Source organism: Cydia amplana, chromosome 16 (genome assembly GCF_948474715.1).
Source record: "Cydia amplana chromosome 16, ilCydAmpl1.1, whole genome shotgun sequence".
NCBI lineage: Eukaryota > Metazoa > Arthropoda > Insecta > Lepidoptera > Tortricidae > Cydia > Cydia amplana.
In genome coordinates, this window is record NC_086084.1 from 15,602,641 (window position 1) to 15,746,819 (window position 144,179).

Below are 144,179 nucleotides of genomic sequence, written 5' to 3' on the forward strand. Positions count from 1 at the left end.
TAGGGTAACATGGAGCTAATTGAACCACAAGGCCGTTGAACCATAAATATATTTTGACTACGTGTATGCGAGTGTACACAGCTGCAAAAAGTGCATACACTTCATGAATTAAATTTATTCATAAATTTTATAAGTAACTTGTTTATTTATTTACTTGTAAGTATATATTTCGGTGATATCGGAAACGGCTCTAATGATTTCGATGAAATTTGCTATGTGAAAAAACAATCTAGGTCTTTTATCTCTGTGAAAACGCGCAGTTTTGAGTTTTTATAATATTTTTCCGAGCAAAGCTCGGTCTCCCAGATATTAATAATTTAATTAAAACTATGCGGATCAAGGAGGCATTCAACTCAACTCTATTTACCTCGCATACCTACGTATTTTATTTATAACATATATGAAAACATACGCCTGTTACGTTATGTGTTACAAGCGCCGTATACAAGACTTTGCTTGATAACAATAACTTTTTCAATATCAAGGAGTTAATAAAACTTATCTTAGAAAAAGATAAACCTGTCACTCAGACATTGACATTATCCGAGCGTTTATTTAATCATTTATCTTATATCTATTTGCAATTTATTTTCAACGATGGATTTAAAGTCCGAACCTTATCCTGAGCTGCAGCCTATAGAAGAGGTGGCTCTGGACACCGTGGTGTCAGTCATGAACAGAGCTAAGGAACAGTTAGGGGAGAGGCAGACGCTGAAGGAACTTGCACGTAAAGTGTACCTCCTTTACTCTAGCTTTTACCCGCAACTTCATCTCCGTCAAATGATGACGATTGATAAAAACTATCCTTTTCCCTTCCCCGGGCTTCAAACTATCTCCAGACCTCATGTTAATCGATTTGCGGTAAGCGTGAAGAGGTAGCAGGCAGATACACAGACAGACAGAGTTACTTTCACATTTGAAACATAAACATAGTAGGGATACCAGAGCTGCAACCTATAGAAGAGGTGGCTTTGGACACCGTGGTGTAAGTTATGAACAGAGCTAAGGAACAGTTAGGGGAGGGGGAGAGGCAGACGCTGAAGGAACTTGCACGTAAAGTTTACCTTCTTTACTCTAGCTTCTACCCGCAACTTCATCTCCGTCAAATAATGACGATTGATAAAAACTATCCTTTTCGCTTCCCCGGGCTTCAAAGTTTCAAACTATCTCCAGACCTCATGGAAAGCGATTTGCGGTTTAAGCGTTGTTGCGAACGCAACCTTTATATTTGTATAAAATCTCAATATATTCCTAATCCTAATGCAATACGTAGCTAAACGCAGACGTCGGGCTCGGCTAGTAATCGGAAGGTTTTTCTAAAGCACCAAATATATTCAGATTTTATAATACAAATATAAAGGTTGCGTTCGCAACAAGCGTGAAGCAGACAGACACACAGACAGGCAGAGTTACAAGACAAAAATCAGACCAGTTCACGACAGACAACCGAACAAGGCAGGCGACGACAGACAGACAGACAGATACTGGTAAGGCTGAAGTAGAAAGCATTGATATTTAACCTTTTCGACGCCGTGTCAAACACAAAAGCTGTCACGCTGACGCCACTTCACCGAAGTGTCAAAACTGAAATTTAACTTTATGCATATGCACGTAGGTCTATGTTGCTCTGTGATATGTGACTGATTAATCGGTCTTTGGCGTTGAACCTACGGTGCGGATATGATATAGGTACTTATCGGTAATTGGCGTCCAAAAGGTTAACATTGTTACCGTTCTTCCATCTCCAGGCTGCCGTGAACTCTTCGGCGGTAAACCCAAGCTGGACGTGACCGGCCTCCGAGCTCCCCTGGCCCTCACAGCAGAACAGCTCATCGACGACACCATCAGATACCACTGGAAGCTGACTCACCTCTTCATGTTCAACATCAACTACAAGAACACTTCCATTGATGAAACTTCTCATTACTACTACTATGAGGTACCTCATTTTCTTTTTATACCCCATTCGCCATCAACTAATACAAGAACACGGAAGTGTTCATCAATGGAAATTGATGAAACTTCTCATTACTAACTACTATGAGGTACCTCATTTCCCTTTTATACTTAATTGATGATCTATCAGGTACCACTGAAAGCTTACATTATTTATGTTCGCTCTCAACTACACGAAGATTTCTTTGATGAGATTACTGATTACTACTAGTATGATGATTGATGAGGTATATTAAAATATGCGGAATGTGTTTCTGAAGGCTCCCCTGGCCTGACTAATATCCACGGAACATATACTCATGATTGTTAGATAAGTATGTAAAAAAAGGTTATTGGCAATGACAATGACAGAAACATCGTATGATAATATTGATAATTATTGCTTGACCCTCTAGTATTAGTATTGCAACTTTTTTTAAACACATAAACATCTTAATGTTAAAAAAAATCTTTGTCTTCTCCACACATTATTATTGTAATTCCATTCAAAATTGCAAATGTTATAGGTATATAAAGTGACGGAAATAAAAACATTCCAAGATAAATATTGAAGATAAAACTATGAATTATCGAACGTTGACGTCACTCCATTACGGGGCGTGTAGCTTTTGACACCCAATTTCGGATGCATCAGTATCTCCCGTATGGTCTAGTGGCTAGGATACCTGGCTTTCACCCAGGAGGCTCGGGTTCGATTCCCGGTACGGGAATACTTTTTTATTTTATTTTTCTTAATCGTTACAATAGCATTGTCGTTTGCCGCTACTAATCAAGTCTTGAGTCAAGATAAATGTTTCGTACAGAAAAGAGCTTAATGTCGTAAGCATTAAGTGTCAAATTTGCAAACATAAGTACCAACACTGTTAAAAAATTTAGTCCGATGGCACTACGTAACGTATGTAGGTACGTCAAACGAGAATAATGAACGAATGGAGTCACTTTGGTACACTTTAATATGTATTACTGTACAGGAAAACCAATTGAAGTAATAAATAAAACAAATTTAATTTAATCGGGAGCTCAAATAAAATTAATTCGTGGTTCAAATTCAAACAAATCAAATTTTTAATTCGTAAGTATACGTCTTTAAATAATAATTTCCTTGAAATAAATTCTACTTATTAAATAACTGTGTATTTAAGATCTACATTTACTCATAGCGCGGGTGCACGGGGACATTTAGATACTGATTGGATTTTTTTTATAAAGTCTACCTATACTTTATAAAAAAAATCCTGTGGTTGTCACTGTGTTCCGACAGGTTTAGCATTTACAGTTAGTCGATATAAGCCCTTATTGGTGGTGTATATGTCGGAAACAGGGAAATGGGCCGAACACACAAGTGCCGTTTTGCCTTGTTTAAAACTGCATCACCCCTATCTCTTGCTATAATTAAATAGCAGTCCACTTTGCACGTCGCATAGGTTTTCTTGGAAATCTTGAATTTAAACATAATATTATTTCTTATGAATTCCATATAAAAATATAAAAAAATATTGACCTCACATCGACTCATTAGATTTTTGTTCCTTAACATCCCTTCTTTGGTACTAACAAATTAATTTATTCAAAACCATAAAATTACCACCAGATTACATAAATTATGTAATGCTATCCAAAGAACTAACCGAAAGAAATACATTCCATCCTTTTTCCTTGCTTTATCATTGTTATTTTTACATATTTTAACGGCACATTTCGTAATTGTTGACAACTTCACATTTGAGCGTTTCAAACAAGACTAAACGAAAAAGTAATGCATGATCTGTTTTGACATCACTTTTGTGGGGCCATTTTTGGCGGCTGATTGGGTATCCAGTTCTTTATACTATATCAATGATTTCTATAATATTTTTTTACTAGTATTTTTCAACACGGCGGTTGGTAGAGAATGCCTCAAGGTATTAAGTCCGCATTTTGTACTTGTTTTTGTTGTGTTTTTGTGCAATAATATCTATTGTTATAGGCCATATTCAGCCAGCCTACAATCAAGTACCCCATACCTCAAGCAACAGCTACAGTCTACTTTAGGGTTCAAGAACAGTACACTCATCCGTCCAAAAACGCGCCAGTTCCTGTGGTAAGTAGGTACACATAATATATGTATCTCAACGACTGGCCGGAGATTGCTCAAAACTGAGACGAATGAAAATCGAGGGGGGGAGGCCTTTCAGGCCTTTGCCCAGTAGTGGGATACCGTATAAGCCTTCGAGCAACACCGGCTTCGTATAAGCTTATTAGCTTATAAGCTTATTAATATAGGAATATTAGGAATAGGGAGTATTACTGCAATGTTCTGCCGCCAGAGTGCAGCACTAGCGCAGCGTACTACGTAGGCGAACAACACGCGAACGCGAAGCGAAGCGATGCGACGCGGGGTGAATCAATCCTTTGTGTGAGATTTTATAATAAACTTCCAAACCATATTACTGAATTATCTATTAATAAATTTAAGAATTATGTAAAGCGTAAACTTATATCTAAAGCGTATTATACCACACAAGACTACATGAATGATAAAACAACGTGGGATTAATTGTTATTCGAAATGATTATTTATATATTAGGTATATTTGATTAATGATGAGGAAATTGATATTCCGAATATTCCGATATTTGTACTTCTTTTGTGTTTTTTATTTATTTATTTGACATTTAGATTTTATTCTAGAAACATTCTAGACTAGTATTTTTTATACAATTTTTTTTTCATGTTTGACGATCCTTTTGTGAAATTCTTATATTTGTGTTAATAATAACATCAATAAATTGCTCTGATAATTAGCTTAAGATAATTTATAAGTATGTTACGATTCATAAGTGCTTGTTGCTAGGCCTACATGAATAAAGATATTTTTGACTTTGACTTTGACTTTGATACCTATAGAAGTATCCTACATGGGCGATCTCGTTGCGAACGCGAACGCCGTGGGCCCGACGCGCCGCGCCGCTTCGCTTCGCGTTCTCGAGTTGTTCGCTTACGTAAGACGCAGCGTAGCGCCTTTCGTAAACCATAGAGTAACTTTTACATACTGCGCCTTATAAACTGTTTTTTGACAAGTTTTCTCAGACAATACAATATGGCATTGATGCATCAAGGCAGTTTGTTTGTAACACAGGACCTACCGGGAAACGCGAAATTCGAAATTTAGTTATCTGCCTCTTTATCGCTCGAATATGCAATAGAGAGGTTATAACGAAATTTTGATTGTCTTGTTTCGCGGTAGACCCTCATATTGTGATGGATTGTGGACATTGTGGTAGTGGCGCCCCCTACGCAGCTATTGATGAAAGTAAGATGTATTCATCTTCCTCGCGTTGTCCCGGCATTTTTGCCACGGCTCATGGGAGCCTGGGGTCCGCTTGGCAACTAATCCCAGTAATTGGCGTGGGCACTAGTTTTTACGAAAGCGACTGCCATCTGACCTTCCAACCCAGAGGGTAAACTAGGCCCTTGTTGGGATTAGTCCGGTTTCCTCACGATGTTTTCCTTCACCGAAAAGCGACTGGTAAATATCAAATTATATTTCGTACATAAGTTCCGAAAAACTCATTGGTACGAGCCGGGGTTTGAACCCGCGACCTCCGGATTGCAAGTCGCATGCTCTTACCGCTAGGCCACCAGCGCTTCCTGAAAGTAAGATGGATTAAATGTATTAAAAACGGGTCACTCACGTATACCGTCCGTTTTTAATATATTTAATATGTCTTTGTCTCACGGAAGTTTTGTTATTAAAGTAAGATGTGTTGTTGCAGATTAAATTCCGGGTGGAAAGTCAGCGAACTTCGCACGATATCCGCTACGTGACGCTGCTCCCGGAATGGCTCCTCGCCATCATCAAGATGAAAATCACGCTCTACAAGCGTATTGAGGAATATAACATTTTCTGAGGGATTATAACGTATACCATCCTTCATACTCGTATTCTAGAATTTCTAGATCATAAATAGACAGGTCAATGAGAATAAATGCTAAAGAGTCACACGAACCAACCCCCAAAAAAATCAATGATGTAATTAAAATCAGTCGCCATCAGATATATCGGAGCGGCGAAGGTGTTCACATTATCTGAACACGCACTCTAAAGGGGCCCACTAATTAACAGTCCGCCGGACGGTATCGGCCTGTCAGTTGTTCGGAACTGTCAAGTTTTTGTTGTAACTGACAGGCCGCCGATACCATCCGTGGGCCAGTGGGCCCCTTAACGCCTTGACAATAGAGGCGTGTTCAGATATTTGTGAACGCCTTGACCGCTCCGATATTTCTGATGGCGACTGTACGCCTGTATGTGTTACATGAATGTTCATGTCCAATTTCATGCTATTTCAGAACGTCGTTTTCAAACGAGAGCGCGTCGAATCATGTGACTTAATAATTTTATGCCCACTTTTGCCCAAGTCTAGAAAACAATGGCTGAACCATAAAATAAAGCTCATAGACTGTTGTAAATTGATGTATATTTATTGCCAATTATTTCTGATGAGACTCATAAATTAGATTTTAACGCGTTCGTTTCGTATTGATTATGTACTTACTAGCTTTTGTCCGCGACTTCGTCTGCGTGGAGTTAGTAATTTGCGTGGCTTATTTTTACCCAATCTGCTTATTAACGATTCCCCATACAAACTTCCACCCCCCTTTTCACCCCCTTAAAAGGAGATTTTTGGGATAAAAACTACCCTATGTCCTTTCCCGGGACTCAAACTATCTCCATACCAAATTTCAACTAAATCGGTTCAGCGGTTATTGATTGCCCATACAAATTTCCACCCCCCTTTTCACCCCCTTAAGGGGTGAGTTATGAGATAAAAAATATCCTATGTCCTTTCCCGGAACTCAAACTATCTTCATACCAAATTTCAACTAAATCAGTTCAGCGGTTTAAGCGTGAAGAGGTAACAGACAGACAGACAGGTAGACAGACAGACAGACAGGCACACTTTCGCATTTATAAGATTATATAGAAAATACAAAATTGTTTTTATAGGATTACGGTACCTATTGAAAAACATATAATCGGCAATGTCAGTTTACTTTTTTTTAATTCTGGATTACCACTGTATTTTGGTAATAAGGTCAAAAAGTCGATACATTTTAACCACACATATTTTACTGACCTTTGGCACAGAATAAGTAATAGTATTTATAGTAACAGTATGTAAAGTGTCATTCAATAGACCTTGCTAACTACGTAAACAAACCGCCATACTAAAATTGACACTGAATGTCAATTTACTAGTAACTTTTGTTTACATCATAGAATTAGAATAGACAAGAACAACTGTCAATCTTCAAAAGTGCGACCAAAAATGAAATGCAAGTGTGTGCGTCAATTGTCTATGTGAGATCAAAAATAGTGATGTCATGTTACATTGCTTTATAGACTACTTTTCATTCAAATGTGTTTTTAGGGTTCCGTACCCAAAGGGTAAAAACGGGACCCTATTACTAAGACTCCGCTTTCCGTCCGTCCGTCCGTCCGTCCGTCCGTCCGTCTGTCACCAGGCTGTATCTCACAAACCGTGATAGCTAGACAGTTGAAATTTTCACAGATGATGTATTTCTGTTGCCGCTATAACAACAAATACTAAAAACAAAATAAAATAAAGATTTAAGTGGGGCTCCCATACAACAAACGTGATTTTTGACCGAAGTTAAGCAACGTCGGGCGGGGTCAGTACTTGGATGGGTGACCGTTTTTTTGCTTGTTTTGCTCTATTTTTTGTTGATGGTGCGGAACCCTCCGTGCGCGAGTCCGACTCGCACTTGGCCGGTTTTTTTATTATAAACTGAAGAGTTAGATCAAGAAAAGTCTGCAACGATTTTGATAGCACACGCAGTGCAAGTGTTATTAACGTCAAAATTCAACGACGACGTTATGAGGTATAAATAACACTTGCACTGCGTGTGCTATCAAAATATTCAGTCACTATTAATATACCGACGAGTTATCGGTACTGTCATATGAAAATTTGGTCAAGCCCTAGCGTAAAGTAACAGTTTATGTTTTTACACAACGGTAAGACTACACGGTAAGACTGCAGGGAATACGTCATCTAAATTATTGACTAATATGATAAAATATTAGCACACAACGGAAGAAAAACTTGTAATGAACTGTATAAACCGGCTTCTTACACTCTTTATGCTGTTAATTTGACAAAATATCGTTAAGAAAATTTCGCTCGGAATATCAAAATTACATGTGAAATGAGTATTTGCTTGGATTATTTAACCCCGTGACACTGCAATCCGGCACACTACGAAACACCATCCTCACTGTATTACTTTATTTAATAGTTTTCTTCCTGATTTGTTTATATTTTTCAAATTAAAAATTACGGTGATACGCTCTTGGCCGTCAGCGGCCGTCGTCAAACTCAAAAATGGTCACGTTTTCTCATTCGTAGTCTGACTCTTTCGCACTCGTGAGATGTTCATATACGTGATGGCTTCCCTTTCGCACACTTCAGCTGTCTGTCAAGCGCGAGCGCGAAAATGACAAGTCTGTGGTTTACATAGTTTGTAAGTTCAATTGAATGACATTTTATAGTATAGCCTTTGGCAGACCCGTTATGTTTAATAGGTACCTAACCAAAATGCCTAAATTATGAGTCACGGCACATAATCGTTTAAAAATGGAGTTATGTGCAGGATGCGAAATTCCAACCGAGTTTTGATTGTATGATAATATGTGTAGGATGAATCTGACATTGTTCCTAGAAAAACAACAAGAACTGTTTAGTCATTCAAAATCGTGCTAAGGTAGTTAAGGAAAAATAACTTGCTATATATATTATAAATATTATAATAGCCGAAAAAGCGTTGGTGGCCTAGCGAAAACGCGCTGGTGGCCTAGCGGTAAGAGCGTGCGACTTGCAATCCGGAGGTCGCGGGTTCGAACCCCGGCTAGTACCAATGAGTTTTTCGGAACTTATGTACGAAATATAATTTGATATTTACCAGTCGCTTTTCGGTGAAGGAAAACATCGTGAGGAAACCGGACTAATCCCAATACGGGCCTAGTTTACCCTCTGATGGGTTGGAAGGTCAGATGGCAGTCGCTTTCGTAAAAACTAGTGTCCACGCCAATTACTGGGTCTACTGGGATTAGTTGCCAAGCGGAGCCCAGGCTCCCATGAGCCGTGGCAAAATGCCGGGACAACGCGAGGAAGATGATGATTATAATATTTATAATAGCCGAAATAGATGATGCTGAATTTTTTGGAAATATCTCATACTTAACCCTAAAAATAGAAAATATTTTCCGTAAGGAGAGAGGAGACCGAGGTGAGTTTAATGGGGTAAGTTGAAACAACGTCATCGTCAATAATGCGTTATTTATAAACGTTTTAAGACAAGGAAGCATATTGACGGATCATTTGCGAATTGTTTCACCCTACCTCTGTTTTAACTCACCTCGGTTTCCCCACCTATTTCTTGCAACTGAATGTGTAGCGAACATTAAAAATAAAATTTTCGTAATTTCCCGTCTCTATTAAAACTTTTTTTCATGAAAATTTATTCGTTGTTCGTGGGGAACTCATAATATTTTCTCCATCCCTTATTTTAAGTATCATTTCGATTTTAATTTTGACTTTTCAAAATGAAACGTCACACTTTCGTAGTATTTTGACGTTTTCTCTCTTTAGCACCTACATTTTCATTTCATTCTTAATCCCTCGGTGGACCTTATGCCTTTGTAATAAGGTTTACGAACTGTCAGTTAGCAGTGGTAGGTATTTTAGTTATTTGTTTATTGCTTTACCTTTGTTTGTTATACCTATGTTTTACCTTTATTTATAATTGTCTTCAACCTTCAACGCTAAATTATATGTTAAGTCACACACAGTTAGTGTTACAGTCGCAGATATATCGGAGCGGCCAAGGTGTTCACAATATCTGAACACGAACTCTAACGCCCTGACATAGAGGCGTGTTCAGATATTTGTGACCGCCTTAGCCGCTCCGATATAATATCTGATTGCGACTGTACATTGCAATACAAACAAGGTGATCGCCTTGTCAAACTTTCACTCATACAAATGTCACATTTGAAATGCTAAGTGATGCCGTTTCTTATTAATGACTGCGTCGATACACGGGCCAATGAACTTATGCAAAAATATCAAGAAAATCACACCGGGGATCTTTCTCTTTTACTCTCATTAAGACGTAATTAGAGTGACAGAGAAAATGCCCGCCATTGACGAACTTCGATTTTCGCGGTTACTTATATAATAGCCCTGGGATGACCAGGGGGACTAGCCAAGGGATAGTCGCCTTCAGATATATAGATGCGGCTAAGGTGCTCACAAATATCTGAACATCCTTATGTTCAGGGTCTATTATCTAGAACCATAATACACCTACGGCCATACTCAAACTTTAAGATACGTCAAATATTAGATATCGAAACGGATTGGAAATCTCAAACGTCACTTTTGACACTTGTTTGACACTGACCCAATCCATATCGTTTCGATATAGTGTGTCAAAGGTCTGTTTGATTTCAAACATTGACAGAGAGAATCATACTATCTTTGTCTTACTAGTACCTACTAGCACCCAAAAGAAGAGTACCTATAGTTTTTTTTGTTCCTATTTACTGACGTATCTTAAAGTTCGATTATGGCTGCTAGTCTGGTTCTGGTTCTCGCCATAAATTCGCACATTTTTTAACAGTAAAATCGTTTTTGCATCCCAACATGCAACCATCCCAACGCCCCAAACGAATAACGTCGTAACTGACCATTCGCCTCACACAACCGCCGCCATTTTAAATTAGTTCATTTTAATTTACCTGTACCCGGGTCGTTAAAGCTTCGCAGATAATATCTAAAACGCGTACAATTTTCTACCTTAATCCGTCGGCATAAGATATCGATATTACCTGGAGGTTTCGCGCCAATAATGACCAAAGGCTTGTCATTCGATCGCGCCCGCTATAGCGAGTCGCACGCGCACCGTTCGCGTCTAATTTCCACGCTCGTGTTTTGTTTTTGTGGAAAAACTCGACACTTTTGTTTTCACAACAGTTGTAAAGTTTTCCCTCGGCGACAGTCTTTTGTTTTGAAGTAGTGTTCTTCAAAATGGTGCGCAGTGTAAAAGTGTGGTTTGGTGCGAGGCGCAGCAAAGTGGTGCCAGAGCCGGCGGTGTATAGTGTGCCTATTGATATGTCTTCGACCTCTACGTTGGATGTGGCCAATTTGGATGTGGTTGTAAGTGTGTTTTTAAGTTTTACGCTAACTTAAGTGGGTGTTATATAATCTGTGGCGAAGGAGGAAAACATGTGCGAATCGGTGATGTAAACGTATTGTTCCTATTTTATACACGACCAAGTTCATTAAAATACTACATCGAGATCCAATAAATGTACATTTCGCTTGATTTTTAGCAATTAAAACAAGCGAAAGCTGCAACTGCAGAGTAGTCACATGCGCGTTGTCAAGGCTTTAAATCTTGTACAATCCTTTCAGGAAGAAATCGAAGCTGGATCATACCGTAGACACAGATTATGTAATAATTCTTACGCCGTAGAGCCCATTTTGATACCCGGAACATTTAACAATAAAGTTATATTAGTATTGCGACTTGGTTTTTCGTGTTTAGCAATATTTTGTCTTTTACGCCCAAGAATAAGAAAACAGGAAGTGAACATTGTTACGAAAACCTACCTTCTTTTAAACAGTTTCAAGTAGTTGATGTAATTGCATATTACAGAAATTATTTTATCGAAGTATATATTAGGTATTAACTGCATTTTAATGTGTTTATATTATATCTTAGATACGTAGTTTTGCCCTTGCGTCAGCAGCAGGTGATTAATGCTGTGTGTGTATAGGTTAATTAATTAAATCCTTCTTTCTATTAAATATGGATAAAAGTATGTACCTACCTAATGATTATCGAGATGGGTTAAATTAAAAACGATTAATGTTTTACAAATAATAGATTAGCTAGATTCAAAAAACGGTACATAATACTTGCAATTAGGTTCACTAGATGTGTCATTGATGAGTGATGACATCATAATGTTTAACATAGTGGGTACCTCTGTCATTAAGGGGGGTGGTGTTTACTAATCCATAAGGCAATGTAGGTGCAGATAAATATCTACCTAATTCAAAGATAAGCCTTTGATGTGAAAGAATAGTAGAGACAACGTTTTTTTTATACGACTCTTATTTACGTATGTGAAAGTGAATTTAGAGAAACAACCAATGAAAACTGTTTATCGACGTCATAATCCTACATTATAACGTGACTTGACGTGAATTTAAAACGTGACAGTGCTCAAAAACAAATTTTCTCAACACAACATAAATACTGAACTACATAGTAAACAATACGAGTGGGTACTTTATTCATTTCACGTTCTGCAAATAAAAAGAAACGACTACAATTGTACCATCTTTTTGTGTAAAGTCGGATAGCGATATTCCCACGGTCCATGTTTTTTGTGCGTTACCGGCAACAGAATAGATATTTCTAAGAAAAACAACTCCCACGTTATATGTAGATATTGGATAATACAAACGTGCCATTGGCATTGCTATCGGATTCTAGATTTGTGTCGGCAATAGACATGTACATATTTGTTTTATTACATTCAAAGTGTCATGTTTTTTTTTAATAATAAAACTGGCAAAACTGCCTATGGTACAAAGTTAACGAGGACTTGTATCTACACCACACATGAAAAAAGATAATATTTCGTTATTTTATAAATATGTATACCTACTCGCAGTACAAACAAAAGCTGTAATAAAAATGAAAAATGTCAGTAGCGACATTTTTTTAAAACCACCATACGTTTACATTGCGCATTTTTTACTTACAACTTTTTGCACCTGAACTCACAATGCATGTCACCCAAGACCACGACGTCCACATAACAATTTTATTAAGACGCCTTTCAGTGGAAATTGTACCATAACACTATATTAATAAGGTTTAAATTCAAAAATGATTTTAAGTTTACCTAATTGGCCAGTTTATAAGCTTACCTGTGTGTTATCTCTATTCCTGCTATTATTATCTACTGTTTAATACAAAACATATAGAGTGTAAACTTAGCTTAAGTATTTTTATTATATAGCAACACATTTGTAGTTGCCTTAAAAATGTATATGGCAACTCTCTCTCTTCGTTCTCGATCCGAACTAACCGACACGTCCCGCGATCACTGTAATTTAATTTAATTCTAAACTTCAATAAAAGTTAATTAAAACATAAAAGCGCATTTTGTATTCTCCATGCGCAAGTGGTCCTTCAAAGGAAAAGTATCAGTGTACGATGTTTCGTCGAAATAGTGTTCGCGGCAAGTGTGTGCGCGAGCTGGCTGGCCGTCTATACCGGCTGGTATCTCGTCGTGGCAGTGCCTAGGCTGGCGCTGCTGGCCTGCAACTTCGTTCTATCTATAATAGAACGAAAATCATACACGGATTGGAGAAAAGAGCATCATCAAAAACCGCAAGTAATTCGGTTTATGTCGAATTTTTCGACCACCGGCATTCCTCATTTTTCAATATAAAGTGAAGTTGGCGCGGACCGCAGCCATCTTGCGGAACTTCGCAGCGGTTTTTGACATTTTGTGTCATCTGTCACGTTTGACATTGACGTTCAAATAAAAATCAAAACAAACTGCAATCGTGTCTCTGTGCCTTCGTTTAAAAGTGTTTGTGCCTTCGTTCGTCATAAATACAGGTTAAAATGTCTACCGAAATGGAGAAATTAAAAAAGTTACGTGTTATACGCTCACAGTGCAAAGGAACCATTACAAGAATCGACAGTTTTGTCAAGGATCCCGTAGCTTTGGCAGCCGCCAGCGCCGATATATTAGAGGCGCGTAAAGAGAAGCTTATTTCCACCTTAAAAGATTACGAAAAGGTGCAAATGGACATCCTAAGCATTGATGAAGGTGACGGTGGTCTTTGATGGATCAATGAGATCTAGAAATGGGACATCGCTGAATCAAGTCATGCTGAACGGACCTGTTGTACAGAGTGAGCTCTTTGATATCCTTATTTTATTCAGGACTTATCCCTTTATTTTAACTTGTGACATTAAAAAAATGTTTCGCAATGTTTTTATTAATGAACATCAACGCGGACTTCAAAACATATTATGGCGCGAATCGCCCAAAGACCCTATCAACTGCTTGCAGCTTCAAACTGTTACGTACGGTTTAAAATCGAGTACATTTTTAGCTACAAGAGCTCTAAATGAGCTAGCAAATATGCATAAGGATCAATTTCCTTTGGCCGCTCAGGCTATTTATAAAAATACATTTGTTGATGATGTGTTGACTGGCGCTGATGATGTAGAGACACTTCAAGAGCTGAAAAGGCAAATTGTAGAGCTTCTGGAGTTAGGTAGTTTCTCGTTACATAAATGGTGCTCGAACCACGCTCCAATTTTAAGCGATATACCAGTTGAGCACAGACAAATTGATAGTGTAGAGATAGGTCAAAACGACACCGTGAAGACATTAGGTCTCACACTCGAAATAAACTCAGATAAATTGAGTTTCTCTTGTCCTGCAGTTGATGAGGCAACAATACTGAATACAAAAAGAAAAATTCTCAGCTATATAGGGAAAATGTTTGACCCACTTGGTTTAATTGGCCCAGTAATGGTGCTGGCCAAACTATTCATGCAAGAACTCCATAGCTCTATGCGTAAAGATTGGGACTCTACAATCCCAAATGAAAAGTTCCTATACTGGTCAAACTTTTTAAATAATTTAAAACAAATGGGTCAAATTAAAATAGATAGATGTGTAAATTTTAAATTAGTATCACATGTAGAGCTAGTAGGGTATGCCGATGCATCTCTTAAAGCTTTCGGGAGCTGTCTCTATCTAAGAGTTTTTATGACTGATGGCTCGGTTCAAGTGAACTTGTTGTGTTCCAAATCCCGTGTGTCCCCACTTTCTAAATCTCACACCATACCTCAATTGGAGCTTTCTGCTGCTCTACTTTTAGCGCAATTGGCAAGTAGAGTCAGTAAGATTTTAAAAGATAGAGTTCCTCATAAAATGTATCTTTATAGTGATTCCCAAATCGTATTGTGGTGGATCAAAACAGAGGCAGTAAAAAGTACTATATATGTAAAAAATAGAGTCAAACAAATAGTAGAGCTTACTGAAAACTCACAATGGCTGTATGTTAGGTCAAAAGATAATCCTGCTGACTTATTATCAAGGGGAGTCGAACCACATAAGCTGCAGGAGTGTGATTTATGGTGGCATGGTTCGCCAAGTCTTTGTGATGTAAATTATACACATACAAACTTAGAAGAATTTAATTATGACGATATCATGACACATGTAGACTCGCATGGTGCTTCATTGAATGCGTCTTCTAACGATGTAGAGGGAATTTTGTGCCATACCACAAATGTAGAGCCTCTAGATTTATTAAAAAATTATTCTAACTTGAATAAACTTCAAAGAGTAATAGGCTTTATTTATAGATTTTACAATAACTGCTTGAACAAAGACAACAAAATAACAAGTAGAAATTTAACTTCTAGGGAATTGCGTGACTCTATGTTGAAGATAGTACGTTGTACACAGGCAGAGCATTTTAGTAAAGAATTAGTCCTGCTCTCAAAAAATAAGCCTGTGACAATTAGTGATCAATTAGCATTTCTAGATAAAAACGGTGTAATTAGAGCCGTGGGGAGACTGCAAAATGCAGAGAACCTGTCTTATGACAAGCGGCATCCGACTATACTTCCAAAAAACTCCTTTATTACCGATCTCATTATAGAACGAGAGCACTTAAGACTTATGCATGCAGGCGCTAGGCTAGTATTAGGCTCTCTATCTCAGAGACATCATCTTGTGAATGGTATACGAGAGGTAAAAAAGGTGGTGCATAAATGTATAAAATGTATACGTATGAAAGCTGAAGCAGCAAAGCAGTTGATGGGAGATCTTCCTAAAAAAAGAATCACTCAGAGCAGGCCCTTTCAGCATGTAGGAATTGATTTCTGCGGTCCGTTTAACGTAAAGGTTTCTCGCATTAGAAAACCTATTATTACAAAAGGCTACATCGCGCTTTTTGTTTGCTTTGCTGTAAAAGCGATACACTTAGAACTTGTTTCTGATCTCACGACTGAAACTTTCTTAGCATGTCTTAAACGATTTATTTCTCGGCGTGGCATGCCCACAAACATATTTTGTGACAATGCAAAAACCTTCAAAGGTGCTTCTAATACATTAAAAGACTTGTATGACCTATTTTCCTCCAAAGATTGTAGAGACTCTGTCAACAAATATTGCTCAAATAACTATATAACATTTAATTGGATACCGAGTTATTCTCCAACGTTTGGAGGAATTTGGGAAAGTGGCGTTAAAAGTGTAAAACACCACTTTAAAAGAATAGTAGGCAATCTATGTTTGACCTACGAACAACTAAACACTGTAATCATAGAGATTGAAGGCATTTTGAACAGTAGACCTATACTATCTGCTATTTCTAATGATTGTGATTATATAACTCCTGGACACTTCATTTGTGGCGCAGCCTTGACTGCTTATCCTGAAATAGATCTCACTGAAACCTCAGTAAATCGGGTTCCATTTTGGAAAATGTGCACTAAGCTTAAGCAAGACTTTTGGAAAACTTGGTCTCAAAGTTATTTGACCCAGCTACAAAGCCGCCCCAAATGGAAATACCAGCAAACTAATTTAAAGGAAGGTGATTTGGTAATTGTAAAGAATATGAACACCTCTCCATTAAATTGGCCAATGGCTCGTATAGTAAAAACGTTCCCTGGTAGGGACGGATTAGTAAGGGTAGCTGATGTTAAGATTAATAATAAGATATTTCGTAGAGCCATAACTAAATTATGTCCTTTACCTGTAATGTAGTATTAATAACTTGCCTTATGTTTAGGTTTCTATTGGCGGGTCCACTCTTTACCTGTATGTAATATTGCCTGGCCCCAACTATGTTTAATACAAAACATATAGAGTGTAAACTTAGCTTAAGTATTTTTATTATATAGCAACACATTTGTAGTTGCCTTAAAAATGTATATGGCAACTCTCTCTCTTCGTTCTCGATCCGAACTAACCGACACGTCCCGCGATCACTGTAATTTAATTTAATTCTAAACTTCAATAAAAGTTAATTAAAACATAAAAGCGCATTTTGTATTCTCCATCTACAATTATAAACTTTATACTATAGGTATACAGTTCAAATTCGCTTGTAGTTTGACATAAAGGCTCGTAAAGCCTGTTGGAATGCCTTGAGTGATTGCTTCAACATTCCTTTAGACGCACCGCGGTTTGATTCACCGTTTTAAACCCTCTACACACTGTCAGTTAATACTGATAATACTACCTACACATGTAAGTACTCTTTTTTAGGTGTACCTACCCTAGGCCAATGGTACTTTCTAACTACGGAACAAATCAAATTATGTTATTACTTATATCATTTTATAGGGTTCCGTACCTCAAAAGGAAAAACGGAATCCTTATCCTTATAGGATCATTTTGTTGTCCGTCTGTCTGTCAAGACACTCAAGACATTTTATCTCGGGAACGCGTGAGCGTATCGAGTTGAAATTAATACCTTATATCAGGCCTATAGTCCTTGAAGCTGTGAAAAAATCGAATTTCTAGTAAACGTAAAAAAAAGATACGGCCGTTTATGTCGCAAAAAACGCAAATTTCGACACTCTCAAGGGAATTAAAATTGATAGGGTACTTCCCGTTGACCTATAACTATGAAATTAGGCAAGTAATATCGTCTTACACTACAAATACCTACAGGGAAAAATCTGAAACTGTAAAAAAATTAAGTCAAAAATTTTAATTACACTTTTCTTTTTTTTTTCTAAGCTTAATAGCATCGATCGCAGACGTTTCTGCTTTTTAAAAATACACTTTTCTTTTTTACAAGGTAGTCAAAAATTCGTAATGTCTGCATATAATATATTTAAGTCAAATAACTTAGTCGATTCACCTCTAAAAGTGACTCATCGTGTCTGGCGCCGCTCATACGGTCACGCGAGGTGCATTTTGATTTTAAAATATTGGATTTTCCCCATTGCCATATATTTTCCCTTGTTTTTCGTATGCAAAATCAGTGTTGTCACGGAGCTAAAGGAGCTAAAGAACTCGTGGATTTCTGAGGCTACCATTTCACAATTACGCTAAGGTTGCACCTTGCCTTCTCTACCAAACTTTTTTTACCTTAGAATTTTCAATCACTCCGCCATTACTAGGCTTATAACTTATAAAACAAAAATAAAAACAGGTAAACAAATGTTAAACATCAAGGTTTGTACTCACACAAAAATAGAGCATTTTTCACCTTTTTACAAAACATTTAATATCTCGGAAACTAGAAATCCTCATAAGGTACCCTTTCGCGTGGGACGTCACATATGAACTTGCAATTTGGTCTACCTGGTAATTTGATTTGAACCCATAATTTAACACTTGTAGAGTCTGTGCAAAAAGTGAAATGTATGGGCTTCCCTACATTCCACGACTCTTCCCTTTCCGCACACACACTAAAAGTATGAAGTTATTAAAGTAGGCAGGCTTTATTTAAGAACCGGGCCTTCTTTAGTCCTACCATATATGTACAAACAGCAGCACTCCTAACTGGTGGTGGGCCTTATTACAAAAGGCATAAGGTTCACCCATGTACAGTTAACAGTGTGGGCGATGGCACTGTCTAAATTGTCCAAAGACTAGTCAATAGTAAATATAGTAATAGCTGCTCGTATTGGGAGCAGTGCAACACAAAGGAGTGGGTCAACGCTACCGTTTCCTGCCATTTACACCACAATACCGTCACGCTGCCAACCGTATTAGTCCACACGAATATATAGGTACAAGGATCGAATAACCAGACTAATTGGCCATAAAATGTACAAATATCTAATCACTACATGGTATAAAACAAAGTCGCTTTCCGCTGTCCGTCCCTATGTATGCTTAGATCTTTAAAACTACGCAACGGATTTTGATGCGGTTTTAATAGATAGAGTGATTCCAGAGGAAGGTTTATGTATAATTTGTCAACCCGTGCGAAGCCGGGGCGGGTCGCTAGTTGATCATAAAATGTACAATATCTAATTAGATTTAAAAAAAACTTAGATACCTAAATATTAGAAGTAGCGCGGGTTATTCCCACTAGTTACCACCAAGTTGTTACCAGTGGTAACTACTGGGAATTTTTTTCCCACCTTTTACCACTGGTAACTACTGGGAAAAATTATTCCCAGTAGTTAACACCAACTCGGTTTGGTGGTAACTACTGGGAATTTTTATTCCCAGTAGTTACCACCAAAATTTTGTTAGAGTTAAATATTAATAAAAACAGTATAAAATAGTATAGTATAAATATAGAGTGATTTTGAATTACCGAATAAAATCACTTGAAAGATGATCTAAGGGCCACTTGCACCATTCCACTAACCCGGGGTTAACCGGTTAAACCTGGAGTTACCATAGTTACCAGTACAATTTGACACTGGGCTAACGGTTTAACCGCTTCACCCCGGGTTAGTGAGATGGTGCAAGTGGCCCTAAATGGATTATTAAATTTATCCTTGCATATATTATAGTTTTTGTACTAGTACCGGTTAAACTGATTCAATATTTTTTCGTCACTTTTAGGGCAGTTTACTAAAACACTAATCGACTTAATAATGATTTATTAAATCACTCTATATTTATTTTTTTATATTTTAATACTGTTTTTATTAGTATTTAAGTCTAACAAAATAACAATAAGTCTAAAAAAATAACTACTGGTAATAAAAATTCCCACTAGTTACCACCAAACCGAGTTGGTGGTAACTGCTGGGAATTATTTTTCCCAGTAGTTACCAGTGGTAAAAGGTAGGAAAAAAATTCCCGGTAGTTACCACTGGTAAGAACTTGGTGGTAACTAGTGGGAATAACCCAAGTAGCGCTGATTGTCACAAACACAGGTAATCTTATGGAATGTCTCACATTAGTACTAGCGGCAGCCGCTTGAACTAATTTTACTCCATAAGATTTAACGTAGAAAAGTCGACAAAATGAGGGCAGCACCAGTCGTGCACCTAGCAAAGCTTTGACGACATCGTATTATGTAGGATGTTGTGTCTGCTTATTTAAAACGAGTACCACTTAATTTAAATTCAATATCAAGTTTATTAAATGGATAATGCGATCCATCATACGCCTGGTAACCGTCGTATAACCATCTACGGTCGAAATCAAGGTAACTGAGGGCCTACCGCGAAGCCCGAACGAAGTTTTCCCTCTCTGTCGCACTTGTAAATTCATACGTAAGTGTGACAGCGAGGCAAAACTTCATTCGTGGTTTGCGGTAAACCTCCTGCTTGATCATTCAATCTGATATGCATTGACGTTATATCCGTTTGTATCCTCTTTAATGTTAATCAGGGGACCTAGTCATGCTAGTCAAATTATAATCGTTTATCTCCAAACGAAACCTAAATCCATACAACTTAGGTACTAGAGTCTGTGCGGAAACAGAAGAGTCGTGGAATGTATGGAGCCCAATACATTCTACGACTCTTCTCTTTCCGCACAGACTCTATTATAAACGTGAAAGTATCTCTGCCTGTCTGTTAATATAACTCTTCACTCTTTAACCACTGATCCGATTTAGATGAAATTTGCTATGGAGATAGTTTCAGTACCGGGGAATGACATAGGATATTTTTATCCCAGAAATAATTTTTAGGGGGGTTAAAAGGGAGTGAAAATAACCATGGAATTGGTAATTTTACGTAGACAAAGTCGCACTTAGAATTTTCGTTGCATCTCTTATCCCCATAAATTATACACTTAGTACATATATAAATGCATCAAAAAGAAAATAAATCACAAGAGCACAGATTTTCAACAAAAATGTACCTAGGTACCTAATAGTAAATCTTATTGAAATAGCAACGGCACGCAACGGTTTTTTTATATTGGTAAGTTTATCATTCAACAAAGAGGTAAAGTAGGTATCTCAAAAGTTTTATAAATCTGCAGAGCGCTTGATATCTCAGCTCACAAAGGTCATTTCTCAAAAAGTTGGCACCGCCAGGTTAAAATATATGTTTTTCAAAAATTATGCATTTTCGCATTTTTTTTTATTGAGATCGTTAAAAGGCAACTTAAACTATTAGAAAATGTGGAAGGGAAGCAATTCCTTCAATTAGTTTAGAAGATATAGGCGTTTGAAAATTCAGGTGAATGACATCAAGGACAGGTGAAAGATATTTCGTCCCCAGGTTATCGATAGTAGAAGCAGGTTATCGAGAAATAAGTACAAATTCCACTGAAAATATTGACAGGTTATCGAGAGGCTCCAGTAACCTGTGTCCGTTGCCGTTAACCTGGTTTCTTGTCATCATTCACCTGAACTGAGTGTCATTCACCTGTCCATCATATCATTTTCAATGCCTTCTAAAAATAATCGAAAAATGTGTCATTTTCTATAAAAAGGGACCTTATTGTCCACTACGATGATTACAATAGTATGTTAAAATTTTGGATTCTGACCCACCTCACCTTCGATACGATTCCCAATTTAACAATAAGTTTCTGTGAATAAGTAACATTCAAACTTGCTGTCACCCTGGCAGTACCTAGTGGAACTCATGTTTGGTGCAACATAGGCACATGCTGTTTTGGTCATCCAACACGTCTTGATGAGCACTTGGAAGAGCAGTACCCAAGATAGAGCTGATGCTGAACCCTCGCAGTACCTAGTGGAACTCAGGTTTGGTGCAACATAGACACACGCTGTTTTGGTCATTCGACACGTCTTGATGAGCACTTGGGAGAGCAGTACCCAAGATAGAGCTGATGCTGAACCCTCGCAGTACCTAGTGGAACTCAGGTTTGGTGCAACATAGACACACGCTGTTTTGGTCATTCGACACGTCTTGATGAGCACTTGGGAGAGCAGTACCCAAGATAGAGCTGATGCTGAATCCTCACAGTACCTACTGGAACTTAGGTTCGATGCAACATAGACACACGCTGTTTTGGTCATTCGACATGTCTTGATGAGGACTTGGGAGGGCAGTACCCAAGATAGAGCTGATGCTGAACCCTCGCAGTACCTAGTGGAACTTAGGTTTGGTGCAACATAGACACACGCTGTTTTAGTCATCCAACACGTCTTAATGAGCACTTGGAAAAGCGGTACCCAAGATAGAGCTGATGCTGAACCCTCGCAGTACCTAGTGGAACACAAGTTTGGTGCAACATAGACACACGCTGTTTTGGTCATTCGACACGTCTTGATGAGCACTTAGGAGAGCAGTACCCAAGATAGAGCTAATGCTGAACCCTCACAGTACCTACTGGAACTTAGGTTTGATGCAACATAGACACACGCTGTTTTGGTCATTCGACACGTCTTGATGAGGACTTGGGAGGGCAGTACCCAAGATAAAGCTGATGCTGAACCCTCGCAGTACCTAGTGGAACTCAGGTTTGGTGCAACATAGACACACGTTGTTTTGGTCATCCAACACGTCTTGATGAGCACTTGTAAAAGCGGTACCCAAGATAGAGCTGATGCTGAACCCTCGCAGTACCTAGTGGAACTCAGGTTTGGTGCCACATAGACACACGCTGTTTTGGTCATTCGACACGTCTTGATGAGCATTTGGGAGAGCAGTATCCAAGATAGAGCTGATGCTGAACCCTCGCAGTACCTACTGGAACTCAGGTTTGATGCAACATAGACACACGCTGTTTTGGTCATTCGACACGTCTTGATGAGCACTTGGGAGAGCAGTACCCAAGATAGAGCTGATACTGAACCCTCGCAGTACCTAGTGGGACTCAGGTTTGGTGCAACATAGACACACGCTGTTTTGGTCATCCAACACGTCTTGATGAGCACTTGGAAAAGCGGTACCCAAGATAGAGCTAATGCTGAACCCTCGCAGTACCTAGTGGAACTCAGGTTTGGTGCAACATAGACACACGCTGTTTTGGTCATCCGACACGTCTTGATGAGCACTTGGGAGAGCAGAACCCAAGATAGAGCAGATGCTGAACCCTAGTAGTACAAGTGGAATAGACTTGGTGCATCATAGGCATACGCTGTTTTGGTCATCCAACACGTCCTTGGAGAGCAGTAGGTACCCTAGATAGAGAAATCATATTCTTGGGGATCGTGTAGTTTCTGATTTAATACAAAATTGAAGAAACTTGATCTTAAAATTCTTCCCGCCGTGTACCGATATGTGTATGTGGGTCCGGGTCCCAGCCCCAGTCCCAGTCCAAGTCGAAATCGAAATCGCCAAACGTGTACTATGCGTCGTTGAAGAGTTCTGTTCTGATCATCATCAGCAGTTCTACTTCAAATGCGACAGTTTTTAATGAAAATGCTTGATTTTCTGATGAAAATCCAAAAGTCTCTATACGCATGCCTTTAATATTTGAGGAGTTCCCTCGATTCCTCATGGATCCCATCATCAGAACTCGAGCTTGACAAAAGTGTGGCTTAAAAACTTAACTTGCTTAACAAACATAATGAAGAGGACAAATCGCCAAACGTGAACTATGCGTCATTGAAGAGTTACGTTCTGATCTTCATCAGCAGTTCAACTTCATCAAATGTCACTTTTCTGAATGTATATGCTTGATTCGTAAATAAAAACACAAAAATCACTATATGTATGCCTTTAAGATTTGAGGAGTTCCCTCGATTCTTCATGGATCCCATTATCAGAACTGACCTCTCTCTCTCATCTCATCACACAATAAAATAATTGAGCATGTTTTCACCTTTGTACAAAATATTTTAATATGTCTAAAACTAAAAACCCTCATAAGGTACCTTTTCCCATGGGACGTCACAAATCTACTTAATCACTGTTGGAGTATATATAACGTGGATTTAAAATAGTTATCGTTCACTTGTCATATGGCAAGTGAATGACGCTTCATTCACCTGCTATTGCATCATTCACCTGACTTTTATGGACAGGTTAACGAGACGTAAGACAAAAGTACACAAATTTGAATAATATGCAGCTTTAACAGACAGGATAGTTTTTATTCCTAAATTACCACACAAAAGCGATATAACCGCTATACAATTATATGGTTACGAGTATTAGTTGTGGTATCAGTGACATTAACCTGCCGCAAAATCTCATCCACCTGGCAGTTTTAGCCAGGTGAACGATATGCAGGTGATGGGGAAAATGGCAGTTATATCGGAAATACTCAAAATGTATTAGCTTGATGAACTCCATACTTAGGCATATAAAACTAAACTATTGATTACGTTACATATGTTAATAGTAATGCGATAGGTCACCCAATTAGCAAGATATCCACGCCAGGATATGGAGTACTTACCCATTACAAACTCCAATTTCCGATACTTTCTCGTTTGTGTTTTATTTGCGGAGCACAATAACCACGTCTTCGTCCTACCAGGAGATAGCTGATGACTGACGCCTTCGGCTCGTGCGGAGTAAGACGGGAAAGGTGCGGTGGGGGTTATACAATCATCGTGAACGTGACGCGACAGGTGAATGTCAAAAATTGCCTTGGACAAACTTTGAAGCCGAATAACTTAAAATATAAGCATAATATTGTTATGCGATAGTAATACTTTAAAAGTTAAGGATATATGTTAATAAAATCCGGCAATGACGTTAAATTACGTCAATAATTTATGTGGTTTTCATAGCTCGGAACATCAGTACCTCGCGTTGGGACACGACAGGTTAGCGGATAAACGTAGTTACAATATTTTTTTTTTGTAATCAATATTTATTAAATCTTTTTCAAAGTATTAGGCCTCTGTGTAAAAATTCTCTCTAAATATGTGTTAATATTTTATATATAAAAATTATACATAATGAAAAAAAAGTTCTAACATAAACCTATTGACAGGTGGCGGTGCCAACTTTTTGAGAAACGACCCAAACAATTACTGAGTATTTAGTGAAATCTAGGCTATCGAGATAAAACGGGTTTGGCTTGACAGAGTGTAAAGTGAGAGCCAATCTTTGTAACATATAAACACGCAACAATATACATATAACACTGCATAAAGGACTCATCTTACTGGCAACTCAATACAGCAGTTTACCTGCACCAAATAAGGCCCATCGCTATTTTTAGCGTTCCGTACCCAAAGGGTAAACACGGGACCCTATTACTAAGACTCCGCTGTTCATCCGTATGTCAGTCTGCCACCACCCATGGACCGTGATAGCTAGACAGTAAACATTTTCACAGATATATTTCTATTGCCGCTATAACAACAAATACTAAAAACAAAATAAAATAACATCGTACATGCGAATGCAACATTTTGACCCATTCACACTTTTAAAAGTATGAAATTTTGGAAGTTAGCAAGAAACCCGGGTTTCATAATATAACGTGTATTTGTGTATACTTATGTTGTTTAGCATGAATAAATTAAATGAAATGAACCTTCTTTGGTCCAGGATCCAGGGCCTCCAGGGGTGCAGGTACATTAGTAAAGGGTTGTCGCAGCGTACGAAATTTTATTTGACTGTATTCTTTTTTTCTGCATTATTATTCGTAAGTTTCTGCAGCTAACAGTCACCATGTCCATAGTTTGTCTGTTCGTTACACATGTAAGTCATAGTTTAAGAGTATAGGTATAGCCGCTACACTATTTAGTTTTGATACCATTTAGCACTTTATTATGCGTAGGGGTACTGCTGTATACTCGCCAGTAGAAAATTTTTGAAAGTTGATTCCGTTGTCAACTGGCATGGTTGTTTAAACATCCGTGTTAACCTGGCTTAATCGACCTGCCGCTCATTATGATGGCAATATTTATTAACGATCCATGTTTGACTTCATTCCGTATAATTTATATGCAACAGGAAATACGCATACCTACAAGAATCACCATTACAAATATTTAAAAGAAATATTTAAGGTACCTGTGCCAAGTAAGGCCCATCGTTGTTTATTTTTCTTATGTTAAAATATGAACTTGCAGTTTTGTCTTATGGTACTATTACTAGCGGACATGGAAGCAAAATTTGAACCCATTCACACTTATATTATAAAAGTAGGTATACAATTTTAGAAGTTAGCGCGCTTAAGGACCGGGCCTTATTTCATGCTTAATTTGCTTATATTCCGCATGCCACCAAATCTAATATTAACTATTAATGGCGTTATTCATAAACGTCTGCTAACTTGATCAGTTGATTATCGTCGTTTGTCCCTAATGTCCCTATCTGTCGTTATGCCATAGATAGGGACAAACGACGATCATCAGCTGATTATCTTAGCAGTCGTTTATGAATAACGCCGTAATTAAATATATTAATTCGCAAAATCGCTCCGGCTATAAAGGTCAAGTTACAATTTCGTTCCGCCCGTCTACGGCGAAGATGAAGTTAATAGGGAAGAAGATAACTAAAGGTATTATTTCGTAAGAAACTATAAAAGACTAGGCTCAGGTAATGGTCGTGCAGAGGCGTCTCATCGCGTGAGATCATCATGATTTACCACGAAGTAATTTACTAAAAGATTACATTAGATAATGATGATTGAAATTTAAATCATTTTGTATTTCTGACCAACTAAAAATAACTTTTTAGTAACAGTATAATAAGTATAATTAATTTGCTTGTGAAGCATATATTATTTTATTACGTAACATAACAAGAGAAATAAATGTAAACATACTACCTACTTTCTTAAATCATTCTTATTCTTATTCTTACATTAGCTTCCTAGTAGCGCCATCTCGTGGCGAATAGATGAACTTATCAACTCAACATAGACGACGTATGTTACCGCCATCTAGTGCCGAGTAGCGGAGTTATTAATCTTCAGGCGCTTGTTTACATCGCAATTAGTTATCTTATTTAGCATTTTTATCAATCGCTGAACTTGTATAGGTTATCAATTATTTAGTTTACAGTTTAATAGGTCAGAGTTATAGAATTCGTGATCATTTTGCGAGGAAATAGCGAATTTTTATTTTTTTGTTACGTCACTTGCGTTGCGTTGCGTTTTGATTAAAATAATGTACCTAATCGTAATTGAATGATTATGATTATGCCATAGCCGGTGGAACGTACGGGAATCTCCGTGAGAGTCCGAACGGGTGCAGTTGAAACTAAACAGCCAGTCAGTTCAGTTACCGGCTGCACAGCGCGTCGAACGAGCGCGTGTCGAGTCGGACTCACGAACGCGAACGGTTTACGCGAACTTTAATTTTCGAATTTTGTTTTTGAATTATCAACTTCAACTGTTTTTTGTCGAATTGTTTCCGAATCGAACTTGGACTAGTGTTGTTTTGTTTTTTTTTTTTTTGAAGCCGTGTTGGGATTTTCTACAAAATGCCAGTGTTGGCAAGATAGAAATTCGGAGTAACTTTTTGGTGAGTTTAATTAATTGTTCACATTTATTTTAGTTTTGATAGTAACCTAGTGAATAGTTTGTTAACCTATTTAAAATTCAATATATTTATTATTTATAAACAAAACTTTCTTCAAATACCCTCATTGATTTTTAAAATGTAAACACATATTTTTTTCTGAGCACACAGTTTAAATGAACTTAACGCAGTTAGGTAAATAATGATGATTTAGATCCAATTTTGCAAGAATAAGTTCTCAGCTAAGTAATTTATTTTAGTTCAGTGCCTATCTAAATTATGATTTAATAATTTACAATCAGATATCATACCTGAAATACCTATTGAAAAGTAAACAACTTTTCCTATTTAGATACATATTGGAAATAATACAACACAAATCAAATCAGGCCTACAAACTTACCTGATGTAGGTATTCAAACATAAACTTTAAGGTAAGTACTTAAGTAATTTAATTTAATAAACAAGAAATACAAGAACTATGTAACTTACTTAAACTTCAGGTACTTACCTATATTCATCTAAGGTAGGTATAAAACATGTCAAAAACAATTAATAAATTAAATAAATGAATAAATAAAAAAAATTAAATAAATAATAAATTAATTAATAATAAATAAATAAATAAATAAATAATAATTGTATAAATAGTAATTGAATAAATTTCGCGTTAGACCCGTCTATAAATGTGAGTTAATATGTCAAACACAATTAATATAAAAACAACTTAAAATTACAATCAATCATAATACAATTAACTTCAGGTCAATTATAACTTTGTATCAAATGGTTTAAATCAATTATTACCATTAAGTACATTTTGTTTGACCTTATCAAAAAAGGGAACGCGCGTAGGTAGGTGTAACATTCAGAGTTACTGGTGTCCATAGGCTACGGTGACCGCTTACCATCAGACGTGATAAGATACTTAGTATAAAATCAGATCATTACATCGAATTACAACGACTGATAAAAATAATGTCAACATTTCATTTGACACGTTTATTATCTGAAGCAATTAAAATAAAACAAATATGTGACCGCAGTTCATTAGATAGTAATAACTAATGGTTTCTGTCATTAAGTATCAAAAATAACTCATAAATGAGTTAGGTAATATTATTATCCAAGGCATCCAAGCAATGGAAATTTTGTTCTCATCAAAATAATTTAAGAGCCCACCAACGTTCTCACTAGCGCCACTGGTAAATAATTGTGATTATTTAATTTAATGATTTATTTAGATATTTAAATTAGGGGGCCAGTAGATATATGTTAGCATCTCTTTTTAAAATGAGAACGTTTATTCAGCAAATAGGCCACAAGGGCACTTTTACACGTCAACATGGAATTTACATACAAGCAAAAAAAACACATCAGCAATTTTATAATAGGTACATCTAAGCCGCAAATATCAAATCAAACTAAAGTATTACATAGAGATGTCGAATTACAAAAAAAACTATAATAATAGTATAAAAAAAAACACAAAGATACAAAAACTATAATCTAAAATTGTACGGCAGCGGCTTTTTTGGCAGCGGATTTGTGAGACTTCTATCAATAAAGTTGTGTAGTTCATTTTGAACACCTCGCCCGCTTAGCAACGTTTGCTAAACTAGAATTTTATTAAAGTAATGCCCTTATTTCTTACTATCTACATAGTCCTAATACAATTATTGACTTAATAATATTATACAATTACGGAAAAACTAACACGGAAATCGCCGTGTTTTCGACATTCTGAATATTTTCCGCTTACAATTTATCAATTTTATCATCTATCATCGTAAACAAAGGTTAAAGTTCCTTCCGAATCAAAGCTCACAATTGAAACTATGCGGAAAAATGGCTTCCTGTTTAAACTATAAAGAACCATCGAACCATTCATATTCGCGCCGTTAAATTATTATTAAATACTCCTATAAATGCAGAAAACGAAATCTCCATTTTTGTCGATCGGATTTTGAAAGAAATTAATGCTTATTTAAACATTGTCTAAAAAACCACTTTTTTCGTATCTAGTTTGCTGTGTTAGATGATACGAAATGTACAATATTTGGGTTCGACGTTTGGGTTTGAGGTCTCGAAAAACGTGTCGAGATTTTAATTTTAAACTACTTAATTAACACAAAAGTTATGGCCAGAAAAACTACTTTTTTACTACTACTAACTACGTTTTTTGGACTAAAATTGTTCAATTTTGATGCCAAATATCTGGAAGACTGTGAACTTTGAAGTAAATATGGGATACTATATTGCTTAAAGCCGTTGCTATTAATATGATACGCTACAAAAAGATAAGAAAACTAAGGGATTCAGATCGTAGGTCATTGGCGTGGGGGAGCCCCTTAGAGTTAAAGTTCTATTCGAGTCCATGCCAGCTCACACTTAAAACTATCCGGAAACATTGCTTCCTCTTCAAGTAAACTATAAAGAAACCACCGACACTCACTGATATTTGAGCCTTCAAAGGTTCAAAGCATTTCCTTACGTCTTAAGAATTTTAAGATTCAAAGGCATGCTCACATTTCCTTAAGAATCTTATGATTGAACATAGCACAATGAGTTTCCTTTCCGCAGTTTAAAGTGCGGAAGTTTTGTGGTTTTTACTCTTTGTGAAATTGTACCTACTAACAACACTTTTAACTGGACTTCTCTGTGTGTGTGTGCTTCATCGGTTTAAGCGTTTGTAAAGAGGTGACAGAAAGACAGAGGGATAAAGTTGCTTTCGCATTTACAAAGAAAATAGATAGTATAGAGGGGGGTATGACAGGAGGCATACCTAGTAAATTTTGTAGTCACAGTAATTTTACTGCCATCTATCGACACACGACTAAAACTCAAAATTAAAACGTAAGTATAAAACTAAGTATATTTTTTTAAATGTATTATGGATGTATTTAAATGTAAATGTATTTATTATTTTTATATCATTTTGACCCATGTTCTTTTACTGATACTTATGTGTTAAAATTGTTAAATATCAAACGGTGTCGTCAACGCCATCTAGCCGAGCATAGACCAAAAGTGTGTGCGCCATCTATCCGAGAATGACTCTTTCTTGATTTCCGAGGCACTTTTTTTCCTTAGACTTTTTTCATCTTATACTGAGTTATAATAATTACTACCGATACCGACCCGCCCCGGCTTCGCACAGGTTAATTTATTTATTATATTTTAGAAACATACAGTCGTTTACAAACAGTACTTATATATACAATATTGCTTAAGTTTAGACCTAGAGTTTCATTTGTTACATAAAATCAACAGTCTGTTACAATTTTAAATGTTACCCAAAACTAAACATTTGAGAGCGTAAAGAAAGGAAAAGATATTACCTAAAGAAAAGCACGTTTTAAAGTATTCGTGGAACAAGTAAATATATCTATGTTAGAGAGCTTGTCATTTTCGTTAAATAGTTTGCAGGCACGTCTTATGAATATATTTTGTGCATAACACGTTCTACTGTTGGGAATCGAGAATAACCTTTTCTTCTGACAGTGGCGCTGACGTCTACGAGGAACCCTGAGCTGTATTTGGTGTAGTAGTGAGGGGACATCTAACATATTGCGCATAATTTTATAGAGTAAGACGGAATCTGCGATATCTCGACGGTTACTGAGTGTTTGAAGTTTATGGTGGATCAGTGATTCGCTATAGCTAACATGTGTGTGACCAGTTCTAAAATCGAGAGTTTTAAGGAACTTTCTTTGTATCCGTTCCACTCGTTCAATATGGATATTATGATAAGGTTTCCAAACTGTGCTAGCAAACTCGAGATGGCTGCGAACAAAGCTGTTAAAAAGGATTTTGTAGGTGGTACTATTTTTAAACGGTTTACCAACTCTTAGAATGAAGCCTAGTTGTTTGTACGCCTTTTTTATGACAGAATCTAAATGAGGTATGAACGACAGTTTAGAATCCATTAGAACTCCAAGATCACGGATTAGTGTTACTCTACGCAGGTAATTATTACATAATGTGAAGTTATATTGTGCATTATATTTTTTCCGTGTAAAGTTTATTACAGAACATTTATTTATATTTAAAAATAAGTCATTATCTTTACAGAATGTCTCAAAACTTATTAAATCATCCTGCAGCAAATAATAATCTTCAATCGTATTTATGACTTTATAAATTTTCGTGTCATCTGCGTAGAGCAAAACCTTTGAGTGTTTGATGTATTTATCTAAATCGTTAATAAATAGCGTGAAAAGCAACGGGCCTAAATGAGATCCCTGGGGTACACCGGAACTAATTGTTTTCCATTGAGAAGTGTAACCCGATAATACTACACATTGGCTTCGATTTTCAATGTAAGATTTAATCCAACGGAAAAGGTCTCCGTGTATCCCGAGGTGCCAAAGCTTGAGAAGAAGCTTGTTGTGACAAATTTTGTCAAAGGCCTTGGCAAAATCAGTGTACACAGCCTCTACACATGAGCCTCCATCCATTGCGACTAAAATATCATTAGCAAAAGTTAAGAGATTAGTGTCTACCGACCGACCTTTGAAAAAGCCATGTTGATTGGGGCTGATATGGTTTTTAACTACTTGAGAAAGCTGACTAGTGACTATTTTTTCGAAAATTTTGTTGAATTGACATAATTTTGATATAGGCCTAAATTGTTCAATATTGTTGCTAACTTGACCCTTGGGGATAGGCGTCACGAATGCTCTTTTCCAGATTTCGGGAACACAGCCAGATTTAATAGATTTTTGGAAAATAATAGTTAAAGGTATTGCGAGGTTTGCTGAGCATTTTTTTATGAAAATAGGATGAATGCCGTCAGGGCCTGCACCTTTGTTAGTATTAATTATGTTTAAAAGCCTATGGACAGATGCTCGATCAATGTTTATAGTACACATATCTACTAAGGGTTCGGCGGGTGGCAGTAAAGTATCGACAAACAAGCTGCTATGTTAAACAAAACCTTAACAAATTATACACCTAAACCTTCCTCAAGAATCACGCTATTCATAGGTGATAACCGCATGAAAATCCGTTCAGCAGTTTTAGAGTTTATCGCGAACAAACATACACACAAACAGACGCGGCGGGGGACTTTGTTTTATAAGGTGTAGTGATAATATTAATGTATTCGTAGGGATAAACTGCTAAAATCACAACCCAGCCCGTAGTCGGATAAAAAACGAGTATACACTCTTCCGCAGCCAAGTGTGGTATATTCATTAGCGATTTTAATAGTTTCCGCCGGATTGGACGGGAGTTTATCACGCTATAAACGTCATAAACCCGAGATTAAAATTTTATATTCATGTAAGTACCTACTGAACATGTGATGTAGATAGCTGCAACTTCCTTAAACTGTATTTTATGGAATACTAGCGACCCGCCCCGGCTTCGCACGGGTTAACAAATTATACTCCTAAACCTTCCTCAAGAATCACTCTATCGATAGGTGAAAACCGCATGAAAATCCGTTCGGTAGTTTTCGAGTTTATCACGAACATACATACAAACAGACGGACGCGCCGTGGGACTTTTAGTGTAGTGATGATAAATTGTGAGTCCAAAAACTCCAAAATTGATCAGAATATCGAAAATACACAAGACGTGTTAGTTTTCTACATTTATATGTATTTAATAATGATGCCCATGGTCACTGAATTGTCAAACGTCAACTTTTGACAATCAGAGTTACCGCAAAATGTATGGAGCTTTGTACAGCGCCATCTCGTTTACGTACCTGACAAATTCTCGCTTGTCTCAATCAATGTAACTGTAAGTTTTTTTTTATTTAATCTGGAAGAGCGAGGTCTCCAGAAACAAGTACTTTTTACCTAATAGAAGGACTCGACCACTATGTATTTACCAACTAGAATAATAATAAGAATAAATTCATTTATTCATGGCAAACTAAAACTACAAAGATTGAAATAAAATAAATGATTATCTTATTTTATCTTAACTTTGGTTTTTCTTCCCGAATCGATTAGCGCTATTCAGCTATCGACTTGTAGTTTAGTAGTTGTAGTTTCCGCTCTACTTTATATGGTCGGTTTATACTTTATAGTTATTCTTGCAATATAAACACATAATATAGGTATGGTTACATAGGTTAGGTTGCACATAAATACAAGTTTACGACTTCCGTCACGTGCGAACAGTTTTTAAATAACCTTAAATAAAAACATGTGTTTGCTTTTGTTTTGAATCGGCATGGCATTATTGTGATATGTATTATAACCTTTCTAGAGCAGAATCTCTGATTTGCCTAAAGCTATGCCTATGACTTTTTTCGATTTTTTGATTATTGTAAAAATAAGGCTAGAAAAACAGAAAAACCGATCTCATACAAATGTTTAAATGCTCCTAACTCTTATAATGGGTAGAAATATGAAAATAAAAAAGAATTAAAAAATTAAAAATAAACAAAAATAAACCCAAAATAAAATAACTTAATATAATATCTTTTTAAAAAAAAGGGAACCGCCTTCAAAAAACCAACCCACTGAAAAGCACAAAATAATTTCTATATGGCACTCCTCTACGTGTCCATTCCCTATCCCGTCAAAAGCAAATTTCTGCCAAAAAGTAATTAATTCCTAATAATAAGAAAATTAATAATCATCCGGGTAATTACTTAGTTTTTGAAGTCGGTGCCAAACCAAAATTTTTGAGAACCGATATTTTAGACAACGAAGAACGAACGCTTCACTTACTTGCATTATAAAGACATAGTTGGTTTACTCATTAATTTAGTTCTTGTAGGTACTACAACGTACTCGTATTTTTTTTCTGATTGGTAGTAAAGAATGTTTTTGTTGGTTTGGCACCGCCTTCAAAAACGAAGTAATTACCCGGATGATTATTAATTTTCTTATTATTAGGTATTAATTACTTTTTGGCAGAAATTTGTTTTTGACGGGATAGGGACTGGACACGTAGAGGAGTGCCATATAGAAATTATTTTGTGCTTTTCAGTGGGTTGGTTTTTTGAAGGCGGTTCCCTTTTTTTAAAAAAGATATTATATTAAGTTATTTTATTTTGGGTTTAATTTTGTTTATTTTTAATTTTTTAATTCTTTTTTATTTATTTTATTTTATTTTTTACTTTTTAGTGATAGGTAGGTACTTCATTTATTTTAGGTTTTGGGCTAAAATACTAGTTTTTTAGGCTCTCCATTTAGTTTTGGGCTAGTAACTACCTACTAATGTTGGGGATGGCCTAACTCGATGATAATTGCGTCACAACATAATATGACGTTTCGGTGCTAAACGATTTGTATGTATATTGCTCCCACTCCCACTATTTTATCTAAATCGGTTTCAGCAACTTAAATTTGTTGGTAGGTATACCGATAGCATGGCCACCTACCGGGTCCAATTGGTTTTTCAAACCATCCATGTACTGTACACTAAAACTTTTTCCAGAATGTGTAACAAACACTTTTCTGAAAACCGCATCAAAATCGGTTCAGCCAAACGCGAGATAATCACGAACACACATACATACATACATACATACATACGGGTCAAACTGAGAACGTCCTTTTTTTTAAGGCAGTTAGAAAAAAGTTCATCGACCCACCTAGTGGAACTCTGCAACATAGGCACACGACGACAAGTCGGATAACCAAAACAAAGTGTGTATGTTGCACCAAACCTGAGTTCCACTAGGTACAGCAAGGGTTCAGCATCAGCTCTATCTTGGGTACTGCTCTCCCAAGTGCTCATCAAGATGTGACGGATGACCAAAATAGCGTGGGCCTATGTTGCACCAAACCTGAGTTCCACTAGGTACAGCCAGGGTTCAGCATCAGCTCTATCTTGGGTACTGCTCTCCCAAGTGCTAATCAAGATGTAACAGATGACCAAAATAGCGTGGGCCTATGTTGCACCAAACCTGAGTTCCACTAGGTACATCCTGAGTTCCATTAGGTACAGCAAGGGTTCAGCATCAGCTCTATCTTGGGTACTGCTCTCCCAAGTGCTCATCAAGATGTGACGGATGGCCAAAATAGCGTGGGCCTATGGTGCACCAAACCTGAGTTCCACTAGGTACAGCCAGGGTTCAGCATCAGCTCTATCTTGGGTACTGCTCTCCCAAGTGCTCATCAAGATGTGACGGATGACCAAAATAGCGTGGGCCTATGTTGCACCAAACCTGAGTTCCACTAGGTACAGCCAGGGTTCTCCAGCTTTTAGTGATAGGTAGGTACTTCTATGCAATGAAGTACCTACCTATCACTAAAAAGGTACAGCCAGGGTTCAGCATCAGCTCTATCTTGGGTACTGCTCTCCCAAGTGCTCATCAAGATGTGACGGATGACCAAAATAACGTGGGTCTATGTTACACCAAACCTTAGTTCCACTAGGTACAGCCAGGGTTCAGCATCAGCATTATCTTGGGTACTGCTCTCCCAAGTGCTCATCAAGATGTGACGGATGACCAAAATAGCGTGGGCCTATGTAGCAACAAAACCTGAGTTCCACTACAGTACACAACCTGAATAGTACCGTTCTATGCAATGAAGTACCTACCTAACACTAAAAAGGTACAGCCAGGGTTCAGCATCAGCTCTATCTTGGGTACTGCTCTCCCAAGTGCTCATCAAGATGTGACGGATGACCAAAATAGCGTGGGCCTATGTTGCACCAAACCTGAGTTCCACTAGGTACAGCCAGGGTTCAGCATCAGCTCTATCTTGGGTACTGCTCTCCCAAGTGCTAATCAAGATGTAACGGATGACCAAAATAGCGTGGGCCTATGTTGCACCAAACCTGAGTTCCACTAGGTACATCCTGAGTTCCATTAGGTACAGCAAGGGTTCAGCATCAGCTCTATCTTGGGTACTGCTCTCCCAAGTGCTCATCAAGATGTGACGGATGGCCAAAATAGCGTGGGCCTATGGTGCACCAAACCTGAGTTCCACTAGGTACAGCCAGGGTTCAGCATCAGCTCTATCTTGGGTACTGCTCTCCCAAGTGCTCATCAAGATGTGACGGATGACCAAAATAGCGTGGGCCTATGTTGCACCAAACCTGAGTTCCACTAGGTACAGCCAGGGTTCTCCAGCTTTTAGTGATAGGTAGGTACTTCTATGCAATGAAGTACCTACCTATCACTAAAAAGGTACAGCCAGGGTTCAGCATCAGCTCTATCTTGGGTACTGCTCTCCCAAGTGCTCATCAAGATGTGACGGATGACCAAAATAGCGTGGGCCTATGTTGCACCAAACCTGAGTTCCACTAGGTACAGCCAGGGTTCAGCATCAGCTCTATCTTGGGTACTGCTCTCCCAAGTGCTGATCAAGATGTAACGGATGACCAAAATAGCGTGGGCCTATGTTGCATCAAACCTGAGTTCCGCTAGGTACATCCTGAGTTTCACTAGGTACATCCAGGGTTCAGCATCAGCTCTATCTTGGGTACCGCTCTCCCAAGTGCTCATCAAGGCGTGTTGGATGACCAAAACAGCGTGAGCCTATGTTGCACCAAACCTGAGTTCCACTAGGTACATCCAGGGTTCAGCATCAGCTCTATCTTGGGTACTGCTCTCCCAAGTGCTCATCAAGATGTGACGGATGACCAAAACAGCGTGAGCCTATGTTGCACCAAACCTGAGTTCCACTAGGTACAGCCAGGGTTCAGCATCAGCTCAGATCTATGTATACTAAAACCTTCTCCAGAATGTAAGAAACACTTTTTTGAAAACCGCATCAAAATCGGTTCAGCCAAACGCGAGATAATCGCGAACAAATATACATACATACATACATACATACATACATACATACATACATACATACGGGTCAAACTGAGAACCTCCTTTTTTTTTGAAGTCGGTTAAAAACTCAAACTTAGGGGCATATCTGTGGATAATATACAACGTATTGTGTCAAAATATTTTCAATAATGTTAATATCCAGAGAGGAAAATGGGGACATTTGTATAAAAAGGCGATTACGCGCGGGTCCTCCAATTTCGTCTAAAACCCAAATACAAATCTGTCGTAACTCGTAACTTACCTTACTTCTGTACAACTGAACTTACCGCAGGTCAAGGCTCCTATCACTCTTATCAACGCTGATAAAGCTTCCTCGGGAGGTCAACGACCGGAACGTTATGTCCCTTTAATAGCCACTTAGATTTTACTACCGGACCTTTAGGTATTGGAATACCGTTATTTCTAGGGATGTTGCGGATGCCGATTTTTTGACATGCGGATTTTTAAAGGCTCACATCCGCGGATGCGGATGCGGATGATGCAGATAGGTTAGATAAAAAACGTCAAATATTACATTTTAGTAATTTTTAATTAAAAAAAACCGGCCAAGCGCGAGTTGGACTCGCGTTCCCAGGGTACATTAAGTCCCATTCACGCTTGACTGCTCATTTCTAATAGGTTTTTTTGGCTAATGATTAAATTACCTAGCAGTCTAGCACTTACGCTGATGCTAAGACGTTCCTGTACCGACCTGTTCCACATCCGCATCCGCATTAAACTCCGCATTGATTTTATGCTGATGCGATGCAGATGCGGATGTTGAAAATAATGCGGAAGTTCCGCGGTTGCGGATGCGGATATTCGCAACATCCCTATTTCTTATTCTTAGTTATGGGTTGGATATACCGGGTAAACACTGGCTTCTGCCTGCGACTTTGTCCGTTTCAGAGTTATTCAGAGTCTTAAGAGTTCCCGACTAGCTCGATTCTCCATATAAACGTAGTTACGCTCTCATTTTAAAACGACTGGTTAGATTGCTCTGAAGCTTTGTACTTACAATAGGATAAGGTATATCTAGTTCTGTAATTAGTTTATGTAGCTTCAGATCAGGGATGTTGCGGATGCAGATTTTTTGACATCCGCGGATGCGGATGCGGATGCGGATATTTAAAGGCTCATCCGCGGATGCGGATGCGGATGTCAAGATTAGGTACTTAGAAAACGTCAAATATAACATTTTTAGTATTTTTTTATTAAAAAAAACATAATGTTCAGTATTTGAGCAAGAATATAGGTGCGTGCGTTATATTTAATAAACAGTAACTTCGCCGACTTTTCTGGATCTAGACGATTTCGTTATAGGTAATGACGAAATTACCTAGCACTTACGCCGCCGCTAAGACGTTTCTGTACCGACTTGTTCGACATCCGCATCCGCATAAGCTCCGCATCGATTTTATGCGGATGCGGATGCAGATGCGGGTGTTGAAAATAATGCGGAAGTTCCGCGGTTGATGTTCGCAATATCCCTGCTTCAGATACCATAATTAAAAAAATACAGCGAATTTAACGTTTTCATACAAAACTTGTTTTTGCTCTATTTCATTTGTTTTATAAACTGGAGCTATAGAAACTAAAGTCTATTTTTTTATTTGGTAGACTAAAATGACATTTCATAGTATGAAATGACACATCATGTTCATACTATGAAATGTCATTTTAGTCTACGGAATAAAAAAATAGACTTTAATTACAGAACTTCATGGCATTTATTGTATGTGCAAAGTTTCATTACAATCCAATACGTAGTTATGTATTATCGTACCTTTATCACTGACGTATGGGAACCTATAATTGGCTTACTGATATTTACATAAATAACTATTTTACAATTGATAGCTGTTGGTTCTCCGCATACCTAATAAATAAATAAATAAAATAAATAAACAAAAGTACGCACTTACCTATACGTAATAACATCAACAAAATGCTACTTAACTATAATCGTAACTATTCTATAAATCACACCGCTGATGCAACGAAGTTCACTTCGAAACAAATGCATGCATTAGCCCTTGAAAGATTTATTTAGTTGTTTTTGAGATGAGTTAATGTCTTTATTGAAGCATCTCCCACTGTTTTACGCTGTAGTTGTAACTATAGATATACAACTTGCAGTATACAGGGTGATATGTCAAGACGGAGATAAATTCGAAATTCAAAGATCGGAGAAGAACGAGAAATAACGACCGCTGACATCAACCGACAATTCCAAAACGACATTCAAAATCAGTTGAGAGACTAACACGAGTTGTGTAATTTAATTCAAAAATACTATTATATTATTAATATTAATAAATCATTACACTTAAGTGTGTCAGGTGTGTAATAAAGAGCATTGTATTGAATGCTTATAAATACGAGTAACTTAGGGACAATGACAGGAAAGGAGTAGGTACTTATATCGATAAACTTAACTATCGATGCATCTCTCACATACTAGTGGTACCTAGTTAAATTTTGTCCTGTCATTAAATTTTAACCCTTAAGATGTTTGGATATGAAAAAACAATATTGTTCAGCACATCTTGCCCAAATAATAATGCATAGAAATAACGAGTAGTAAACTGCATAGGTACAAGTAAAAAATAAAAATAACTTAATGTAAAAATGTAAATCATAAGTCAACAACTGACTTAAACAATTTACCATTACAGCATCACCCTGTATGTGCGCAGCTGTCCGTCTGTCAGTCACTGCTAACGGCGCAATGGCCGACGATTATTGATTTACAAACGTGCGCCTACGCAGTTTGGAGCGCAGAGTAAATAGTTATTAGATAGAATTCCTATACTAATTCATTCTCCGGTTTTATTTATCGTACTTAAAATACTCAGCTTTTAGTGTGAAAAGGCATTCGCTGAAATAAAAAAAAACTATCAGAAGCAACAAAGATAGAATTCTAAGTATCCACACTAAAACAACGTATCCATTAACTCTCATTATATTATCATAATTATTACAACAATGTAGCCACTTTGTGGTTTATAATAATTGTTATTGATTTAATTAATAACCGGACGTGCAGCCCTGTGAACTAGGAGTTTGGGTTTAAAATAGAAGGACTAGTGAGTAGTGACCGCGCTGTGTATAACAATTGGTTTGGAAATAAGATGCAGGGGGGCAATTTCGACTGCAGGATAATTTAAACTAATTGAAATATCTTCCATGTTTTACATTATTCTTAATTTATGTCTTAAGTAATTTAATTTATTTTAAGTTGTTTATGGGAGTGACTGTTTGGTAGCGGAATAAAAAATGTGTATGACCCATTTCTTAAGTTATTATGCTTTTAATTAAGCAGATATTTGCGATTTTTGCTATAATAAAGTCTAGTCGTAAAACAGATATAAATGAAGTTTTAACATCCGTAGCAAAACGAAAGTTACGAGAGATACAGACGTTACTAACAGTTACACAACACATTTTAACCGTAAATTAGGAATGTGTGCTTTTACAATCGTTGCCAGCTTGCTGTGTTGTAGCTGTAATAATATGTTTTCATCAAAGTCGGTAATTGTAATCGCGAACTGATTTGTCTACTTTAATCTCGGAGACTTTAATCGAAGTTACTGACTTATTTTGAAATAACATTAAATTTGACATGAACATTCAAATAAGTACCTCTTCTTCTTCCTCGCGTTGTCCCGACATTGTGCCACGACTCATGGGAGCCTGGGATCCGCTTGGCAACTAATCCCAGGAATTGGCGTAGGCACTAGTTTTTACGAAAGCGACTTCCATCTGACCTTCCAACCCAGAGGGTAAACTAGGCCTTATTAGGATTAGTCCGGTTTCTTCACGATGTTTTCCTTCACCAAAAGGCGACTGGTATCAAATGATATTTCGTACATCGTAACATTAAAATGCCTAATCGGATATATCTTTGTCTGGTACTAGTTTTCGTTCTAGAAATTGTTATGCAGGGGGAGGGGGGTAAGTTATCTCTGCAGTTTATTGTATTTAGCATTAAATGCACATTAAATGACACTGAGTGTTAAATACCTCTGGTTACCTACTTATAAAAATGATATGATAACATCTGTCAAATTTATTTGCCCACATTTGCCACTTTAACTGTTTTAAAGTTTAAATCTACCAGAGGCATTTAAAGTTAGTTGTCCTGATAGCAATGAACTTGGAATTAAGTAGGCGTAACAAACAGTCGATGAGAGATTAATTATTAGTTAATAAATAATGCGGGTGTGGCAACTGGCAACGCAATGAACCAGAAAATGCTTTGTTTCTTATCAGGGAGTTTTAACACTTTTAACATCATAAATTTAAAAAGGATTAAGTATATTATATACTATAATTTAACAAGTATCTGCTTACATACCTCTTAACTATTGAATTAAACTATAAAACCAGTGTTAGGACCTAGGGTAGACCGAGGCGAATTGTATCAAAGCGAATCGGATCAGGCTAAAAATCTTAATACAGTTGGTCAAACCAATTTGTCAGTAAATAGGAACAAAAAAAACTATACTCATCATTTTCTTTTGGGTGCTAGACTGCTAGTACTAGTGTAAGACAATGATAGTATGATTTACTCTATGTTTGAAATGAGACAGTCCTTTGACAAACTGTATTTAAGCTATTCCTTATGACTGTCGTTGCCGGCTAAAAGGAGAAACGGACATTGCAATTTTAGTGTGTGCATATATCAATGCGATATTTCAAATATAATTTAGATTCACATTAAATACAATTGTTTTCGTTTAAGTATTGCATAGCAACAGTACCACAAACCACATAATACAAAACCTCGAACTACCATGAGCAATACCATGGTCGGTAATATTTTCAAACTTGGAACACAAAACTGAAATGGCCGTTAGGTTAGAACCTACTGGTTTCATACATTATTTACGCTTTCTTCTACGAATAGAACCCACAACACAATGCACCAATTTTACCGAGGCGTCATTACTATGAATGCAATTAGTCTACTACCATCATAAAAAACATTAAAAACAAGGGAATATACACTTAAATCTGTTCCCATAAAGGTCGTTTTGATTGTAAAGATAACTTTGTAAGACACGTGTTAAGCTACAAAGTTATAAATATCATTGCTTCTATTGATTTCTTACCTTAAGCCCTTTGAAATAAGAATGTTATTATACGCATTTTATAAGAAAATAGTTACAGTCTTACTCATACAGCTCAGATAAAGGAAATTAAACTGTAATGTCTCAATAATAAGGGTAAGGATTAGTGTATTATTAAAGTGCTGGCGTTAAGTTGAGCTAAGTTTGTTGCACTGTAGGCGTGAAATGGGCTGTTATTCATACATCATAGCGAGTGGAGGCGAGAGGCTGCTATTCTAAGCTGTTTTATATCCCAGGTACTTACTTACTTATCTACTAAAATAACAGTTGGATTTGGCCAATCAAAGTGTTATTTAGTATCACGGATACAAATAAACAATTATGGTTATGGAAAACACAGTTTAATCTAGAATCATTTACAGGTTTGCAACATTGTACCTCTGAAATGGTTTGAAATGCTTTTAACTTTAGTAACTCTGACAAACGTCTAAGTTAGTAGACGAGTTTTAAGTGTTGCTACAGTTAAATATGTTTCTAGTTTATTTAAATTTAACATGATTGTACAAAAATAATAAAAATACAAAAGGAGGCCTTAATGTGCCTACTTATTTATAAATATAAAAACATTGTCGAACTTACCCCAACACACCTTTCTTATTCGTCTCGCTTGAGTCGAACGCTCGCTAAGCTTAAAGAACAACGCACTAGCTGAACTGTTATTAGATGAATAGCTGCATTCATAAAGGTGCATTTGTTTTTAGGGTTCCGTAGTACACTCCGTCTGAGCTAACTTTGTACCGACTTGAAAGACTCAAAGTGAGGAGGGGTCGTTATAAATGTCATATTTTCATAGAAATTTGACATTCATAATGATTTCCACACTTTGTTATCACGAATTACATGCGAAGCTAGCTTGGGACGACTCTAGGGTGCAATGCGTTACTTATATAACAAAACGAATATTCTACAAATACATTTTTATTTTATTTTTTACAGGTAAGTTGGCTATTCTTCTCCCTCACGCATAAATGGCAGCACGGATTTGGATGAAATCTAATAAGTATAATACTTACCGTTTCCAGATAACTACGTTAGATTGTAATAAACTTATGGTTACTCTAGGTCAGTTTACGAAACCCAAAATACTAAAGTTCGACTCGCACTTGACCGAAATATTAAAGTTCATAATTAGTGCGCGGGCGCCAGCTATCGGAAGAATTCAGAACTATTCATAGCAAACTGTTGTAGCTATTAATTTAACATTAGTTTTCCATAAACATACCGATGAGTAATGACCCACAGCCAATGAGCTTAGGATTATCGGATAAAATACTATTTTCGTGATAGTTAGCTTTATGGGGAATCAGAATCAGTTTATTTAGAAGCGTTGGTGGCCTAGCGGTAAGAGCGTGTGACTTTCAATCCGGAGGTCGCGGGTTCAAACCCCGTACGAAATATCATTTGATATTTACCAGTTGCTTTTCAGTGAAGGAAAACATCGTGAGGAAACCGGACTAATCCCAATAAGGCCTAGTTTACCCTCTGGGTTGGAAGGTCAGATGGCAGTCGCTTTCGTAAAAACTAGAGCCTACGTCAATTCTTGGGATTAGTTGTCAAGCGGACCCCAGGCTCCCATGAGCCGTGGCAAAATGCCGGGATAACGCGAGGACGAAGAGAAGAGAATCAGAAATTTATTTGTTTAAAACATGGTCAGTTACCAACCAATCCTTACCAAACAGAGGTACCTATAGGTTAGGTTAGGAAGTCGCCTAACGGAAGGTAAGTTTGTTTATTAAGAGTATCTAAAACTGAAAAAAAAAACAGTTGTTCTTTTGACTTGTCTTGGCGGTGACACTTTTGTGCCTTTAAATATCTATAAAAATAATTTAAATTTTAATGTATGTTGTATGTGTTAAATGAATAAGTACATAAAATATATCCAACAAATCCCTAGTTTAAGGAGAGATTAGACTTCGTGGCGTTGTTACCACGGCGTCACCGGCTCTTCTCTCTACCAACTAAGCTACCGAAGCATACACGACTACGGCGAATAATCCGAATTATTTTTATAACTTTACAAACAAACATTGTAATTCTTCGGTTATTTACTTATAGAAAACAATTTAAAGTAGCCGGTAGTAATCTTGTATCACCAATATACAGTTATTGTAGAATGTTAGATAGGTACTCAATGACTTCTTAATCTCAAAGAAACAGTTACACACATACTTAGCGTTCCAAACGATCCCGTAAGTCCATAACAAGTCGATAAGACTTGTCAAGTCCATGTGACATTCATTATGCGGCGGTTACAGCTTATCATGTTTTTATCGCGTTGACACCGTGTCGTTAGTTTAATCGCCGTGTCAAGACAACGGATCATACCACTTGACACTTGATTGCAGGTATCCTTTAGAGCAATTAGTAATCTGTACTGCAAAACTTCTATTTATCACTAAAACGTTGCGTATCAGCATTGCGATACGACGAGCAAACGCCGACAGTATCCTTCCTTGGTACACAATGCCTCAAGGGCCTATTTTAGATTTAAGCTAGTTATTAATTTAATTCATTAGGACCACTGTATAATTGTAGATATATACCTTTTATGTAAATAAATTTAATCTGCCATTATAAAGCAAAAAAAACCAAAAATTTTTGTAGCGCTTCCTTTTAATTAACTACCTATATTATACTAAAGCTTTTTTCCATTCCGATAGGTAAACCAGTAACTTAAAGTTAGCCCTCAGTGAAAGCGCTTAGGACATGCATCGCTCTAGGCACCTATAGTTAGTGCACAAGTATGCACTAATGAGTACAAGATAAGTGCAGGGAAACCTTGTTTGCGGACCTAACGGCCTGGTTGAGTGTTGTAACAATGGACTTTGAATTTACATCCACTATCTCCTTCTACATTTAGGGTTTAATTCTTGCAACGTAAGTTCGTTGAGCAGTTTATTTTTTTAATAATCGAATGTAGAAATGTTTCGTTTTTATTTATTACTTTTCAGTAAAAGTTAACAACTACATACTACTACATTAAATGTAAAGTAAGCTATAAACTCAGGTTATAATATACGTTTTTTTAATTTTTATTTATTTGTTTTTCAATTAATAGACGTAGAAAAATGTAACATGCATTGAAAGTTTAAAAGCATGATTAATTTAGATCATCGCGAATCCCTAGAAACACTGCTAAATTATTTGCTTATTTAGAATTTATCCCACTTTCGAACCAGGGATGTTGCGAATATCCGCATCCGCAACCGCGGAACTTCCGCATTATTTTCAACATCCGCATCTGCTTCCGCATCCGCATAAAATCAATGCGGAGTTTAATGCGGATGCAGATGTGGAACAGGTCGGTACAGGAACGTCTTAGCATCGGCGTAAGTGCTAGACTGCTAGGTAATTTAGTCATTAGCCAAAAAAACCTATTAGAAATGAGTAGTCAAGCGTGAATGGGACTTAATGTACAGAACCCTTGGAACGCGAGTCCGACTCGCACTTGGCCGGTTTTTTGAAATAAAAATTGCTAAAATGTAATATGTAATTGACGTTTTTTATGTACCTATCTTGATATCCGCATCCGCGGATGTGAGCCTTTTAAAAATCCGCATCCGCTTCCACAGATGTCAAAAAATCGACATCCGCAACAACCCCGTTTCGAACTTATCCCAAGTCACCCCAACGCAGCTTTTACAAGACTGAATAAATAACTTTCGGACTTCATATCGTCTTATAATTTTTTTTTATTGTTTTTTTATGGAAATCTTCACAAAAAGTGTTACATTATGCCTATGTCACGTCTACCGGTGTGGATATAAATTATACCACCATGCTGACCGCCAAAGACTACGAATGCATCTGTTTTGACACATCTATAAATAAAATATTTTATCGAAACTTCGATCGAATAGAAAAAGACGGCAAAAAATGTAAATCCATTTCATTGCACCTGCATTAACAACGTAACTAACTGACCGAATATGGATCTTATGTCTTTGATAATAGGGTTTACGAATTATCAGTTAACGGTGTTACGATTGTACAGTCAGCATCAACAGTAGCGAATGAAACAACGCATCAAAGGTATAGTCTGCCACCCTGAAATATTTTCGAAATCACAACTTAATATTATAAGTTAATATCACTATCACTAGGTATCACTACCCCTTAATCCCCTTATAAAACAAAGTCCCCCGCCGCGTCTGTCTGTTTGTGTGTTTGTATGTTCACGATAAACTCAAAAAGTAGTGAACGGTACCCATGCGGTTTTTATCTATCGATAGAGTGATTCTTGAGGAAGATATGTGTATAATTTGTTAACCCGTTCGAAGCCGAAGCGGGTCCCTAGTATATTATAAATGCGAAAGTAAACTCCTGCCTGTCTATTACCGGTTCACACTTAAACGGTGAAAAGATTTGGATGCAATTTGGTATGGAGATATTTTTTGACCCGAGGATGGAAATAGGATAGTTTGAATCAATCATTATTACCATCTACTGGCAACGGGAATGCATTCTTTTTTAGCCACCCTGTATACATGTCGCGTATCTCTTTTTATTAAGTCATAAAAAAATGGTAGACAGTAGATACTTTTGACGCGTAGTCTAATCCGTTTCTTTTGATGCCGACTGTACCATTGACACCATTGTATCGACTCCTTTGGACACATAAATTGTAAATATGGCAGTGAGAGCTAGAAACGGAAGTCGCTGCCCACGTCTTCAAATGCAGCTGCATATCTCTATTGGATATAATAGTGCCGGCCTGGCGGCTATGAGACTGTTTTTGAAGTGAACACTTCTTTAGCGGCGCTGTGCACTTTTTGTGATGGGGAAAACATGTAAAAGTCGCGAGAGGTGTCACGTGACCGTAAGACGTAAGACGGACACGTGACCTGATCGAAAAACTGATGTTACTTCAATGTCATTGAGTTTTTCTTTATTGATTTAAATGTCATCTAGTGAGCTCCGCTCTAACTGGTATTAATATAACTCGAGTACTAACAGTGATGTGCTTAGGGGTTTCAAGTAATGCGACTAAATAACGCTTGATGGCGTTAACCTCAATTATACATAGTGCTGCAGACATTTTGCAATAGTGATTGAGCTTTCACTTCTGCCAGCACTCCCGGAGTGCAACCCGTTGTTTTTTTATAGCCTATCTTGTGCCCCATTACTGGGCAAAGGCCTGTTTCTGCCGCCACTCATCGCGGTTTGGTGCATGGTGCATGCTCCCGCCAGTCGCTGCAAAAAGCGTCGAAGTCATCCCGCCTGTCCCGCCATTTTGTTTTTTGGCCTGCCTCTACCCCAGCTAATCTGCGGTTTCCATTCGGTAGCGGATTTTTTTGATAAGTCATCATTCTCTTGCCCTTGTCCCATTTGGGGTCGGCGCAGCATGTCTTCCTCTTCCATACCTCTCTGTCGCCCGTCATCTCATCATTCACTTGCGTTCGTTTCATATCATCTCTCACACAGTCCATCCACCTTTTCCTCGGTTTTCCTCTCCTTGTACTTTTTTCTACGGATTGTTTGATAAGTATGAGAGGTAAAGTGCTTGTCAGTAAAAAAGGCGCAAAATTAAAATTTTCTGAGACGATATCCCTTCGCGCCTAAATTTTTCAAATTAGCCGCCTTTTCTACTGACTAGATCGGCTTGACCAGCTATAAATAACAACTTTGCTTTCTTAAATAAACAGCACTAAACTAGAGAAATCGGAAATAAAATGCACCTAAATATGAGCAAGTTATCTAAAATGGTGCCGTAACTTAGTTGCTAGTATTAAGGTCTCTATTAGGTACAGTGGAACCTTGGTAATTCGAACCTCAATAAAGCAAAATCCTCGTCAATACGAAATAAAGTGCTACCTTACCTTTAAAACCAAAATCTATATAACTCGAAATATTTATCCTCATTAAGGCGTCATACTTAGATTCCCTTCACGGTTATGCAGTAAGTACAAGTTTTTTACTTCTATAATAGAAACATATTAATTTGACTTCTAAGTTTGTGTTTGTTTCACTAAAACTTAATGCTTTAGGTATTACTTAGGTACCTATGTGTTTATTTTTATATCTATTTACTCTCCTATGGATTCTAAATTATTTTATTATTATGCTTAAAAACAATAAATAACAGTGAAGTGTTCAAGTTTTTTTTAAGTCTTCAAGTTTAAGTTTTCAAGTAGGTATGAATACTTAATTAAAAACAGTCTGAGCGGATTTCACATTAAAAGGCTTCAGGCTTATAAGAGACTTAATACAGAAATCCTTGAAGCGTAGGTAATGCTGAGTAAGACTAGATAATAGGGGTCATAATCCTATTAGAGCCCAAGTTCAGTGAACTGTAACTAAGCGATATACGTTACACTTGCATATTTTGTTTACTTTTTATTGTTTTTAGGGTTCCGTAGCCAAATGGCAAAAAACGGAACCCTTATGGATTCGTCATGTCTGTCTGTCTGTCTGTCTGTCTGTCTGTCTGTCTGTCTGTCCGTCTGTATGTCACAGCCACTTTTCTCCGAAACTATAAGAACTATACTATTGAAACTTGGTAAGTAGATGTATTCTGTGAACCGCATTAAGATTTTCACACAAAAATAGACAAAAAAAACAATAAATTTTGGGGGTTCCCCATACTTAGAACTGAAACTCAAAAAATTTTTTTTCATCAAACCCATACGTGTGGGGTATCTATGGATAGGTCTTCAAAAATGATATTGAGGTTTCTAATGTAATTTTTTTTCTAAACTGAATAGTTTACGCGAGAGACACTTCCAAAGTGGTAAAATGTGTGTCCCCCCCCCCTGTAACTTCTAAAATAAGAGAATGATAAAACTAAAAAAAATATATGATGTACATTACCATGCAAACTTCCACCGAAAATTGGTTTGAACGAGATCTAGTAAGTAGTTTTTTTTTAATACGTCATAAATCGCCTAAATACGGAACCCTTCATGGGCGAGTCCGACTCGCACTTGGCCGCTTTTTTGTTTAAATGACAGATTAACTGTCAATTTGCAGATACCAGTCAATTATAGGATCTAAAAGGGACAGTGTACGTTGGCGTGGTACAAACAGCAACATTACACTCCTAATTGTACACTGGTGGACCTTATTATTATTACAAAACGCATAAGATGTACCGATGTACAGTTAACAGTATGGGCCATGGTAAGTACATGACTGATAGTGCAAAAACAAGTTGTTTTTGAATGAATGAAAAACTTTATTTTCAGGCAACTATTGGCCCATAGATAATTACCTTAAAACTAGCATACATATTATTATAAAATATATCTTAAAACTAAACACACACAATTATGGCTGCGATGCTGTTCGTAACCCCGAAGTATCAGGGAACCGGCCGCGGAACCGCCGGAACTTGACACTCTTCGGCTAAAACTCCTCCTTGGTGAAGGTCGCTAGGTGTTCAGTCGGAACGCTCACCACAAAGGAATTCAAATTCACAGTATGTCGAATGTGTGTGTGTTTTTGACGTGATAACGTCTTATAAATTGATCAACACCGGTACGCACGAAAAAGTTTCACGTTGTGGACAGATCTCCATGGTAACGTTGTGGACAGATCTCCATGGTAACGTATAAAAGTATGCAATTTTTCATCAATGTTTTCTTATGACGTTATCACGCAAAATTATCATCCGTAAACCGACTTTACAGACAACCATTTTTTGGTTAGTTTTATCTAACTTTTTTTTTGAGCAATAAGACCACTTGTTGCCATATGGTTACACGGGATTAAACCATTCTCATGTACTAAAACATTTTAATTTTTGCATCTCAAAAAAAAGAAAAAAAAATGTTTTACTGATTAAAAATATACTTCAAACAATCATAGAGGACTAGATACTTTGATGGAGATGCCTAGAAATAACGTGTTTTCAGTCCTCTCAAGAATAATTTAGGAGAACTGCCTTTTTTAGCACCGCGACATAACATCCCCTTTTCATCCCCCTTGCCCAAATTTGATTTCGTTCTCATTTCTCTGATGTCTTTGTTTTGTGTTTGTTGAAGTCTCCACACGTCGTAAAGAGGGTCGCACCCCTGTTTATAGGGACGTAAAGATATCTTAGGTACTTTATGAGGTCTTGAGGTTGAAAAAAATGTTTTGCTTTTTTGTTCTATTTTCTAATGGCGTTATTCAAAGCCTTATTGGCTATGAATCGTTTGTCTTTATTTGTCATTTTGACTTATGTATTTGTAAGAAAGGGATATAGGTAACATAATTTAACTTAATCAGGCCCGTAAAGTTTTATGAGTAAGGGGGTAAGTCGCTTGCTTACATAGCAATGAACCTCGCTAACGTATGGTGGCGACTATTAGGTCCGTGTGACTCTTATTAATTGTCATACTTACGGCCCGATTCGAACTTTAAGATACGTCAAATATTACGGCTAGATACGATATGGATTAGATGTCAAAAGTGACGTTTTTGATTTGAAGAAACGTCACTTTTACACTGACATAGATATGTCAGATAGGATTAGATAATCCATATCGTATCTTGCCGTAATATTTGACGTATCTTAAAGTTCGACGCAAGCCGTTACTGTGTTTGGATTTTCTTATGACCGTTCATAGCTTGTCAATTTAAAGCTACTCACAAAATGCTGAGTCAACGTATAAAATGAACGCCTACAAAGCATCACGAATGAACACATCTAACAGGAAGATGTAAGCATGTCTATGTTATTTCTCGATGTTTGTTGTACTAAGTAAAGAATTTGTTTACAAAGTAAAGAATCACAGCGCTATTCAACTTTTTTTGTTTACATTTCAAACCTGCGTGTTTACATCGGCGGTCGCGTTCGAAAAAACTATCAAGAGTTGTGGGATTCGTGGGTCGTTCCGTGTTCTACGTTCTTTACAATAAATTTTACGAAACACGTGGTTGCTTATAAATAATATAAATGTTATCAATGGTTTAAGATCTAACAAGTGTTTTAACCTTGGGAATAAATCAAATCCTGTTATTCATATTTTAATTTGCTTTTTTTTTTAAGTCACACTCATATACAGTGAAACCTGGATAATTGCAATCTCAAGGGACCGGCAATTTTTTGTCAATTAACCAGGTTTTTCAATTAAGCAGGTCGTACCAATTAACGAGGTTCAAAAAATCGTTGTGTCAATTATAGAGGTTCTCATTAATAGAGGTTGCGTTCTGACAAATTGCTTTTACGGAGGTGCAAATAACAATTGAAAGAAGATTTACAAGCTTACATTCTGGGTTTCTGGTCTATATATTATGTAACTTGCACTTTTACACTACATTATTACTTTATTTTCTTATAGTCATTTGGGTTTAAAAAAAATCCCTTGAAAATCCTTTGACGACTGGTCACTCTGGTGACCCTGCCTGTTAAGCCGCGGTCCTGGGTTCGAATCCTAGTAAGGGCATTTATTTGTGTGATTAACACAGATATTTGTTCCTGAGTCTTGGGTGTTTTCTATGTATTTATGTATTTGTATATTATATATATCGTTGTCTGAGTACCCACAACACAAGCCTTCTTGAGCTTACTGCGGGACTTAGTCAATCTGTGTAAGAATGTCCTATAATATTTATTTATTTATTTATTGTAGAAGAAAGTTTAATTGGAATGTAAAAAGAATACTATGTTTTTGATTTTAAAACTAAAACTACTTCACCTACTACTCAACAACTACTTGTCAAAACTATTCCACCTACTACACTCTGTGATAGATAGCCAATAAATAAATTGACTTCCGGATGAAGATTTAAAATAAAATTATCATTGCTATTAAAATATTGTTTCTGCTCTCTACAAGTCTACATTCTTTCAATTACAGAGGTAATATGTAAGACTTGTTTCAATAATAGAGGTAATAAGAAGAGCTAAAAAAAAGGATTTTTTTTACCACAGTAGGTATCAATTATAGATGTCTTAGTTGCAATGTGGTCAATTACAGAGGCAAAATTCCGAAAGGCAATTAAATCTAAATTGCAATTATAGAGGTTCCAAAATTTCAATTATAGGGGCCTTTTGGTCTCAAGGGACCGGGACCGGACCTTTGATTGCAATTATTGAGGTTTTGCATTTATCCAGGTGTCAATTAACCAGGGTTCACTGTAAATGAGAAACTGAAATAAATGTCATATACCTACTCAAGAAGAAGTAATAAACAGCAGCAGCGCTTTTAGTTTATTGTGAAGATCTTTTTGTTTTTATGATATTGGTCACTATTAGGTCAGTTACCTATTTAAAATCGGCGACAAGTAAATAATTATCTATTAAAACAAAAGGAACTCTGTTCCCATTGCAAATTATGGAGTGGAACTCACTTCTTGCAAATCTATTACCAGTCCACTTTAACTTGGAACTTTTTGAATTGAGAGTGAATAGACATCTCGTAGGTAAGCATGTTCCATCCTAGACCGCATCGGCACTTGCTTACCATCAGGTAAGATTGTGGTCAAATGCATACCTTTTTCCAATTAAAAAAATCTTGATTTAAACTTTCACAATTTTTACACATTATTAAATTGTACAATGGGACTAGCTTAATCGCGTATTCTGACGTTGTCCCGACGTTTTCGAGGATGGCGTTGTCCCCTTGGTCACCCTTGGGCTCGGAAAAGACTGGCTCACTACGTTAAATACGCGATTGAGTCCCGTTGTACAATTGGGTACTTTCCTCTACTTAAAATAAATTATTTCACTCCGTGCACGAAATAAAGTAACAAATAATTATTAGAAAAATATAGATGGCAGTTATAAATAAGTACTATTTCTATTTAATAAATTGGATTGAAACATAAAAAGTAGGTGAGTTGACCGTGACGTCACTACACACGTTTTAATATAAACTCTATGTTAGAAAATCGTTTTAACAGTTCTAAAAAAGAAGCTGATTTGAATAGTAGGAAAGTAACCTATTTAATAAAAAATCTCTTGTACATAAAAATCATTATAAAAACCACAATTTCGCATTAGCACCCTCTTAAGAGGAAAGGGGTCGGCCGCTTCTCCATACAAACGTTTGTATGAAAAGGCGATTTCGCACGGGTCCTCCACTTTCGTCTTAAGTTCAAAGACGGTCGAAAGCGGCAAGACCCGTTGCAATGAATAAACCATTAGTTGAACATCGAGCATTGTCGACATTTGGCGCACGTCATCTTATAATTGTTGTTGTATAAGAAGACCTTATAAGAGTTATAGCACCATAGTTGTGGTGAATCTCATACCACTTTGTGGCATTTAGTGTCGAGACACTGGGGTCGTGGGGTCCAAGCGGCCATTTTCTTTTCAAAGAACTATGTAAAAAGCTCGTATATACAACTGGTGACCAGAGAGCTGGCAGCTTTCTCTCGCAGCGCATAAGTATTGCCATTCAGCGAGGGAATGCTGCCAACATCTTTGGCACAACATATATTATACTCGTCCTGTTGTTTACGTTCGAGTGTTAGTAGTTGAAGTATTCTTGAATGAACTGTGAAATACAGAGTGGTTTTGTAACTGGGACATAGTGATGAAACGGCTCATATTAAATAAACAGGGAAACCGTTTTAAAAACATTTGCCGTCTCTCTTTAATTTTTTTATTTGAGTCTTCGATAATAGGTAGCTACACAAAATACTCTTACACTTTACTCAGGAAGTAATTACATATTACCTATGTATGATTTTTACCTAATACATACATAGATACGAGTATTACTTTGAAAAGGGGTATACCCTAATTGGCACAAGTAATAGGTTTTTTTGGTTAATGACTAAATTACCTAGCAGTCTAGCACTTACGCCGATGCTAAGACGTTCCTGTACCGACCTGTTCCACATCCGCATCCGCATTAAATCCGCATCGATTTTATGCGGATGCGGATGCGGATGCGGATGCGGATGCGGATGCGGATGTTGAAAATAATGCGGAAGTTCCGCGGTTGCGGATGCGGATGCGGATATTCGCAACATCCCTGGCTACACATTATTGAGACAAGGACGAGTGGTCTATTTCTTTGCGTTGTTCGTGAGACTCTAAAGGCAGGGACACACTTATCCCACGTACGCAACGTATGCAATGCATTATCACATGAACCCTGAAAGTTATATGCTTAGAAACATACTTGTCATGCGTTGCGTTGCGTATGACAAGTATGTTTCTAAGCATACAGATTTTAGGGTGCAGATGTCATTTGCATACGTTGCGTATGTGGGATAAGTGTGTCCCGAGCTCCCGAGCTTAAAAGTGCATGTTCAGACATTCTGTGCTAGCGCAGTCGTTGACTGAAACAGAGAATGCGATCACGGACATGCTTAATTAACAGTTTGAATCGCTTTAATTGACAGGACGCCATTTTTATTTTTTTGAGTCACTTTCCGAGGCGCCATCTGCTATTCGTCAATTTAATTTTGAATGTTGCCAGACATGTTGAATCATAGATACCGACTAGAGCCCGTTTAAGTTTTCGTAGAAATTTGACATTGATGATGATATTTACACACTTTGACTTTAAATATGTATTAATTATATTACAAATGGCCTGTAGAGTTAGTTAACTTAGTTCGACTCTTTATATCATTTCTATGCTAGTACTCAATCAATTATTATTTATTTCGAATCCATACGATCCATAATTGTTAGTACAACAAACAAATCTTAAAATTAATTACGGTTGGTGATATTTAAAAATACAAAATAATAATAATAATCCCTTGCTTTTAGTACTGCTAGTGTTATGCACTTAAGGATATATATGTCGAAGAGGGAGAGGGCTAATTGTGTGGGGCTATTGATAGCGGGTGGTGGGCATGGTACCTCGATGTATTACTTCACCGCCAAAATAGTAGGTATGCTACCAACGCATGAAATAAACATTCGGATTCGTTAACCATACTAGTGCCTACTATATTTCAGTACTAAATAATCAAATTCAAAATAATAAACGATCTTACGATGGAATCGGATTCAATTAAAATAAAAATATCAAATGAAATCGTTCAAAACTTTAAGTCAAACTACACCGGCTCCAACCCTACACCTCTGACCCGAGAAGATTTAACCCGGCAACAAACTCGGCGGGACACATCTTTTCAAAACAACACATACGTAGTTTCTTTATTTTACAAAAGTAAGCCACATAAGAAATAAAATAAAAAATAACACTTGAAATAAAACACTTAGCTAAACGGTTAAAGAGCGTGAGAATCTATAAGCCTTCAGGAACGTAGCGAATTAGGCACGAGCTTGGCTAACGTCCGATCTCTAGCGCGGTCCGATCAAGAAGAAGTAAGCCAGTTCCAGCGGCGGAGCTCACTGCTCCCGCCTCCAATTCAAGTTGGTAAACCTGCCTGACCAGTCTATCAACATAACGAAAAAAATGCCCACTCGTGCCTACGTTCACTCAAGATACACATCTTGACGTTCCAAAGCCTTCTACCTGTCATCTTAGTTCAACAATACGCCAATAGATGGTGGCGTTATTCACTACGCAACTTTATTATTTCGTTACAAGCAAATAATACGTAGCCAAACATTGCTAATCGACTTAATACAGGCGTCTAACTATGAACTGTAACGCTGCAATACGTCCTTCTGGTGTCTCGCTCCGACATACATATAAATTTAAATACACACACATTATGTATAAAACACTTGGTACAAACCGAAACCTTTCAAAAATCGTTTCTAATCTATATATATAAACGTGAAAGACCTGACTGACTGACTTAAATCAACGCACAGCCCAAACCGCTGGGACTAGAAAGTCCAAAATTGGCAAGTAGATTCCTTATAAGGTCTAGGGGTCCACTAAGAAAGGATTTTTCAAAATTCATCCCCTAAAGGGGTGAAATTTAAAAAAACTCTACTGCGCGTGCGAAGCTGCGGGCAAAAGCTAGTGTGCTCATAAATTCTACAACAGTAGAAAGAAACCCTTACTATGTTATCTCATTCGTAAGTATCGACTTAATAATCAAACCAAAATCGTTTACCTACCTTAGACATCATCATCATCATCATAACTTAAGAGCTAAGCTCTTGTCGGTGGAGTAATCACCAATAATTTCTTTCTTGTGCAAGTTTTTTAATTTCCTCATACGACAAATTATTTTTTATTTGCCTGAGATAAGTAGTAATTTTAGGTGTCCCTTCTTCTCTTGTCTTTTCAATCCTGCCTTCCAGGATGTTTAGGAAAAAGTTGTCATGCCGTATCAGGTGGCCTACCATCATATCTCTAGACAAACAGTAAATACACGAAATTACAAACTAACAACACCAGAGTGATAAGTGTTTCGTGAACAAAGTTTTGTACGAAACACTAAAAAATGATGAGGATTTAATATCTAATAAAGTCTTATTCCGTTATTTGACAGGTAATCTTGTGCGTTATAGACCCTTAGATTAAAAAGAATAATATACCTACTGCTCTAGACATCTTTTGCATATCCGATGTCACATGATCCGGATTAAGACGGCGAATAATCCAACGAGTGTTAAGTCTCAAGGCTGGACCAATTAGCGCGGTGCATTTAGTATTTTAATTTTAATGGAATGGCATGCTAATTGCTCGTAATACACGGACTATAAATAATCCAAAGTAATTTTGAAACTTTATTTTGTTAAATAAATATTTCGAGAATATTTGAGGATCGACCTAGCCCATTATCTCATTCTAACGAATAGCTTTGTCCCTACTTACGTTACCTACTTATATTAATTGGCCTTATACACCGGGGAATCGTACAACTAGAAATCTAGAAGTAATTAATGGAAGTTGGGTCCCGTTGTTTCCCATAAAGTTTTAAGTCATAATGTATTGTTTGTCATATTATCATTACCTGGTCATAAAACTGAAACCGTTAACATTTCAGGATTTTCGTTAGGTTATCCTATACATAGATAGGTCTGTTTTATGGCAATCGTGAAAAGTGACGCGTTTCTGAACCAAATGAATTATGACTAACGAAAATGCGGGCAAACAATACATTATGGCTTAAAAACTATTTGGGAAACAATAGAGACCCAATGGAAGTACATAGGTATACATTGGCGTGCAAATTGAACTTGACACTTAAGGTTAAGTGTCAAGTTCTTCAACAGAGACCAACAACAAACTAAACAAGGAGATAAGTGAGGAATTTGAAACAATTACCAACTCTTTAGTTAATTGCTCCACTTATTAGTTGAAGAAATAGTGGTAGGTGGCCGAAGATTGCTCTTACCATACATATAAATCATACATAAGTAATTTGAATATTTTAGATATACTTTTAACACTATTAACTTTTATTACTTTACTAATTTAGTATTTAAGAGGTCGGCACCATGCATCAGTACATCACTGCGTCTATAGGCTCCTGTAACCGCTTTCTGTTAGGCTGGTCGTAGGCTTGTTTGCCGCAGTCGTAATATATACAAAATACTCTTGACAGAAAGTCGAGGTTCTATTCCACTATTATCAGGTTATTATTTATATTTAGAGACCTATTAAAATAAGAAGTAAAAATATTTCTGATATTGACATCGTTAGTGACATCTTGTGGTGAGTAGAAGTACTAAAACTCTATAAATATGTACCGATGTAAGATTATTTTAAAAGCATTAACGAACTATAAATGAATAAAATATGAAGTTTAAATATCAATTTCATCAGATATTTTTCTAGTTTATTAGATGTCTTATGAAAGAAAAGCGGCCAAGTGCGAGTCGGACTCGCCCATGAAGGGTTCCGTATTTAGGCGATTTATGACGTATTAAAAAAAACTACTTACTAGATCTCGTTCAAACCAATATTCGGTGGAAGTTTACATGGTAATGTACATCATATATTTTTTTTAGTTTTATCATTCTGTTATTTTAGAAGTTACAAGGGGGGGGGGGACACACATTTTACCACTTTGGAAGTGTCTCTCGCGCAAACTATTCAGTTTAGAAAAAAATGATATTAGAAACCTCAATATCATTTTTGAAGACCTATCCAATAGATACCCCACACGTATGGGTTTGAAGAAAAAAAAAAATTTGAGTTTCAGTTCTAAGTATGGGGAACCCCAAAAATTTATTGTTTTTTTTTCTATTTTTGTGTGAAAATCTTAATGCGGTTCACAGAATACATCTACTTACTAAGTTTCAACAGTATAGTTCTTATAGTTTCGGAGAAAAGTGACTGTGACATACGGACGGACAGACGGACAGACAGACAGACAGACATACAGACAGACAGACAGACATGACGAATCTATAAGGGTTCCGTTTTTTTCCATTTGGCTACGGAACCCTAAAAAACGTAAAAAAAGAAGAAACTTGAAATAAACCAAATAAAATTTAAACAAGACTCGTAATCCGACTGCATACGTTCCGGCTGTCCAGATTTATCTATACAAAATCTTCAAATGTCATAAGCAGTTTGGGCTACGAGTATAAAGCGTCAAAGGAACACACACATATACTCAAAAAAATCGTTCCCTTTTCATCTATCGGTTAAATTATTAAGTGGGGAATCAAAGAGGACTGTGATAACTAGAGCAAATACCACAGAATAAGTAATAGTATTATCATACAAATACTTAGGTACATTATAACTGTGATTCACTCTATCTACCAATTAAAATAACTTTCTTCATTCATCATACCTAACCTACTGGTATTAATTGTCATTATTTTGATTTATCGCTATTAGCTTCTTTATTAATTTATTCAATTTTAAAGTGTTGATTGGAATTAAGTAGTCAATTTGGATGTGTAATTGTATATAGGTACATTCAAATGTAAAGATAAATGATAACTATATAGGTATCGTATAACTTTATTACAAACATAAAAAGATAGCATCTATTAATGATCAACTGATCAATCGCTTCCAAATATTTATGGTGTAAGTTAGAGATGCCCCGAATAGTGGTTTTGGCCGAATACTGAATACCGAATATTCGGCTCGTCTCTCGGCCGAATACCGAATATTCGGCATAAAATGCGAACATTTTGAGTCACAATTACATGCTTTGTTGCCGAACAGTTTTCATAATATTATTATGAAAACTGTCCGGCAACAAAGCATAACGTTTGCTAAGATAATATACCTATACCTAAGTACCTACTTATTTTTTGTTGGACAGCATTAATGAATATTGTTAAGAGTCAATCAAATCAAACCCACCCATGATCAAAATAAAATATTTTGTAATCAACTAATGCTCAAAAAAAGGTCTTCGTATTTAACAACTTTCCAAAATTACATTTTAAATATTAAATGTAACCTAGTTTTTGGTTATTTTTATTGTGTAATTCTTCTTTTTAGGTAGGTGCAACAGATATTCGGTATTCGGCCGAATAGTAGGCAACATTCGGCCGAATACCGAATATTCGGCCGAATACCGAATACTCGGCAAAGTGGCCGAATAGGCCGAATACCGAATAGTTGCCGAATATTCGTGGCATCTCTAGTGTAAGTTTACCAACGAGTGTCTCAAAGGATGATAAACAATTTTTGGATTTCGTAATTTTTAGGTACGCATTTTTTTTTGGATATATGGCACATTTTCTGTAAGTCCATTTAGGCTACTTCCAATTATAACAAAAAAAAACATGGTTGTCTGTAAAGTCGGTTTACGAACGATAATTTTGCGTAATAACGTTATGAGAAAACATTGGTGAATATTTAATACTGTTATACGTTACCATGGAGATCTGTCCACAACGTTACCATGGAGATCTGTCCACAACGTGGCATTTTTTCGTGCATGCTACCGGTGTTCATCGATTTATAAGACGTTATCACGTCAAAAACTGAGGATAAATAAGGATTAATTGCCTATTTATATTTCTTCTCAAGTTAATAGATAAAGCCCTTAAAGGTGTTTAACCTCTCGAAAGGGCCATAAGTTAGTAGTAATTAGACAATAACGCGCGCCTGATGACCACTACTGGAACATCAAAGTGTTATCGGTATACACATAAATAAACAGGGGTCAGGTGGGTCAGCGCGCAGACTTTGGCCCTATTTCTTTGCTTTCTTTGATATTTTTAATTTATCACTAATATTTTAGACCCATTTTCTGTTAAAAATACTATAATTTACATACTATTATATTGCCCTCGCACAACGCGATAAACGCGATTTTTTGGTTGATGCTGGCCAAAACCGAAACCGAATCTTCGGTCGGACACTAAAAATTAGAATACAAATATAATAGAGGTATTAGAGGTACCTATACAGGGTGCTTCCTGTAACAGGAGCAATAAATTAAACTAAAGGCTGTATTCCTCAAACTGGCCAACATTTGCTCAGCGACTTTTAAAAATTATGAATCCTTTAGACTTCCTCTTTTACATACAAAATAAATCTTGCCTTCAATGTATGCTGACATCAGTGTGTTTGACGTTGCTTGTCACGCTTTAAACATAACAAAATTTGCAATACATTGCGTCTCAGAATAAACTTTAAAGTGAAATAAAAATCAAAACATGAGTTATTTTCAAAAGTTGCTGAACAAATGTTGGTTAGTTTGAGGAGTACAGCCTACAGTTTAATTTATTGCTCCTGTTACAGGAAGCACCCTGTATACCTACTAAGTAAGAGCGCGTAATAACCGCAATTTTTTCCATCGCCATTGTCTTCATTAAAAATCAATTAATACTTACAATAATTATAAACCCTAGATCACAGCCAGCATAATAATATTAATAATTCGCAATATGGCTGCGTAGCTGTCAAGCCTTGTTAGGAACTGTCAAACTGTCAATGACATGCCACTTTGGTCATGGTTGCTTGAATAGAATAATTGTTATGTTATGACTATGACGTTTGCGTAGAGAGAGATCATGGTGTGCGTAATACATGTAGCGTCATGAACTTAGTTTATATTTTAATAATTAATTAAAAATTTAGTTATTTGGTTATCGTTTTTGCACGTTGAAGTGATAGAGAGGCTGATAACGAGATTTCCATTTTCTTGCTGATGTAGCGTTGCAGTAGTACAACTACCTAAAGTCAACCTCCAATGTAAAATGAGTGACATATTAAACGTTCTAATCGCGACAGAAATGCAGTGAAAACGGCAACGCAATTGATCAATATGACTCAAATTCAACAAAATTGATTGTCAACCATAATATGCACATATTGCACATGCAAGTTTGACACTAATGACCTGCTAACCATTCCGTCCATAACCCCATACCCCGCTGTTGTGCCAAGCGGATCTCTCGCTGTTTAATATTAATGGGACTGTGACATGTGATGCGCCGGAGTGAATTATCGAATTAATCGTCTTCGTAACTGCTAGACATGCTAAATACTCCAGGTTTTCCCATTTGCATTCTCAAGACGCTCAGGCTTTGACAAACTTCACAATTCACAAATCACAAGACGTGGCCAGGCGTGGCTCACTCCGCGATTTCGTCGCGTCGCAACAAGTACCTAAAAGTACATCCGTCCCACACCAATTTTGGTGGCTAGCCATAGGTCACGCGTAGCGCTTGCGCCACCTAGCGGTCATATCTGTCCTAACCTAATCGTAACAGACGCGTTTTTGTTAGAGAGTGAATCTTCTGTACCTAGTACATTATTTATTATGTGACGTGGCGTAGATATACAAGTTTTTACGAGAGCGACTGCCAAATCAACTCAGAGGGAAAACTAAAAGCCTCTAGGATTAGTCTGGTTTTCTCTCGATGTGTCAGCCGGGGCTCAAATCCGCCACCTTCGTAAATGTCTATACAAGTTTAATGACTAGTAATTATAAAGGCGCCTAATAAGTTAAGTACTTAACAAATAAGTAATTACAAGTGGATCTATCAGCTATAGACATGGTTTTGGTTGCGAGTGCGAGCGAGATGTATAAGAAAGTAAATTAGGTAAGTACGTAGCGTAGACGTTAAGCGTATAAAACGGGCACTTTACCTACAGGAGAACAGCTGGACAAGTAAAGCATTGTTGTCTAGGCTGAAACGGAGACACTTTGCTTGGTTTGGTCATTAAGGGCTAATTAGATTAGGGCACATAGGTATTTGTAAACGCTCTATCCCTTCCTAGGTTCTACTACTTTCGCGAACCACTTATAAATTGGCGCCACTAACGGTGCCCATACGACCTATCCCCACCTATTAATACACCGTATCTCCTTGTATTAAGACTCATAATCGATTAAGGAAATATTTGCGATTGCACGCAAACGCACGCGCATGTAAAATAGAAATGGCGACGCGAAACTCAACGAAAGTAACGGATTACACGATCTATTATTAGATTTGTACAACCTATTGTAAAAATGACGTATTTTAATAGATAGTATGTAGAACATACGTCCTTTTAGATTTATAGTAGTGTTAAGTATACCGTGTTAGCTTGATGTAGTTTTTAACGCCACTTATGATCAGATTAGCGAGTTAATATTAATAGGTGGATAGTTAGCGGTTGTCTTGTTAAGTTAGTTTATGTTCGTCATTATGCAATTTAATTAGGACATTTAAAGGGACATTTATTAAACGAAGTTAAGTACTTACTACTTACATCGAATCGTCATAATTAGTTTCTAGAAAGGCACGAGTGTCTACAGAAAATTTTAATATCTACATACGATACGCTTTTTAGCGATATTTAGGAGAGCTTGTTGTTTATCTACTTCTTACTTATGTTGCTGTTTTTTTATCATATTTTCTGTATTTTTTGTTGTTTCTGTATTTTTTTTTTCTTCTATTGATGTGTGCAATGAGGATTATTTGTATTATACCTGTTTTAACGAGTAGGTATTATGCATAGGGTCACTTGTCGAACATTGAAACAATCGTACACAGTGAAACTTTGCGATATCTCGGAAACTAGGTGTTATCAGCTAGTGCCGTCTGTCAAGCAAGGGCAGGCTCAGGGACCCCCAGCACCTCCCCAATATGCGAGCGCGCCTCGGAGAAGGAGCACGTTGCTACGAGCGTTATTGTCAATTCGTGCGACAAAAGTAATATTTTTCATTTATGTTTCGCAATTTTTTACCAAGATATAGAGTCTAGTTAGGCGTTATTTAATTTTTTGTTGTGTTCTATGTGTATTAAAGTTACTTTGGAGCTAAATATTTTTAAATTTCTTTCACTCTTTGGTGCAGTTTTTTTTAATTGATTCAAAAAACACCCCCTAGTCTCACAATGAAACATTTTTATGTAGTAAACAATGAAACATGATGTTCACTGAACACCAGTATTAGTACACAATGAAACAAACTCATTATTTTTTTAATTAATTAAAGACTATGTCCGAAATTTGTGAAACTAAAATACCATGAAAATTGATAATAATTTGTCTATCATATGACAAAATATAAGATACTTAACTTTAGAAATGGCTGAGATAGGATAGTTTATATGTTGAATGTTTCATTGATGGCAAGTTTAAGGTTACATGTCTAACATTGAAACAGTCGTTTATAAACACTATGTTGCAAGAAAGTGTATGATATCGAGCATGGAGATGCTTAAAACCCTCCCGCGTCCACCTAGTTGGCAATCATGCTCCGTGGACATAAAAGGCGCCTTTCTCGCAGCATGCCGTAAGTGCCGACCAGATTTTCGATTCACAATGAAACTTAGGTGTGCGTACAATGAAACAAGTCTTTCGCTTTTAGATATTTCAGCAATCTTATAACGATTCCATATTTCGGAAACCTTTTAAATAACAAATTTCAGCCTACCACTATTTTCTCCTTCCCTTTCTCATTAATTGATTGAAAGGATGTATGTATTAATGTAACTTATTTATTACAACGTTTCAATGTTTATTAAGGATGTTTCAGGGTAGACTATATATATTACATCTGTTTCACTGTAAAAATTAGAGTGTTTCATTGAAAATATGCACAAGGACACAATGAAACAAAACTCATTTTTCAAAAAAAGGTTTACAATACAGAAACTGTTAAAGATAAGTAGAAACCTTGAATGCCATACGATAGCCAACTAAATTGTTTATCTTCATGCGAAATGTCACACTCGTAACTTTAAAAACACCAGAGATAGAAAGGCTTGAACTTTTAGTGTTTCATTGATCAACAACTAACCCTAAACATATCAAACGTTTCCTATAGTTTGATTTGTACCTATACTTATCATAATGAAACAGTGTTACGAAATTTTCTATAAAATGATTGTAACATAATACCTACATTCGGACAAGAAAGGGTTTAAAACTAGTTATTCAGCCACGCTGTTTTTACTTACATAACGCATAACAATGGCTTTTAAGTTAACAATGAAGTTTACGTAAGTAACGTTACATTCTTTTGATTGATTCATGGAAAAATCACCTTCAATAATATCTTGCATAACGAAGAGAGCGCAAGCATGTAATTTTTTTTTTGTAAAAAAGTTATGATACAAGCTTAAATTTTATCGCTGACTGTACTTTTCTTTCAACAGGCGACTATGGCATCATATATCAGACTATTCGGCATTAGATCAGTTCGATAGTACCATACCATACCTAATACAAACATATTGCAAACATTGAGAGTAAATAGTTAATAAGTTACAATACATTAAAAAAACTTGTCTATAAAATAAAACTAAATCAAAACTAAAACGAATACTTACTAATTAAAATAAATCTAAGAAATTGGGCCCCTTTGGCATGGTGCCGAGGATGCTGGCAGCATTTCCCCGCTGTATCGCGATGCTAATACGTTGTGCGAGAAAGCTGCCAGCTCTTCGGTCGCCAGTGAAGTCGATCAGTCATTGCAAGTTAAATAAAAGCTTGTAAAAAAGAGACTGCCAGATATTTTGCAGGTTGTATACCTTTAGAGAGAATGTAGAGTTAAGTGAAAATTAAGCGTTAATTGAGCGTTTTATACGTAAAAGCGGCGCGCCCTGCTCACGCCCCGCCCCGAAAACGCGCCTGTGTGACGGAACCTTTAAAGTGAGTTGAGTTGGTGTTGCAATTAGTGTAGAATTGATATTGTGTGCGACGACCTTTAAAAGTTATAGCGTTTCGCATTAAGTCGACTAGTACACGCAATGACCTTGAACAATAAACGAAATGTATTCTATTTGTTGCAGACCGTCCCCCCGGCCCCCGCGGAGATGCAGGCACGGCACAGCTACTGGTGGCATCTGCTCATAGACCTGCCCATACTGCTGCTTGGTAAGTCGATCTCTTCTTCTTATCCTAAGAGCTGGATAAAGATAAGATAAAGATAAAAGATAGTTTATTCAAGTAGGCATAATTACAATGCGCTTTTATGAACGTCAAATAAAGCTACACCGGCTCCAACCCTACACCTCTGCCCCTGCTACGGTAGTACGTTACTATTAGTTATTCTGTGCCCCTGCCCCGAGAAGATTTAAATCCCCCCTCAATTGGACCCGTTTCTCAAAAGCTTGTAACTTGTAATGGCTCCTATACACGATGGGCCAACGCCGGCCACTCCAAGGGATGCAGCCATGCGGTAGAATGAGATAGCAATATCACTTGCTTCCTCTAACGCATAAATGCGTCCCTTGGAATGGCCGGCGTTGGCCCATCGTGTAGAGGAGCCATAATACAAGCGGATGCCACTTTTTGACAGCTTTTGTTAGAAAGGGACTTCCACTTGTATCACAAGTTACAAGCTTTTGAGATACGGACCCCTCTTATCGGCTCTTGTTGGTAAGTCTGTTATAATATATTTTAGTCTACGTCTACGCTAAGTTTGCACGCCAAATGCTAGTTGTACGGCCAGCGCATGCGCGGTTGTCGGAGAGCGTACATTTATTTTCGAGGCATCTTGCCGCACAAGGGTATTTATAAGGAGTTATATCGAAGATTATATACTTAATTAATTAACACAAATTTACGAGTACTTACGTAACTTAAGGTTTTATTATATCAATCCGATTGGAACAACTTGGTGCGCTGTTCAAGATCCCATTCAAAGATAGACATAACGCAAAAGCGAACGTTCGTCACGCTATCGAATGAAATTTAGGTACACTAGGGGTTCAGAACTAAAAAATCGGACAAAATTGTAACCGGCCCAACTTATATTGGCCATTAATTTCAAGTTTACATATTTACAACGCCCTTATCTTTTATTTACATAAGCTCAATTAATGCACAGTCAAAGACGACGACGTAATGTGTGTTGTATAACCAATAAAATTATAATACAATGGTACAACAAAAAACTAGTTGACAAGAGGGGTCGTTGACCTGTTTAGAATATTTTATGTCGAGCACACGTCATCGTAAGATTGTAATTCATTAGTGACCCTGATGATCTAAGTCGAACTACGTGGCGATTCGATATCGAATCCAGTCGAGCTGAATCGACAATCAAAACATTGCACAGTAGTCAACCTTTCACTTTAGGATGCAATAGGGTCAGCCATCAGGGTTTTTGAAAATCCGCAGCGCTTTTTTAGATCATATTACGGTTTTCAAAAGTAAGAGTATGAATAGCAATCTTGAGGCCTTTCTCTAGTAACTTAATCGATTGGAACCCTGATTTCTTGATTTATGCTCTATATAGGAAAAACTCATAAACATCGATCTAAAGTTTAAGCTTAAAAATTTGTAACATTTTGTCATTTTACTGGGATATGAGTTAACCGCGACTAATACGACCAGTCAAACCTGTGTCGAAACGTCGGTAAATAAAGGTAGGTAACAAAATAAATTCGCGATAGACCCTGTTGTAGATGTGACTTAATATGTGTTCAAAACGCGAAAGTTTTAAATGTCATAAATAAGTTTAAATATCTAACAAATTATACAATCAATCGACAACAGTTTCATTATGTTCAATAACGAATCGACACTCATATCAATTACATCTATTACGTTCAAGATAAACCAGATAGATAACATTAGACTATGTCATCCCTTGTGCTTTGAGACAGTCGCGCACAAAAGTACTAGCGATGATTTAAATATACCATGTGTGGCCTGTAACAGGAGCAATAAATTTAACTGTAGACTGTACGTCTCAAACTGACCAATATTAGTTGAGCAACTTGTAAAAATAACTTTTGTTTTAATTTTTAACACATTTTAAAGTTTACTCTAAGGCTAATTTTATTTATTTTATTTATTTTATTTATTTTATTTATTTTATTTATTTTATTTATTTTATTTATTTTATTTATTTTATTTATTTTATTTATTTATTATTTTTTTTAATTTTACTAATTTTGTTTATTTTATTTATTAAACGTAACCTAACCATTGTTCATTAATTTTTGTCATAAGCATTTATTTATTTAATTTTATTGTTAAACATTTTTTTACTCTATTAAACATTTAGAAGACCTGACGTATTTTCCTTTATATAGTTAAATGTTCCCAAGTTTTAATGTAGGCATTCTGGGTTTCTGGCTTATATTTATATAGCTTGCACTTTTATACTACATACATTACTACTTAATTCCTTTTACTCTTTCGGGTTTAAAAAAATCCCGTGAATTGGAGAAGAAAGTTTTGTTGGAATGTAAAAAGCATACTAAGTCTCAAGTCTCAGAGTTGGACTAAAAATAACTTGAATAAGAAGAAGAATAAGAACATACATTTTATTCTTATTCCAATCGATTTGAATAAGAATAATTCTTACACTCGTTATTTTAGAATAAAATAAAAGTTAATAAATCATGTCACTTTTATTTTATTAAATGAAAAATAAAAAACGGAATATTTATTCCAGGTGTAGGATTATTCTAAATAACGTTTTATTCAATTAGAATGTTATTCTGAATTAAGTTAACTTTTGTAGTACAATGTATATAGATAGTAAAATGAATGTTCGGTATTAAAACTTTCTCCGTTTAGTTATATTGATTTTCTATATTTAAAACATTGACATATTAAAAGAGTGTGACTTTTCTATTTAGATTTGCACCAAAAACATGTATTCTTTATTAATAAACAAGAAACAACGATGAGACGTGTTTAAATATACAATACATAATTACATAATACATAATCCACTTCAATGAATTTCACCCCTCTTTTCAATGGTCGGATTGATTTGAATTTTTTTTTGCGTAAAAGATTTTATTGTGATAGATAGGTACATTTTTTGAAGCCTTCGAAACGGTGATGATAATTTTATAATGAAGCTACATATAAAGTAAACTGCGAAATTATAATTATGATGGTTCAATATATATTTCTTTGCATATTAAGTATGTATTTTGTTTATTATTCCTATCAGCCTTGAGGTCATACGTATGCTATCTCTTTCACACCTACGGAATGTGAATGAGATAGTAAATTACTGCAGGTAAGAAAAGAGTCCTACGCTTATCACTAGATTTGCAGAAAGTTGCAGGCGTGTTTCCACTTGAGACCGTCATTTATTACTCATTGGCATTACTCATTAATAGGATTAAGTCGTGGCGTGGTGAATTCTTTGTCAGCATTTGCTAAACACGTGCGGCAAGCGTTGTGTCAAACGATATTAATATCTGATAATTTCCGTCTAAATAATAAATGCAAATTTTAAATATCAGAAGAATATCATCATATCGTGGGAAACGACAGGTTAAAAGAAATACGGGTATCGTCCAATACCAAGACTATGCGGCAGTAAATTAAATTTGTAAGATTTTATTGCATAAAATCAGGTATAAATTAGACAAGAAACATAGTAGTTTCTTGTCTAATTTACTTCTATCTATACGTAACGCCTATACGGCACCCAGACTGCATGTTTAATCCAGGAATATTATTTAGAATATAAAATCATGATCTGGGGGCACGGCAGTGCCCCCGCCAAGTCGAGCGCGAAGCAAACACTGCCGTACCATCCTTTACTGGAACCATTTCGCCGCATTTTCAGGCCCCTATTTGAGAACCTCTGGATAAGACCAGAACGCAGAAATTTTCGTCATCCAGTAAGCTATAATCACTAGTGATGGGTAGGACATCAATTTAAAATGAGTTTGTATGAGTACCTCATTTTCTAAAATGAGGTGTTAAAATGTCTTACTTCAAATGAGGTGAGGTACTAGCATATTTTCAGCGTCGACTATTCCATTAATTCCAACGGCGATAAAAATATTTAATACATATTTATACATATTTATGTATTCATAACTTCCTTTATAAATAAATAAATAGTAACATTTAATTGGAGTGCAATTCTGGAGATTAAGAATAGAACTTTTAGGAGAAAGATAATTTTAGAATCAAGTAAAATGAATAGAGGAGTGAAGTAAGACACTTTTGCGGTACGAAGTACTGCGACAAATTAACAAAATGAGTGGTACAAATGAGGTGCCTCACGAGTGAGCGACTCAACACTAATAATCACATACTTAAAATCCAATTTCAAGTCTGTAGGTCATTTAGTTCCGAAGTTAAGCGAAAGCAAAGTTTCGCATTTATGACACTCATTCACTCATGATCATCAGAATAGAACTAGTACTTCCCATAAACTCAGAGAGCTGAAATTTGGTACAGAGTTAGGGTTTAATGGCCACATAAAGGGTACACCTAAAAATATTGCAATATCACTCACGTTTTAAAGATCTAAGAACTGCATAAGGTAAGTTTGTAATCCCATATAAATATATGATATTACAAAGTTACTGTTGCAGTTCATAAATGAAGATATATTTAGTTATGATATGTGTATACATAGTATGGGTATGAGTACCCGAAAAGAAGGACTGCCTACAAAAAGAGATGAGATCCCTTAAAAAACATTACATGTAAAAAGGTGCAAGTCTCGCAACGCTTTTACTACAAAAAAGTTTTGAGATGTAATGTGAAACCATTAAACCAAGTTGGTTATTTCAATCAGTGCCAGGGGGTATTAAAACCGTATCAATAGGATATCTTTAATTTGTAATACATATAATGACTTGGCAATCGCACATAATGCTTTACTCATACCGTACTCGTAAATATGTGTAATGCTCAAACTGCAATCAGCGCTAGCGTTATGTTCAATTAGAATTATTTTTAATAGGTGACGATGATCCTTTTGCCATTATGCAGCCGTGCGATGGCCAAGTCATTATACGTATTACAAATTAAAGATATCTTATTGATACGGTTTTAACACCCCCTGGCACTGATTAAAATAACCGACTTGGTTTCACATTACATCTCAAAACTTTTTTGTAGTAAAAGCGTTGCGATACTTGCACCTTTTTACAAGTAATGTTTTTGATGGGATTACATTTATTTGATTAAGAATTATTCTTATTCAATTTTTTCACATACGAATTATTTCCGATCAAAATTATTTAAATAATTTTGACGGGAATAAAATCAACATGATTTTATTCTTAGGAATTCTTATTTAAATAATGATTTTATTCTTGAATGACCAACACTGCTTACTAAGTATGTATGTATCTATTTAATTTAATCAAAACTATTTCACCTATCAATGTTATAGATACCCAATAAATATAATGAATTCTGGTATTAATGAAAGATTTGAAGTATTAAAATAAGTTTATTTATCACTGCTATAGATATATATTTTCTAATCGCTGCATTAAGCGGTACAAGGTAAATTACGACTTTTAGCTCATACAACTCACCGCATATGAAAACATTTTAAACTAAAGTCTATTTTTTTATTCGGTAGACTAAAATGACATTTCATAGTATGAATGAACATCATGTGTCATTTCATTTCATACTGTGAAATGTCATTTTAGTCTACCGGATAAAGAATAAACTTTAATTGCTTATTATAAAATAAGCTCATAATAACTAGTACATATGTCATTTGTTAACAATGGTAAAATATCTACCACAATCCACTAGCGCATGTATCTTTATCACAAAGTGATTTTTTTTAATCACTCTATCTCTAATCTCTGGAATCTAAAGATAAATTATACCTAACTATGTACCAGTAAAATTACTAGTTAGATAAAAAAATTTCTTTAAATCAGTCTTTAATCTGTAGGTACATACCAAGTGTGAACCCGAAAATAAAAATAATAATCTAAGTAGCATAAAATATAACTAAATAATAGCAGATATTACTAGGATAGGATGTTGTTTACTTGCAACCCCTTTTCTAAACATTTCTAAACTAGAATTGCTCCGAAATGAACAAAAACAATAGGAACACACAGGTATAAAGATAAACAAAGGAATAACCACGCAGCGGCTGTCGCTCCAAAATAATACTGTAATCGCTCACTTAGGTTTTCAATTTTAGCTTAAGGACTCAAAGTGCAATATTGTTTGAATTGACAATAAGCGAAGTTACCGGCAAAAAAACTTGTTTGTGCTGGAGGCTTCATAGACCGCCCATGCCAACCACGGTTATTCAATAATAAGTTGTATTTAAGTCTGCGTAAAGATTACAATCGTTTGAACTGGTTCAAAACCTTATTATGAGGTAACAGAATCGACTGGGTTTTTATTTCGGTTACCGGTAACAGGGGTTAACTCGATCTGATACGGTTACCGAATCAAAGTGTTACCTTATCAGACGGTTACCGTTATGGTAGGGTTTTTATAACCACTTCTAAAATAACCCTATGAAAAACCCCGGTTAAGGTAACCGGTTCCGGTCCCTGAAATAGGTACACCTATTATTTTTCTACACGGGTACTGTCCAAAGTTGTCCGGGTCCAGAGATACTCGTTAACACTTGTGTGCCCGACGGTCCGTGTCGCATGTCATGCGGTGTCACGACAGGTGTCAAGTGTCGACCACCCATGGTGACATGACATTGGGTAAACAACGCCTTATATGACTGCCATATTAGCTTTGTCCTTAGAAGTATGTAAACACACGTAGATGACACTGCTGCACTTTATTTTTTCTTTGCATCTTAGATTTTTAATAAAAATAACACTCAACTTTTTTCTTAACCCAATTAAAAAAAAAAAAATCTTATCTATCTATCTTTTTTTATCATTTTTCGATACCAATATTGTCAATTAGCCACTACAAACACAAAAAAAATGTGGCGTTATAAAGGACTCTTTAGTCCTTAGTGTTACTATTAACAAGTGGGTTAATACACTTAATACATCATGTACAATCAAATATAAATTTTAAATATTATATGTACAATCAAGCTGCAAAAGTGCATAAGTAGGTACTATTACCCACTTTATCAACGAATTCTATTCATGAACTAGGCTAGCACTTTTGCAGCTAGCTGTACCTACATGATGTTCAGTAGTTCGCATTCACTCCGTTCATTGGAAAGCCTAATTTGAAACCTAACTAAGCAGAAGAATTCAAACAATAAACCCTACATAAGTACTTAGTAAAAGAGGCGTTATGTCTCTCTCTTGTGTAGATAGACGAAGCTGTTATCATCTGTTAAAATCGATATGTAAAGAGTCCTTATGATTATTTAAACTCATGGTTCATAAAGTTTGTTTTTTCTATTCCTTCTCACGAACCTATTCAAACAATGCAGGTAAAGTATTTGTTTAGGTATCGTTCATTTATCTGAATGTTAATAGCTTTTCACGCTTTTAGTTTGCCACTAAACAAAATAATATGTTTTTGAAGTGAAGCGGCGCTGTGCACTTTTTGGGTTGGGGAAAAAATGTTTAACTCGCGACAGGTCACGTGACCGTAAGACGGACACGTGACCTGATCTAAAAACTGTTACGTCTGTTACAATGTCATTGAGTTTTCACTTCCGCCGGCACTCCCGGAGTGCAATCCGTTGTTTTTATTTACGTGACACGTTCTCTTCTCACCATATTTGCGTCCACTGCTGAGCATATGCCTCTTTCATGGATTTCCATGTTGTTCTGCACGCGGCGGTTCTATGCCAGGTCGGCCCTGCCGTCTTTCTAATGTCGTCCGACCATCTGGCTCGTGGTTTTTCGTCTCCTCGGAACGGGTGAAATGTTAGGTGAACGTAACGTGAGTTACAAAATAGAATTCCAGTGTTTTGATAAACGAATTCCGATCCGTAATACCTACACTCAACATCAACTAAAACGGGTGAATTTCCATACAAAAACCCTCATAGCTCTCAAGTATCTAATAGGTACATTATAAATGGAGTGCTACAATTCAAAAGCAAAACAAAGTCATTACCATTAGTAATCATTATCGCTAATTAGGACCGCACACGAACAGCTTTAAATTACATCGGCTATCAGAATGCTGGCTTTGAGATCGGCCATGCCTTCTAAGAGGCATATCGTATTCCCATCGTTGACTAAGCATATCGCCTCAATCGTTTACTTTGGCTCACAATGTATAAGTACCATGTCTACTAACCAATCTGGGGGCACGGCTGTGCCCCCGCCAAGTCGAGTAGAACTTAACAAAAACATTACTGTGGTAATCCGAGAAATAATACTAACATGGTAGTCAATCAGTGCTTACCCGTTATACTTAATTGCTTATTTTTTCATTTTTAATTAATGTTCCTTTTCTCTCACCGCGAAAATTAATACGCAAATAAATATAACGTAACAAACCATCACTAATAATACAAAATTTGTGTTCGAATTGAGCAAGTAAAATTTTTACGAACTTAGTACAAAACGTATAGGTATAGGTACTCGACTCGCTCTATTTTCTTTGTATAGTCGCCATCAGATATATCGGAGCAGCCAAGGTGTTCACAATATCTAAACACGCACTAACGCCCTGACAATAGAGGCGTGTTCAGATATTTGTAAGCGCCTTAGCCGCTCCGTTAAATCTGATGGCGACTGTATGACAATTATTAGCGACGAATATATAGGTACCAGAACCAGACGTAAAAGTAGACAGATGTTTCGTTATTGCTCATGCCAAGTTTCATTTCAGCAAGACGTTTTTAAATGAGAGCGTAGCTTGGATTGTATGGTGGCGGCTAGTTCTTGTGACTCTTCTGAGAAACTTGCGCACTTGATCCACTCAGTCACTCACTTGAACGCATAATCATCGTTAGCAATTAGGCCTGGATATTGCATGTGCTCAGGCACTTCTAATTACATTACTTATCAGAATGCCAGCTTTGAGATCGGGCGCCATGCCTTCTACGAATTATTAGGGTTCCGTACCCAAAGGGTAAAAACGAGACTCTATTACTAAGACTCCACTGTCCGTCTATCTGTCCGTCTGTCACCAGGCTGTCTCTCATGAACCGCGATAGCTAGACAGTTGAAATTTTCACTGATGATTTATTCCTGTTGCCGCTATAACAGCAAATACTAAAAAGTACGGAACCCTCGGTGAGCGAGTCCGACTCGCACTTGGGCGGTTTTTATTACGATATATCTACATCGGGGTTTTCGGTGCGCGAATGTTTGACATTAGTCAAAGAGTAGGTATAACTACCTATATTTACTTATTTAAACTTCCGGACATACGAAAGCATTTTTGGCCAAGCTGAAACCGAAATGTTCTTCTCCTTCGCTTCGCTATAACGCTCGGTCTGTATAAATACATGTGCTAGAGCTAGAACATAGTAAGTTCGAATTTTGACTAATTTGTATTATTTTCTGAGACGACCATAAAAATTGCTTGTAAAACTGTCAGCTAAGTGCACAGCTGCATGGAAATGTTTATAAACTCGCTTCGTTTCCCAAAGGAAACTCACTGACTTCAATAGATGTTATGTATACATGTTATTGACACCGACCGTTTCTCGGTCCTCTGCATGTTTACTCGAGGTAATAATCACTACAAAACAATGGAGTATTAACCAAGTTTCACAATCGTTTTACGAACGCTAGAAATAATGAAAAATTACAATCATGAACAGACATAAATCAGAACTAAACTAAATAACATAAAATAATTAAAATATTGTACTAAACTAACAGTTAACCGGTACTTAAATCTCAAACCATAGTAAGAATTTCACAAGACAACGGTAAGTAATATTTTAGTAGCTCCAGGCGATTTAGTATTATTTTCCTGATTTGTGAAATACTGATTTATACTAACTGATGGTTAAAGTTGAATTGTTTAAATACTTAAATATTATAAGGTCAATTTATTAACTTACACCCCTTTTTTTAAAATTATGTAATACATATCAAATAGATACTACGATCTGCAAAGCTTTTGACGAATTTTACTATTTTCTTTTGTAGGTGTACTCATTTCTACTGGTCTTGTAACCTTTAAACTTTCTGAAACAACTTTAAATTTAAACATCAAATTAAACAAATTTAAATGACCTTTAACATTTGAACGTTTCGCAAATAAATTGCGAATTGTATACACTCCTTTGTGTCCCTACGGATTATTTATGTAGGTAATAAATTGTATTACAGAACACTTGGCATTCTCTATGCATAAAATACCTGCAAACGTGTCCAGTTTTATTAAATTAGCGTTCCAGTGCATCTGACCTCATTTTAAAACTATTTTTCCGTCCAAAAACAAACACTTACACTCTATTCTATTACCATAACGTTGAGAATCGAATGTGTTTTAGTTTTCAAAGTGAATGACAGTTGTCGGTTGCGTTTCGTTTCACGCAGGTAATTAGCAGAGGCCATTGCACATAGATACTACCTCTACTGTTGTCTATGGAGTGATGAACTCAATTTGATATAGGACATGTGTTTTGGTGAATGATTTTAGGTTACACCATTTATAGGCAGACATAATTTCATGTAGTTATCGATGTATGTACAGGGGAGATGGTCCTCTTACCATTGGTTTGCAATCCATCTAGGAGAAGGATACTCCAAAATAAAACCCGGAATGGAGATTCCGTAAGGCGCGAGAAGGGTCCAACCTGAAATAAGCGGCAGATTCCTGCAGCTGACCTGTCTCCACACGTATTGGCTCCCCTTCCTGTGGGATAAGACAGTGAAGCCGAGAGGGTAACGCAGGGGGGGCATCCCTGCGTTTCCTTAATTGCGTCCCAGGCGGTGTAATGTCTTACACCATAAATCGTCTGCAATAGATGCTAAGGCCGATGATGATGATGACAGTTCTGCATGCCCACTTTATGAATAAACTCCACTCATACAGTGCATACGCATGACTAGACAGCCGTAGAGGCATTCTCCAAAAATGTCTATTGTGCGGGGGCGTGATGCGTATAGCCTTATAGTATAGTTGTAGCTTTCGCTCTAATGTGTATTTCATGATGCGCATACATGCTTTGACCGCTCGATTTTGTGTATTTCGTTCAGTACTATCTCCACTACTAGGGATTTAAATTCTACTAATAGAATTGAAAACGAGTAGTCAATACCACAACATTTCCAATTTCTATCACTCGTATTTCAAAAAGCGGCCAAGTGCGAGTCGGACTCGCCCATGAAGGGTTCCGTATTTAGGGGATTTATGATGTATTAAAAAAAAACTACTTACTAGATCTCGTTCAAACCAATTTTCGGTGGAAGTTTGCATGGTAATGTACCTACATCATATATTTTTTTTAGTTTTATCATTCTCTTATTTTAGAAGTTACAGGGGGGGGGACACACATTTTACCACTTTGGAAGTGTCTCTCGCGCAAACTATTCATTTTAGAAAAAAAATATTAGAAACCTCAATATTATTTTTGAAGACCTATCCATAGATACCCCACACGTATGGGTTTGATGAAAAAAAAATTTTTGAGTTTCAGTTCTAAGTATGGGGAATCCCCAAAATTTATTGTTTTTTTTCTATTTTTGTGTGAAAATCTTAATGCGGTTCACAGAATACATCTACTTACCAAGTTTCAAGAGTATAGTTCTTATAGTTTCGGAGAAAAGTGGCTGTGACATACGGAAAAGTGGCTGTGACATACGGACAGACAGACGGACAGACAGACAGACAGACATGACGAATACATAAGGGTTCCGTTTTTTGCCATTTGGCTACGGAACCCTAAAAATTAGCATTTCGCCGTTTTCCACCGTTTTTCAAGTGACGAAATCGAGCGATCGAAATTCAAAAATCGGCCCCCTGTACTGAAAATAATTATTTCATGTAAGTAAGTAATAAATGTTATCTGCTTTGTGTGCCTAATAAATAAAATAAAGGTTGAATTCACCATGTAACTTCTGGCATTACTCTCATTTCTGAATCTACATAATTTCAGCAAATCAAATGTGAATGAACTCAAGAGCACTGAACTGCAATTTAGTCCGAATTCATTGTTGTTCTCGTATATGGAAATAAACGAACATTTGGCCTAGTGTCAAAAATTATGGAATTAATTTTCCATCATATTTTAGACGATCAACAGAATAACCTAAATTTTCGGTATCGACTTGGGTCGTCCCATTCGTTTTTCGTTAAGTTCTTAAATTAGTCCTATTCTGCTTTCGTCACTCATTCTACATTGAAAGCCACTGACGATTGTGACGAATGTAGAATGCGTGACGAAAGCAGAATAGGACTAATTTAAGAACTTGACGAAAAACGAATGGGACGACCCAAGACGATACCAAATTGTCTTAATGTTTTCATAATTTATACGATCAACGGAACAATATGGATTAGATAGATAGAATACTCTTTATTGGCACACCTCAGTAAAGAGATACAAAAGAAAAGAACAATTGATTAAATGTAGAGGCGATCTTATCGCTAAAGAGCGAATAATAATAATATAATAACCTAAGGTTTCTTAAAGTTCTCAAAATAACTTAGTGGTTCTCAATTTCAAAGTTAGCATCGTCACCACTTAAATAGTTGGCAGTCCTCAACTGTGAGTTTCTCCAGAAACTTCCTGCCTCGCACAGCTAAACTGTGGAACGAACTGTCGCCTGCGGTATTTCCGGACCGATACTACCTTCAGACCTTCAAGAAAAGAGCATACTTGCAACCCCTCTAGTGCAAGCATACGGCCCACCTGATAGGTAAGCAGCCACCGTAGCCTATGGACGCATGCAACTCCAGAAATTCGTTTGCCTCCTATATCATAAAATATCGACGAATCTCACCGAAGGTTTTCTGTCACGTTATTTTCTGGACGTTGACAGTCTTTAATACTTATTCTATATTTTCTGTAATAACGCAGTTTTTGCTCGAACCCAGACTTTCCTCGCAACATTTTGCGGTTATCATTCCTACAATTCACGTGCACAATCTTTGCTTTCCCCACTTAATGCAATTTCTGCAACTGCACTTCGATTAGACTGTTTAGTCGCATTCTTGATCTGATTGCCTGCTCAATTACCGGGTGCAATTCTTGATTGCGGCCATTGCGGGCCTATGATGGTTGCGCTTCTATCGTGCAACTTTTCCCGTTAGGAATAACAGCCGGGCTAGCACATGATTGGCGCGACAGTATCTCGCGGCGAGATAGACTACCCGTCCCTCTTTTATTAATATAGTTAGAAAAAGACGGGTAGTCTATCTCGCCGCGAGATACTGTCGCGCCAATCTGTGCTAGGGGTGCAGCTGATACAGCGTATTATTAGTATATTGACATACCTAGGGCGGTGAAGTAAGAAATGACACAATCAGACTACATGTAAGTGTCGACCGAGGCGAAGACGAGCGTCACTTCTATGTATGGTCGCGGCTAGGTTCATGTCTAGTAATTTCACGGAAGATTTATGAAAAAAACTGTTTACACCATAAGCATTTATCCGACAGTTTTTTATTGAAGTTTCCTTGCTAAAACACAACTAATTCATAAAGATGATCTGTTCCGAAGCAGAACTAATGTCTAAAGCGTTTTATCACGAAATGGGGAAATGCGTCTGATAATAAATTATAATCTTTGCTCGAGCAGAAATAGTGTGGTTAGTCTTGGTCTGGTTGTGATGAAATCTATTTAACGTTTATGTTTATCTGTAGCATAGTACGGGTATAAAGTGTAAATTGCAATACCGTGTTAGTAGCAAAGTTAATTTCTTTCATGTAGTATACTAGCGACCCGCTCCGGCATCGCACGGGTAAACAAATTATACATAAACCTCCCTCTTGAATCACTCTACCCATTAAAAAACCGCATAAAAAACCGTTGCGTAGTTTTAAAGATCTAAGCATACATAGGGACAGACAGACAGGGGGAAGCGACTTTGTTTTATACTATGTAGTGATTTACCTGTAATATTTACTGTGACCTTTTTAAATCCCATTCTTAAAATCACTCGTCATGCACGCTTGTGTGTATTCAATTTATCATCACCTTTACGAAATTCATATTAAATTTAGAATCGTGGTTACAAATCGCGGTTACAAAAAATCACTTTTTTTATGAATGTTTATCTGATTTGAATGATTCACGGCTCACGGTTAGTTTACACTAGACTTATATCGACCGGGATATGAACCGTGATTACCTTTTGTTTTATATCGGGAGCTCGAAAACAATACAAAAGGTAATCACGGTTCATATCCCGGTATAAGTTTAATGTTTATCTGCTTCAATTAAGACGTTTATCCCTCGACTTCTCTATTGTCTATGAATCGATTGTGCGTCCAGTTCCGGTCCATTTCCAGCGTTTATCCATAAACATGATGCCATTCCGATAAACTAGGCCATTTGACTGCAGATGCATTTACAGCCGCAATGCAGTGGCGACGTACGGACAAATATACTAGTAGAGTCTGTGCGGAAAGAGAAAAGTCGTGACTCGTGGAATATGTATGTATGTATGTAAACACTTTATTTTACATAAGACAGGTTAAGATACAATTAAAAGAAAGTATACAATGTACAAAGGCGAACTTATCCCTATAAGGGATCTCTTCCAGTCAACCTAACGAATATATGGGAACCAATATGTTTTACGACTCTTCTCTTTCCGCACAGAATCTACAACGAGCGGGCGCGTTGAATTCAACGAGTAGTGAAAATGACGATATAACCATTATAATTGATAAATGATAACAATAAGTGCACCTACAGATCTGCGGCGGTAGCACGATCTCATTTTTATCTCCTATCACCATGCCTGTCACGTTCTAACAAGTTAAGTGCGAAAGTGACAGGCGATAAAATGCAACCATGCTGCCACCATTGACCTGAAATAAGAAAAAAAACAGCTTGGGCGAGATTAGAACTCGCAGCTTCTGGACATCGTAATCTTATGTTTTTTCGAACATGATATAGTTTTTTATAATAAGCTTCACTAAGAAAAGATTTTTTAAATTTCGAAAATTGCTTTAAATAACGTTTTTAACGACCACTAAAGTCTATTTTTTTATTCGGTAGACTGAAATGACAGTTAATAGTATGAAATGTCATTTCATGTTCATACTATTAGCTGTCATTTCAGTCTACCGAATAAAAAAATAGAATTTACGTGAACGAAGTCATATTAATATTATGTCAATACTGTCTGTACTGTCTAGCCATAGTAGAGTAAGAATGCCGATCTGAGTACATTCTGATGCCCAATAGGAAGCCGGCTGTTATGCGCGTGCGCGCATTAGGGCCCCTTGCGCAATACCTTGGTGGGACAATTGCGAGGATTGTCAGGATGACTGACATCTACGCCGGTAAACTAATTTTCACAGGCTAGCATCCATCGGGTCCAAGATAGAGTGGCTTGGAGAGCACTGGTGAAGTGTCTACAATCGTCACGTCCGTCCCTGAGCCATTAGATTATAATATCTGGGAGACCGAGCTTTGCTCGGAAAACATATAAAAACTCAAAAATGCGCGTTTTCCCAGAGATAAGACCTAGCTAGATCGATTTTTCGCCCCCGAAACCCCCATATAGTAAATTTCATCGAAATCGTTAGAGCCGTTTCCGAGATCCCCGAAATATATATATAAATAAATAAACAATAATTGCTCGTTTAACGGTATTCGATTAGATTAGATAATAGTTCTTACGAACAGATACTTATCTCTCAAAGAAAACGCAAATACCTACCGTTTTGGTACCTACACAAAAATACAATGTAGTGACCTTCAACGCGCCGTTCCCCGCACCGCGCGCGCTGTCACAACGCTAGGGTTGCCGACGCTTCTTTCAAATACTTTGGTGTCTTAGTATCTAACTATAAATAATAATTTCGAAAGACTAAGTAATATAAATATTTGTGTTTAGATTATGTGGAATAATAAAAATCGTAGGTTGAGTACAGATAATTTCATAGAAATAACATTACTAAGGAATGCAGAGTGCATAAACAAGATATAAACTCAACAAAAATCACCCATTTATATGCCGTGTCGCAATACGCATCGAAACTTTAATTATTACTAAAAAGTCTACTTAATTGAAGTATGTTAATCTCACCGGATACATACATTAGAATACATTCGTATCCATCTTGTATTTATTTTTATCTAATCTTACTTACACAACCTCTGATCTCGCATATCATGCGAATTTGAACTCTATTACTTTAAAATTAGGTTACGTTTTTAAATGAGAATTATTGAGATACGTGTTTGGATAGGTTATGAGGTAACGTATGCACAAGAAATCAAGACAAATTGGTCGAGTTCATTTGCCTATCGTTTACGGTCTTTATGGTTTTTATTTCCATTAGTCTGTGATTTATGAAGTATTTTTGTTAAGGGCCAGTTTTGCATAGATACGAGTATGTGTCGCTCTGTGGAAAAGAGTGCGTGTGTCATTTACGCCAATTTAATCTCATACTATACTCTAATATAAATGCGACGTTTAGAGTCGGTGCGGAAAGGGAAGAACGTAAGTGCCAAACGGACATGACGAAAAAATAAATTATATGCCATTTGGCTATGGGAACATAAAAACAACTAAAATACGTATCCAAATAAACACATGCTAATAAAAATATATATTTAATATTTTATTGCGGAAGTAAATTTTATTTAAATCGTAAACAGTTCGTAAAAAATATTTATATTTGCAATTTCCTTCTAACTATTGCCTATTGCAAAGTGCGTGGTGGGGATAACGCAAGCGTTGGGATTAGGAGAAATATATGGAAACTTTCATGGGACATCTTCACGCTATTTGACAGGTGTCAACTGTCAAATAACTAATGTGTCCCTTAACCGCCAGAGCGGCGCCACAGGCATGCACCACAGGTCTAGAACTCTTGAATGTCGACGCTTACGCTTAGGACGTGCTTAACTCGAAAGTGGAGGACCCGCGCGAAATCGCCTTTTCATACAAACGTAGTCCTCTTTTTTCCTCTCTGGATATTAAATTAAAATTATTGAAAACATTTTGACACAATTTGTTGTATAACCACAGCTATGCCTCTCCTCTACGTTAGATTTTTTTTTCGCATTTTTAATTATTATAAGAATTAAGAGCATTTAATTCTTATAATAATTAAATTTGTTTGAAATGCTTGAATGAATGTACAAAACACTTTAATATGGATGTAATGTATGGAAGTAGTCACGTGATTTTTCATAGCATCTGTCAACCCGATAATTTTTTATTTTCTTTTGTCGTTTGTTGATAAACGATTGTCACCTTGGCTAGCTCCCTGCACTCTCAAAGAAAAACAATAAGCATTAATGTAAGAGTTACCAACCCTCTGTTCCACACCCCATGCACTCAAGGCTGCTAATGTGCCCAATAGTGTTGAGTCGCTCACTCGTGAGGCACCTCATTTGTACCACTCATTTTGTTAATTTGTCGCAGTACTTCGTACCGCAAATATGTCTTACTTCACTCCTCTATTCATTTTACTTGATTCTAAAATAATCTTTCTCCTAAAAGTTCTATTCTTAACCTCCAGAATTGCACTCCAATTAAATGTTACTATTTATTTATTTATAAAGGAAGTTATGAATACATAAATATGTATATACATTAAATATTTTTGTCGCCGTTGGAATTAATGGAATAGTCGACGCTGAAAATAGGCTAGTACCTCACCTCATTTGAAGTAAGACATTGTAACACCTCATTTTAGAAAATGAGGTACTCATACAAACTCATTTTAAATTGATGTCCTACCCATCACTAGTGCCCAAAGACAAACATTTTGGAAACAAAGCGTTTTACTCGGGAAGGCATTGATTTATTGAGAATATGATGAATTGCTTCTAAATTTGGCTTCTGACGTTCATTTGTCAACTGCATTGTTTTGACTTGTTTCTTTGAATGTTTACTTTTATTTTCCAAAAGGCTAATAATGTGCTTCCCCCTTTAACTTGTAAAACATTGATGCAAGGAAGGCAAATAATTTAACGAAGTTAGGTTTGAACAAGTTTACGAATTTTGGCCAACAAATCTAATGTTTTCTTCTCTTCTCTTTAGTTTGATGTTATCTGAAAGATTGTTCCCACGAATCCCACGTTAGAAATTTTCTGTCCCTATGGTTGAGTGGCAGGAAAACGCATTAAATGAGTAAGTCTAGTATCTGCTGTAATTTTTTAATGTACAACAAAGTTTACATTAAAAAAAAGGAAGTTAGGGCCGTGAGGTTTCTGACGTCCTTTTGGAGTATATTTTTATTTATTTATAATGTACCTACCATGGGTAAAGGTTGGCGGTTGGCGCTTACGACACTCAAATACTAATACAGTGCTACGCGACGTAAGCGCTACGCCAACTGCCGTAAGGTACCTTTACCTGTAAAATGTCACATTTTCGTTTCACGGAATTTCTCATTTTGCATGATCTGACACGCACTTATCATTTTTTCTCTTTTGTGACTAAGTATACCGCGTATTGTACCACCACACCTCAGTCCTAATTTCCAAGCCCTTTTATCAACTACTTAACACTCCCACACATTTTAATATACTTTCTCCATTAACACACACTTACAACCATTTGTTCCATGGTCCACTATTAACTGCCAAGTTGTATAGGTACCTTACTGTAAAGGCATAAGACCCATCTATGGTCAGTTAAGTTACTATCTCTTTTGTCAATTGACAGAAGCCTGTCAAATCTCGCGTCGTAACTGATTTTCACTGTAAAATGCTTTTAAGGGATTAGTGACTGTGTGCAGAAATGATTAAGGTTGGTTTTTAGCTGAATTTGTGTGTTGTTAATTTAATCGAATTTAAACTGTTGTGAGACATACTAACATTGAATAATTTTACGATTTAGACTCACTTGTTTTTGTTTCGGAGAGCCTAGGTCTCCTTTCTCAAGCACTAACAGTGCGAGCAGCGTTCACGACGGCGGTGTATCGCGTACTGCAGCGTGCCGAGAAAACCGGTCCTCCGGTCCATCCGGTTCGGGAGACCTAGGCTCTCCGAAACATGTCGCGCGAGTGACTTAAAACAAGTGAGTCTAAACCGTAAAATTATTCAATGTTGTTAATTTAATTTAATAATTGAGATGTTTGCGATTATATTCTTTCATTTGGTTTGTCAGTTTTGAGTTTTGAGTTCTTTACTGTGACAGGTGTTTATTAAATATTCATCATCATCATCATCATTAGCCACAGCATCTTGACAGATGATTGTTGCAGCGACAGTTTATTAAGAAGAAGAGGTATGTGCGCCGTCAGAGATCGGATGTGCGGCACACCTTTTCCAATGCCTGTAAACTCTGTAAAGTCCATTTATTCAAAAAACATAATAAAGGAAATCTCAATTTGTAATTATGTATAGTAGGTATGTATGTGTTGCGAACGCAACCTTTATATTTGTATAAAATCTCAACACCTATATTCCTAATGCAGTAGCTAAACGCGGCCGTCGGGCTCGGCTAGTATTCGGAAGCTTTTTCTTAAGCACCAATAGGAGCGCTCCACATACTTTGTATCGCGGCCAATTAAAGTCACCTAAATTTAAACCACCTTTTGTACTGATCAAATATTGCAAATGACTCTCTCATCAGCCTTCATACAATAACCACCACTTCTACATTTAACCGTTTTGGCAAGAACCCTTGTAAACCAGTACTTTGGAGAATTATATCAGTTCACTAAGAATTGAAGCTTTTTATTTGAGTCGTCGAGATCCTGACCTGCACGGCGGCTACAGTATGTATTAATAATAATCGTGCGTAGATACCCAAACCAAATGTGTTGTGGGTTTGGGGCATCACCATAAAATATTGCAGTGCCTACCTAAGTGCCTAATAAGATTTATTACGCTACATCTGTAACATTACTAAATCGTTTTTAACTTTCTTCATAATAATGCCACATTAGAATTTACGAATTTAAGTTAATAGAATGTTTATCATTTTTACCGCCCACAAACACCACAGCGGTGGCAGCATGGTTCCATTTTTATCGCCCGTCACTATGCCTGTCACTTTCGCACTTGCCCACTTGTTAGAACGTGACAGGCATGGTGACAGGTGATAAAAATGCGACCGTGATACGGCCACAGGTTAACTTTGACAAATCAACTTCAAACCCACTTTCGTTTGACATCCGAATAAACAAACAAATTAACATAAACACATTAAATCCGTAATTTACGATGAATTAAGTTATAGGTGAGAATTGAACATTACAAACCGGGTCGCAGGGCTAGTTAATATATTATGTTAATATGTAAAGTAAAGGGCTTCTTAATTGTCAAATTAACCGATTTTCTTTGACAGTAACTCTTTGATATACGTACGACAGTAATGTCGTAAACGCCAATGAATTTCATATAAGGCTGGGTCATTTTTCAACACACATACGGTGGTCAAATAGACGTAAGCGCCAATGAACCTTATAACATGTTAAGTCGTTTTAATTCGAAATAAGATGAGATGTAGAATATGGGAGCGGATATTGGCTTAACTGTACTTTGAAATCTTTGAATCTTAGTTTGTTTAAGAAAACTTCGCAATCCGATTTCAAAGAAAGTAAAGAACTAGTTTATAATGATATAGCACTAAGTTTAGTGCAAGTTAGGGGCCACTTTATAAATCACAACTATACAGAGGATACCTAAAACCTTCTTTCTGCATTTATATAAAATGTTACTAATTTAAAACAGTACCTAACTAATCATTAAAATGTGTTAAACTGTTCAGCAGTGAGATCTAGAGTTAAATATTTTTATACTACCTATTGCCTGAAAAGTGCATCGATGACCTATATAATCAATAATTAAACTGATTGCTATGTGTTACGTTAAATATTCAATTGTCAAGTTTCACCGGCACGGTTGCAGGTAAATAATTAAGGACGAGTATACTTTATTCACATTTTACGTATTATTTGGGCTTGCTAATACGTATTATGCACACTTCCGTTATTTTCTTTCATAGCGCATTATACTCTGGGGCGTTGAAAGCGCGAGCAAAACAAATATAGATATAAAAGAATACTGTTGATAGTTTTAACCCATTGTTATGAATTATCAAACAAACTATCATGGGCCCTTTTATTACACAACCGTACGTAACCTGTCATGTAACACAACATGACAGATGCGCGCAATTAACATTAATGAGCTTGATTACGATTTGTAAATTAGAAAATGTATGTTACATAATCTAAGTTTATATTATATTGCTATAAAACATGCACAGGAAGAAAATTCTAGGCAATAAATGTTTATTACAGTTGTAGAACATAGACCAGTGCCTTATTTTGTAACTTTGTAGATAGGCGTTAGTGTTGAATATCTAAAATTTAAGGTTGTGTACGATTTATTTATTTATTTATTACAAGGAGATAAAGTAGAAGCATACAAGTAAAGAACAATGTTGACGGAATATACATAACTATAAAGATTAGACGACCGGTCTGGCCTAGTGGGTACTTGGGTAGTGAGTGACCCTGCCTGTGAAGCCGCGGTCCTGGGTTCGAATCCCAGTAAGGGCATTTATTTGTGTGATGAGCACAGATATTTGTTCCTGAGTCTTGGGTGTTTTCTATGTATTTATGTATTTGTATATTATATACATCGTTGTCTGAGTACCCACAACACAAGCCTTCTTGAGCTTACTGTGGGACTTAGTCAATCTGTGTAAGAATGTCCTATAATATTTATTTATTTATTATGATGTTCCCTTGAGCATATCTCACCGAGAACAGATTGCCAAAACTCTCAAAGATGCACTGTTTTGTTACATTTCTTACTACTGTAAAAGGTTAACAAGGTGCATAAAAATGGCATCCTTTAAAATTCAAAGCGTTAATTGTTCAAAAGGATTTTTTCTTTGGTCGTAGCTAAAAAAACTGAAATTCGTCTATGCCTCTTTCAATTTATTTCGAATATTTCGATACTTGTGTTCAATGTTTTCGACGAGTTATTTATTTATTTATTTAAACGTTATTGCACAAACCTTATTCCGAAAACTCAAACCGGGGATCTGGCAGACCCTGCCGGCGATCGCGGGATGAACTGGACTCCTTTTTAAAGGAGTGGCCAGACATAGCACTGAACAGAGATTTGTGGAGAAATTGGGGGAGGCCTTTGCCCAGCAGTGGGACACGACACGCTCCAAATAATAATAATAATATTGCACAAACAAAGAAAAATGTATAAATGGCGGACTTAATGCCAAAAAGCATTCTCTACCAGTCAACCATCGGTCAACCAGTTATCGGTAAGTAGGTGTATGTATAGGTAGGTACCCTAACTTGAGACGTGAGTCATCTTTAGCTGGCTTCGATCGCACTGCCCATACTGAGTAAGTTGGTTTGCCTTTTTCAGAAAACGTGGATCGTGGATCGTGGATGCAATGATATTTATAATTAGCTTCCGAAATTTCACCTAAGCTTATCGATCGACGATTTTGGCGATGCGATTGGATCGCGTTTGTGCGTGCCTCAATACAATTACCAATACTTATATAGGTATATAGAAATATAATGCCATTTGGAATTAAGTCCGCAATTTGTACCTACATTGTTGTATATTATATTTTGTGCAATAAAGTTTGCCAGCATTTAGATGTATTTTAATTTATATTAGTTTAGTTTTTAATTTTATTAGTATTTATGATACTAACACATTATGGACTTTTGTTCGAAATAAATGATATTCTATTCTATTCTATATATCATTTTATATAGGTATTGATTCGTTGCTTGTTGATAAATAAATAATGTACATAAAGTTCAAATAAATACCTATTTATGTCGTTTTTCAACAGAATAACAAAAATAGGTCCTATTTTTGGTATTCCGTTTAAAACATAAGTTTAGACATATTGGCGCTTGCGTCGTATTTACGTTAGCGAATCGTTATAGTACCTAACATAAACGCCATCTTCCGTAAACACCGTCTTTATAACGAAAAATTAGTTTATGTAAACATCTTGTAGTTATATGGAAATGTAAAAACAATGCGAAAATCACGTTTACCATACATTATACCATTTATATGGGTTTTTTCTGAAAGGTCGTAAATGTTGGCCATTCTGAGGCCTTTACGACGTTTTGTGTTACTTACAACCTTTTCACGCTTATTAGCACGAGTTTTGCGAATACCGTGACAAAAGTGTATATATTATTGAAGATCTATTTAGATTTTAACCAAATAAGTGAGTAAATATCAACGCTATTGCTACCAATACAAAGTCGTGAAATACAAAACTCGAGATAAAAGTGTAACTCTTAAAAGATAGGTACCTATCCTCTGTCAAAATTAACGTAAGTATCCTGGACCTTTGATTGATGTTGACAGACAGACAGACAACTTTGCCATTCTGTAATTAATTGTAATAAGCCATTTAAGGAGTTGACGAGTGAGTGAGGACCCTGAATTTTTGAAAAACTTGTACAAAAAACTGAAATATATATAGTAGGTATAGTATTGATCTCATGTATTTACACCTGTGTTTTACCTTAACAAACCTCTCAAACGATTTTTCGGTAGAGTTTTAATTTCGCATCGCATACTCATAAATAAAAGTGTCATAACAAAAGGCCACAATTATTCCTAGATTCGTAGATTTATGGAATCCTTGATTGCGCTAATGATAATGCGCTGTCATTGTTCTAGTCATAATGATTGCATTTGACCTAAATGACAATCGTGGGAGTCGGACAGGTAGGTAACGTGACTATTGCTTGAGGTTTGTACCTGCGGCTAGGCTGGTATGACCACAAATAGACCGAGGAATACTGTGGTCGAAGACGTCTCAAATATCAATCGAATGTGTTGGAAAAGTGTCATGTACTTTTAATTTTCTGCTTCAAGAAACACAAGGTCGTATAATAAGTTATTAGGTAATTGAATTGGGCTCCTTGCAATAATATCCGTTTATTAAGTTAATGTTTATCGTAATGTTTTTATAGGTCTTGTTGAATCGGTGCTGTCTGTCTTTCTGTTACCTCTTCACGATATTTCTTTACCCCTGCTTATGATTTCTACATAAGTAAAAGTAATTAATTTTGTTTATAAGTACACAAACCAAGGTAAAGCTTGTCAACTGAAAATATTCGTCCTATTTTTTTTTACAAACAAAAATTACGTAAACAAGACTTAAATAAGTATCATTTCATTTCATATAGCAGATTTTATATTAATTAAACATGTCGTTTTTAAAAAGAAACCGTCTGTAGTTTCATGTGTCGCAACTTGCTTTGGCCGTTATTTTAGCAACATGGCGTAACGACATATGTTGAACATAATTATGTTTAACAGTAACTAACGGTCATCTTTTGTGGTCAGCCTACGTAAACTGTGGTTTATAAAATGTTTTCAACAATGTTCATATCCAGAGTGGAAAATGGGGACTGCGTTTGTATGAAAAGGCGGTTTCGGAGCGGTGGTCCCCTTTCGTCTTAAATAAAAAAATCAACCGCTTCCATTTATGTAGGTAGTTACTTTTCTTTTTATCCTTTCTTTGGATAAAAGTCCCTTTTCCGGAAACCGACACATTAAATCACTAGATCAAAGAAATCTTCGTTGATTCATTGAATCCCAAAATTAAACTTACAACCGACCTTGACGTGACTCTTCGCCATCCATACAAAGTAAGATAATGGTTTGTATACTAAAATCGCTAATCGCTTGCAAAAACGGTTTCCTGTCAATTGGCAAGCACTTCCGGCTCAGTCTGTCTTTGTGGGGGACCGTTTCCGGTTTGTACCGATGATTAATAATTAATTTGATGGGGATAGGGTCCCCTTTTTGATTGCAGGATACATTATAAGTTCTATAGCAGGATATAGTTACATCATAGTAGTAGATATAAATTCTGCTTCACCACGTAAAACAGCGTTAAGGCTTCGTCACACTGGCGCGTTTTCCGGGCGGCGCGTGAGCGTTATTAACACGCTTTTATTAGGTCGACCTGTATGTAACTATGTAATGGAATCTTGCAAGTTAAAGTTGATCCACTTCCCGGTTTCCGATTGAGCTAAAATTTTGCATACACAGTCGGGTGACAATGCAATATTATGGTACCATCGAGCTGATCTGATGATGGAGACAGGAGGTGGCCATGGAACTCTGCGATGAAACAACGCAACCTAATTGTGTTAGGGGTTTTTAGAATTGTCTCGATGAGTATTAGTTGTCTGTCGTAAGAAAAGTACAGTCAGCGATAAAAGCTTGTACCAGAAATGAAAAAAACTTATATATGTCAAAGCGGCGCGCTCCGCTCACGCGCCGCCCGGTAAACGCGCCAGTGTGACGAAGTCTCCACCTAAAATACTCCACTTTTAAGTTATTTTCTTTGGGTAGGTAACAATTTTTGGTAACGAAAACTAATACCAGACATAAATATATGTAACGTGAATGTTCATGCCAAGTAATTTAAAAGCGTATACCTTCCATTGTATGGGAGCGGCTTTTAGTACCGTTTTCGTGTTATTAATAAATAATAATATGTCGCCCACGGTCGTTATGCGTCGATTTAGCAAGAACACGTCTTGATTTCACTACAGCAGAGCTGGTCAGATATTTTTAAATACTTTGTCTTATCAGACATTATTGCTGATATGTATCTATAGGTACTTAACCATGTATAAAGAATCATCAACTATCTCTACTCTAACGATAATAAATCTACAGTTCAAGGTTTAAACTACAAAACCAAAAGAAAGGAAAATCTTACTAATTGCCGCGACTTTTAATACGTTTTTCTTCTAAGCACCTCTCCTTTGCCCTAATCTGTCATCGCTAGCTTTCTCCGCTTATTACTAATAGTAAAAGGGCATATGAGTCTTGCAGTTACGAAGGCACTTAGGACATTTAGTTTATATGATATCGGCGCCATCATAGAGTTTAATTAAGATACATCTTAAGTGCGTGTATGGACAAGAATTTACTAGTCTTTGGAGAAATCTTAGGTTTTAGTGTAAGGCCTGAGTGGACGCTCGAGTTGGGCGTGCAGCGGGGCGGGGCGTGCATGTTAAACAAATGCAAGCGTATAGGAGCGGCCTTAGTGCCCGCTGCTCTAATTACTCCTGACCCCGACGCCACGCTGCACGCCCCGCCGAACGCTCCGCTTCGAGCGTCTACTCAGGCCTTACACTTAGATACCTACCTAGGTAATAGGTAAACTTTAGGGTCGAGGAGAGAAACTTGCAACCTAGTAGAGAAATTTGATTCGATAATAAGCGAATTATCGCTACTAAATAGCTTTTATGATTGAAATTTAGAAACTAAAGCTTTTAAAAGTTTAATTTTCCACCAAAATTATTTTGAATATAATCGGTTGAGTAAATTTTTAGTTGGTTCGATTACTTCGATTCCCGGGCCAGACAGGCGGATAAAAAAAAATCTTTGAATGCAGTTTTGTTTCTGTAAAAAAAATAAAAGACTTTCCTTTAAATATAATGAGCTAACTTAAGGTTTTATTAGGTATCCTGTAATTAATTGTATTTAATTTTAAATTACTGAGTGACTACTTATATCACTGACAAATATTTTCACATGTCTATATTGACTGTGACATGTATTTAAATTAACGTATCTTATTTTTACCGTATGTTCATTGTGTTTAAACGATTTCATTCATTCATTCATTCATTTCTCTCCGGGCCCCACTATATCTATACTTACTATATACGAGTATATTTATATATTCCGATAGTATATCGCCAGTTTTATTGTAAAACGCTAAAGCGTTTATGGCATTTTCATGATTCAAAAGGCGGAAGTCCTAAGTCCTAAGTATGTTGTAAAAGCTATATATTTCAACAGTCGGCATGTTTACCTGGCTGTCCTAAAGTAATAGGAAGGTGCTGTTATCTAATTTAATATTTGATGCTTTACATATATTATCCTTTCGCAAATAGTAGTTACTTAGCCTTAAGTATTAGGTAAGTAGATATAAGAAACTTCCGTCTTCTTAATAATAGTTTGTATTCCATGTTTAGGTGTTTTGATAGTCTTTATTAACTTCAAATGGGTACAAATCATATACCTAAACCTAACTTAATAAAAGTATGTTAATAACTTAATAAACTTTCGCTTTTCAACTTTTAAATATAGGTATTTTATTAGATAAGATTACAAATTAAAATTAAAATTATAAATTTAAAAAGACAAAACGCTTCATGTGGTTCCTGGTGCAAAGGTGCCCATGATGCTCGCAGCATTGCCACACTTTTAAAACCATTTTGTTGCTGTCTCTGTCTGTTTATATGGCTTTATATACGTGAGGGCTTCCCTTTTGCACACTTCAATTATATTTAAGCTTAATAGGAGGCAAACGAGCAGACGAATCGCCTGATAGTAAGCGCTTACCGCCGCCCATGGACACCCGCAACAGAGGTTTTAAATGCGTTGCCTGACTTTAAGATGGGAGTACGCTTTTTTCTTACAACTTTGAAGGTCGTAACGTTCCGGAAATACCTAGACCCCTCCGACAGTTTCATTCACTGTTTTTACATTAAAGATCTATCAGCCATATTCGAACAAACGTTTGTTAATAACGCCACTTTTGACGCTTGTTTGACACTAACATATCCGATCCATATCGTTTCTATATCTAATATTTGACGTATCTTAAAGTTCGAATATGGCTGTATGTTTTAAGTTGAATAGTCTTCCTTCGTTGACAACTTAAAAACTATTGGGTAAGGTCACGGCTATAAAAGCACAACAATGGTTAACTTTTACAGTTAACGTTAACCGATCTTAACGATCCAATAAATTAAGACCGATAAGATAACCAACGAATCAGTTGATGGTTATCTGACTAGTTTACAGCTTACTGTTGTTTTATTATCTTTTATTTATTTTATGTTCGAGTTGAGTTAATTGTACCTATGTTTTCACAAATAAAAAGATTCTGATTCTGATTCTGATTCTGATTCTGATTCTGAAGTAATTGTATTGTAATCTATTCAGGAATGTAGACATGTATGGAGATTCAAGAACGGAAGTGACACATGTCAACATGAAAGTAAACAATTAAGAATTAAAAACTTGAATTTGTAAACACCCTGTCCATGTTAGGTTAGGACGCCTACACATTGTAGGCGCGGAGCGAAAGCCGAAGGGAATGCATACTTATTCGCTCTAAAATTTATTTTCGGATAATCCAAGTATGTATGTCGGAGGCAGGTCGTAAAATCGGCCATATCGAGATATTCCTAGGCATACCATGAAACGCCGCCATTTCATGATCTGACTAGCGACTACCAGCCATATCGTTCAAACATCAACGTTTGACGATTTGCCTAGCGACGTTTAGGCATATCAAATAAGTAGGGTGTGATATTCCTAGGCATATCATAAAACGCCGGCATTTCATGATCTGCCTAGCGCGACCATCAGCCATATCGTGCAAACTCAAGGGGTGATATTCCTAGGCAGATCATGAAACGCCGGCATTTCATGATCTGCCTAGCGACCACCAGCCATATCGTGCAAACCTCAATGGGTGATATTCCTAGGCAGATCATGAAACGCCGGCATTTCATGATCTGCCTAGCGACGACCAGCCATATCGTGCAAACCTCAAGGGGTGATATTCCTAGGCAGATCATGAAACGCCGGCATTTCATGATCTGCCTAGCGACGACCAGCCATATCGTGTAAACATCAATGGGTGATATTCCTAGGCAGATCATGAAACGCCGGCATTTCATGATCTGCCTAGCGACGACCAGCCATATCGTGCAAACCTCAAGGGGCGATATTCCTAGGCAGATCATGAAACGCCGGCATTTCATGATCTGCCTAGCGCTACCACCAGCCATATCGTGCAAACATCAACGGGTGATATTCCTAGGCAGATCATGAAACGCCGGCATTTCATGATCTGCCTAGCGACCACCAGCCATATCGTGCAAACCTCAAGGGGTGATATTCCTAGGCAGATCATGAAACGCCGGCATTTCATGATCTGCCTAGCGCGACCATCAGCCATATCGTGCAAACCTCAATGGGTGATTTCCTAGGCAGATCATGAAACGCCGGCATTTCATGATCTGCCTAGAGACCACCAGCCATATCGAGCAAACCTCAAGGCTCAAAAGGAACGTAAACTTGTAAACCTGTCAGCTCCCAAGGACTCAAATTTGCGTCAGAACGCTTATGGGTGACGTCATATCGTGGGAAACTGGCAACACTGGTCACTCGGACGCAGCGCCATATAGAATGCAGCGCCACCAGTGGCAAAAAATGCAATTATTTTACGATGCGATCGGTATGAATGTAGCTAGGAATTCGACGAAAACATTGCTCCCATCGATCTGCCGAATCTTTCATAAGACAGATCGTGATATGCCTGAGTTAATTTTAGTCAGATCATGAAATGGCGACGTTTCATGATATGCCTAGGAATATCTCATCAATTATTTTACGATGCGCCCGGTATGAAGCTAGGAATATCAACGAATACATTGGTCTGACCGATCTGCCGCCTCTTTTATACGGCAGATCGTGATACGCCTGGGTTAATCTTGGTCAGATCATGAAATGGCGGCGTTTCATGATATGCCTAGGAATATCTCGATATGCCCGATTTTACGATCTGCCGCCGACATGTATATCAATATTAGCACAAGTGGTTAAATAACAACTTTACCCCCTTGTAAAACAATAGTTATTAGTTTTACAAGGGGGCAAATAACAAATAAAAAATATTGATATTACCCGAGCAAGCGAAAGATTCTAAAATTAGACCACAAGCGTAGCGAGTGGTTCAAAAAATGGAATCTTGAGCGTTGCGAGGGTTTCAAAGCACGAGGGTCACCACACCATCCCGAAGAAAATAATTAACTGTAAGATATCAAACATAAAGCAAACCAAATTAAATCCAAATAAATGTTATTAAATATTTATCATTCAAAATCATCATTCATCTTGCAAACATAAAATAACTCAAAATTTGCATTTGATTTCTTTGCCTCGCATGTAAATAAAATGCAACTTTGCTATCGGTTTTTGAACAATAAAGAGAGCCAGTTGGTGTGGTGAAAATTAATTAGTAGATACTGTTGTAAATAGGAGGTAGGTACCGGGTCACCGCCCCTTAAACTTTAAATAGCATCAAAAACATTTCAATTCGAAACCTCTTTTGATGTTGGTTCGTAAAACATAACATCTATTTGAACTTTTTTCTATCAATGAACAACCTGTCATGTAAACAAAGGTCTAATTTCGTTCTCCCTTCTATCTTCATTATTTACTCTTTGGACTTGTTTAACTATAGTCTAACTCTAATGCACATGAAAGCAAACTGTGGAAACCAAAATAGATCAATTAATTAAGTAATCAATAAATATAAACTCGATATATAAATAAATATAACTACATAAAATCGTTCGTATGCCGAAGCATTACGGGCGACTTTTCATCTTACCACTAATAAAAACCGCTTCAAACTTACCCCAACGCACCTGCACTTATTACCTATCCTCGATTCGTTTCAGGCACAATCACTTTTTCATGAAATAGTAAATTGTGTCACAAGGGAGCAAAATTACATATTCACGGTCCGGTGAAGTCCATTGAATCTTGAGCGTAGTGAGGGATCAAGTTTTAACGCCCAAGTTTTAATTTGGAAATAATTTTATTACCATGTGCACATACTGTTTTTCACCACATGTGAGGAAATTATTATCTCAAAAAGTCAAAATATTATTCATGCCAAAAAAAAATACATTTTTTTGCGACTTCAACTTCAAAGTCGGTATTATAGTAAAAATTATTCAGTATGACCTACGTAACGAAAAAATACCATAAACTAAACTTACTAACCTATATAGAGGGAATAATATATTCCCTACACCTGTATATACAGGATGGCCCACATCACGTTGACATTTTTTATTTATTTCGACATACTTATTGTTAATAGCTTGCGTTACTTAACAAAAAAATTGCGTTTTGTGAAACATACGAAAGGAGGAAAAATATTAACGTACACAACATATTTTTGAAACCGTAGTTTACTATACAGGGTGTATTTTATTTAAAAGCTTCACCTTAGAAAACGATTCTTGTATTTTTACACGACTGCCCCAAAAAAGGAGTGTATTGTTTTCAGGGTTCATGTTTGTATGTGGGTGGGTGGGTATGTAAGTTTCTATGTTCCACTCTAGCAGCTAAATTCCTTAACCGATTTACATGTACGAGGGGCGTTCAATATATAATGAGAATGAGATGCAAACTCTTTAAATATTAGGAAAGTAAATACTGGCCGAAAAAGCTAATCTACCTAGCTGATTGCCATGAAAAAAAAAACTAACTGTTCTTTGTTTAAAAAAAAAAATACGGCGATTTCTTTGCGATGCTATTGAGTACGTTAGCGAAAATGGAGAAAATTGAACTGCGCGCCGTTATCAAATACTTGTGTTTGAAATTTTTTTCTATGGACCTAGTCAATTTAGATTTACGGGACACTTTAAGGTCTAATGCTCCTCCGTATTCGACAGTCGTACGTTGGTGCGCCGAATTTAGACGTGGAAGAACATCGACCATGGATCACCCCCGCTCCGGACGCCCTACTACAGCAGTAACTGAAGAAATTGTGAAAAAAGTTGAAAACTTAGTTTTGGCGGATCGTCGTGTCACGGTTCGTTTTATTGCTGAAAATGTAAAGATTTCAACGGGGAGCGTGCATAATATTTTACATGAACCCTTGGGTATGAAAAAGGTATCAGCGCGTTGGGTACCCAGAATGCTTACTGACACGCATAAACAAACTAGAGTCGAGATTTGTCAAGAAGCTTTGGACCTAATACAGCAAGACCGGGAACTTTTTTTGGCGCGATTTATAACAATGGACGAAATATGGCTCCATCATTACGACCCTGAAACGAAACTGCAGTCTATGACATGGAAAAGGCCATCATCTCCAACTCCGAAGAAATTCAAGGTGGGCCCATCTGCCGGTAAGGTCATGGGCTCTGTTTTTTGGGATGGTAAAGGGGTCGTAATGATTGAGTATCTCGAGCATGGAGCCACTATTACGGGCTCTTTATATGCCAAACAAATAGCAACATTGCGCAATTAGATCCGTGAAAAACGGCGAGGTAAACTCTCGAAAATTGTGTTGTTCCATCAGGACAATGCACGGGCACACAAGTCCGCCGTTGCAATGGCTGCAATACGTGATGCTGGGTTCGATATCCTTAAGCATCCTCCGTATTCACCAGACCTCTCCCCTAGTGATTTCTACCTATTTCCGAGATTGAAGGAATACCTAAGAGGCAAGAAATTTGAAGACGACGACGCGGTAGTCGCTGCAATACAAGATTTTTCAAGTACTCAAGATGAAACCTTTTTTAGAAATGGAATTTTAAGTTTAGAAAAAAGATATACTAAGTGTATTATGCTAAAAGGTGACTATGTCGAAAAATAAAATAACATTTAATAAAAGTTGTATATAACATACACATTCTCACTTTTTATTGAACGCCCCTCGTATGATGATATATCATTAGAATCCTTACATCATCCCGAGTAACATAGGCTATGTGACGTCATTATAAAAACAATATGGAGCACTTAATACGCCATATTACGCAACCTTTACAAAAATATTTAGCTTTTCAGTTCGTTTTTAATTTGCAGTCGTGTTTTTTTAATTTCTAATTAATTTATTTTCAGAGTTTCTTACCAAATGCTATATAATTAATATGTATTTCTCTTGTCCACAGTGGTGGCAGTATGCACCCTTCTGGAAGTAGGCGCGATCCCGAGCCGGCGGAGCGGCTTCATATGCAACGATCCTGCTCTCTCTTTTCCGCACGTGGGGGACACGTTCTCCCTCTCACTCGTCGCAGCTGTCACTGTCATTGTGCCTTTTATTATTGTAAGTATACTGTCTGGTCTTTTGTCTCTGTCTCTGCCAAGCCAAGACTGATGACTATACTATTTGTAATGTAGAATTTTTTATTAAAATCCATAGATCTTATCTGTAAAAAAATGCTATAATATCGAACTCAGAGATACATATATGGAAGCATCTGTATTTAAGGACATTTATGATCTGTAAAGTTTTTTGTTCATCCTATGTATGTTTTCTGTGTTATCTCCTCAATAAATAAATAAACTCTTACTTACAAAGACACCCTGTATGTTACAAAAAGTCTTTATTACCACACTTCGAAAACGAAACAATAGAAAACAATAAACTTGTAATAAAACGACAACACGACAAACGACTTATCCGATATCCTTTTATATCCGACCACCCGTGAAGGACCTTTGAATGAAAACAATTGAAAATCACTTAAAACACCCTATCTATAGATTGACCGATGGTTTCCAATGTTTCCATCCATTTGATTTTGTACCTTATCACTAATTATATTGAGTCCATATTTAAAACACGCCGCTTATCTATGATGGTTATTCGTACTCACTTCGTACTATATAATATGCACTTTATATTATTGCCAATAAGGTAAAAAATTATACGTAAATCGGTCACAAATTATAGGTTAACCACTGTATTGCGTGTCAAGCTCACTATTAATTTCTGTCATAAAAAAAAATAAGTACAAGATTTTAATTATAATTGTAATTTTCTTCACAAAGTTATAAAACCACGAGGTTTCATAAACAAAAGTGTATCTACTTATGTATAATCTGACTATATTTCAGTTTGAATTTAAATAGTAACAAATAACTTACATACTTACCTATTTAAGAATAAGAATAAGAATAAGAATAATTTATTTATAATAAAATAGGTAGGCAATCACAAAGGTGTCCGGTAAGCACCAAACTAGGCTGAGCCTGTATCTTGGGGCTTACAAAAGAGTAGGTAACATACGGTAACTAAACCTAATTAAAATGATGTGTGAAAGAGGGTGATAAAAGGCTAGATAATATTTAGATGATTTATGAGCGATTGAAAACACACAATACGTATTTAAGAAGCATTTTTAAGCACTTTAAAACAGTATATCCAAAAAAATATAACCTAAACAGTAGAAAATAATTTAGTGCTTAAAAAACAAATCTCTAAATAATTGGACAAGAACAAACACAAAATTGTTGCAATCTCACACGTAAATTGTCAATTATTTGCCTACATTTTTATGCAAAGTATACAGACGTGCGTCAGACATTTAAACATATCCGCTAATGTTAAACCATAAAATGGTACAACCATTTGCAAAATATGGTAAATTATGAGAGAATTCCATTCGGTTTTTGCAAATTGTAATCATCTTCGATTACTTTAAGGAGCATGTTTTGAAAAGTATACAAAAGAATAACTTAAAAAATTGTCAGACTCATTCTCGTCAGAACAGCTATGTCATTATCGGTGTATAAAAATTAGAACATGTTTTTTTCAACCATTGTTTTGATCTCTGAATAATTATGATAATAATAGCTTGAAAATTTACATGGTTCAGAATGTACTAATCTGTAGTACGATTTAGTTTACAAATGACTGTATAATTACTTTTTAACATTTGTTATAGAATCTGTGCGGAAGAGAAGAGTCGTGGAATGTATGGGGCCCAATACATTCCACGACTCTTCTCTTTCCGAACACACTCTATAAATAAATTCATTGTACGGCAATTATTTGTACAAAAGTAAAGCAAGCAATAAATACATATGGCGTTATTCATAAACGGCTGCTAACTTAATCAGTTGATGGTTTGTCCCTATCTGTCGTTATGTCATAGAGAGGGAGAAACGACGATCATCAGCTGATTAACTTAGCAGACGTTTATGAATAAGGGGATTGTTGTATAAGTTTTGTAAATTTGTAAGCCGATTTCAACTGAAAGAAAAATTACGCAAACAGCCAATGCAGCATACGACATGCAATATTAAATAATTCTTACAATTATGGATATCTAACTAACGAACCAGGAAAACACCAAAATTAATTCTATATAATCGTGGTTCCGGCTAAATATCAGTACAAACAAGAAACAAAGTTCAAAGGTATACGTACCTACTAGTGCTCGTCGTGCTAATAATATTGGCCGTTGCTGCATACAGCCATGTTTATGCTTGGCTATCCGGGCTACCTAGGAGCTACGAGGGGCGTTCAAAATATTCTCGGTATTGATATCTTACGACCTCTTCTAAAATTTCTTTCGTTACTGGCCGCTAAGGTTTATTCATTGACATTAAAAAAAAGTATAATTCGAACCGAGATGGTCTTTTGTTTTTCTGCAATTGCTGAACAAACATGAACATCATGTGCGAATTGACAATGTTAACTAAATTAGAACATCGATGCGTGATAAAATTCTTGACAAAACAGGGTAAAAATCAAAAAACCATAAAAGAGGAAATGGATTGTGTTTACCGTGAGTCTGCTCCTTCTTTATCTACCATTCAAAAGTGGTCAAGCGAGTTTAAACGCGGAAGGGAGAGTATTGAAGATGACCCTAGACCTGGCCGGCCTGTAGTAGCTACTTCACAAGAAAATATTGATAAAGTGGAAAAACTTATATTGGAAGATGGTCGAGTGAAGGTAAAATCTATAGCACAAGTAACCAATCTCTCTATTGGTACCGTACATGATATTATACATGACCATCTTAATATGTCAAAAGTAAGTGCAAGATGGGTTCCGCGAATGCTGACTCGGCTTCAAAAAGACATGCGTGTAGCTTGTTGTTCCGATTTTATTGACCTGTGCGGTGAAAATCCTGATGAGGTGCTGCAAAGAATAGTTACTGGAGATGAAACCTGGGTTCATCATTATGACCCAGAGAGTAAACAAGAGTCCATGCAGTGGCACATTAAGGGTTCAGCTCATCCCAAGAAGTTCAAGGTCATCCCTTCAGCTGGCAAGGTCATGGCCACGATATTTTGGGATTGTGAAGGAGTATTACTAATCGATTATAAAGAAAAAGGTGTAAATATCACAGGACAGTACTACGCTAACATTCTACGTCAATTAAAGGATGTAATTAAAGAAAAGAGGCGAGGAAAGTTAACCAAAGGTATTCTGCTTCTGCATGACAACGCCCCCGTCCATACTGCTCATATTGCCAAGGCAGCTATTGTTGAATGTGGGTTTAAAACTGTTACTCACCCACCGTATAGTCCGGACTTAGCCCTCAGCGACTTCTTTTTGCTCCCCAATCTTAAAAAGGATCTGCGTGGAAATAAATTTTCTGACGATGAAGCATTGAAGGCGGCAGTGGAGGAGCATTTTTACACGAAAGATAAAAAATATTTTTACGAGGGATTAAAAAAAATAATTGATCGATCTTTTAAGTGTATGAACATAGGGGGGGAGTATATTGAAAAATAAAAATATCAAACTTTTCGTACTTGTTTGTTTTCATTCTCATACCGAGAATATTTTGAACACCCCTCGTACCGCCATGAACTCCGTGGTCTAAGGGTAGCCCGGATAGCTAAAGACACTCCGGTTCGAATCCAGCCTCCACCTTTTCGGGCCTCGTCACCTTTTCTTTATGTGTAAATCAAGATAAATAATAACTTTGAAACAAAATTAAAACGTAAACGTAAACACACGTCACCAAGGTGTAAAGTGAATTCACATCAACACATTTCAGTCGCAATTCAAATTTACCCTAGTTTTAAAACATTGGATTCTTCTCACCCCGCTTTTACTTTGTTCTAGCTATGGGCAGTAGAAACCTCTCTACACCGAGACGACGAGTACTCGCTCAAGAAGAGCAGACTATCCACCAGCGCGAAAACCGCCGCCCTAATCTACAAGGACTACATATACGGCGCCGTGTTCAATCTGATCATATTAGAGGTGATCAAGTGCGTGGTCGGGTCTCCCCGGCCGACGTTCTTCGAGTTGTGCAAGCCGGATAAATTGGAGACTTGTGAGGGGTAAGAATTAGGGATTGCGGAACCGGTACTGTTTAAAAGAACCGGGATTTTCGGTACCGGGCAAAAATGGAACCGGGATTTCCCGGTATTTTCGGTACTTTCGGGACTGCCTTCAAAAATCATTTTTCACATCAATTTTCAGTAAAAAAAAAGCGTAAAACGACCACGAATCTTTCTTAAAACAATAAAAACGTAGCACAGTGAAGGTACACACTTCTTTTGTACCATAATATGTGTCTTTAAGTCACACAATCATTAATATAATTTGTTTTTTTTCCTAAACTACATGATATTTTTACTATCTTTGTTGATTGGCAAAAACTGAATTGTGGCTCAGTAATATCATCATTTTTTTTTAAATATGCAAGACGGTTTGTGAAAAAGGATAAAAAACCTTGATAATTTTCGCATGCGTTCAAAATGGGCTGTGGACCTTCGAACAATAACAGAACTATCAATACGACAAATCAAGAAATTATTCAGCCAGAATTATTAATTCATTTAAAATATCATTATCATATGTGAGTTTCTTATACCGTGTTTGAATTTGAATTAAAAGTAGTATTTTATTAATTACAAAATTGTCTCTATTTTTGCTTCTAGTTAGTATACAAATATGAAATAACTAATTGTTCGTATAAAATTATTTATCGTACAAACATTTATGCCCTTAACTTAAAGTATCAAACTACGCAATTTTATATTGTCGGCATTGTCAAACCCATTGACTTTTAAAAAAAAATATTTTAATGTAGTGGTTAGGCGTAAAAGTATTACCATCAGCCTTAGATTGATAAAATATATTTATTTTCTTTATAAAACATGATATTTCATGCTAAGTAACAGAAAGCAGTCAAATATTGTACCGGAAATTTTAGTCCCGAAAATCCCGGGAGTACCGGGATTTTAATGTTGAAATCCCGGTTCTTTGCTTGGCTCTAAATCCCGGGAATTCCCGGTACTTTCGGTACCGGTATTTCCCGGGAGCAAACCCTAGTAAGAATGAATTAGGAATGGGGCGAGAATGCATACAGAAAAAAAAATGCTACAGGTTGTTTAGTTTGGGTATTAAATTAAAGATTTTGTAAACCAAGGAACCAGTTACATGTTCTTTTCAAAAATGTTCAAAGTATTAAATACCTAATGTTTTTCTCGTTGTTATAAAAAATTTGTGCCAAACACTACCTACATGTATTAGTTGACTGAATGAATAATATTCGAGTAGTGACTATTTATAAACAAAGTAGACACTGAAATTGTATAAAACAATATGAAAATTGGAATGAAGCGTAGGAATAAGGTTGACTGGTAGAGAATGCCTTATGGCATTAAGTCCGCCTTTTCTACCATAAGGTTTTTCTTTTGTGCAATAAAGATTAAATAAATAAATGTCAACATTATCTAAGTGATTCTTTTAGTAGTTGTAACGCTAAAAAAAACCTACTTAAAACAATTAAAGCTTACGTAAACTACATGATAACTCTAGTAAAAGTTCCAATAACTTTGTTTACATATTCATGACATATTAGAATATTTAGATCGCCCTACATTCCCTTTCTGCAAAATTTGATAATAGCTGCCCCTTGCCCTAAAGATTCGACCAGATGTTGATATGTCAGCATGTTAACTTACTGACACAGTTCGGCTAAGTATATGTGACGTTATCTATGAAAAGGGACCTTATTGTCGATGGCGGTTACGTCATTATTAACGATGCTCTGATATAAATATAAAGCCGCGCGACGCTGTGCGGCGTAAGCGCCATCGACAATAAGGTCCTTTTTCATAGATAATGCCCCATATGTTGACCTGTGAGGCACAATAACTGTGTATTATAACAATAGGTAGGCGCTAATGGATTGTTTCCGATTATTTCCAAAAACTTGTGAAAAAGTTATAAAGAAAATGTATCCCTTTTTGGATAATAGTGACTACGGAAGTAAGTAGTGCCTCGACCGGATTATGATGAAAATTTACTTATGCTCATACGTAAGCACACATTTAATGTTTTAATAGTGATTAAAAAAACGTTTTTAAACGTCATTACGATAGAATATATTCAAATCAAACTGGTCAATATGAAGAATGCGCGCGCAAATCCATATGTCAAGCGCGACTTTAAGTATGCCTTGCGTTTTACCATTTTCAAAATTATCCCACTTACGAATTTACCCCGACGCACCACAATGTCCACAATGCAATTCTTGCTGGGCAGTCTGGTTTAACACTACATCATTGTAAATCAACAATAAAACAATAAAATTTCTCCTTTTTCTGAATCCGGTTTAAAACGGCGTGCAGGAAACAATATCGAACGAGATTAGGTTCTTGATAAGCCAATATGTAGCAATCTGTAACCTACTTCTAACCTTTTACAGTCGTAAAATTAATGTAATGCTGTTAAAATTAATGTAAAACAATATGCAAGCACGAACGTAAAAATACTAGGTAAGTAAATTAATATTTTCATATCTAAGGTTTATTTTTATTACTTATGATAATATTTCATAAATTATTTCATCATCATGTCAGCCGTAAGATTGCATAGGCCCCGGCCCCGACTAGAGATGGGCGGCGGGTAAATACCCGGGGTAGATATCGGGTATTTATCGGGTATTTACCCAATCTACCCGGTATTTACCTTTTCTACCCAAATGAGTGGGTATAAATAAAAGTTGGAAACGGAGTAATAAATTGAATTGAGATAATGTAAATAACAGTTTTTTTGATACTCATGTAGTTCTATAAAATGTATAATATTTGTATTGACTAAGGAATTTGTCAAATGTTTAATATCTTAATACATATTCTACAATACGTGTGTTTGTCACTCTACTCCTCTTAAACGGCTGGAACGATTGGGATGAAATTTTGTGTGTATATTTCAATGGGCTCCTGAAGGGTTGGGAAAACAAATGAACCCGGTAGGTGGCGCTGCTATCGGTATATAGCCAAATTCGATTTACTGAAACCGATTTGGATGAAATTTTGTGTATATGTATATTTCAACGGATACCTGGATTGTTTAAAAAACTATTGGACCCGGTAGGTGGCGCTGCTGTCGGTATACCTGTACCTGGATTGTTTGAAAACACTATTGGCTATAGATATGAGCGCCGCGCCGGCGCGCCGCCGCCGCCGACAAAATTTTGTCGGCGGCGGCGGCGCCGTCAGTCATTTACATTTATCGCGAATTTAACCATTGCAAGCATGGTTAAACGTCTTTAAAAGGTATAAAATGGGGTTAGTTTTGAGATATTAAGCGTTTCCACGTCCAAATGTCCGGCCGTTGGCTTCGCATGGAAGAGCGTCGGAATCGGGTCTCAATTAAACTTGGCCACTGTTCAAATTTCAAGCTTTGCTCTCTCGCAGCTCAATCTTTGGCCTTGCATCGCTCGCATGGAATTAAGCCGCTATCTGAACCTGCAAGTTTTTGGCCCTGTTTGGAGCTCAACTTTCGGCCTGTTTTAAAACGCTTGAGCATTGGTCCTTATCCGATCTTAGCTCCATTGCAGCTCGGCCTTTGGCGTCGCACGAATGCGCCCGCAGGAAAGCTCCAGATCTTTAACACTATGGCTTCAGTCTTTATCGGCCTGCGCCCTCGCTCTGCTCTCTTGCAGCTCGGCCTCGCACAGAAGCGCGCCGCAATCGGCGCTCCAGGCGTTCGGCCGTCAGCCAAGCTTACACTTGACGTTCGATTCTTAGCTGTATGCTTACCTGCAGCTCATCCTCTGGCCTCGCATTGGGAGGCGTCGAAATCAAGTCTTCGGTTTTACATGGAGCTCGGCGTTGGGTCTCACTTTTTGACATAAATCGGTTTTGTTGAATCGATATTGGTTAATGACGGATCTCGATTTTCTTTGGACTGTCGACAAGACGTTTCCCTGATACAGTCAATCCGCAATTTTTAACTTAGCACAAAAGATAAGGGCCTCTTTTCCGGAGAGCCTCGCCAAGATTAAAACCGCCTCTGATGCCGCGCGATACCGCTTATCCAAAGTTTATACGTTATCAATTTTTTTCGTACCATTATTCAATAAATTATCCTTGAAAATAAAAAATGCATTTTTTTCATGACTTTCTTACAGCAAAAAACATGTTTATTCGGTAAAATTTTGGTTTGAATTCTTTTTTCATTAATCGAAGGTGTTTCAAGGCCACGCCGCCGTTTCGCCGCCGCCGCCGACCAATTTTGACCGGCGCGCCGCCGCCGGCTAAATGCCTATCGGCGCTCATATCTAATTGTCTATATACCTATAGCAGTGCCACCTACTGGATCATATTGTGTTTTCAAAAAATCTAGATACAGACAAAATTTCATCCATACCGGTTTCAGTAAATCAAATTTGGCCATATACCTAACGATAAAATTACTGTATTAAACAATAAATAAAATGTAGAAATATCAAATCCAAATTATGAAAATAATTTAAAAATAGTAGGTAAAATAAAAATAAATGAAAAAAAAGGAAAAATATAAATACATAAAATAATAATAGGTACACAAATTAACAAAGAAATGTAAATAATACAATAGCTTAATTAAATTAACATTCCTACAACACAAATTACACAAATCAGTGAACAAAATGCACTCGTCGAAAAAAATTTACATTAATTGTGTACAAAAAAGTTGTGTGATTGTGATTTGTGTACTTTATTTTAACTTATTTTCATATTTATACGATAATAATGTAGATATATCTTATTTATTTAATGAATTTCTTCAATTATACGAACAAATTTTAAATACCCAACAATTTGGGTAGATACGGGTAAATATCGGGTAGATTGGGTAGTTTTGGGTATTTTCCCGGTATTTACCCGCCGGCGCCCATCTCTAGCCCCGACCAAGAGTCTTCAGAACAAGCGGTTATACATACCCCTACCCAATTCTGTGCGAGTTTCACCGTCGTAAAACCTTATTGGGGGCTTTCTTAAATTCAAAGAAGTAAATAAAACCGGATCCCTTTGTTTGACATAATGTTTGAAAGTCATAATGTAGGTAATGATTGTCACGTTGTCACATTATAGTTCGTTTTTTTTAGCATAAAAAGAACTTGAAAGAAGGTAAGCGATCTTGACATGTCTTTTAATTGAAAAACGCTTTTTAAAAATCACTAACTATTACTTATTAAAGCAGAATATACATGATCGTATTAGATTCATAATTGTTACATATTTGCCGTAACTTATTTTTAAAATGTGTTTTTCAATTAAAAGACACATCAAGATTGTTTACCTTATTTCTAATGCTAAAAAAACGAACTATATCATTAAACTGAAATAAATGTCATAATACTCAGAAAAAGTGACCCAAGCCTTTAGTGCCCCAGGCTGGAATCGAACCAGCGTCCTCTGCTATCGCGACAGGTGCCTGTTGCCTCTCGGCCACCGGGGGACAGCGGCATAGGTCGAATTTTTCCAAGTATACGCACTTCATACTTATGGCGCCCCCTGCCGCGATAGCAGAGGACGCTGGTTCGATTCCAGCCTGGGGCACTAGAGGCTTGGGTCACTTTTTCTGAGTATATGACATTTATTTCAGTAGTAGTGTGACTACTCGAAATAATAACAAATTAAAATATTTTCTGAAAATAATTTAATTTGTTCTAGTATGTAACTATATCATTAGTCATAATTCTGAAACCGTTAACTTTTCAGCAATTTCTTAAGGTTATCCTATAGATAGGTTAGGTTTGTTTTATGGCAATCCTGAAAAGTTACGCGTTGTTTTATGGCAATCCTGAAAAGTTACGCGTTTCTGAGAAAAACCAAATTATGACGAAAATTGTCCGCATTTTCGTTAGTCAACAATACATTATGAGTATTATGACTTAAAACTTTATGGGAAACAATAGAGAACCAAATAAAACAGAAAAAGAGATGTGAAGCCGAAATGGTATATCCACTATCCACTCAGCAATGCTGGCACGACTAGCGTGGTCAACGGCGCTGGTTTTCTGGGGAGCCAGCAAATCAGTAGACCTATATCGAACGGGATATTGACCGTGATCACCTTTTGTATTATTTTCTACTATTACTATTTTCCCGATATTTCGACGCAGTTACATGCATCTTGTTCACGGGTACTTAACTGAAGATAGCGGGTGGATGTTTCGAAATATCGGTGAATCTAACCGTGAACCATTCAAAACGGCAAATCAGTGTTATGAAAACAGTATAAAATGTAACTTGTTCCCGCAGGTCGACATACGTGACCCAATATACGTGCACGTCTGACTACTCCCAGTACCTGCGAATCGACGCTATCCGAAGTTTCCCGTCCGGACACGCTTCTCTCTCTGTCTACTGCGGACTCTTTCTAGCGGTAAGTACATTTTATAAACTACTAGCTTTTGCCTGCGACTTCGTCTGCGTGGAGTTAGTAATTTGGGTAGCTTATTTTTACCCAATCTGCTTTTTAACGATTCCCCATACAAACTTCCACCCCCCTTTTCACCCCCTTAAGAGGTGAGTTCTGAGATAAAAAGTATCCTATGTCCTTCACCGGGACTCAAACTATCTTCATACCAAATTTCAACTAAATCGGTTCAGCGGTTAAAGCTTGAAGAGGTAACAGACAGACACACTTTCTCATTTATAATATGAGTATGGATTATCCACAAGCAGCTACGTGAGCTACGGTTAAGTACAGTCACCACGCGAGATTTTTACGCCATTTAGGGTCCTAGATAAATTGGTTATAGCATACTTAAGCTATGGAATGTCCAATTTAGCTAGAACCCTAAATGACGTAACAATCACGGAGCGTGAGAGCGTGACTGTACATATTATTCCAATAATTTAAGAAGTAAATGGAAATAATTATAAATTAATTATAAAAAGACATCCCTTTCCTAATTTTTCAAAGATCTTGAGACATGATTATTTTAGGTTTAAAATTATGTGTTTCTTGTAACCCCATGTTGTTATTATAATTAATTCTCTTTATTTATTTTTGGTCTTAAGTTAGGTTATTTTATAATATGGATATAAAAATAAAATACAAAAACACTTACAAAAACAATACAAAATACTTATAAACATTCTTACATATAATTAATTCTTATTGTTATGATGGGATGGGGTAATAAAACTGCTCTACCAACCTTTTGTTGTTGGAATATGTGTACCTACAAGCTCGAGAGTAAAAGGGACGAAAGCTTGTAAACGGTGTTACCTGATAGACGGTATTCCCCTCATTGACGTTATTTATGGCAATATAACACTTTAAACTCTCGCGTTTTGTACACATATTTAATTACACAAAAGGGTCTAACGCGATATAATTTCGTTGTTTTTACCTTTAATTCCGACGTTTCAGCTGAGTTGCACCAGCTGTGGTCACGGAAATACTGACGTCCCAACAAATGTCAACGGAGATATTAATAAAACACCACTAAACTACCCGAAATTAGTTAATAAAAATGTTCGGGGTAGACAAAGAAATTGCAGCTACCCGTCAAAGTTTAATGTTTATTAAAGGTAAAAACAATGAAATTATATCGCGTTAGACCCGTTTGTGTAATTCAATATGTTATTTATGGCAGTCCTTAAATTCTTTCTTGTTTGCAGTGGTACCTCCAGCGGCGTGCGTTCAGCTGGCACAGTCGCTCCGTGCTGATCGTGCCACTGGTACAGGCTGTGTGCCTGGGGTACGCCGCGGTGTGCTCTTTGTCAAGGGTATCGGACCACAGGCATCATTGGTATGATGTGCTAGCGGGCGCCAGTATGGGGATGCTCAGCGCTTTGTACACGGTAAGTCTGAATTCTTCTCAAATATTTAATGTCTGTCCGGAAAGAGAAGAATCGTGATATGTATGGGATCCAAAACTCTTTCCGCACATACTCTAACAGAAATGAGGGGGTTATATTGTCTTCGGTTACCACAATAGTTAATCATGTCGTCCGTTGACCACGAACGCTGTAAAGGGTTCGAAACGTCGGGATGTAGTATAAATTTTTTCTACTCCAGCACTTAAATGTGTCAATTAAATGACTGACAGTGATATCTAAAGCAATGTCATTTGAATGATTTGTCTATAGGCTCATAAGATGACTGCTAGCAGTCATCTTATGAGTATAATACAACTGCTTTATTTTTTTTAAAGATACAAGTTCCGATCATCTTGATTGAAAGAGGTATGTTTTCATTTACAATAATAACTCTTTTTTTTTTAAATAATAACTCAATTTTTTTTAAATAATAACTCTTTTTTTAATAATAACTCTTTTTTTTTGCTGCAGCTGTCATAGAAAAAGTAATGTATGCAACAGCTCATAATTGGTTCTTAAAATTCTCGGGTCTTTTTTTACAAAACTCGACTACGTCTCGTTTTGTAACTTCGACCCTTGAATTTTAAGAACCCTTATTATATCACTGTTGCATAAACTACTATAATATACGCGATAAATCTGTTTTAATAGTTTTATTTCATGAGAAATAAGGGTAGCTATAAAGAAAGTAATTCTAACTATAAATTGTCAAGACGCAGCCAACCGGCTCCGTGTTACCCAATTAGTAGAAAGGTTTTCTGTAGTCTATCAAAGCTGCAACCAAACTACAGAATCTCAATTCTTCTATTGGTTGCATATAATTGCACCTGCACTGGGCCTGCAGTTTAAATTTTGATGAAGTGAGACTAGTATTTCTTCCCTAATTTCAAACACAAGTTCGCTCGTATTACGTATATATGTAAATCCTGTATATTGTAATTATGCCTTCTTGAATAAACTATCTTTTATCTTTTTATCCTTTTTTCTATCGGCTTTTACCGATTACACGTCGATAGATGAGAGGAGACCCTAAATTAGATGCTCTTCGGCTTCTGAATAGGATTTGTAATATTTATGTATATAATCCGGATATAGCTTCCCTTTTCCCAAGTTTTTTCCAGCAGTTTTTAACCCTCATATTAAATTTCCTGTAGCTATTTACGGTGCTATACAGTAGTGTTACTACACTACACTTAGATAAATTAGTAAGTACATTAGCTTGCAACATTAAGCCTGCAGAACAAAACTCGAAACAAATGTTCCTAGAACTGGCACGTTTCTATGCACGATCTTGTATTAGAGCAAATTATGGCTAATAACTGAACACACGACTCGAGATTGTAGAGAACCGTTTTGTAACATGTACTTTAAGTGTTTTAGTTGGGTTTCTAAGTAGTTTATTTACCCCTATATTGGCTATATTCATAAAACTTAACAAATCTTAAAATACATCCCTTTCTGACAAACACAAATGTCAAAATGACAGATATAGGATACTAGGATAAACGATTATCAAGGGCTTGTTAGATGACAAGCGTTTATGAATAACACCATTAGTTAGACTCTGTTACAATTGGAATCTTTACCCGACAGTGTAAATATATAAGTAACCCGTAAATTAATGTAGTGTATGATAGAAAAGAACAAAGTTATAATCAATTTTTAGTTAATTAGGCATCTACCTATCCAAGACGATGAATTAACAAATCCAATCGGCACATAGTACAATATATGTACCACCATTTTCGGCTTAAGTTTCAGTCAAACTGCTGCTAGAGTCTATGCAGAAAGAGAAGAGTTGTAGAATGTATGGGTTCCCTTACATCCCACGACTCTTCTATTTCCGCACAGACTCTACGAAGTGTGTGAAGTAATTTCACCGTGACCATTCTGTACGCAATATGTACTACATGATTCTTCTTTCAGGTACTAGTACTTTGCAAAAACTTCTCTCAACCAACCGTCGTGAGCACCAGCGACATTTCCAGCAGCGACGGGACCCACCACAACCCTGACACCAAGCTCCTGCCTAATCGGGTCATGATGCCCTAGCCCCAGGCTGTGTAAGCGTGCCAAACGTGCCCTAGCAGTCCCGAAGGTGTGCACGCTTGCAATAGACAATCTCACCCCGGCTGGGGTGATTGCGAACTTTAGTGAATATACATGATACGTATAGAAGAGTGTTCGGAAAATTGACGTGTAGCAATTTGAGTGTAAGTGTTTAAAGCGTACAAATCTAAATAAATTTCTTAAGTGAGATTTAGTGTTTGGGAATTAGTAAAGGACACTTTTATCTTTCACTCGTTTGAACGTGTTTATGTATTATGATGCAATCTATGATAAATAAATAAAAAAAAATTCTTCATATAAACAGATGTGACATACTTTCAATCAATGATAATAAACAACGAAAGAATTATTAGATACATATTACCTACATTAAATTCGCTTTAAATGCATCTTAGTGACTTGAGTGATTTTATGAAAGACTTTCAATGTATTTAAATAATAGAGTACTGCATAGAAATAATAGAGGACCACCATATTACCTAACTTAGGTACCTAATGACTTAAAACCTAATAACTTTTGTATTTGTGACTGGTGGTAGCCCATAACTCACTACATAATTGTAATCATTTGGATTTGGAACAAATTGTGTTTGCTTAAAACGTTATTTTATTAATAATCACAAGTTGTTTAAAGTTCTAACTAAATCGTATCCATAGCTACTTATCGTTATGTAGAACGTTTCTACTGTACATCAGATAATTTGTAACATCCAAAAGCAATAAATGTACCCACCTTGTAAATATCTTTGAACTTTTTGACATTAATTCTTTCTTAAAGTCAAAAAGTACAAATAAAGATGACTGTCTTAATGCATTTAAGACTTCAATCTTCATGCCTAAATCGTCTAAGTCTAAACTCATTTATTTTTTTCTAAAAAAACACTTGAGGCTTAACGACTAACTAAATAAGAATGGCAAAAAATATGATTTATGTTTAATAAACGTGTCATTGTCATTCTACGACATCTGTGCCTCTAGCTAGTCTAGCTTAGATAATCTATTGTTATTATTTGAAACTGTACGTTAGCAAAATTATGAAGAAGAAAAAAACGAACAACGGAAGTCGAAAAAGGTGCCTATATGCGTCTGATAGTATATCGTGAGATTATAGAAGACTTCGCTCTGTTTTTATCTTACAATGTGTACTTTTACCATTACGTGGGGCTATTTGGAATTTTAAAAATCATAAGAGTTACTACAATGTTTCTCTACTTTACGTGAATAAATATGAAACACGTATGTATCTGATAATGATTAAATGAGCATATATAATATAGATGTAAAATTGGGTCTCTAATGATTTTTATAGATCCAAGTAGCCCCAGGAGTTCGAACTAACCCCTCGCAAAGACGTAATGTAAAATGTCTTCATATAATGAGTATGTGGTCGTAAAGATTATATTGAATACCAGTGATGTTTCGTTTAGGTAAATAATAGAAATAGAAATCATTAGAAATAAGATATCTGCCAGCGTCCATCTTGTTTCATATAATTATATGTCAAATTCTGTTAAACGGCCATTTGTTAAAAATGATAAAATTCGCAAGAAATGTACCGAAACCATTGTAAAAATTATTTATATCTTAATCGTTGTTTACAATAACACAAGCTAATTCTCCTATATCCTATATGTTGACGCTTCAAATAGTGATAGATTTCTGTAAGCAACCGTCTACTTATATTAACTTATTAATTATATTTAATTTTAATTGTTTAACAGACAGTATTTACTGTACAGTACCTGTCTAGTCGTAAGGTTAAAAAATCGTACCCACCTAGAGTTAATTAGTTTAGTAGAGTTAGTAGTTTCGAAGAATAAAGGTCCCCCTTGGCACCTTCCAGAATTTGATATGACAGTGTTCATTTAGTTTTGTGTTTATATTTTTGACCTTGACTAAAAAGAAAATATTAAGTCAAGATTATTTAGATTTTTTTTCTTAGTGGTAATACATTAAATTGTAAAACTAAAAAACAATGCCCAAAAAGAAATTACCTACTACAAGTATGGTAAAATATTAATTGCCTTAAAGAGTTCTTTATGTTATTCATATCGTTGAGTCGGGGCTATTCGAAACACCTGAAGCTATTTAAAGAAAAACTGTATGAATAAAAATATTCCAGGTTTATTTTGTGTTGTGGAAATGGTTGTAACAATTGCTTTAATATTATACATTGTTTGTTCCTTTACGATAGGTACTGAAAAATAAACTGTGTTCCTAATATCCCCACGTCTCTGTTCTTTTTTAGGGTTCCGTAGCCAAATGGCAAAAAACGGAACCCTTATAGATTCGTCATGTCTGTCTGTCTGTCCGTCTGTCTGTCCGTCTGTCTGTCCGTCCGTATGTCACAGCCACTTTTCTCCGAAACTATAAGAACTATACTGTTGAAACTTGGTAAGTAGATGTATTCTGTGAACCGCATTAAGATTTTCACACAAAAATAGAAAAAAAACAATAAATTTTTGGGGTTCCCCATACTTCGAACTGAAACTCAAAAATTTTTTTTTCATCAAACCCATACGTATGGATAGGTCTTCAAAAATGATATTGAGGTTTCTAATATCATTTTTTTCTAAACTGAATAGTTTGCGCGAGAGACATTTCCAAAGTGGTAAATGTGTGCTCCTTATTATTATTTTCTTATTATTATTTTTTTTTTTAATTTTTTGACATATTGTAATATAAACTGCTTTACTTTGAATGTGCACCCGTGTAGCGTTAAAAATAGAAATCTGATTTTTGCTTGTTAATAATATTGTTTAAAAAAAAAACCCTATATGCATGACGTTTGTACCTAAAACTTAGTAGTTTAAGAGATTTTGCAATGCCCTGACAGGGTATCATGTACCATCTACTTTACGAATAACACCTGTGTATTGTAATGTACCTGATTATGCAAATAAATAAATGAAATGAAATGAAATAAAATGTGTGTCCCCCCCCCCCCCCCCAACTTCTAAAATAAGAGAATGATAAAACTAAAAAAAATATATGATGTACATTACCATGTAAACTTCCACCGAAAATTGGTTTGAACGAGATCTAGCTAGTAGTTTTTTTTTAATACGTCATAAATCGCCTAAATACGGAACCCTTCATGGGCGAGTCCGACTCGCACTTGGCCGCTTTTTTTTAACATGTTGTTTTGTATTACCACTACGATAAAAAGAGTTATCATTGTCTTTTGACTGTGTTATATTTTTATTTATTTTTAACATTGACATTCTGACATTCCCGGCATTTAGAAGGAGATTAGTTTAGGATATTTTTTCATTTTGTAAATATTAGTTTTAAGGGTAGAATGTGTGTTTGGTCGTATGCTGTCTTTGAGTAATTAATAGACAATCTTTATTATAACAATTGTTTTAGTTATCCCTTATCCCGTAGATACGAGACTCCTTAACCTTTTAACCGCCGTAGACTGGTATATAAGAGATACCTACAAAATCGGGCTCATTTCGCCGCGGTCTTATAAATAAGACAAAACTTAGTAACTTCGTACCGCCGGCGACACGAGCACGCTCGATGAAAAATCATATGGCGGTTAAATATTAATTACCTTTTAACCAGGACACACTACCTACGAAGTTACACGAACTTTCTTGTCACGTAGCCCAATTCAGATTTAAAAAAATTGTTATTGTTTTGAACTGGTTTCGATACGACATTGACGATTGTCTAGGTGATTGGCGCGCATCTCTCGCACGATTTTCACTTCATTTCGCATGCACCAATCAGCGTGAGCGATCTTCAAGGTCGTGTCCAAACAAGATCAAAACCGTAACAGTAACAAGTCTAACAGGTGAATCGGCCTCCCAGGAAAAAACTTTTTCACCTCAGCAGCTCGAACAAGGGTACTTTGCTACTTAAAAACAGTGAGCAAAATCGCATTTTGCTCACTGATTGAGACAAAATGAGCAAAATGCGATTTTGCTCACTGTTTTTAAGTAGCAAAGTACCCTTGTTCGAGCTGCTGAGGTGAAAACTTAATTGTTGGTATATCTTAAGAAAACATGAGTGAATAGAGGTAAGTGATGAAGAAGGAATACATTTTTCGGGTTCTCTAACATGTTCTCACTGCTGAGGTGAAAAGTTTTGTGAACTACACGAGATCAAAGTTATTTACATCTCGTGCGCTTTTGAGTCCCTTACTACGCTTAAGATTCTAAATTAGTATAGAATCTTTCGCTTGCACGGGACTCAAAATAAGCACTCGAAGAAATATCAAACTTTGATCTCTTGTTGTACAAATAACTATTTCAAATTTGTATTTATTTACAGTTGTACCTAGTGCATAATTGTTTTCCATCGTGCTTTCTCGGAAACGTTAGTATTTGTCATGCTACTTCAGTCAACCTCAGGACTTTTTGCACCGAGACTGACTGAAATAGCAAGACACGTTCGTACGTGTCTGTGAAAATACGATGGAAAATAATTATGCACTACATCTGTACGAGGGTTACAACTAAAATGTTTAATAATAGACAGGAGAAACTCATATAAATCGTAGTTAAAAGCTTCTCTGTCAGTATTTAGGTACTGACAGCTGACATACATCTGGCAATACGTCTAAGCATAACGAGTGTGAGACGGTGGACGTGTCAAGTGAATGTGTTGAAAACTTGAATGAAACTAAGCTGTTTGCTGTAACGGGCCCGATTCGGATTTTGAAATAGACATCTGTTAGATATCTTTTAGACATCGCCAAGATACGATAACGATATGTTTAAGATCTCACCTGTCAAAATTTGACATTTGGGCAATTCTGGAGATACTCTTGAACGATTTCCACAAGATATGGCTTAGAGATCCAATTCACATCTAATAGATATCTAACTGTATCTAACGTAAAAGTGACATTGGTTGCCCGAATTGCGCTGCAAAAGAGAACTAGTTGAAATCTAAACTATAAGGTATCTATCTAGAATGGATCTAGTACCTACGTGTCGTCTCTTGTGAATATCTTGAAGTTCGAATACGGCAGTTAGATTCTACCGTAAAACGGGGTGAGTAGGTTTCGCGGGGAGAGGTGGGTTATGAATGGGGAGAGAAGGTTTGAGAGGGGGGTGAGAAGGGATTTTAAGGCTACTGCTACAAAAATAATGTATTCCAATTTAAAATGGAGCTATAGTAATAGGTACGCATAATAAAAAAATATCGATCCAACAATCTTCCAAAATCACCTTTGTATGAAAACCCTTCTCACCCCAAATACGAGGCACTACGGGGTGAGGTGGGTTTTCCTCTTTATCGTCAAAGTTATGAAATGGAACTACCCAAAATAAAATAAAAACTAAAATACAAACGTCCGGAACACTTAATAAACACCATTCAGTTTTCATATGTAAAAATAAAATGTTCACTCACCCCATTTTACGGTACTTATTACTGAAAACGTGAATGTAGAAAATATGCCAAGTTCGCAAATACTTAATAGGGCGATTTTTATTTTGTTGTAGTTTTTTTTCGTCACATTTGATAAAGATCTCGATGATTATGGAAAAAATTCTAAGTACAGTCGACGTCAAAGATATGTTTACATTTTTCGCCTTATTACAAAGGTGCAAATGTCTAAACTATCTTCGACGTCGACTGTATACAGTGTGTAAGTCTAATACGGGCAATAAATTAAACCAGATATAGAATTTACCCGTCTTATCATTAATTAAAATGTTTTTTTAAGTTACACTTAATTATGACCCCGTGATTAATTTTTTCCACATGTACCGAGCAGCAATGTACTGCAAACATTAAGAAACAGAAGATGACATGACATTACTAGATACGAGCTTTTTATAGTAACTGCAAACAAGCGTTGACAGTTACTTTAAAAAGCTCGTATCCCGTAACTTGTGTGGTGTATTACATTGCGGGCCGAATTATTTTGTATGGTTAAAATTTTCAATGCATTTCTAAGTAAAATCTATCTCAATATACTTTTTAGGTCCTATGCTAACCACCGTTTAAATATTCGCCCGTATTGGATTTACACACTGTATATGGAATTCTCCCTTGACTTACGAAAATACCATACGTCGTAGCCGAGAGGAAGATTTTTTTAGAACATACAGTAAAATTGCGTAGGTATATTGTACCTATGTATATGTATATCTACCAAATTTTATAAAATTATGAGTAGGTACCTAATAAATAATGCTGATAAGCAATAATGTGTCAACCCACATTTATTTTGCAATAAGATGCTAGCTGAAAAACTTGACGCATTAAAGTTGACATTGTATTGCAAAATTAATGTGGGTTGACACATTTTTGCTATACAGCATCCCTAAGTATATGAAATGGAAAATCAATTTTGGAATCTTTGACGGCACATAATTATGACACTAATACAATGTTACTTGGCCTTTTCTTCGAAATTGGCCCATTCCGCTACCTGTCGAGACAGTAAACAGTCCTAGGTTATTAGCTGAAGCCAGCGATAATAGCAAAGTTCCTAGAAAGTTCCCACCGCAAATATTGCGTTAGAGAAAACACTTGAACATGAGGTTTGGTATGGGTCTTCAATTCACATCGCACACAAACGTATACAGCCAGCCTAGCTAAGGTGACAGTCGCTATCGCTACGACAAAGAAACGCTATGTATCTCTCTATTACTCTTCCATATTAGTGCGATAGTGACATTTGCGTTTCGATCGCTACGGAGCGTAAGCGATTGGCATGTTGGCTACGCCGCCTGGCCCCGTAGAAAACATGCCAATCGCTAAAGTTACGTAGCGAACGAAACGCAACTGTCACTGTCCCATTAATATGGAAGAGTGGTAGAAAGACTCAAAGCGATTCGACGGCGAAGTGATAGCGATTGGTTAGGCCACCTGTGATGGTATTGCACTATTATGGCTCCTCTATTGCCAAGGTGCGAAGTCGGTGGAGGGGGAAGTGGCGCTGATCGTCACAAACACAGGTAATCTTATGGAATGGCCGCCATTAGTACTAGCGGCAGCCGCTTGAACTAATTTTACTCCATAAGATTTAACGTAGAAAGTCTGCCAAAATGAGGGCAGCACCAGTCGCGCACCTAGCGAATACGATGGGCCAACGCCGGCCACTCCAAGGGACGCATTTATGCGTTAGAGGGAGCAAGTGATATTGCTCTCTCATTCTACCGCATGGCTGCGTCCCTTGGAGTGGCCGGCGTTGGCCCATCGTGTAGAGGAGCCATTAAGGATGACTCACGCTAGACCGGGCCGGGCCCGGGTCGAGGCGTCCGACATGTCATTTTCTATGACGGCTGATCGGAGGTCACGTGGTGTTTTCCGTAGAAAACGAAGCGCCGGAAGCTCCGGCCCGGCCCCGGCCCGGTGAATCATCCTTTAACCTCCAGTTTAATAAATAGTGGACTATATACATTATACATATATACATACATCACAATACCAAGCAGATATAATAATAATCTAGTCTAGATATATATAGTCGCCATCATATATCGGAGCGGCCAAGGCGCTCACAAATATCTGAACACGCCTATTTTTGAGCACCTCGGCCGCTCCGATATATCTGATGGTGCTAGCAGATATCCAAACGTAGGTATACATAATTATATTCCGAACAACCTCGCTGATATAAGCATTTTATCGTTATGGTTGCCGCTCGCTATGAAACTTGTTCAAGCATTGAAGAACCGTAAACCAACGATTTTATTCTTGAAACAAGCGAAACATTACAGACATAAACTGTAGCGTCTCGTCCCACAAAGACAGGTGAAAATTAAAGACTGCTCAGTTTTAATAGGTATGTATCTAGCCAACCAAAATTGATCGATATTGGCAGACCGGTGAGAAATAGCAATGTTATCAAAAATACAGAGGACGCAAGAGAAATTCACTCTTTACTAATTAGCTATCGTTATTATAGAGACTGTCAGTCTGTAATTTACTCGTCTCTTGTCTCGGGTAGGCGGAGATTGTCACGACCATCGTGACTTGGCTTATTTAAGGCAAATGGTTCATACCTTTGATTTGACTGTCTTTACTACTCTGGCCATATACACTTACTTAGTAGAGTATGCCTGTGCAGTTTGCCAACTGCACAGGTTAAAACTTTCCCCCGGGATGTCCCTTCGGGACATCCCGGCGTCAATCCATGGATACGATAGAGAACTCTCTAAACTCCTACAAATACACCAAAAAAAAACAGGTTAAAACTTAGTTTTCTAATCAAGCCGCGTAGCCAACGTGCCAATCGCTAACGCTCCGTAGCGATCGAAACGCAACTGTCACTGTCGCACTAATATGGAAGAGTGATAGAGAGACACATATTAGTGTGCTAGTGACAGTTGCGTTTCGTTCGCTAAGGAGCGTTAGCGATTAACATGTTGTCTACGGGGAGAGCCCTTAAGTACCTGTGCAGTTGAACTGTACAGGTAAACTGCGCACGCGTACCCCTGTGTGTAATTGTGTATGGCCATAGGTCAGCTTTAAACGCAACAACTCTGTGCGCTCCGTTTTTTTTACACTCGTTGCCGACCTTTTACAACTTGTGCACACAGCACAACCTAATTAACTTAATGATTTTTTCTACAAGAAGTGTCACGTTATGTTTGCTTTTGGTTTATTTAATACAATCTGTAGAACACACGTGAAGACGAAGGAAGTGGGTAACTAAGATTGCTATCTTGCATAAAGTTTTTTTTCCTAAAACACATTATAAAAATATATTATTGGCACACAGAACACGACAATTAACAATTTATTTTTTTAAACCGTCAACTTTTAAAGATACGATCTAATGGGGAGACCGCACTATCTGCGTCCGTCATCTAAACTGCCACTTGTACACCCTCTTACTATAAATAACTTGAGGTGAACAATGCAAGTTCAGTGACCTTAGGGCTTGATTAGGGACTGACTTGATCTTTCAATTTGAATGTTGCTCCTAAAATTATGCAGAGGTATAACCGCGAAAATCGAAGTTCGTCAATGAATTGCGGGCATTTTTCTCTGTCACTCTAATTACGTCTTAATGAGAGTAAAAGGTTAGTGTGGGTGGTAGCAATCAATGGGGTTGGCCGGTGGAAGTATTTAACAGTTGGCGCCAGTTTAGCTTGCCCTGTCAATCCCTAGAATTATGTCAAATTATTGTTTTTTAAGCAAAATCTCATAGAACAAACCTAGAGAAAGAGGCATGCTATGGCGCCATCTATGCAAACCTTTGACAATTGTCAACCCCTTTTAAACATATACCTAACTAAAAACTATAGCCAAAATGACAATAACGCCAATCGAAAGCTAAATAATGTATGGAAATAATCATGTGACTTTTTGTAGATTCTGTCATTCACACATTCTGCCCCACGGAGGCCGATTCTAATTTGACAATCTGTTACGGTTTTGACCTTTATTTGATTCTACCTTGAAAATCGCTCATAGTTAAATGATTAATAATGATATCATGTTAAGGTTTTCCAACCGCAGCTGCACTACTGTTCATTTTATTATGGAAATTGACAGTAAAAGCGACGCGTTCAGTACCAGTAGTGCAGCTGCGGTCAGAAATGGAATGTTACCCTTAAATACTTACTTACTGCTGTGGCGCAACGACCCGAAGTGGATCTTGGCCTCCGACTCCGACACCAAAGACCGCCACGCTACTCTGTCCAAAGCCGCTTCTCTCCAGTCGACGGCGCCGAGTTCGCTAAGGACTTCTGCACTTCGTCTTTCCAGCGCTGCCAGGGCGTCCAGACGGTCTTCCGCCACTTGGCTTAATCATGTTAAATGATTAGTTTTCATTTTAGATGACTTAAAAAAAACGTGGAGGTAAGTAAGATAATAATTTAAAAAAATATTTGTCAACGTTGTTTTGGGCCAATAACCCTATTTTATGTATTTCAAGATTTTATATACAATTATATTATAACGAAAAAAAAAGTGTTTTTCATCAATTTCAAATCTTGCGTCCTTTTTGGGACACTCTTTAGTAACTGGATAAGTATAAGTAATCAATATCAATACATATTATACAAAGTCCCCTGCTGCGTCTGTCTGTCTGTATGTTCGCGATAAACTCAAAAACTACTGTTCGAATTTTCATGCGATTTTCACCTATTAATAGAGTGATTCTTGAGGAAGGTTTTGGTGTATAATTTGTAAAGGTTTTGTGTAAATTCGTTGAACTACCCGTGCGAAGCCGGGGCGGGTCGCTAGTATTTCCAATATAGATTTCCAGTATTTGCACTAAACACAAATCATGTAAACCTCTAGTTTAGAAACCTGACACCCACGTAATCAAACGAATCCTGAGGAGGTTTCGTAATGTGTCCTACGCCTTGTAGGAGGACTATTTATGTGTTCACGTTTCTGTGAACACGGTTTTAGGAATTCACTTAAATAAATAGAATAATCCCTTAAGTCTTGCTTGATCGCTTGGTGAGTGCCCAGAAGGTAATTATAGGCTTCCGTACCTCAAAAGGAAAAGACGGAACCCTTATAGGAACCGGACGGAACCCCCCCTTTATCTCCGAAACTACACGGTCTAACATTTTGACAAAAATACACAAAATAGTTCTTTACCTGTAGGTAGATGACAGGAAAACCTATTAGAAATATGCAGTCAAGCGTGAGTCGGACTTAAATGTCCGGAACCCTTGGAACCCGAGTCCGACTCGCACTTGGCCGGTTTTTTGTTCAAAGTTTTCCCGCTGTCGAAGTTACCCTAATGCACCATTACCAGTACCACGAGTCACTGTCAATGTCAAAACTGACATATACTTACGCCAACTCTACGTAAAATACATCTCGCTCACACTAATATGCGAGTACGAGCAAGATGCATAGAAATTAAGTTACGTTCTCGGTAGCGTTTATGTCAGTGCCAAACTGGTGGTAGCCACACTTATATTATACCGCCCCAGTTAAGTATTCCATAATCAATATTCTCAATCAGTTTCCACCGAATAATTATTGAATAAGTACATGAACTTAACCAGTCCACTTAACCTAAATGCTGCCGAATATATTAACATACATAGTTGATACTGCCACAGTAAACCAGGCAAACGTATTACCGGTATTACCAGTATTACTTACTGAAAATATTTTGGAACTAAACTATAATTTTCTGATCGCAAAGTAAATACTTAAGATATTATAATTTTATGTAATAAGTAGCTACTATTCATAAGTGCTTGTTGCTAGACCTACATGAATAAAATATATTTGATTGATTGATTGAAATACCTACATCTGAAATGTATTTAAATAAAAATAAAAAATAAAAATAAAAAAAAATCTTTATTACAGACCAAAAGATCGATCCATATTTTGTTAGTAACATTTTAGACTTAACATTAGTAACCTATATCTACTTAGACCTACCGATGACTAGTTCTACCCAGTACTTAATGAGCGGGCAGTCGAGGCGCTCGTCTAACGCCCTTAGCATGCTGTTAGTGTCCAACTAAGAAAAGCTTCTGATATATATTTTTTTGCTTGTTAATAATGTTGGCAAAGCAGTTTGCATTTGGCAAGTTTTGATATAATTGAAATGTTCGTGAACTATTGTCAGCATAATGTCTACTGTTACTTTTAAATACTAAGTACTACCTAGAGAACCTAAGTTATAAATAGCAACCCGCTTAGCTCTGTACATCCTACGCAAACAACTAACATAACTCAGCGATCAAATATGCGACCTGGGAACGATGACGATTTTGTAGAATGTATGCAAAGGTCCCCACAAAAATTTTACTAGATTCCGCGCATTGGATTCCCTGGGCGCGTAGCCTCTCGTAGATCTCTCTATCACTCTTTCCAACTAGTGCAACAGTGACAGTTACGTTCGCTACAAGATGGACTACAATCAGTCAATCAAGTTCAAGCAGTCGCTAACGTAAACGTCAAGTGTCAACTCGTGATAACCGCACTGATTTCTTCACAGCGCCCTAGTGAAGAAAGTTCACTTTTCTCGCGTGATTCGATAAACAGCTAACGGTGGTAATTAAATTAATGCACTTCCGTGCCCCCGGCAATTAATATCGTTAGGACTTGGCTGCGCCTTACGAAACAATTGTGCACGCTCTCCCATACTCATTGTAACAGTAAGAACTAACAGTACAATGCATTATAACAAATAAAAAACCGGCCAAATGCGAGTCGAACTCGCGCACGGAGGGTTCCGCACCATCAACAAAAAATAGAGCAAAACAAGCAAAAAAACGGTCACCCATCCAAGTACTGACCCCGCCCGACGTTGCTTAACTTCGGTCAAAAATCACGTTTGTTGTATGGGAGCCCCACTTAAATCTTTATTTTATTCTGTTTTTAGTATTTGTTGTTATAGCGGCAACAGAAATACATCATCTGTGAAAATTTCAACTGTCTAGCTATCACGGTTCGTGAGATACAGCCTGGTGACAGACGGACGGACGGACGGACAGCGGAGTCTTCGTAATAGGGTCCCGTTTTTAACCTTTGGGTACGGAACCCTAATAAACTTTGGAAGCAAATGATAACAGAAATATTCATTTTAATAGATAACAAAACTTCCGTGAGACACTAGTGACTTTATAAACGTGCGTGACCCGGTTTAATCTGACCGACCGGTCTGGCCTAGTGGGTAGTGACCCTGCCTGTGAAGCCGCGGTCCTGGGTTCGAATCCCAGTAAGGGCATTTATTTGTGTGATGAGCACAGATATTTGTTCCTGAGTCATGGTTGTTTTCTATGTATTTAAGTATTTGTATAATTATATATATCGTTGTCTGAGTACCCACAACACAAGCTTTCTTGAGCTTACCGTGGGGCTTAGTCAATTTGTGTAATAATGTCCTATAATATTTATTTATTTATTATTTATTTATTTAATCGGTCAAATTTAGAGGAACGCAAAAAGAAAAACCGGACTCGCGAACGAAGGGTACGTACCATTACGCAAAAAAAGGACAAAAAAACACGCATGTTGTTTGGGACTTTTGGGAGCTCCACTTAAAATTCAAAATAAGATTTATTAACAGGTAAATACTCTGCTCTAGATCTAGAATGACATCCGCTGTGTTACAAAAAACTTGAAAAATCTTGACTAAGAATGAATTTAAGTACCGAAAGAAGAAAGAAACCTACCTGATGGGCAAAAGCGGAGTGCAGTAGAAAGTCTACAGCCAAGACCATAAATATGTGCACATTTCGTAACCCTACAGCATTGGAATAAAGAGCAAATGTGTATTTATAAGTATTTATGACCGCGACTGTACCATTGTGCGCGATGGTGCTACCCGCGATTACTATAAATTACTCGTATCGTGACATCTGGTACAGACACGGACAGAAGTATTTGTTTGAATTTTTATCGTTGGTACTACATAGTTAGATTTAGAAAGTGCTATATTCAATTAAAAGTTTTCTTTATTTGTTTTTACATATGCCTTTGTGCATATGGCTTAAATATCTAAAATGTGAAATACCAAAATAATTACTAGTCCGACCACGCGAAGTCCTCAATACACATACAATATTCTAGATATTTGTATTTAAGAGATTTTATTTATTTGATGCATTGAGAAAATGCGCATTCCACGTCACAAAACGAATCGCCACCTCTCTTTAATACTCATTTCTCCATAGATACCCAATTTTCATATTCAAAAACGTCACGCACACGCCTACAATGCTAAAATCAATAGCCTCCTAAGGCCCAATAGTACCTATTCAGTTCAATGTTATTTAAACCATGTTCAATTGGAACAGAGTCGCTTTTGCTTTGTATCGTTCAATTTTCAAACAATGCAAAATCAACTCTATTTCCTACAATTTAGGTTCAAATTTCAGTGGCAAATTTTGGATGTCTCGTTTGTACAGCTGGGCCTTAGGAGGATAGATATAAGCTGGTAACTATAGAAAATAACACTTTGGAAGCGATGCTTCCACAAGTAATACTTAAGTAAAGTTTTTGGCTCTATAGATACGACAAAATTGAGAACCTTTTAATTCATGTTCTAATAAGAAAGAAACTATAATTTTTCAAATATTGTACTTGTTAAAAATTTTGGACAGTTCAAGTGACTTTCTTCCTTCAAAATATAAAGCATTTTGTCCCTGACTGTAAATTTTATTAGCCTTTTGTGGTCACGAGTCACGACAAATCTACTGCCAAGTGCGTACAGTCAGAATCGATGTCGTAAAACGGAAGCATTACCCTCCTTAGATAGGCATTCGGATAAAAAAGTTATTTAGACAACGCGTTCGATACCGATGAGTTGCTATTGTGTAGACCTAGTGAGGAATGTCGAGATCCGACGCCTCACCAAGGTGCAGCACTTCGGATACGTCATTACCAAACTTAAATGGAGCTGGGCGGGACATGTTGCCAGGCAGAGTGATGGCAGGTGGGCCAAAATGTTAACGGAGTGGTGGCCGCTTACAGACGAAAGGAGTGCCTGGCGTCCGTTGGCTCGTTGGGTGGACGAAATTCGGAAGATTGCGGGTCACTTATGGATGAGATTGGCTCAGGACCGGGACAAGTGGCGTACTCGAAGACAGGCCTATGCTCAGCAGTGGGCGATAAAAGGCTGATATGATGATTAGACCTGAAAATGGTCACGCTGATATTGTCTGAAATCGTGACTGTCATTCAATAACAAGTATGTAAGTGCGAGAGACAAGTATCGTACGATAAACAATAAAAAATGTGTAACCGTCATGTTAGTTTTTAGTAGGTAAATAACTAAATATCCCAGTGCAAGGGTCTCTAGAACAGTGCCGTACCTATATGCGTAATTGTTAGACCGCAGTTTGTCTCCTGATCCTTGTAGGACTCCCAGGATTTAGAAACTTGATGTTGCCATGTTGCCAAGTTGCTAAGTTTTTCTAGGCGTAATTGCATTATCTGATTGATAATGATACTAATTTAAAATACGTTTAATTAAGAGTTGATTAAGAGTCCACCTTTACACCTTTGTGTTGTAAATGAAAAATGAAAAATGAAAAAATGTTTATTCGGTTTAAGAATTACTTATACAGTTGTAAGTGTTGGCGCCTCTTTTTAAGTAACAAATACCTGTGTTAAGAGGCACAGCTCTTCCTTAGTAGGTAATTTTAACAATTTTTTTTTAAATGAATATGGAGAATAAAATATTCAGAGAATAACAAAAATAATTACTTATAAGTTTATAACTTAATGAAAAAATGGGCTTGCAAGTCCTAATGAGAGTATATATATGTGTGTGTGTGTGTGTGTGTGTGTGTGTGTGTGTACGTGTGTATGTGTGTATTTGTATGTGTGTGTAAACATACCTAAACACAAAATAATATTCTATTTTGGAGTTAGAGACAATTGAAAACAATTGCACCTTTCTGCACTTCAAGTGCATAGGTACCACCGGTACTTAGTAGATTAATTTTTGTAACCGGCGGCTTCCAAAAAAGGAATAGTCAGTTAACAGTGTGGCAGATTATAGTACACTTAAGTACCTTGCCAAGTACAAATATAAGCTTTCTAGTACATTAACTGCATTTCCCTCTCTCAATGGTAATGCCAGAGACATTCCGGACTAGAACAACTCTATTAGGTACATAGTGGACAAAAAGTAATGTGTCGCTGGCAACATAATAATGCGAGGTGCTATTAGTTCGTATCTCTAGCATGTGTTTAGAAGAAATGGGACAGATTAAATAATTTAGACTAAAATAATAGGTAGGTTTCTTTTCGTGTACACCGTAATCACTACATAGTATAAAACAAAGTCGCTTCCCGCTGTCTGTCTGTCCCTATGTATGCTTAGATCTTTAAAACTAGGTACGCAACGGATTTGATTATTTTTTTATCAGATAGAGTGATTCAAGGGGAAGGTTTATGCATAATTTGTTAACCCGTGCGAAGCCGGGGCGGGTCGCTAATTTAAGATAAATGTGGAGAAGACCGATTTCGATTGACGTTTTCTATCAATAATTGTCATCTCGCCTAGTCCCCCGTAACCTGTAATTAATGTGACTCAATGTCATGCTAGGCTGGCGGCTAGTAACGATAAAGACATTTAATGACCCGTGGGAACAAGAAACAGGATTTTAATGCTAGGAGTATACCGTATTTTATGCAAAAACGTAAATGTATGTATGCTGTCACAATTTCAATTATAGATAAATGAACTGTGAGGAGTTATTTTGTGTATGTTTCTAATAATCCATTCCATTAGGCCTTTGCGTCTATTGCAGACGATTTATGGTGCAAATCGGAGAGACAATGACCTCTCCAGACTTAACACCGCCTGGGACGGAATTAAGGATACGCAGGGATGCCCAGCACCTGCATTGAATTGAATTGAATTGAAATCATTTATTGCATTACCCTCTCGGCTTCACTGTCTTAACCCACAGGAAAGGCGAGCCAATACGTGTGGAGACAGGTCGGCTGCAGGAATCTGCCGCTTATTTCAGGTTGGACCCTACTCGCGCCTAACTCCATTCCGGGATTTAATTTTGGAGTATCCTTCTCCTAGATGGATTGCAAGCCAATGCTAAGAAAACCATCTCCCCTGTGACGAAACAGCTTTTTGCTTCGTTTGTGGACTAAGTCACCTCGTACGACACCCTTATCCCATGTGAGAGTTGGCGCTATTCTAAAGCCGGCCACCACACGGCAAGTTTCTAATAATAATGTAACTAAATATAAATAGGTAACGCTTTTCTGAATAAATGTCAGTATTTACGCAATAGTCGTGTTGTTTACTTGTTACCCTACTTCCCGCTCAACATGGCGACCCTGCCAGGAAAACGCATGCGGCAATTTTGACAGCTGAAGTAGGTACAAAATGGCAGTTTCCGGTCACTATCTCAAAGACAACATTGTTGCAAGTATAAATTTGTAAGACATTGTATTTTATCACTGGTCGTTGATATGAGAGTATCTAGGCTAGGAAGTAATTGTTTGGATCGTTATTTTTTATTGTAGCGAGAAAGTACTGGTCACGAAGTTGTACTATAAACAGCTTATTACATGATAGACTGGAGCGTAGGCGAATGAAATTGTTTAAACCTTTTCTACAGTTAAATTAAATTGTCAATCTTACGCTATACTTAATTTCGTAAAAAAAGCTTTTTCTCTGCAACTTAGTAAAGTGGCCAGTTAAGTGGACCCACACAGTACTCAACAAGATAGAATACAATATCTATAGGAAAATGTAAGTTATTTATATTTGCTGAGTTTTTTATTATTTTAATATGCTCTTTGCACAACAAAAACATAGAGAAACGAGAAATAAATTATAGAATTATAGACAATGCGCAATCCCATCTCGGCGAGAGGAAGAAGCGTAAATCATCTATAATTCATATTCTCCAGAAGCCAATTCGATAATTTCACTTTTACTGGCGCCCGCCGATGCCGGTCGTAGCGCTAGCGGATCGCCAAAAAACGCTGCAAATTGTGTTAAAGGTATGGAAATCGGTACAATTGATCTTTAATTTGAATCAGTTTGACCCGAATCACGGAAAAAAGGAGCGGAGTTATGACGTCATCTTTTTTTTGTATGGAATTAAAAAAAAAAATCAGAAATTAAACGATAGGGCTTTCTGAGCCTATTCTAATAATATATCATATCATTACATTTCAGTCAAAAAAAAATTTCAAAAAAATATTTTCAAAACATACCAAGTTTGGGCTTCTCCAGATACAATACCGTTCGATTTTTTTTGTAAAATATACTTAATATCCTCATACCTAACCGATGATATATTTTTAGAATCGGCTTAGAAAGCCCTTTCGTTTAATACCACACTCAACATTTTATTTAATTCCATACAAAAAAAAGATAACGTCATAACTCCTCTCCTTTTTTTTGGTGCTTCGGGTCAAACTGATTTAAATGGCCTAAAGATCAATCATACCGATTTTTATACCTTTAACACCATTTGCAGCATTTTACTAAATTTCGCGGTGTACCGCTATTACTATCGTATTCTATTCTATTTGATGGCGCATAATTTTCACGCCTTGGACACTCATTTTATAACGCTAGGTAATTTCTGGCTTGCGAGAATGATATTTTATCACTAATTTATCTATACGGCGTATAGCTGCCAATAGTGCCAATGCTTATTTGCATTTGCAAAGGATTTTCATTATTTGTGATCTACTGGAAGAACGCGACTTTCAATACACTGTCAGGCTTCATATTTAGTTCGCCTGTATCAATTTTAACAAAATTTGTATCAGTTTTAACAAAAAGTTCAGTACCTACGAGGTTGGAGTTTCGGGCTTTGGTGCGTAAGAAATTATCCAAAGATTCGTTTTTTGCATCCTAAGTTTTATTGCACAAAAACTATTTAAATCATCAAGTTCATTAAACGTGTACAGATTGATCCAGCCATTACACCTTAGTACACATATATTTAATTACACAAACGGGTCTACCGCGATAAACTTTAACGGGTAGCTGCAATTACTTTGTCTACTCGAACATTTTAATAAACTAATTTCGGGTAAGTAGTTCAGTGTTGTTTTATTTATATCTCCGTTGACATACTGGGACGCCAGTCTTTCCGTGACCACAGCTGGTGCAACTCAGCTGAAACGTCGGAATTAAAGATAAGAACAATGAAAATATATCGCGGTAGACCCGTTTGTGTAATAAGGATGATGACACATGTTGAATTTTATAACGAAATCTACTAAAATAGATAGCAAACGAGCAATTTATCACAATAATGTGGATATTAAAATAAAATATTGAAAAATTACAAAATTACAGGACCTAAAAGTTTCAAAATTTAAGTTTTTTTTAACTTCCAAAAACGATAAAAGTAAGGGTACCATTCGATTCCTTACATTTCAACCAAAAAAATATTGTATAGCAACTATATACATAAACGCAATATTTCACCGACAAAAACGCAATTTTCTTGTTTTGTCCATACTACAAGATGGGCGATGACGTCACGGCCTCTGGCCGTTTTGTATAGGGCGTTTCGCGAGTGAAGTGCGACTATCGGACTTTTGACTACAATTTCTGACTTTTGTGTTACTTTAATGCAATGGGTCCCATATAGACATTTGATCCTAAAAACAAACCCGATCGATTGATACCATAAAAAAAAATTAGTCATGTAGCCTATTAAATATAATTACACCTTAGTAGTCTCTTCCGCTGTCTCCGCACGTACTAGTTCTGTCTTGGCTGGGACGAATATGTTTTTGACTACAGTAGCTAGGGGAGCCTCTACTGTCACCCACAGGATTGCTGCTCCGGCTAGCGACAGGAAGGCTGTCGCTGCAAGGATCATTACCTGCGAAGTAAAAGTGGTATTTAAAGCCTTGTAAATTGTAGATAGGACCGGGAAAAGTTTCAATACAGTACAACTATTGCATTGCACAGCACACCAATAAAAAAAGAAAAAGTACACACAAATCAGGCATTTTAAACTATGGTAGACAACGACGGTCTTATCGCTAAAGAGCGATCTCTTTCAGTCTTTGGGTAGTGGTAAAAAGGAAAAAAAAAGGATCAGAAACGTTAAGGTTCTGATATCAACCAGGTAACTGAAACTGAAGGTACAATTGATAGATCCTCATAAAATATCCTCTCCGTATTAGGAACTTTACAGGAACTTTAGGAACATTTTGGTTCGCAAAATGGGCCGATGACTTCGCCAAGGATCGGAAGGAACTGGATGCAAGCCCAAGACGAAGGTGACTGGTGTGCTAATAACCCCACCCCCTATAAGTAGGTACCGAGGGAGCCTCGGTGTACTATCCAGGCGAAGCCCCGATATTCTAGAACCCAACTGACAGCACGTACCAGGAAAATGTCAGTTGCGAAGATCGGGAGCCTCTGTGTACCGATCAAACCGCGTTGAATGATCGTGTGTATCAGGAATGCGCTGTACGAGACTCGTGCTATCCAGGTGAACCCACGCCATTCGAGAAGGCCACGAACTATGTCTGAAATTAATTACGTTAAAGTGAGAAAATTTTAGAAGTTGCACCTGTCAAATCCCACGATGTGACGTCACCATAAGCGTTGCGGCTCATATATGAGTCGTGGGAGCTGACGAGTTAAAGAAAGAAAGAAAATAGATTTATTTGCATTGGACATTAACATTGGACAATACTATAAAATACACACATATACAACACAACCTAGATGCTTAGCAGGATCCCCACTCAGCATAATGCCACGGCAAGCCATGACGCTGATTTTCAGTAGGTACCTGACTTAAAACTAAGCTACAACTAAACTAAAACTAAACGAGTGACAACACACGTCAAACAAAGATGACAGAATACCGACACAATTAAGAGGGAAACCACATTACATACATACATATATGATAAGATAAGAAAAGCGAAGATACTCCACCGACAAGAGAATTTATAACTCTTATGTTAATGATGATGACTGAAGAGGTTCTGATTAATTATCATTTCATTTATTTATTTCTATAACAATAATACACTGTATAAGATTTGAAAGACGGTTGCTATTTAATGAACATATGGAAAATTTGTTCTCCATATTTGTTCCTTCCCGTATAATTCCTGACCTTACCCAACCCCATACCTTTAAGAAGTATAAATTGTTCCACTAGCGTGGGTGGATGCCCAACGCGTCCATAACGTGTCCTCTTGTGTAATAAGAGAACCCCTGTGCCTAGTAGTAGTATTACATATATAAGTAATTACAACACACCTTCTGCCTTAAAGATGCACCCCATCAGAATCACAATAGTAAGCAGCTGCATGGCGGGCTTCCTCAGGACAGCGAAGAGGAGCTTGGTCGTCATCGACGGCTCGTACCCATCCGTGTAGAGGACGGTGCTGGACAATACGCAGACGAAGCTGAACGGGACGACCAGCCACACAACCCAGCGGTGTCTCTGAAATTATTATATATCAACATCTTCCACGCGTTTTTCCGGCATTTTGCCACGCCTCATGAACGAAATTCGAATATCTAGTTCAATATTATACAAAATAATAGCTCGGCCTTCTCAGAAAAGGCCTTCTCGTTTTTAAACCAGCGAAGGTTATTAGGCCATGATACAGAAGACCTTGAACTTCTCAGAGAAGGTCTTCTCGTTCTTGAGCCAGCGGAAGGACAAGAGGCCTGCAGTGAGGCCGACGACGTAGGTGGACAGGTTGATGAGTGTCTTGATGTACATAACACGAAATAATACCTTGAACTTCTCAGAGAAGGCCTTCTCGTTCTTGAGCCAGTGGAAGGCCAGAAGGCCTCCAGCGAGGCCGACGATGAAGGTGGACAGGTTAGTGTGAGCACCGATGTACATTGTGCGGAACGTGTCGTAATTCTTGTATAAGGTACGGAACATTCTGGAGAAAGGTGCAAACATTAGTCTAGTTTTATAAAATCTATGTCTTACCTAAATCAATTCAATGAAGACACAGAAAAAGTTCTTAGAGTAGAATGCACTAAACCATCTGTCACCGTTAAAAGTGTTCGCCAAATTTTATTGCATTAGACGTTTCATAATTCACCGTTGAGTGACGTTAATCAGCCTTTCAATTGTGAAATAATTGCTCTAAACTCAGTCTAGAGGATTCCTAGTCTATGACGTCACGGCTCCCCGTTCCGCGTACCTACATTTAGACTGCACAGCATAGCCGAAGCGGCTGCACATATTTGTATAGATTTCTCAAAACCCTAAACTTTACATGTATCTAGTTGTTAAGTAAATAAAAAAGATTAGTACTATCCTGGAGTTCCTTCATTCTTCATGAGAAGAGCTTAATTGAGGAGTACATACATCGAACAAACTCACTCGGGAGACTGATAAGACACCGCATCGAAGTCCTGGAAGTATGTGTGCGCAGCGGGTATCACTAGCGAAGCGACGGCCAGCGCGCCAATCACCAGCACCTGCGAGCCTGGACGACGGCATACCACGCAAACTAGTAACCCCAGAGCGAAGAGTTGCGTATCCGCTGCTAGGTACCTGCACCATAAAAAACATTATACATAGCTTCCACGCGTAATGAGTCATGTCAGACCGGGCTGTGTCCGGGCCGGAGCTTCTTCATCTGTCATAGAAAAGTAAGCGCCGGAAGCTCCGGCCCGGACACGGCTCGGCCTATGTGAGTCATCCTTTACGCTGCGTCAAAGAACGGATGTTAAAATATTTCTCCGTTAAGAGGTGTTCAGGTAGAAGTGGTAAAACTTACTACAAAACAATTCAAATTCACGTGGTGGCTTGAATCCAAACTATGTTAAAAACAGTTAAGTTATATAATTTTCAGATTCTATAAACATTGGGAGCAGATGAAGTTGATAAAGGCTTAGCAGCAGTTCATTAGCTCTTTCTCTCTACATGCTGTTCTACCTGTGTACCAGACATAGGTACATACAAGTATAACGGTCCTGAATTTGTCCAATTTCATGGCGTCTCACTTTCTCTCTCAAGCAAAATGTGAGACAAAACACACATTGGACAAAGAAATTGGACGGGTGGAATACCACCCTTAGACACTCACCAGCCCTGTGGTAAACAGTGTGAGTCATCATAGATATAATTATTGATGTACAGTAGATGCGCCCACCAGTACTGTTGGCAAGCCTCCGCTTCGCCCGTGACCACGATGTCCCACTGCGGCCCGTCGCTGAAGTGACGGTTCAGGGTCATGATCGTGAACATCACGAGGGCTAGGCACGGGGTTAATCTACCGGCAAAGAATAACGGACAAAGTATTTGGTAGAAAAAACCTTTTTGGTGGTTTTGAAAGGTATACATTTTGGTCACAATTTTCTAGAATATTATTAAGTATTACTATTTGATGACTGTCGTGTCATACAGCTGGGAAAAGCTCTATCCCGAATAGGTAATGCTCCTCCTGGTTTTCTATACAAATACAGTACCGGAAAGGAATTCCCGGTTCTCACCATACAAACTTAGTACCGGGAGCATTCCTTAATCCCGAATTTCTCTACTGATATCTATCCAGTGCTGGGTCTGGCCACTCTTTCAAGAAATTCATCCCGCCATCACCATCATCATCATCATCGGCGGAAAATATAATCTATCAATCCAGATCCAGTGAGGCTCAATTATTTTTGTTATTTGTTCGCTCAACAAGATACAAAAGCAGGAGCATTTATTTCACTTTCACTAGAGTAAGTATCGCTTTATGAACGCTATTACTATTTTAATATTTATTGTAAGCGTTCGGTGTTGTCTTACTATTTTAATTACTTCGGATCATCGGTGGACCTTATTACAAAAGGCATAAGGGCCACGGACAGTGAAGTGTGGGCGATGGTACCTCAGATACCGCAACAACATGCCCTTAGGCCAGTCCCACAGCGTAACCTTCCGCCTCTCCGCCTGCAGCTCCATGTTGAAGGCCACCAGGAAGCCGGACATCATGAAGAACGTGTACGTCACCACGGGACCTTGGATTAGGAGGTTCTTTTTAATGTCGTCGTACGCCTGCAATCATACAGACGGATTAGGTGCTTAACTCTGTTGACATTTTTTATTTTATGACCAACTAAGACACACGGCGGTATTTTCTGAAATGGTGCCTAACCAAAGGTGACAATCGTTTGCGCTACGAATGAAACGCTTTGTGTCTCTTTATCACTCTTGACAGTTGACGTCTTTGGCAGTCCAAGGGTTAATGGGTCGGACCAAGTTAACTTTGCATCATCTCTGTGTAGGCTTTGCACTGAAAAATATATGACATTTATAGTACACTTTGTAACTTCACTTGACTTTGAAGTAACTTACTAGGAATGTGCTGGTTTTTCGTGAACGTTGGACAACTTGGACAGACAAATTTAATGTAAACATGTAAGTGTTATTATGTTTAAGATTGTATATTTAGAAAACAATGATTATATCTTACCGTTTCGAAGTAAAGAGGGTTCTTAAGGTATGAGAAGCCAATTGTTAGCGCAGTATGGGTTGAAAACACGCCGAATATCGTCAAGGACCTTAAATATGTACATATTATTAAATAAAAGCCCGGGGGTTCTGGTATAGTCAAAGAATTTGATTTCTTACCCATTTTGTACTTTGTCACAGTGACAACAGAATGAGGTCTCTAGCGACTTTCATATTAATTGTTACTGTGACAAGGTACGAAATGGGTCAGAAGTTCTTTGACTGTACCACGAGGTTATAGATAATATATAATAATAATAATGTGAGCTTATATGCGTCCCACTGCTGGGCACAGGTCTCCTCTCATGCGCGAGAGGGCTTGGGATATAGTCCCCACGCTAGCCCAATGCGGATTGGGGACTTCACATACACCTTTGAATTTCTTCGCAGATGTATGCAGGTTTCCTCACGATGTTTTCCTTCACCGAAAAGCTAGTGGTAAATATCAAATGATATTTCGTACATAAGTTCCGAAAAACTCATTGGTACGAGCCAGGATTTGAACCCGCGACCTCCAGATTGAAAGTCGGACGTCATATCCACTCGGCCACCACAGCTATAGATAATAGATAATAAACATTTCATTAATAATTGACCTATCTGTACATTCCGGATTCCGGACAGCCAACATGATGAAACCTGTTTAAAAAGTCGTTGTATTATGAAAACAAATACTTAATATGAACATAAAGAAAAATTCTACGATCACTGAAAACTGTTAGATTCTCTTCATTTTCTTCAGTAGAATATTTTGTTTTTCAGATAATCCATAATTGACTTTGAGATTCTTATAACAAATTAAACTTTTTAATAGAAAATACATTAGAAATCATCCTCTTCCTGGCGTTGTCTCGGCTTTTTGCCACGAATCAGGGGAGCCTGGGATCCGCATATCAGCAATTGAGTGCAATACGATTGGAAAGGAAATAGGCTATATGTAGTAGGATATAGGTATGTAGTTAATAATAGTACTATTATTTATTCTGTGGTACACCGTGTACCTCATTGCATTGATGGCTTTAAGCCTCCGCAATCTGTGGTCGGAGCCTGCGCTGCTTGGTGTTGTCAGCCTGCGCCAGTTCCTTCTTAACGAGAACGCCAGCAAATAGGAGTTTCCTGGAAGCATTAATGTGGGTTAAAATATTGGCCTCTTATAGAATAGTAATTATATATTGTGTATTGGTCCACCTGGAGTTTTCCCTTTAAGCTCGTCGTGCAAAGTCCCCAGTGCATTGAGTATTATTAAAGCTATATAAACTGCTGCCATGACATAATCTCCGATGCTAAAATATCTTTTTGCTCCATGTTTCTTGCACGATGATATATTTGACAGTCTGAAATTAAACTTTATTAAATTTTAAGGTGTATTTTTATTCAGAGTTAGACCAGGCAAACTCTGGACCAGCTTTGACAGAATAAAATGGAAGAGTCGCCAGAAACGTCATATATCTATGAAACTAATGAAACATTCATACTTTTTTCTGTCAAAGCCGGTGCAGAGTTAGCTTAGATGGATCATGGACCTCAATTTATTACGTTGTAATTATTTAAAGTTTCATGGTTTCTCGCCGTTATTGGTTAGATGTCATATAATAGAATCTGGCTAAGCAGTGGTGTTGAAATAAATCAGCGATATAGAATTTGCAAAGGTGTTTGACAAGAAAAATGCGATTTTAGGATAGATTTCGCTCTCACCAACTGACAAAACCCTTACTCAGCCCAATAATTAAGTAAGAGGAGATATACAAACAAAAGGTAACATTACCTAGCGTTCAGCTTGTATTCACGCCATATGGAAGCATTAACGCATTCCTCAAGGATCAACTTTAGGTCCTCTTCTGTTTCCAAGTCTCTGTTCTTTATGAAGAGCTTACAAGTTGCAGTAACGCATAGAGCCCTATGTACTTGTGTGTGGTTGAAATGCTTTCTCTTATATTCTGAGTACTCCTGTGAATAAGAGTTTAGTAAGATTTTTGTTAACAACGTTCGCTTAAAAAGAATAAAATTTAAATAAAATTAAAGCGTAGAAACTACTACACTTACTTTTTTCTTAAGCAATTCCACCTCCATTACAACCATTGGTGGTGATGGTGGGTTTCTCTCATACTTATTTTTTTCTTAATTTTCAGTTATAATGAATTTTAAAATTTACCCTACATTTATCTTCAAAAATTTTCTTTCTATATTAGAAGTTGGTGAATAATCGCGGACATAGTTATGAGTGTTATGACGCTCGCACACCGAAGCAGTGTGTGGATTGCCTAAGCCCTACCGTTAGTGTAGAGCATCCAAATAAAGTTACACCTCACCATCATCGTTCCTTCTATCATCCCATCATCTTTATATACGTACCCTGATGGTCCTCATAAGTTCGGGGTTGTCCCCGGGGTACAGGTCGGCGTCCACAAGGCAGTACAGGCCGCCCGGCTCGGCCAGACACGGATCGAAATCGTCCATTTGGTACAAATCCGGCAGCTTGTAATATTCTGTTACTGAAATAAAATAAAATAGAGATTTTTATTTTTCAATTTAGGCAAAAATTTCGCATCGTAAATAATAACCTCAGCCCCTGGAAGACCAGCAAACTTTAGTCATACCCCATTGTAAAAAGTAACAGTGGACTTTGACGTTTACGTAAATGCCGACACCTGCCCAAAAATTACAAACATTTCAAATAAAATATACGCTGGGCCTGAAAGTAGTACCGAGCTACTAACAATGGCGATGTATGCAGCTGAACATCGCTGAACAAATGTTGGTTAGTTTGAGGAGTACCGCCTACAGTTTAATTTTTTTGCTCGAGTTATAGGCCACACTCGGTATACTTAAGGATTATAAAAATTAGAAACAATTACTTACAATTTAAGGAATAAATGATACCCGAACACTGATGAACTAAAAATATTAAAATTGATAACTTCTTCATATTGCCCTAAAATAAACTAAACTAAAAATAAATAACGAAAAGACAACCGTTGAGCTGGTTGTCAGCGACAGTAAGTCGCAAAATGATGCGTTGTAAAAAATTTCATAAATAACTAGGAACTCTTTTTTTATTAGGGTTCAACTCGGACTTAGCTTAGGTATAAGTATGGGTAAAAATAATAGTGGGTATGTGCCTATACCCACATCTATCAGACTCTTTGGACAATCGATATAAACTAAAACCATGTAGTGTCGCATTTGCTCCCAAATCCGAAATTTTATTTAAATTTAAATTTGTATTTTTGTATTATAAATTTGTAATTTGATTATCGTTGTTGACATTGTATATATAATTACGTTTGCATGCTAAATTATTGACGATCATAATGTAAATTCATATAGATTTAGCGTAAGAATAATTTATAGTGTAATTTATCATTATGAAATAAATAAACTAAACTAAAGTATAGTATTAAAACTAAAAACTAATACTAAATAAAATTAAAATAAATCTAAGAAATTTGACCCCTTTGGCATGATGCCGAGGACGCTGGCAGCATTTCCCCGCTGTATTGCGAGGCTAATACGCTGCGCGAGAAAGCTGCCAGCTCTTCGGTCACCAGTGAGGTCGATCAGTCTTTTCTATAGTAATAAGTTATATGTATATCGTTGTCTGATGACTACCCACAACACATGCCTTTTTGAGCTTACCATGGCTTAGTCAATTTGTGTAATAATGTCCTATAATATTTATTTATTTTATAATATCATGGTACTACTGTCATCGTAATACTTAAATAAATGAGGTAGTGATATAATAGTTATCATATTTTAAAACTATTGGATCACAATTACCCAATGAATATCAAAGTAGGCACATTTTACGGTACTGTTTTTTTTATTTATTGGTACAAATCAAAAATATATCAAAAACATTCTAAGAAATCAAAAGAATGAACCCTTTCAACGCCGCGTGAGTCTTTATTGTATTTAATTACCTATATCTCAAGTCTCAACTACAAGAGTTGCACTCATGTGTGTATGTTTACTTACTATGTACAAGTTAAAATATTCTGACGTTCATGTTCAATGTTCATGTACCTATGTACATGAACATTGTTACCGATGACTTAAAATATCTATGTTTATGTAAATTCACATTTTAAATCAGCAAACATGTTTAGAATGCAAATCATTTCATTGAAATGACTGTGGTGCTTCTGACATTATTCGGTTCGTGTTATCATTTGTTTTACCTTTTATATTTTAACATAAATATATGATAATTAACAGTCTAGTAACTATACAGCGGGGAAATGCGGCCAGTGTCCTGGGGACTATGCCCCAAGTGACATTAGGTTTCGTCGAAAATTGATGAAATATATGTAAATATTGTAAGTAATATATTATATTGTAAATAAAGATTAAAATGTCTAGTCTAATTTAAGCAAATGGCCCCTTATGGTTTAATTGAATTCACTATATTTTAACGAATGCATTGTTTTGTATTTAAATCTTCGTTTTTATTATTTATATACTTATTAATAATTTAATAATGATTTAGTTAATTAATTTATTGCTTATAATGGTTTTTAAATGTTGTATTGCTTGACATGTGTATAATTATAATCAGTTGTTATTTTCCTACTTGACGATCAGAATATAAATTCGTATAGGTAGATAAAAATAATAATTTATATTGAATTTCATTTTATGAAATAAATAAATCTAAATCTATTGCTACTTTCTGCCGTATTCGAACTTCAAGATATTCACAAGAGACGACACGTACTAGATCCATTCTAGATACGTTATAGTTTAGATTTCAACTAGTTCTCTTTTGCAGCGCAATTCGGGCAACCAATGTCACTTTTACGATAGATCGTGTTAGATATCTATTAGATGTGAATTAGATCTCTAAGTAATATCTTGTGGAAATCGTTCAAGAGTATCTCCAGAATCGCGGAAATATCAAATTTGACAGATTAGATCTTAAACATATCGTTATCGTAACTTGGCTATGTCTAAAAGATATCTATTAGATGTCTATTACAAAATCCGAATCGGGCCCTTTACCAAATGGATTAGCAAAACGACTGGGTCAAACACAAAACTGTGTTGATGTCTTTCATGTAGGTGGACATACCCAACTGGCTAAAAACTATCCCTACTAATGTTAAAATCCAAAAATAACTCTGTCTGTCTGTTACCTCTTTACGTTAGTATGGAGATAGTTTAAGGCCCAGGATAGTTTGTGTCAACCATCATCATCACTCCACCTCCACGCAGAAGAAACCGGGCAGAAGCATTAGTACCTATATTAGGTTTAAAGAACTTTATTTCTCAAATAAATTTACATTTCGCTTAATGAGAAAAAAACCGGCCAAGTGCGAGTCGGACTCGCGTTCCAAGGGATCCGTACATTAAGTCTGACTCACGCTTGACTGCACATTTCTAATAAGTTTTCCTGTCATCTATAGGTAAAGAACTATTTTGTGTATTTTTTTTTTCAAAATTTTAGACCCAGTAGTTTCGGAGATAATGGGGGGGGGGTGGTCATTTTTTGCCTATTTTCTTGAGTAACTGCTAAACTATTAATCAAAAATAAATATTTGAGATTCACAATGAGCTCTTTCATTTGATATGTAGCACGATATAGTTTGAATTTAAACTTTATTTTTTAAATTTCTCATTTACCCCCCAAAAATGGCCTCCATATTTAAAATTCATTTATTTACGTTACACGTCCATCTTTGGGTCACAAACTTACATATGTGTGCCAAATTTCTACTAAATTGGTCCAATAGTTTCGGAGAAAATAACCTGTGACAGACGGACGGACATACAGCTGCCAATTTTCATGACGCTACGATCCTTGGAAGATGGTTAAATTAGTAACCTTAGATTTCATTACATAGGTTACATACAGGTCGACCTAATAAAAGCTTGTTAATATATCGTTTTTATTCATGAAATTCTTGGTCCTAATCGGTTTTGTGTCATAAAATAAAGCTGTTATTAAAAATATATTCAATTAATTAAAACAATAATAGGTACTGACTTCGAATTGCTGATTTCGTTGAAAATAAAATTGCCAAATATGTGGTCACATACTTGGGGTTGCCAAATATGTGACCAGGGTTGACAAGAAGAGGGGGGGAGGGGTAAAAAAAACAAGAAATTCATGTGATGTAAGGATAACCCGATACCTAGAGATATCAATGAATAGATTTTAAATCCTCATTTTTGTCAACACAAAATACCTTTTAAAGCAGTAGTTTTTAAAGTAGGTACTTATTACTTAACTTTTTGTGGGAGTTACATTAAGTGGAAAACTAATAAAAACAGCCTTTCACTTATCAGTTATCACATCACTTTTATCACGCTGAGTACAAAATGGCCTCCAAGAATTTACCTTCCAGCAATAATCACTTTCCAAAGTAATAGAATACTAATACTTAATTAGAAGAACGTGTAAAATAATACTATTTACATATAAATTGTTATTTCCGATGTGATGGCACTTTATCTCAACATTTTAATAATGCATTGGTTGAACGTACTCTTAACCTCTTGAGGCCCAGAAGCATTTGTTTTGTTTTTGAATTTAGAACTCTTAGTTGCTCAATAAAAGTTCAAAATAGATTTTGGAATATGTACAAAATTTGTACGCAGGGTCTTAGGAGATTAAGGTAACATTGGGATTTTGAATGCACCAGTGTTACTGTTGCAACATTGCAACGCGTCATTGCTGCCGAATGCATTGATGCTGCAAATGTCAGAATCAATGTCGATGCCCGGATTGTTGACATTTGTAGCAGCAATTCAGTGTTGCATCGTAATGAGAGATTGAGAGATTGAGTTTGAGAGATGTAGATTGAGAGATTGAGATTGAGAAATCGATAATCCTCGTGATTCTGAGTAAAAATAACCCAAATCTTGATGGTTTTTCGAAAAAAGTAAATGGCACCTACACTTTTTTTCTGAAAAATTCCATAGACATAGCTGATTTGTAGAGAATCACTGTTATTTCAAGATAGGCAACGTTAAGCATGGTAGGCAAAGATAAGTAAGTTTACGGTTTACAATAAATTCCTACTGTGTTGTGTTTTACACTTTTACAAGCTACAAGCTTTTGAGAAACGGGCCAAAGCTCAACGAGTGTGCGGAGTGCTAGTGTCGGCAACGCGCATATAGGTAGTAACACCTCTGCATTTGCAGGCGTCCATTGGCTACGGAGATTGCTTACCATCAGGCCGGACCGTATGCTTGTTTGCCACCGACGTAGTATAAAATAAAAAAGCGTACCTACTATATCTTCGGCCTAAATCGCAAACCTCGTAACTCAATCTGACCAAATTTTACAGGAGGCACAAAAAAACTTAATTACCAAAAATTTTGCATGAAGACTTGCTTAATTTTTTTTACATAATGTTAAGTTAAATTTAGCCGTCTGATTGTTAAAACCAATTTTTGTTTAAATCACCTGAACCTAGAAAATTTGGAGTTAAGAGTTTTGCTATAAAAATCCTTGAAAATAGGGGATAATATTTTGATCTGAATATGGTAATTGTGGATCAAAAAATATATTATTTTATTAAACTTTAAACAGAAAAGCCTCTTTACGCAAAACTGACGTGCAGTCACAACGCCATCGCAGACTGTACCTACTGAAGGGAGTGGCGGGGGGGACATACGAGTTATTCTTTTTACAAAATGGCGGTCGGGAGTTGCGAGGTTTTCTATTTTGCTTATTAAACGTAAAAGGTTTCTTTTTGGTACCTATTTAAGAGTTTTGCCGTTAGATGCGTTCAGAATAGTACTATCAAAAAGTGTCGAAACACGATTTTCAAAAAAAAACGCCATCGCAAACTGTACCTACTGAAGGGAGTGGCGGGGTGGAGATACGACGTATTCCTTTTACAAAATTTCGGTCGGGAGTTGCGAGGTTTACTATTTTGCTTTTTAAACGTAAACGGTTTATTTTTGGTATTTAAGAGTTTTGCCGTTAGATGCGTTCAGAATAGTACTATCTAAAAGTGTCAAAACATGATTAAAAAAAATGGAGTTACGAGGTAGGGTAAAGGCACCAGTAGTCAGCCTTATAACGACTTTTTTAAGTTTGAACGTTCGGCATTTCTACAGGATTAGTCGGATAATTAAACAAATGACATGGTTAGATCAATTGTTTATCATAGTTTTAAAACAAAATATTTAAAAAAATAACAATCCTCTTTATAATATCTCTAATTAAGTTTAAACAAAAAATGGCACTTTTCTCCAGTAGTCAGCCTCCAAAATCCAGTAAGCAGCCTCTGTGTACCCAGTACTCAGCCTATATAAACTATTCATAATAATTAGATCAAAATCACTAATATTTATATCAAAATCAACGATATTATAATATTTATTTTTTCTTTATAATTTTTGTTATCGTTATTGTAGTTAGTTGTAGTTTTTAATTTTTGCATATATCAAAATCAACGATGTTATACAAATATCTATTTTTTATTACTATTTTAGTTTATTTGTATCTCCTTGGATATCACGGGCCTATAATCC

The 144,179-nt window shown here is 36.8% G+C and overlaps 4 protein-coding genes and 1 non-coding gene across 6 annotated transcripts; 3 read left to right on the forward strand and 2 right to left on the reverse strand.

Annotated features, from left to right (window-relative positions):
• The first annotated feature begins 538 nt into the window (after positions 1-538).
• LOC134655103 (uncharacterized) lies at positions 539-5,850 on the forward strand. Of its 2 annotated transcripts, none has more exons than XM_063510564.1 (4): positions 539-727; positions 1,749-1,939; positions 3,923-4,036; positions 5,713-5,850. In XM_063510564.1, the coding sequence occupies exons 1-4, from the start codon at positions 598-600 to the stop codon at positions 5,845-5,847; spliced, it is 570 nt and encodes a 189-aa protein (XP_063366634.1). In that variant the 5' UTR covers positions 539-597; the 3' UTR covers positions 5,848-5,850. The 2 variants fall into 2 exon arrangements, with proteins under 2 accessions (XP_063366634.1, XP_063366635.1); XM_063510565.1 differs by lacking the exon at positions 539-727 and adding an exon at positions 942-1,053.
• On the forward strand, positions 2,595-2,666 carry Trnae-uuc (transfer RNA glutamic acid (anticodon UUC)). Its single transcript has one exon. It is a non-coding gene; the product is annotated as a tRNA-Glu (tRNA).
• Positions 5,851-10,886: 5,036 nt separating the features above from the next.
• Positions 10,887-111,860, forward strand: LOC134655085 (phospholipid phosphatase 2-like). Its single transcript, XM_063510548.1, has 7 exons — positions 10,887-11,178; positions 65,204-65,288; positions 97,863-98,017; positions 101,780-102,000; positions 108,208-108,331; positions 109,579-109,761; positions 111,706-111,860. Exons 1-7 carry the CDS (start codon positions 11,050-11,052, stop codon positions 111,829-111,831), a joined length of 1,023 nt encoding a protein of 340 aa, XP_063366618.1. The 5' UTR covers positions 10,887-11,049; the 3' UTR covers positions 111,832-111,860.
• A 19,059-nt stretch (positions 111,861-130,919) lies between these two features.
• LOC134655476 (uncharacterized) lies at positions 130,920-134,190 on the reverse strand. The gene is made up of 6 exons (XM_063510940.1): positions 134,141-134,190; positions 133,575-133,748; positions 132,972-133,125; positions 132,485-132,671; positions 131,594-131,736; positions 130,920-131,081 (listed from the first exon to the last, which is right to left on the reverse strand). Exons 1-6 carry the CDS (start codon positions 134,188-134,190, stop codon positions 130,920-130,922), a joined length of 870 nt encoding a protein of 289 aa, XP_063367010.1.
• Positions 134,191-134,278: 88 nt separating this feature from the next.
• LOC134655256 (nose resistant to fluoxetine protein 6-like) lies at positions 134,279-137,652 on the reverse strand. Its single transcript, XM_063510704.1, has 6 exons — positions 137,458-137,652; positions 136,881-137,026; positions 136,694-136,808; positions 135,655-135,742; positions 135,070-135,236; positions 134,279-134,469 (listed from the first exon to the last, which is right to left on the reverse strand). Exons 2-6 carry the CDS (start codon positions 136,957-136,959, stop codon positions 134,280-134,282), a joined length of 639 nt encoding a protein of 212 aa, XP_063366774.1. The 5' UTR covers positions 136,960-137,026; positions 137,458-137,652; the 3' UTR covers position 134,279.
• Positions 137,653-144,179: the final 6,527 nt, after the last annotated feature.

Coding starts and splice junctions, on each gene's coding strand:
- LOC134655103 (XM_063510564.1), top strand. CDS start 598: ATGGATTTAAAGTCCGAACCTTATCCTGAGCTGCAGCCTATAGAAGAG. Junction 728..1,748: donor GACGCTGAAGGAACTTGCAC/GTAAAGTGTACC, acceptor TTCCATCTCCAG/GCTGCCGTGAACTCTTCGGC. Junction 4,037..5,712: donor AAAACGCGCCAGTTCCTGTG/GTAAGTAGGTAC, acceptor GTGTTGTTGCAG/ATTAAATTCCGGGTGGAAAG.
- LOC134655085 (XM_063510548.1), top strand. CDS start 11,050: ATGGTGCGCAGTGTAAAAGTGTGGTTTGGTGCGAGGCGCAGCAAAGTG. Junction 98,018..101,779: donor TCATTGTGCCTTTTATTATT/GTAAGTATACTG, acceptor ACTTTGTTCTAG/CTATGGGCAGTAGAAACCTC. Junction 108,332..109,578: donor ACTGCGGACTCTTTCTAGCG/GTAAGTACATTT, acceptor TCTTGTTTGCAG/TGGTACCTCCAGCGGCGTGC.
- LOC134655476 (XM_063510940.1), bottom strand. CDS start 134,190: ATGAAATTGGACAAATTCAGGACCGTTATACTTGTATGTACCTATGTC. Junction 132,672..132,971: donor CCTTCTCTGAGAAGTTCAAG/GTATTATTTCGT, acceptor TAATAATTTCAG/AGACACCGCTGGGTTGTGTG. Junction 131,082..131,593: donor TCGCAACTGACATTTTCCTG/GTACGTGCTGTC, acceptor TTTACTTCGCAG/GTAATGATCCTTGCAGCGAC.
- LOC134655256 (XM_063510704.1), bottom strand. CDS start 136,959: ATGGCAGCAGTTTATATAGCTTTAATAATACTCAATGCACTGGGGACT. Junction 135,237..135,654: donor ACCCTCTTTACTTCGAAACG/GTAAGATATAAT, acceptor GTATGATTGCAG/GCGTACGACGACATTAAAAA. Junction 134,470..135,069: donor ATGTTGTTGCGGTATCTGAG/GTACCATCGCCC, acceptor CTTTGCCGGTAG/ATTAACCCCGTGCCTAGCCC.